A 113,183-nucleotide genomic window follows, 5' to 3' on the forward strand; every position below is an offset into this window, starting at 1 on the left:
GACTATTTTCTCTTCTTTCTGGGCTGGGAAGACCCCTAGGCTAGCCAAATCTTAATCTTAACAGGAGTGCAATTATAAGAGAAACATGTAGCCATATACGTAGAGTCTCGTAACATATGCAGAGAAATTTTGTCCGATAGAAAAGACATAGAACATTATAAGAAAGGTGATATTTTTATGGAATTACGTGGAGAAGTACATAAGGGGCAGAAGGAGAACAATGTCAAATGAAACTCTCGGCTGAACGGCAGAAGCAATAAGAAAAGAAAGGGAGGCGGATAAGGAACCATTCATATGTATCTGGGAGGAGGAAGTAGTGTAAAGAGCCATCATTTTGTTAATCAAATTCTCTCCTCTGTTTATCTGCCGAAGAGTGTAAAGTAAGAACCTCCAACTTAATAGATCATTCTGCATCGACCGATAAAAGGCAAGAGGGAATATTCAGTTTTTGAGCCAAAGCTGTTATTTTTGCTGGTGTTGTCTGGAGTCTCTTGGGAACCCATAAAACCCCCTTGGTCCGTATGTATACTGACCATACTTTTTATTTGGGCACCTGTTCTTGTTATAGTGCACTGGTGGCTCTCCCAGCCTTGAGATAATGCAGCAGTGACCTTGGAGGTTGCATTGCTGGGTTTCTCCTCAGAGATTTGCAATCTCATTCAGAGGGCCTGGATCTAACCCTGCTGTCATTACATGAAAATGAACGTAGTGGTTTGGCACAAGGCCAGAGAGAAATACAAAGTTGAGGACTCCTGCTCATTGCATACTCCCATCTGGGGTAATTCCATATTCTCCTTTACACATCATACCAAACCCCCATTAGGGGCTAAATATGGGATCAAAATATTGCAGCACATAATGATCTCTGCTACCCTTCGATATACTTAACCATATTTTTCAGTTACCTAACTCTATGTTTTTCCGGTTCCTGCAACTCAGGCATGCAATGGAGTCCCAATTTCCAAGGCCAATCACATTATCATCATACCTAATAGAAAGCTTATGTAGCACTGCCCCCTAGAGCACTGCTGAGAATTACACTTTTTGGATTCCCCTGGGTTACCCTTAGCAACTGACAGTAAATAAACAGCAATGAAAGTTCTTGGCTCAGTCAATAATCAGTCCAGGGGATGTGGTATTTGCAGTTTTATTGAGAACTTGGATAGGAGAAGGGATGAGTGGGATACTCCAACTATTAGCTATTCACAGTCTTGAGGACAGCTAACTGTAGCCTGTGGCAAGGCCGCTGCTTCACTCTGCCACTAAAGTGAAGTTGCTTTAAATGTTCCTGCTTGGATATTCTCTTCATGGTTCTAAACTTGGCACAACCTTTAATCTCACTGCCTGTGTGCTGACACCTGTCCACTGACTCTAGCCTCTGGAGTGGACCCCTTCCTGGCAGACACCTGGGCAAGTTCCTCTGTACTCATGGACACTGTTTTTCCAGAGTCACTGTTGCCTCCAAACTCCAGCAGTCAGCCTCCACTGGACCTCTGGGTTCAGCCACACTTTTTGGTTCACCAGGCCGACTGCCTGTGACCACCTTCCACAGCTTCAAAAGAGGAGACAGCCGTTACCCTCCTTCTGGGACTTGGCTTCCCGCCCAAAGACCCCCTGCCTCATGTGCTCTTGGCTTTTTATACCCTATCCCATGATGCACCTCTCTCCGTGCCAACCCACTGGGACAGTACAAAAGCCTGTGTATCATTGGCCAGGTTTCCCACAGCGTCTAACGTGCCTCCCCATTAGATCTGCTGGGGACACTCCCTGAGACCAGATGAATACACAATGAGCACAACAAGCAGGCCTAACTATTGATCAGGCTCCCCTGATAAGCAGAGAGAGCAGACTATGTTTTACCTGCTGAACCCCTGTTAAGCAGGCAGAGCAAACTATTCTCCCTGCCTAGCCCCTATCTAGGAGGGTGCTACACTTAATTACCCTGGATAGTCTTTCCAAACCATTATAAACTTTATGCTCCCAAATATCTGGTGATCATACCTAGAATAACTTCCTTGTACCAGAAATGGCACACTGACATACCATCGTTGACCAAGATTGGTAGGAATATTTACCACAGTTTTTGCCCAATACGATCTGAGCCAGGAACAGATTTATCAAATCTAAATGTAAACTGTCCATTATTTACCCTTAGCTATCAAATATCTCATGTCTAATATCTAGATATGATTGAATAAATAGATTGTATATACTTTTTTATTTTTTTTATTCTGCTTTTTATGCTAGAAAGGAATTTTTAAAGTGGAAATCCTTGTCTCCCCTCCTCCCCCCTACTGTACGTAGTCGAATGACAACAATAAAAAGGAATCTTCCTTTATACAAACTCACGCTAGAAGGAATTGTCCCTAAAAACTTTGGTAAAATCTAGACTAGTTGGATGGATGCACAGGGCCTTTTACTCTATTTTTGTCTGTTCCCAGCGAGTGGACTTTATTGCACAACAGGGTGTGACGTGCTTATTCTCCCCCCTTCCCTAATTATATATTGTAATATAAGTAGCCTGGTAGCATGTTTACTTTACTGACAACCTCCCACTGGATTTGTATTGGTCAATTTTTTGTTGTTTAAAATCTTAGCATTAACTCTTTCTGTTAATGTATGTTCTACTTGCAATCTTTACCTTGCACTACTTTGTTATTATTTGGTGAAGTATAGATAGTAAATGAATATACTGTAGATAACCTTAAGGCTCGTATGCACTATAAGAAAATCGGCAAACATTTTTGTCCAAAGTATTTTCCTACAATTTTGGTATAGTGTGTACAGAACTTTCTACAGACGATTCAGAATTTTCATACGTAAATTCTCGAAGGGACAAACTCCAAAATTTTTCTCGTACGGGAAAAAACAAACGATTTTCGTTTAATGGGTACCGTTTTCGTACGATTTTTGTACAAGAAAAATCCGAAAAGAAAGACTGTGCATGATCAGGAACAATAAACAACAAAAAAAGCCTTTGTCGTACGAGAATTTTCGTACTAATTTTCTTAAAGATTTTCTTTTATCGGTTCCGATTTGCTGTGAAACAACGAGGTAAATCGGACAATCGTTCGCCCGATTTTCTTATAGTGTGTACCCCACTTTAGTTTAGTGAACATTTTGTTAGCTAAGTGTAAACTCTTTATTCCTGTTGTAAATCAACCTCCATATACAGTGGGTACGGAAAGTATTCAGACCCCCTTACATTTTTCACTCTTTGTTATATTGCAGCCATTTGCTAAAATCATTTAAGTTCATTCTTCTTCCTCATGAATGTACACATAGCACCCCATACTGACAGAAAAACACAGAATTGTTGACATTGTTGCAGATTTATTAAAAAAGAAAAACTGAAATATCACATGGTCCTAAGTATTCAGACCCTTTGCTCAGTATTTAGTAGAAGCCCCCTTTTGATCTAATACAGCCAGGAGTCTTTTTGGGAAAGATGCAACAAGTCTTTCACACCTGGATTTGGGGATCCTCTGCCATTCCTCCTTGCAGATCCTCTCCAGTTCTGTCAGGTTGGACGGTAAACGTTGGTGGACAGCTATTTTTAGGTCTCTCCAGAGATGCTCAATTGGGTTTAAGTCAGGGCTCTGGCTGGGCCATTCAAGAACAGTCACTGAGTTGTTGTGAAGCCACTCCTTCGTTATTTTAGCTGTGTGCTTAGGGTCATTGCCTTGTTGGAAGGTAAACCTTCGGCCCAGTCTGAGGTCCAGAGCACTCTGAAAAGGTTTTTGTCCAGGATATCCCTGTACATGGCCGCATTCATCTTTCCCTCGATTGCAACCAGTCGTCCTGTCCCTGCAGCTGAAAAACACCCCCACAGCATGATGCTGCCACCACCATGCTTCACTGTTGGGACTGTATTGGACAGGTGATGAGCAGTGCCTGGTTTTCTCCACACATACCGCTTAGAATTAAGGCCAAAAAGTTCTATTTTGGTCTCATCAGACCAGAGAATCTTATTTCTCACCACCTTGGAGTCCTTCAGGTGATTTTTTAGCAAACTCCATGCGGGCTTTCATGTGTCTTACACTGAGGAGAGGCTTCCGTCGGGCCACTCTGCCATAAAGCCCCGACTGGTGGAGGGCTGCAGTGATGGTTGACTTTCTACAACTTTCTCCCATCTCCTGACTGCATCTCTGGAGCTCAGCCACAGTGATCTTTGGGTTCTTCTTTACCTCTCTCACCAAGGCTCTTCTCCCCCGATAGCTCAGTTTGGCCGGACGGCCAGCTCTAGGAAGGGTTCTGGTCGTCCCAAACGTCTTCCATTTGAGGATTATGGAGGCCACTGTGCTCTTAGGAACCTTAAGTGCAGCAGAAATCTTTTTGTAACCTTGGCCAGATCTGTGCCTTGCCACAATTCTGTCTCTGAGCTCTTCAGGCAGTTCCTTTGACCTCATGATTCTCATTTGCTCTGACATGCATTGTGATCTGGAAGGTCTTATATAGACAGGTGTGTGGCTTTCCTAATCAAGTTCAATCAGTATAATCAAACACAGCTGGACTCAAATGAAGGTGTAGAACCATCTCAAGGATGATCAGAAGAAATGGAAAGCACCTGAGTTAAATATATGAGTGTCACAGTAAAGGGTCTGAATACTTAGGACCATGTGATATTTCAGTTTTTCTTTTTTAATAAATCTGCAACAATGTCAACAATTCTGTGTTTTTCTGTCAGTATGGGGTGCTATGTGTACATTCATGAGGAAGAAGAATGAACCTAAATGATTTTAGCAAATGGCTGCAATATAACAAAGAGTGAAAAATTTAAGGGGGTCTGAATACTTTCCGTACCCACTGTATACTGAATTAGGCAGTACTAAAACCCTAAAATGTCTCTTTTTTTACTTTGTATGCAAAAATAAACATTTTTCCCAAAAGGAGCAGGGGGCTACTGCATAATGTAACTTTACATATTTAATTTGAAAATTATGGGTTTTTTTTTAGTTTGAAAATATGATCTTTAGGTAATAGTGTTTGACACTTGATGGATACCTTATGTCCTAAATCCCCTGGAATAAACATGTGATCTGTGTCTGTACGAATTCCGTATGCTATCTCTGTCTTAAAACAGGAAGTTGAACAAAGTGAGGAAATCCTCAGGAAACATCTTAGTCCATGGAGAGCCATATTAAATATTTCAAGAAAACAGTTCAATCATCTGCTTAACATGAACTCTGCAACAGATGGAGTACTACTACAAAATTCATAATTTAAATGGCGTAATTTGATTTGTGCAACAACCTAAATGGCAACTACCTGTTGTTGCCCAGAAAGCCTTCTACAGCTAGTGTCTTTGCAGCAGTTATATATCCTTCAGCATGCTTCTCCCATGGATAACAGCCATATTCTATAGGTCTCCCTGTAGGGTCATGAGATGAGCTTTCCTTACGCTTGAAGCAAAGTCAAACTTCCCAAGTGAGTGTTTTAGGGCGTGGAAATAAAGCTACATTGGTTGGATTTCAATGCTTTGTCAACATGCTTTTTACAGATCAGCACAAATATAAATGATTCAGTATTTTGCTGAGTCAACAGTTTTTACTGTATGTCCATTAAATTATATTTTTCAGTTTCTACAAGGAATAGGAAAATAGGGCACAATTCACTAAAGGATATCGCATGCGTTATGACGGTCACGTGATCACTTAACGCATGTGATAATGAAAATGTAAATTCACTATTGCTCGTATACGGTATTTAGCGCAAAAAACAAAATTGTTTGTTAAATGCCGCGTTAAAAAAGGCATTAAATAGGAAGTAAACTCTTCCTTTTTATTTTCCCTGCAAAGTAAATGTATAATGTGCTAGTATGCATCACATACTAGTGCATTATGTGACACTTACCTGCAACTAAGCCCACGTTGTCCCCACTGATCCATCTTCGCCCGTCTTCCTTCCAGGTCTGTGGACTCCGGCTGTATTACTGGCCGGAGTCGCGTGATGTCACCTTCAGGCCGGTCATGTGACTCCTAGTCACTCTCCGCCCCCATCTCAGAGTTACAGTGGGAGGAGCCAAGAGGCCAGCACATCAGTCCCGTGACCTCCCGGCTGACATCAGCGGGAGATCTCGGCTCCTCCTGCTGTAGCCCTGGATTGGGCTAGAATCATTTTATTGCATTAACATACACATTTTAGGCCTGAAGGCTAAGTTCAATTTTTTTTTTCTAAAATCCAGCTCCCCTATGCATTAATATACAATTAATGTACTCCAGTTGTACAAAAATACAAGCTTTCTTTGATTTTGAAAACAAGGCCTTACCTTAGTCATGGCTATATTTCTCAGAAGGCTTCACAAACTCCCTGGTATACAGACGGAGACAGAGTAGCCGGTAAGACACAGGAAGGAGGTTACCAGTTGACCTCATTAGCACACACCCTGCACCCATCAACTACGTTTTTACAGCATCTTCGGCATTTCTCCATGCGTGTATTTGTCTGGCTTCCCCAGGATCCCTTCAGACAGGCTCAGGCTATATGCTAAACTCCCTGGGGCCACATGCAGACCACGGGACACCCCTGGTGTAGTGCAAGAGCCTGCCTGAATGGATACAGAGTGATTGGATGGATGGTGTGTCCTCCTAATATATAGTTTTGGTAAATCTAAAAGAGAATGTACAGAGATTGTACAATCAGATTGTATAGTGTATGGTCACATTTATACACCTAAAATTACCTAGTTGCGCTTTCAGTGTCATTAATTGTTAACGGCACACCAAACACAGAAGCAAACACACGTTTTGCCTCATGAAAAAACAAGTGACAAATGTAGGAAAAAATGTGCAAAAATGTCCCATGAGCTACTTTACCAGGTGTAGAGCAGCCCATTGAAATCACAGGGCTGTCCTATGTGTGCCACTGGAAAAAGGAGCCAAAAAACATGCACTTCCAATACTCTAGGTGTGAGTAGGACCTGAAAGTGAAATTGGTGCATTTACACAAGAACAATGAGGCTCCATTCACATCTGTGTGTTTCCAAACGCATGGCAAACTGCACAGAAAATGTGCACCTTGTCATGCGTTTCAGAAACGCTGCAAATATGCATCGTGTTTGTGCTGTCATTAGATTTTAAAGTGTTCCCAAGTGTGCCAAATGCATCAAAAACTACGGTAACGCACCATGCTCCACTCCAAAATCTTGCAGCAATATTTGCGTGTAGGGCAGCCCATTCAAGTGAATAGGCTGCCCTATGTGTGACAAGTCAAAATATTCCAAAACAAACGCATGCAGGAATGTGAGTTTTCACTACAAGGAGATGTGAACGAGGCCTGACAACTGAGAGTCCCCATCTACTCCCTCTCTTGTACTTGTATAAAGATGGCCATACACTATGCAATCTGATTGTACAATCTCTGTACATTTTCCTTTAGAGTTACCAGAGCTGTGAAATAAGAGGATACACCTGATTAATCAATTAAATTCGTATCAAATCGGACAAGCCCTTGTACTACATAGCTGATGGGAGATGTAAAGGAGATTGTGCAATCAGATTGTATAGGAAGTGGATGGAAGGTGGTATTGTAATGAGGGAGGTGTGGTCCAGAGTGGTGAATACACACTATCACACCCTTTTCTGTGGTGCAGCCAAGAAGTGGGAATATGGGAATATCTGATTGCTTCTTTGTGGATCAGGATGGATTTTTTTACCCTGCTATGATGGGATTTTTTGCCTTCCTCTGGATCAACTGTGGATATAGGATTGCGTGATTTTTTCTCCCCTTTTATTGGTTGAACTGAATGAACTTATGTCTTTTTTCATCTAGACTAACTATGTAAGTGTAGCATTACTCCCAAGGGAGCTGCAGAAGATGGGTTCCCCTGGGTTACCATTAGCAACAGCAGAACATTCAGATATGTCTCCAAGTGATTTTACCTCAGACAAGGACCAGTCCAGTTTCATTGGTTTTTATGTTTTATTAGGAACTTGGATAGGAGAAGGGATGAGTGGGATACTCCAACTGAACTAAACTATGCACAACAAGCAGGGACGATCTGATAAATGCTGATCAACGCTGGTTAAATGCTAATCAACGCTGGTTGAATGCTGGTTAACACTGTTTGAGTTAGTCATGGCTAGGCCGCTTACTGTATTCCACCTTTGACTGTGAAAGAGTCCTATTAGCTTCCTAAGGCACTCCTTTACTTAGGTAGCTGACGTTAATAGCAGACTGCACTGCTGAGCAACGTCGGGTCCCTTCCTGGCGCTCCCTTTAACCCCTAATTTTTGGGGCTTCAAAACTTGGCACCCCCTTTACAATAACACACTGCGTAGCTGGCCCCTTGATCCCCTTGACCTCTGTGGAGTGGTCCCCTCTCTTAGGCATACCCCTGGGCAGGTACTTGAGTACTCACAATACTGTTTTTCCAGAAGAATCCTGCCCAGCAGCTCCACTTGGTCAGCACACACTGGATCCTCTGCCGCACAGCTCAACCCCTGGTCCTTGGACGACTGCCTGGACCACCTTCCTCAGCAACAGGAGGAGAGACAGCCATTACCCTCCTCCTGGGACCTGGCTTTCTGCCCAAAGACACCCTGTCAAATGCTCCCCTCAGATTTATTCCAAATCCCAGGATGCATTGCAGCAATCCCCACCCACTGGGGCTGTCATAAACCCTGGTGTGCTATTGGCTAGGTTTCCTCCACTGCCCAACAAGGTCCCTCATTTGATACAGTGAGGAGACTCCCCAGAGTCAACAGGACACTCCTGGAAAAATGTGACAGGCTAACTGACAGATCAGACCCTCCTGATAAGCAGAACAGGGTCACGAATATATTTTACCTAGCACCTACTTATAAGGGTGCTACATCCACCCCCCACCAAAAATGAGCCACGTCCCGTTGGCTCTGGGGCAGCTGCCCCCTACAAAAATCCTGCCATTTGATTAGGCGTATCTCACTAACTTGGAAAAGGGAAAAAAGAACAAATATACAAGCGAATAAATCCTGTGCAAAAATATAGGTATACATCTGCTATACAAATTTACAATTGGGGTGCAGCAAAAGGATGCACCCCCCAACCAAACAAACTTAGTTTGGTGAAAGATCCAAAAATATATACATACAGCCTAACTGACTACCTCTAAGGTTTGTTATCCCTGTAGAAGAGAAAGCAAAGATTAAACACACCGTACATATTTACAATGGCTATCTGTAGTTTGAACAAGAAGACTCTCTCCGCAGAGGCGGCCTTCTCATCCGGTTCCCTGACTTCTCTGCTGTAGTCTTGACACGACGTTCCGCATCCTCCTGATAGGTAAGTCAGTGCCCTATCACTAACTACCTAGCGCACTGGAAAGAGTCAGTGCAGCCTTCCTTTTCAGCAGTCCACCAGCACTCTTTCTCGTTTTGAAACAGGATGGATCACTGGAGCCTGAGTGACCCATAGTCCTGCCAAGCCAGGCTTATCTTCCTTGTGGCCTTAGGCACCAGAGCACCCCCCACCAGACTTCCTGGATGCGCACCGCCCATTCCTGTAACGGTCACCCGCTTAGTTCAACTTCTGTTGGCCCAATTGCCCAAGGATAGTCTCATCAAGCTGTCATCTGTAATCCAGTGATATTTGTAATCCACTGATCCCGGCCCGATGACCCAAAGGATCTAGGAAGTTAAAGTCCCTTTTTGGTGACCCTGGCCCGATGGCCCAAGGGGTCTGTAGAATAATAAGCAAGTCAGTCCCCATCCACTTCTGTAGAATTAGAGTGGGGGGGGGTGATGGAAAAAAGGAGGTACAAATCCCAACAGCAACTTTTTGAGTCCACTTTGTGCATTCTTAGGCAGGCTAGCCAGCCATTTTTTTCTCTGGAAACAGTTCCTCTTTAAATATAGTATTCTGGAAGGGGAACCCTTACTAGGTTTCCCTGACTGTCCCGAACACGGACCGACCAAGCCTGACCGGATCTGTCCACCCGATCCACATATATGGACCGCGTATAGTACCATTGGGGTTTTGTTGCAGTAAACTTGTCCCATAGATCTGCTCTAGTTGAGTCCCGGATAGTTTTTGGAACAAATAGAAAGTCCCAGATTGCTTCATTGCACCAAGCCTCTCTTTTGAATTTAACTCCGAGCATGATCTCTCTGGGAGCATATGGGTAATCGTACCTATATTCCATGGCTATTTCTTGTCTTTTGACTTCCTGATGACGCAATCCGCGAAATGCATTGTGGTTTAAGCATCGCCCGGGTAATCTGAATCCTCCATCCCACACTTCCTCATCAGCGGTGAAACACTTGCCAACCGCTGACACGCTACTACCCTATCAGAGGGAGCAATACTCTGCACAGCTGGAGGTTCCTATCTAGCAATTTTGGCGTTTCTTCCTGTGCCAGGTGGGCACTATATATGTAAGCTACTAGTAAAAAAAAGTAAAAAAAAATAAATAAATAAATAAAAATGACATAAATCTTTCCCCTGGTTTTTAGACGCCAAAAATGATGAAAACATTAGATTTTTTACATTTTTTTTTGGGAATGTTATATAGCAGGAAGTGAAAAAAAATGTTTTTTTTATTTTTTTTTCAAAATTGTCGCTTTTTTTTGTTTATAGGGCATAATAAAAAAAAACGCAGAGGTGATCAAATACCGCCAAAAGAAAGCCCTGTTTGTGGGAAAAAAAAAGGACATCAATTTTATTTGGGTACAGCGTCGCACGACCGTGCAGTTGTCAGTTGAAGTAACGCAGTGCCGAATCGCAAAAAATGGCCTGGTCATTAAGGGGGCAAATCCTACCAGTCCAGAAGTGGTTAAACTTCTCCGCAACTTTATCCCTGACCTGTCTGGTGTGCTCACTGGCCTTTATAATGCTTTTTGTTCACTAAGGTTCTCTAACAAACCTCTAAGGGTTTCACAGAACAGTTGTATTTATACTGAGAATAAATTACACACTGGTAGACTCTATTTACTATATAGGTGACTTCTGAAGGCAATTGGTTCTACTAGATTTTAGTTAGGGGTATAAGAGAAAAGGGCGCTGAATACAAATACACGCCACACTTTTCAGACAATTATTTGTAAAAAAATGTTGAAAACCATTTATCATATTCCTTCCACTTCACAAATATGTGCCATTTTGTGTTGGTCTATCACATAAAATCCCAATAAATTACATTTACATTTTTTTTTTACGGTTACAGTTGTAACATGACAAAATGTGGAAAATTTTAAGGGGTGTGAATACTTTTTCAAGGCACTGTCTATCCCTTCCCCACTCACTAAAAATGAGTGTTTATTTATGTCCCTATTTGAGAAATTTTCTCCACAAAAATGGAGATTCAATTGATTTTTATTACCATAGATCAAAAAGCCATCCAAAGTCTGCATCCCTCTGTCCCACACCATCAAAGTATCATCAATATAGCGACCATACCTATGGATATTTTTTGTAAGGGTAACTAGGGGAAAACAAAACCAGCTTCCCCCACCACCCTATGTATACATTTTCCATGGAGGGTGGGAATTTTGCCCCCATTGAAGCCCCACAGGTCTGGAGATAATACTGAAGTATTATAAAAAAGAAAAAACTCCTTTAACTCCAATGAGTATAAACTATATTTAGAGACATGATGTTTGATAGCACTAAGTCCAGTGATCTGGTGGATTGAGGCACACAGAGTTTGGACATCCAAAGCTACCCACCTAAAAGTCTGTTTCCAGTGTAGGGACAGGATCTGGGGTAACACTACACTTGGGTCCGGAATATAGAACAGCAAGCGGTGCACTAAATGCTGCAGGTGCAGATCCACCTACTCCCCTAGACACTTAGGGAAGGACACTGTACCCACCACAATCAAGTGACCCTAAACGGGGGGTGGCCTGATTTGTGGATTTTGGGTAAATGTTGGAAATAAGAGTAATAGGGTGCTCCACAAAAAGACGTTCCGCTGTTTTGGGGATAAAACTCCTTACATCCTGTCACACTGCAGCAACTTAGCTAAAGCTGGTTTGAAGAGTAGGGTGGGCTTGCTGATAAAGTGGGCAGCAAGTGATAAATTCACTCAATTGCAAAATAACCATTAACCCCCCTTATCTGCTTCCTTAAATTATTACTAAACCCACAACAGTAAAATCTGTCTGTAGATGCAGAATTGCATGCTTGTTATACTCACTGTGTAACTTAAGTGATTAATTCTCTGCATTGTGTAAAAAGGCCGTGTGATCCGATATGCAGAGATCCCCCCCCCCCCTCCTGCATGTTAACTCTGGGCAAGTTCAGATAACACACAGTAAGTGTAATTCAGCTGCACATGCTCAGTTTGGTCTCTATTGCTGGAAAGGATATTTCCTGGTATTCAGGTCACATTACACATGTGGGCGTATATACAGATCCTAAATGACAGGCCAGTCCCTCCCTCCCTCCTCCTCCATGCCCAGTAACAGTAAAAGAACACAGTGGGTGGGATGTCACAACTTGATTGATGGATGCTTTGCCTCCCATAAAAGCATGAGGACACAGACTTTAGTGGATTTCAAGAGGCAGTGATTCCATAAAGGAGATAACACCACTGTACATGTTTTTGCAGTGTTCTTTTTTGACCTCTCAACAGCATCAGTTACAGCCTGCAGACATGCATATTGAGGTCATAGATATTTCTAAACTTTTAAAAATACATTTATTTCCCAATTTCTAAATTCATTAATAATACAGATCATGCCAAAAATGTGTTTTTATATATATATATATATATATATATATATATATATATATGTACAGAAAGAAAGTAAGGAGGATTACAAATATATATATATATATATATATATATATACAGTGCCTTGCGAAAGTATTCACCCCCCCCCCCCCCTTGAACTTTGCGACCTTTTGCCACATTTCAGGCTTCAAACATAAAGATATAAAACTGTAATTTTTTGTGAAGAATCAACAACAAGTGGGACACAATCATGAAGTGGAACGAAATTTATTGGATATTTCAAACTTTTTTAACAAATAAAAAACTGAAAAATTGGGCGTGCAAAATTATTCAGCCCCCTTAAGTTAATACTTTGTAGCGCCAACTTTGGCTGCGATTACAGCTGTAAGTCGCTTCGAGTATGTCTCTATCAATTTTGCACATCGAGAGACTGAAATTTTTGCCCATTCCTCCTTGCAAAATAGCTTGAGCTCAGTGAGGTTGGATGGAGAGCGTTTGTGAACAGCAGTTTTCAGTTCTTTCCGCAGATTCTCGATTGGATTCAGGTCTGGACTTTTACTTGGCCATTCTAACACCTGGATATGTTTATTTGTGAACCATTCCATTGTAGATTTTGCTTTATGTTTTGGATCATTGTCTTGTTGGAAGACAAATCTCCGTCTCAGTCTCAGGTCTTTTGCAGACTCCATCAGGTTTTCTTCCAGAATGGTCCTGTATTTGGCTCCATCCATCTTCCCATCAATTTTAACCATCTTCCCTGTCCCTGCTGAAGAAAAGCAGGCCCAAACCATGATGCTGCCACCATCATGTTTGACAGTGGGGATGGTGTGTTCAGGGTGATGAGCTGTGTTGCTTTTACGCCAAACATAACGTCTTGCATTGTTGCCAAAAAGTTCTTGGTTTCATCTGACCAGAGCACCTTCTTCCACATGTTTGGTGTGTCTCCCATGTGGCTTGTGGCAAACTTTAAACAACACTTTTTATGGACATCTTTAAGGAATGGCTTTCTTCTTGCCACTCTTCCATAAAGGCCAGATTTGTGCAATATACAACTGATTGTTGTCCTATGGACAGAGTCTCCCACCTCAGCTGTAGATCTCTGCAGTTCATCCAGAGTGATCATGGGCCTCTTGGCTGCATCTCTGATCAGTCTTCTCCTTGTATGAGCTGAAAGTTTCTTCGTAGATTTGCAGTGGTCTGTTACTCCTTCCATTTCAATATTATCACTTGCACAGTGCTCATTGGGATGTTTAAAGCTTTGGAAATATTTTTGTATCCAAATCCGGCTTTAACCACTTGCCGACTGCCTAACGCCGATCTACGTTGGCAGTCAGCCCCTCACAGGCAAAGTGACGTAGGGCTACGTCACTAGCTTGTGAGGGTCTAGGGAGCGAGCGCGCGCCCCTGGAGGCGCGCTCCCGCTCCCGCGTGGTCACGGACCCCCCCGCGCGTGTGACCGGCGGACCCGATGTCCGCCGGTCACTCGGCGATCGGCGGGGGAGAGGGAGAATGTCAGGCAGCTTGTGTAAACAAGCCACCTGTCATTCTCCTTGCTGTTAGGATACTGATCACTCGGATCTAGTATGTAGATCCGTTGATCAGTGTCCATACAGCTCAAGCCCCAGCCAATCACAGTAGAAAGCACGCCCCTAGGGATACACACAGCCCCTCCCTCCCAAATAAAGTTAACCCCTTCACTACCAGTGTATTTTTACAGTAACAGTGCATATATATAGCACTGATTACTGTAGAAATGTCACTGGTAACCCCAAAAGTGTCAAAAATGTCAGTCAAGGGTCCGATCTGTCCGCCCCAATGTCGCAGTACCGCAAAAAAATCGCAGATCGCCGCCATTACACGTTAAAAAAAAAAACAACAAAAATGACAGAAATCTTTCCCTTTGTTAGTAAACGCGATAACTTTTGCGCAAACCAATCAAAATACGCTTTTTGCGATTTTTTTTACCAAACATAGGTAGCATAAAACAAATTGGCCGAAAAAGTAAAAAAATTTTGATTTTTACATTTTTTTTTGGGGAATTTCATATAAAAAAATGGGAAAAATATTGTTATTTTTGCAAAATTGACGCTCTTTTTTTGTTTATAGCGCGTGATCAAAAAATCGCACAGGTGATCAAATACCACCAAAAGAAAGCTCTGTTTGTGGGAAAAAAAGGACGGCAAATTCGTTTAGGTACAGCGTCGCACGACCGCGCAATTGTCCGTTAAATTCACGCAGTGCCGAATCGCAAAATACCCCCTGGTCGGAATGGGGGTAAAATCTTCCGGGGCTTAAGGGGTTAAACTTCTCCACAACAGTATCTCGGACCTGCCTGGTGTGTTCCTTGTTCTTCATGATGCTCTCTGCACTTTAAACGGACCTCTGAGACTATCACAGTGCAGGTGCATTTATACGGAGACTTAATTACACACAGGTGGAGTCTATTTATCTATTTATCATCATTAGTCATTTAGGTCAACATTGGATCATTCAGAGATCCTCACTGAACTTCTGGAGAGAGTTTGCTGCACTGAAAGTAAAGGGGCTGAATAATTTTTCAGTTTTTTATTTGTTAACAAAGTTTGAAATATCCAATAAATTTCGTTCCACTTCATGATTGTGTGCCACTTGTTGTTGATTCTTCACAAAAAATTACAGTTTTATATCTTTATGTTTGAAGCCTAAAATGTGGCTAAATTTCGCAAAGTTCAAGGGGGCAGAATACTTTCACAAGGCACTATATATATATATATATTTGTAATCCTCCTTACTTTATTTCTGTACCTATTCTTTCTTTCGTTCTCTCTCTCCCCTGTCATCCTCATCCCACCTGGCAACTAACACCCCTCCCCCTGTCATACTCATCATCATCTTCATCACACCTGGCAACCCGCTAATACCTTGCTAACACCTCACCCCCTGCCATTCTCATCTTTATCACACCTGGCACCCCACTAATACCTTACTAACACCCCACCCCCTATCATCCTCATCCCCATCCTCACCACACCTGGCAACCCATTGATACCTTGCTAACACCCCACCCCCTGTCATCCTCATCTTCATCACATCTGGCAACCCACTGCAACCTTGCTAACCCCCCACGCCCTGCCATCCTCATCCTCATCTTCATTACACCTGACAACACACTGATACCTTGCTAACACCCCAGCCCCTGCCATTCTCCTCCTCCTGATCTTCATCACACCTGGCAACCCACTGCAACCTTGCTAACACCCCATCCGCTGTCATCCTCATCTTCATAACACCTGGCACCCCACTGCCACCTTTCTAACACTCCACCCCCTGTCATCCTCCTCATCACACCTGGCACCCCACTGCAACCTTGCTAAAACTCCAACCACTGCCATCCTCATGTTCATCACACCTGGTACCCCACTGCTACCTTACTAATACCCCCCCCTGTCATCCTCATCTTCATCACACCTGGCAACCGACTGATAACTTACTAACAAACACCCCCTGCCACCCTCCTCCTCATCTTCATCACACCTGGCAACCCAATGCAACCTTGCTAACACCCCACCCCCTGTCATCCTCATCACACCTGGCACCCCACTGCAACCTTGCTAACACCCTACCCCCTATCATTCTCATCCTCATCTTCATCACATCTGGCAACCCACTGATACCTTGCTAACACCCCGCCCCCTGTCATCATCCTCCTCATCTTCATCACACCTGGCAACCTACTGCAACCTTGCTTACACCCCACCCCCTGTCATCCTCATCTTCATCACACCTGGCACCCCACTGCAACCTTGCTAACACCCCACCCCCTGTCATCCCATTCACACCTGGCACCCCACTGAAACCTTGCTAAAACTCCACCTCTGTCATCCTCATCTTCATCACACCTGGCAACCCACTGATACCTCACTAACACCCCACCCCCTGCCATCCTCCTCCTGATCTTCATCACACCTGGCGACCCACTGAAACTTTGCTAACACCCCACCCCCTGTCATCCTCATCACACCTGGCAACCCACTGCAACCTTGCTAACACTCCAAACACAGTCAGCATGCCACTCAGGCAATGAGTAGTGGCAGGTGCACACCCAGGCTCGCCATCAGAGATACAGCCGACAAAAGAAAAACAGGGTCAAATTGGGAAGACGTCTTTATTGGCCAATGCCAGACAAAGAATCACAGAAAGGTTGACGTGTTTTACACAAGCAATTCGTGCTTAATCATAACAATAATCATAACATTATGATTAAGCACGAATTGCTTGTGTGAAACGCGTCAACCTTTCTGTGATTCTTTGTCTGGCATTGACCAATAAAGACATCTTCACACTTTGACCCTGTTGCAGTGTACCGCAATTTTTTCTTTTATCAACCTTGCTAACACCCCACCCCCTGTCATCCTCGTCCTCAGCTTCATCACACCTGGCAAACCACTGATACCGCCTAAAATGTGTGGTGGTGGTTAACGAGGTCTGTGGGCGGGGGCTTATTGAAATTTGGAACACTATGTTAACAAAAAAGATGCCACCCCAGGTGAATTATTAGGTTTTACTAAACCCACAACAGTAAAATCAGTCTGTATATAATATGCAGTAAAGCATGCTTATAAGGATCCTAAGGGGTTAATCCTCTGCATTGTGTAAAAAGGCTGTTCGATCCTATCTTCTCTGATCATTTCCTTCCACAGACTCCAAAATAACCTATTATTTACAGTTTATGGAGTCACGCTGCACAGTTTGGTGTGTATAGCTAGAGAGTTTTTTTTTTGTTTCTTTTTCTTGGGAGGGTACATGTGATCAGCACAGGCTCAATCCGCACTGTCCAGACATGTTAAGACAGAGAATCAAGGGTCTTGAAGCCTGATAGGACAATTGTGGGAGAAATGAAAACTCCTCCTACAATCTATCAGCACTCACTGATACAAGTCACAGGATTGCGCTAATTGCTATATACTGCTGATGAGAAAAGGTGTTTATTAGTTTATATTTACTAAAATAATTGCATTTCCATGTTCTGTTTACTGTGGGAGACCAGATATAGTGAATGCAGGATAAGGGTTTAGTAACACATTAACCAAAAGATTTGTTGAAGATTTGAGATTTTTTAGAGCGAACCATTTGTTCTATGTGATATTAGAAGAATGGAAAGAACTGCTTTCCCGTTTAGGATGAATTCTTGGTCCACTATAGCCTGGAAGGCATCAACAGCAGGACTATGTACTTGAATTGGGTAGAAACCATTTTTTTCTATGTCCCCTTGCAAGGACCTGCATTTATCAAGTGCATAACAATGCAGGTCACTGGACCTGCTTTCAATGAGTCCTCAGTGTTACTTGCTTTGCAAATAGGTTAAAATGGAATAATGTTTAGTGTGTCTAGTGCAGAGAACAAATAATTCAATGTGATTATGATCAATCAAACATGTATGACAGTTTTGCCTTAATTTAGATCAGAAATATTATAAACCTTTTCCTGAAGGAATACTCATACACCATGTTTCACTGCAATTAAAACACACCTACATGATATTTATTATGCTTTTATGCATCAGTGGCAATAGGGAAACCAAACAACAACTGTAGATATCAAAGCACATCTCCCACTAAAATATAACCCAGCAGTAAAAAAAAAAAAAAAAGTCAAGGTTTATTGCAAAGTGTAGAACTCTATAGTTCACTAAAACTACTAGTTACGTAACTAGTGTCTGTACTAATAATAGTAGTATATAGTAATATATATAGTAATATAGTACTACTAGTTAAGTAACTGCTATCATTACTGCACAACACTAAATTTTCTTCTGTTAAAAAAGACCTTGCATTAAACGGTACACTTCATTGACAACCTCCGAGGTAACCAAAAAAATATGTTTAGAAGAAAAACTACTTAAAGCACGTTGGGACACCACGTTCAGAGGACACTGATAAAAATCACCCTGCCTTGCCACTGCCTACCAGGTGGTAAAGATCTCACAAGAATGTGCTCCAGTAGAGTGTGACAGAGGTAACATTAGCATTTGGCACCTCCAGAAGTGGTGTCCAAGGTAAATATTACTTTTATTTTTTCCATCTAATTGTGTTTTTGGGAATCTTTTTTCATTTTTTTTTTCATGGGATGCTGTTATTAAAGTGGACTTTTACATTATCATACATGATCCACTTTAAAATCCAACTCTGAGTTCGTACAGGATCCACTTTAAACCCCAACTCTAGAGTACCTCTAACACCTTTTTTTTTTTTTTTTTTTTGTTTAAATGTATAAATACTCAATTTAGCAGTTGGACATATATTCAAGTTTGTGTTTTTCAAAGGTATATGTGCATGTATCTGTCCCTCTCATGCCAACACAGATAGAGAGAACAATCATTTATTAGCCAAGGATTTTCAACTATCAGGTTTTTTTCCTTCCTGCCTCAATATACTAAGTGCAAAAAGTGGTAATATAGCTGCTACATAGTCTAGTGTTTGGTCAGATTAGGTAACAATCTTATGTCTGTGAGTGTCTCCTGAACCTGTCAACCATTTACTGTCATATAATTGAACCAGTCAGGTTAGAAAACCTGCCTGATTACTGTTTAGTTAAGCCGGCAAAACCTCTTTTACTCCTTTTCCTACCACTCCTGTCTTCTGACCTTACACGTTTTTTATAGGCAGTCTGGGAGAGCAATCACTACTTTAAGTCTATGGGAAGCGTAGAACAATGGAAATAGGAGGGATAGTGTCTAAGTCTGAGGACACTTGATTGGCACTGAATATACTGTATCATAATAGTAACATGTTCTGCACAGATCACACAAAGCTGATTTATGTATCTAAACAGTTTGCATTTCTTAAATGCAACGAGGACATAGTTTTCCTGACATATTACCATTAACCTGAAGGCCGGTGAGAATGTATAGATAAAGGAGTACTGCTAGCTTAGAAAAAGGTTGCTAGCCTTCAGGCATTTGAACCAGATGTTTTCGATGCACAATCCATAAGTGTGCTGACAGTCTACTAAAATTGTGTGTAGCACCCTCTGCCTGCTTCACAGGGGAGCCTGATCAGTAGTTAAGCCTGTTGTATCCATGTGTGATTAAGTTGGTCTGAGGGAGTGTCCCCACTGTATCCAATAGGGGCGCCTGTTGGACAGTGGAGGAAACCTAGCCAGTGACACACAGGCTTTTATGGCTATCCCAGTGGATAGGCACAACAATGGTGCATCCTGGGATATGTTATAAATGCCACGGGCACATGTGACAGGGTGTCTTTGGGCGGGAAGCCAGGTCCCAGGAGGAGGGTGATGGCTGTCTCTCCTCCTGCTGCTGAGGAAGGTGGTCACAGGCGGTCGGCCTTGTGGACCAGAAGTGTGGTGCTGAGCCAGGAGGTCCGGTGGATGCTGACAAGGGAGTTGGAGGCAGAGCGACCCAGGGAAAAGCAGTGTCCGTGAGTACCGGGAAGCTTGCCAGGGGTCTGCCCAGGAAGGGGACCACTCTAGTAGGGTGTCAGTGGACAGAAGGTCAGTGCACACAGTCAGGGAGAAAGGGGTTGCCAAGTTATACCCTGAAGAGGAATCTAAATGAGAGTACATGTTCTTTATCTTCACTTCAGTGGCAAGGTGAAGCAGCGGCCTTGCCGCATTCTACTGTCAGTTGTCCTCATAAATTGTGCATAGTTCAAGTTGGAGTATCCCACTCATCCCTTCTCCCATCCAAGTTCCAAATAAAACACAAAAAAAAAAAAAAAAAAAATCCCCTGGACTGTTCATTGTCTGAGCCAAGAACTTTTAATGCCGTGTATCAGCTGTCAGTTGCTAATGGTAACCCAGGGGAACCCAAGAAGCGTAATTCTCAGCAGCTCCCTGGGGAGCAGTGCTACGTGTTTTTATTTGTGTTTCTGTTGGAGAGATTTCCCTTCACTTGCTGTTCTGACAAGTGGAAATTTCTACAACAGGAACACAGATAGCAAAAGAAACCAGACTAAGAGCCTAATTCACTATAGCACCTAGTCAGCAAATGGATGAACAAATGGTCACAAACGACCAAAACTAGTCAGAAACGGTATTCACTATAGCACGCAGTGAATATTTACTCACAAAATCAAATTCACTATAGGTCACATAAATCAGTGACCGTCTAAATCAGTAGTGGTGCTAGAAGCAGGTAAATTGCACATGGACATAATGTTTAGAGCTTAATAGATTAAATGGTTCCTAAACATGTGGTATATTGTTTGGAGATGATCTGCTTTTAAATTTCTTGAAATATTGTTGTGAAAGAAGAAATATGCTTGAAAGTCTGAGAAGAGATACATTTTTAGAACTCTGTACTGACACAACTGAGCATGCCCAGACTAGAAAACTAGTCACAAATCTACTCTTGTTTCCTTTCAGCTCCATGCTATGGTGAATTCCGAAATGTGTGAATGCCAAACAAGCTTGAATTTGTGAGAGCTAGCAAAACTATATACTATTTTTTAGGGATCGTCCGATTAACGGCAAAGCCGATATTTTGAGGGCCGATCTGCACTTTCCCCGATATATCAGAATCGGCCCCTGAGGTTACCGATATTGCTGATATTTCGGGAAAGTAAGTGCTGTACTAGGGTAATGCCTGCAGCTAGAGGCATCACCCCGGTACCGGCGTCCATAGCCGGCGGTCGGCTGTCTTGTAATGACAACCGATGCGGCTGAGAAGCCGCTCAGCTGTCATTACAAGGAGCGGGAGGGGACGCCCATCCCGCCACCTTCCGTGGCTCACCCGGGTCTCCCGGGCATCCTACCTGCACGGCCGCCGAAGACCCGATCAAAGCTGCATTCGGCTCTGATCGTGTCTCCATGTAAAAACCCAGAAGTGATGTCATGACATCACTTCTGGGTACTCTGTGCCAGTTTTAAAAAAAATGACAGCATTCTAAACAGCCAAACTTGGCATTTTGAATGCTTTTATGTGCTCCCAGATCCCTCCTCAAAAGTACCTGTGTAAAAAAAAATAAAAATGTCCGAAAATATCGGCAGATATCGGCGGATACCGATATGTGATGACCAAAATATCGGTATCGGCAATGAAAAAACGATATCGGTCGATCACTACTATTTATATATAATTGCAAGTGTCAACCATTGATTCTGTATAACTGTTGCTTCCACAAAAACATACATTTTAATTTTTGAGATGAACTCTTTAAGTGCCGGTTCACACATATGCGATGCGGGAACCCAGCGAATCCACTGCGGGTTACCGCACCGCACTCAAATCGCAGGCAGTTCACTGTCATATGCAAATCCCTGGGGGTGTCAATACAAAGATAACGACACCCCCAGATCAGTTTGCATATCGCAGTGCGAACTGTCAGTTCCGACATGAATAGGATCGCAAAGGTGTGAAAACCCATGCGATCCGATTCTGGTGCGGACCAAAAAAAAGGGTCCTGTGCGACTTTGGTCCGAATGCGATGCAAATTCAGCCATACAATCTGTACGGCTGAATTCGCAACACACAGACATCGCATGTGATTTGCCGAGCAGTTCCTAAAATAAATTGTCCTTGCTGGGTTTTTATGTTGCTTCTTATTCCTTTTTTTTAAACAATGCTAGTAATGTGTAAAGTTTTCCTGTTTTTGGAACATATATTATTCTCTCTCTCTCTCTCTCTCTCTACATATATATATATATATATATATATATATATATATATATATATATATATATATATATATATATATATATATATATATATTATATACATAGATATATATATATTTATATAAATCAAACAAAAGTGAGTACACCCCTAAGTTAAAATGTCCAAAATGGACCCAATTAGCCATTTTCCCTCCCCGGTGTCATGTGACTTGTTAGTGTTACAAGGTCTTGGATGTGAATGGGGAGCAAGTGTGTTAAATTTGGTGTTATCGCTCTCCTTCTCGCATACTGGTCACTGGAAGTTTAACACGGCACCTCATGACAAAAAACTCTCTGAGGATCTTAAAAAAAGAATTGTTGCTCTACATGAAGATGACCTAGGCTGTAAGAAGATTACCAAGATCCTGAAACTGAGCTTCAGCTCGATGGCCAAGACCATACAGCAGTTTAACAGGACAGGTTCCACTCAGAACAAGCTTCACCATGGTCGACCAAAGAAGTTGAGTGCACGTGCTCAGCTTCATATCCAGATGTTGTCTTTGGGGAAATAATAGAGAGAGAGAGAGAGAGAGAGAAATCAGTTTCAGCTGCTTTGGTGGTAATGAAATTAACAACAGGTGCACCAGATAAGCAACAATGAGACCACTTCCAAAACAGGAATGCTTCTTCAGGTGGAGGCCACTGACATTTTTTTCCCTACTAATCTTTTCTGACTGTTTTTCATTAGTTTTGCATGTGGCCATGCTCGGTGTTACTACTGGTAGCATGAGGCGAATCCTGGACCCTATAGGGGTAGCACAGGCAGTCCAACTCCTCCAGGATGGCACATCAATACATGCCATGGCCAGCAGGTATACTGTGTCTACCAGCACAGCCTCAAGAGCAGGCAGTTACTCTAGGAGAGTTGAACAAAGCTGTAGAAGGTCCTTAACCCATTAGCAGGACTGGTAGCTGTTCCTTTGTGCAAGGAGAAACAGGAGAAACACTGCCAGAGCCCTACAAAATGAGGCCACTGGTGTGACTGTCTCTGACCAAACAATCAGTAACAGATTTCATGAGGGTTGCCTGAAGGCCCAACATCCTCTAGTGGGCCCTGTGCTCACTACCCGGCACCATGGAGCTCGATTGACATTTTCCATTGAACACCAGAATTTGCAGGTCTGCCACTGGAACCCTGTGTTTTTCACAGATGAGAGCAGGTTCACCCTGAGCACATGTGACAGACGTGAAAGGGTCTGGAGAAGCCATGGAGAACATTATGCTGCCTGTAACATCGTTCAGCATGACCGGTTTGGTGGTGGGTCAATGATGGTCTGGGGAGGAATATCCATGGAGGGACGCACAGACCTCTACGGGCTAGACAATGGCACCCTGACTGCCAATGGTATTGGAATGAAATCCTTGGATCCATTGTCAGACCCTATGCTGGTGCAATGGGTCCTGGGTTCCTCGTGGTGCATGACAATGCCCGACCTCATGTGAGGAGAGTATGCTGCCAGTTCCTGGAGGATAAAGTAATTGATACAATTAAATAGCCCCCACGCTTGCCTGACCTAAATCCAAAAGAACACCTCTGGCACATTATGTTTTGGTCCATCTGACGCTGCCAGTTTGCACCTCAGTCTGTTTAGGAGCTCATTGATGCCCTGGTCCAGATCTGGGAGGAAATACCCCAGGACACCATCCATCGACTCATTAAGAGCATGCCCCGACGTTGTCAGGCATGCATACAAGCACATGGGGGCCATACAAACTACTGAGTACCATTTTGAGTTGCTGCATTACTATTTCAGCAAAATGGACTAGCCTGCTGCATCATTTTTTACTTTGATTTTTGGGGTGTCTTTGAATTCAGCCCTCTGTAGGTTGATCATTTTCATTTCCATCAAACGATGTGGCATCTTTTGATTCCTGCCACATTACCCAGTCCATATCAGTATAGATATCCAGCATGATATTTTCCCCATTGAGATCTGATGTGTTTTCAATGTGTTCCTTTAATTGTTTTGGAGCAGTGTATATATAGATCTATACAGATATAGATATATAAATGTTGTTAACATATTTGAGATAGATAGATAGATAGGTAGATAGATAGGTAGATAGATAGATAGATAGATAGATAGATAGATAGATAGATAGATAGATAGATAGATAGATAGATAGATAGATAGATAGATAGATAGATAGATAGATAGATAGATAGATAGATAGATAGATAGATAGATAGATAGATAGATAGATAGATAGATAGATAGATAGATAGATAGATAGATAGATAGATAGATAGATAGATAGATAGATAGATAAGGTCTTAGCAGCAGAGACAGTGCTATCATGACAGTCAGCAGTGGGCAGAATTAGCTTTGGTCAGTTGCTGACAGACAAGCTACAGTCTTCTTCATCATTATCATCATACTGAAATATTATATACTATCATTTCTTGATTGCCCACTAGTTCTGTTTTACCCAGCGTTCTGTGCTAGCAATGTACAGTATCTCACAAAAGTGAGTACATCCCTCACATTTTTGTAAATATTTTATTATATCTTTTCATGTGACAACACTGAAGAAATTACACTTTTCTACAATGAAAAGTAGTGAGTGTACAGCTTGTATAACAGTGTAAATTTGCTGTCCCCTCAAAATAACTCATCACACAGCCATTATTGTCTAAACCGCTGGCAACAAAAGTGAGTACACCCCTAAGTGAAATGTCCAAATTGGAGCCAAAGTGTCAATATTTTGTGTGGCCACCATTATTTTCCAGCACTGCCTTAACCCTTTTGGGCAAGGAGTTCACCAGAGCTTCACAGGTTGCCACTGGAGTTCTCTTCTACTCCCCCATGACGACATTACAGAGCTGGTGGATGTTGGAGACTTTGCGCTCCTCCACCTTCCGTTTGAGGATGCCCCACAGATGCTCAATAGGGTTTAGGTCTGGAGACATGCATGGCCAGTCCATCACCTTTACCCTCTGCTTCTTTAGCAAGGCAGTGGTCGTCTTGGAGGTGTTTGGGGTTGTTATCATGTTGGAATACTGCCCTGCAGCCCCGTCTCCCAAGGGAGGGGATCATGCTCTGCTTCAGTATGTCACAGTACATGTTGACATTTATGGTTTCCTCAATGAACTGTAGCTCCCCAGTGGCGACAGCACTCATGCAGCCCCGGACCATGACACTCCCACCACCATGCGTGACTGTAGGCAAGACACACTTGTCTTTGTACTCCTCACCTGGTTGCCGCCACACACTCTTGACACCACCTGAACCAAATAAGTTTATCTTGGTCTCATCAGACCACAGAACATGATTCCAGTAATGTCCTCAGTCTGCCTGCCTTCAGCAAACTGTTTGCTGGCTTTCTTGTGCATCATCTTTAGAAGAGGCTTCCTTCTGGAATGACAGTCATGCAGACCAGTTTGATGTAGTGTGCGGCGTATGGTCTGAGCACTGACACGCTGACCCCACCCCTTCAACCTCTGCAGCAATGCTGGCAGCACTCATACGTCTATTTCCCAAAGACAACCTCTGGTTATGACGCTGAGCACATGCACTCAACTTCTTTGGTCGACCAAGGCAAGGCCTGTTCTGAGTAGAACCTGTCCTGCTAAACTGCTGTCTGTCCTTGGCCACCGTGCTGCAGCTCAGTTTCAGGGTCTTGACAATCTTCTTATAGCCTAGACCATCTTTATGTAGAGTAACAATTTTATTTTTTAGATCCTAAGAGAGTTCTTTGCCATGAGGTGCTATGTTGAACTTCCAGTGACCAGTATGAGAGAGTGAGAGCGATTACATCAAATTTAACACACCTGCTCCCTATTCACACCTGAGACCTTGTAACGCTAATGAGTCACATGACAACGGGGAGGGAGAATGGCTAATTGGGCCCAATTTAGACATTTTCACTTAGGGGTATATTCACTTTTGTTGTCAGTGCTTTTGACATTAATGGCTGTGTGTTGAGTTATTTTGAGGGGACAGCAAATTTACACTGTTATACAAGCTGTACATTCATTACTTTACATTGTAGCAAAGTGTAATTTCCTCAGTATTGTCACATGAAAAGATATGATAACATATTTACAAAAATGTAAATGTGAGGGGTGTACTCACTTTTTTTAGATACTGTATATATGGCATGTGTGATGGCCTGGGAGTGTGTGAGTTGTTAAAAGTGCCATCAGAAGTACTCTGTGCAGATAACTTTATGCTTACCTGTCTGGCGAGCAGCTTGCTGACACTTTGCTCTGTAGCTGAGCTCCTGGCTCAGATCCCATTTAACTCCATATAACAAATAACACATAACAGGTCCCCCTGCTGGCCACTGTGCTTGCTCCTGCTGATGCCTAGTCACTGCAGGACACAGTATTGAGATAAGGGTCAGTAGGGAGGAAAAACCAATGGGAACAATTGGTGACAATGGGACCAATGGGATATTCCCATAAACACACTCCTAAACTTTGTGGACAGCCTTCCCAGAAAAGTTGAAGCTGTTATATATTGAACTCAATATAAAACCCACGGACTAAGACTGGTATGCCATTAAAGTTCATGTGTGTGTAAAGGCAGGCGTCCCAATACTTTTGGTAATATAATGTGGATGTTTATGTTGTCCATCTCCCTTCAGTATTGGGCGAAGCCAGTATTTTTGTCATTTGTTACATTGCTGTGATATGCGCAGTTACAGAATGTCTTTCCAAATATCAGTGATCACAGACTTTATCTCACTAACCTACCTAAGAAATGCAAACCCGTCCCGTTTTTTGTTAAAGGGAAGACTTGTGACATAGTTTTGCTAATTGTATGGAGTTTGTGAATCTTTTACAAGCCTTACTGTCTGAAAGAGAATAGGTTCATGCTGCAATTCCATCGTACATTTATTTAAATGCTGCATGCCCTACTAAAGGGACAAAGGATATTGCACAACTTGTGAAATGGAACCCCTTTTCAAATGAGGTTTGTACCAGCTGGTAGATACCACGTAGATTATTTTATAGCCTCCATCTCTGCACACAGAGTAAACTCCAAGAAGATTCTGTAGTACTGTAGGAGATTGTAGGTAACCAAGTCTGGTTGTAAGAAGGGACTGAAATTGTCCTCTCATTGTGGCAGAGGGTAAACTCTTTTGGAAGGAGAAATATTCTAAACAATTGTGACAACTGATGGAGACTACTGGGATGGAGGGAGCCTAACTGGAGTTGCTGTTTTTATTTATGTATATCAAAGTGATTGTATTGTCCATTATGATTTTTTCCAGTTATCTATTATTTATCTAAATGCTGCAATCCCTACTAAAGGGACAAGGGTTATTGCACAACTTACGAAATTAAACCCCTTTTCCAACAAGGTTTGTACCAGATGGTAGCTACCACATAAAATATTTTTTATCCTCCATCTCCACCTCCATCTGCACACAGAGTAAAATCCAAGAAGATGAAGTCCATAGTACTATAAGAGATTGTAGGTAACCAAGTCTGGATATAATAGGGGACTGATATTGTCCTCTCATTGAGGCAGTTGGTAAAATGTATTGGAAGGAGAAGAATTCTAAATAAATGTGACAACTGATATTTATAGGGACCACTGGGACAATGGGAGTCTTTCCAGTTAACCTCCCTGGCGGTATGATTCTTTCCGATTTTAGGTGCTGAAAGCAGTACCATTATTTTGAATGTAATTCTTAAGAATGAGCAGCCCAAACCAACTATTTACATATAATTTTTTTTTTACTGTGCGTTCTTCTTTATAACATCTCGGGTATGATAAAGTTTGAAACACAAAATGATAAATTATAATATAATAAATAACTATAAATAAGTTAAAGTATGTATGTATATATATATATATATATATATATATACTGTATATATACATATATATATAAATATTTACATGTATACATATATATATATATATGTGTGTATACATATATATATATATATATATATATATATAGATATATATCTATATATATATATATATATATATACACACACATAAAAAGTACAGTAAAACTGCAGGAAAGGGCACATGGGGGCAAACTAATGTGAATTTATTTTAATTTGTAATGTATCAGTGTGTTTAGTGTGTTTTATTGTTTGAATTTGCCGCCGGTTCCACCCCCCTGCGACCGACACGTCGCAGGAGACGGAAGCCGGGGCACAGAGTATCGGGAGGAAGATCCGGCCGCTGCACACTGCCAGGATACATCGCCGGGGACAAGGTGAGTACCCTCTCTTACAGGATCCAGTTATTTCCCTAGCGGTACCCCCAGTTTGGCTCGGGGTTACCACTTTTGGCACATAAATTTAACCCCGAGCCACACTTGGGAATACCGCTAGGGAGGTTAAAAAATAAAATACCTGTGATTGTAAATGTATGGGTAATACATACTGCATGGGAGAGATTTACTAAAACTGGTGCACACAGTACCTGGTGCAGCTCTGCATTGTAACCAATGAGCTTCTAATGGCCCATACACACGAGCCGAAAATCGTACGACAGATTGTCCGTTTTTTTTTTTGTTTTTTTTGGGTTGCTAGTCTCATATCGAAAATGAAGAGTTTACTAAAGTGATGAAAATTCTCATACGACAGAATCAAAGTTGGGAAGTTATGTCATGTGTTATACTGTATTTGTATTGTATTTTCCAATGACAACTGTACCGATTAATCGAAAATCGTACAATCTGGTATGGAACGAGAACAATTTTGTGTTTTTCTCATCAGATAATATTGGATGAAGGGTCGTGATCGTCTCTCGAAAGCTGTGTACCAACAATCAGATGATCATATGATCGCTTTGAAAGTGGAAATTTACGTGCGATTTTCAGAACATGTATACGGGCCATAGCTTCAGCTTTTTCAATTAAACCTTGGCAATAAAACCTAGAAGCTTAATAATTACTATGCACAGCTACACCAGATTCTGTGTTCACCAGTTTTAGTAACCCCCCCCCCCCCCCCCCATGTGTTCTCCAGTGCTGTTTTCAATATAAAGATTAACTCTTTTTTTTTTCTGTTTGAATACGCAACAGCATTGTTTTACGTCATCACACAAGCAAGCTACAGCATTTTAGAATTAAAAAGTATTATTGTTCTATTATCATGCGTGAGTCCTGCAGTTATGAATGTAAGAAATGTATTCCCTGTGCAAGTTCTGTGAGTTTTAGCAAAGGTGTAATAAGATTAAAATCACTTAAGGCCAAATAACTGTGATTTACTTGGGGCTGGCATAACACACCTAAATGCTCTGTGACAAAATTTGAGTCATGCCGCTTTCCCAGAAACTCTATATAAGAGACTGTGGTGAGTGCACAGCTGTCAACATCATCCTCCGTGGTCATCAAGGTAAACTACACCTGACTGTTTACTAACAATTATATACTGTAGAGAATGTTAGCAAATGGTGAGATTCAACCATTTCTTATATGAAACTATTCATTTTCTGACCTATTTGCAGCATGTATGAAGTTCAGTTACGTTAAATGGCTTGCTGTGGTTATAATATTTAATTTAGTGTTTGCTTTAGGATGCGATAATAGGAAGTTATTTACTAAAGACTTATCAGTTTAACAAAATAGCTTTGGTAATTAAAAAGTAATACATTAATTTGCTTAAAGTATAACTAAAAGCAAAACTTTTTTTTTTTGTTTTGGATAGAGTGGAGAGGGATTAGAACTCATGTAAGTTTATATTGCTGTCTGTGCCCCCATTAGGGAGATTCAACCTCTCTATTTGTCCTGTTTACCATTATCATTGAAAGTGAAAGTAAAAGAAAATCCCAAATTGTAGGTTGTCCCCAGAAAAGTTATAAAAGGGAAATATTCCAATGGGGACACTAGTTCTGGTGGCCTGGGGGTCCCCTAGAGATTCCTTAATTTGCAGGGTTTTCCTCTCATTTCCTGTTTGGTTATAGGACAGGAAGTGAAGAGAAACCTCCATAACAACATTGGTTATAACCCTCTCTTGCTCTATCCAAAATGAAAAAAAAAAACATTTTGTCTATAGTTCTACTTTAAATGTATTTTTCAATCTAAGTGTTTTTTAGTTTGATTGCTCTTAAGAATTGATTCTTTTAGTTGATGTACTGTGGTTGTAAAGAGAGCTGTGGGTTTTCGATATCTGAAATATCTTGGAAGTATTTAAAGATGACTATGTATAAATTAAAATTTTGCTTGAAAACAGGTTTCTTGTTATATATAAGTATCACCATGTTGGTATAAAAGTAGTACCTCATCTATTTTTCATTTCATTTTCAATGGTTTTTATTGAAAATTTTAAAGCATCAACATTAGAAACAATGACAGAAAGTATTATTCAGTGGTAAAGCCATCACTGCAACAAGCTGTAATAATCCCCAGGGCAAACAAAGAAAATACAGTAATTCCCCATATAACAAATGAACAGAAGCGTATGAAAAAAGACAATACATGCGTAGTCTCCTGAGTTAATAAAAGCATATGTGTGTGCAGCAACGTGCCACCATGAAGTAGACCCAATAAAAAGAAAAACTTACACGAGATGACAAGGAAGAAAGGTAGAAAGGAAAGGAAACGTGAAAAAAGAAAGGAAAAGGAAGCAATAGAAAGAGGAAAGAATGGACCCAACTTTGCGCCCCGCACCCCATCTATTTTAATTTATGTAAATAATTTTCTTTAAAATAATTGTATACTCTCTTCTCTTCTCGGGTCCCCCGCTGGCTTTCCTGACTCCTCAGTCCCCACTGCTGAGTGCCCTAATAGAAAGCCTCTTGCTATGGAAGTCCTTGTGTGGGCCCACTCATGAGTCGGCTCTGTGTGTCCATAAACACACAGAGCACGGCTCCGCTACCCCTTCTGCTCCCTCCCGCCTGGCTGTGATTGACAGCTGTGGGAGCCATTGGCTCCCTCTTCCGTCTCTGACCAGTGAGGAGGGAGAGAGTCAAGAGAGCCGCTGCTCTCATGTACATCGCTGAATTGAGATTGGGCTCAGAAAAAGTATAAGGGGAGGCTGGGGAGGAGCTGCATACTGAAGGTTTTTTTACCTTAATACAGAGATTGCATTAGGGTAAAAAAACATTCAGTTTTTACAACTACTTTAAATAATTAAACATTACAGTCTTTAGCTTACAGATGCAGCAACCTGTAACTAATAAAAAAAAATCAGACTTCTGATTGGTGGAGTTACTGCACATAATGTCAGGGGCCTACCTACAGGGCGATTGCAACCCAGCCCAATGCTTCACTCTATTTTCCTACTGCAGCTGCTAAATGCCCGCTTCTCCTCCTCTCCTTCCCATAGGCATTCAGTGGCTGCAGGAGGAAAATTGAGAGATTGTTTATTCTATACGCAGCTGCTCCCACCCCTCCTCCTATCCAGATATTTTCTGCTGACCCCTACGTGCTCTCCAGCCCCCATATGCTTTCTGCCTGCCGCCCCCTCATCCTGTGCAGCTCTTCCGGGCCAGCTGCTGCGGGGGACATGTCAGGATGGAGAGCTGATCCTTTTCTGAATCCTTGTCGTACCAATCACTAAACTCTGTCCATTCATAACTGAAACATAGTACTCTGCTTCAGTTTGTGAATAAACTGGAAGCTCTGTGTCCTCAATCTCCTTTCTCTCTCTCTCAAAGGTGAAACATCAAAGGTCTAAACAGACCCCTGATATTTCATAAAAGCCCACCAAAGGGGCTCCTAAAATATTGTAAAAAAAAAAAAGGTAAAAAACTGGCCGGGGGTCAGTGGGGCCTTCATGATTTCTTGCACCGCAGCCCTGAAGGTTCTATTTACACCACTGATCTGAGTAAATATTTATTCACTCATTCTAAGTTTGAAGTTGCTTTTTGAAGTGCCGTAGCTTTTGAAATCTAAAAGCTAACATCTAAAAATACTTCCCTTCTGAAGAAGAAAAAAAAATTAACCTGTGGGTATGTGAATACATTAGATGACCTGTATTGTATATTCGGATAAGTTCTCGGGTTTTCAATCAAAAATGCATGGATTTCAAAAGAAGTATGTAGTAGCTTTGTTGAGAATCATATCACAAGACACCTGACTGGCTTACATACATTTTGGGCAGCACAAGGGCTAAGTGGTTAGTCCTTCCCCTTTGCAGCACTAAGGCCCTTGGTTCAAATCCCAACCACAGCACTGCCTGCCTGCCTGGAGTTTGCATGCTCTTCCTGAGCCTGTTTGGGTTTCCTTCCACACTCCAAAGAGATGCTGGAAGGAAAATTGGCTCCTGTCTAAATTGGCCCTGGTATGTGTATGTATGAATTTAACCTTAGATTGTAAGCTCCTTGAGGACAGGGACTGATGTGAATGAGCATATATATATATATATATATATATATATATATATATATATATATATATAGCAGTATTTAAATTGTCAGTTGCTATATAATTACCTGAAATAAATGAAAGTGGGTTTTTCCTTATGTTCTCAGTGTGGACTGTTTGGCCAATGTTAGTAAGTGTTGTGTGTACTTAGGCAAATTTTGTGATAGAAGAATGAGGATTGGGCTGTAAAGAGCTTCGAGTTCCACAATGCATAGAGTATATGGTATTCTTCTACCAATGGTTAAAAAAGAAGGCCTTTGCTTGTCCTGACATGATAAGCCTTTATACAAGTCTACAAAGCGTGATTTTTTTTTTGCAAAATCTAAAAATGCAGTTCTATTAGGTGATCGACTAGTGGCATTGTTGATGTCTCACTCCACAAATCACTAGATAAATGGCTAAATAAATGACACAGTTATATTTGTACTGTAAACCAGTAGTTCTGCATCTACTGCTGGCCACTGTTCTAAAATTAGGACCAAGCCTTTTTTTTTGGATTTGTCATAAAATTATCCTATGTGACTACTTTCTGTACTTAACAGAAGTTTAACATCAAACAGTTTGGTTTCCTCGTCATCAGGACTGTAACTATGAGTGATGATATGAAACCATTGAGAGGCCCACTGTTTCTTTAATCTCCATTTCAAAGGAAATTCTTCTGGTGATGCAAAATACTAGTACGTTCTGTAGCAATCAAAAGTTCCTGAACTATAGACACATCTGATTTATCTGAATTTATTAGCAAAATGTTTTTGCTACATTCATAAATCACTGTGCAATTAGACATTGCTGGCACCCAGTACACTCAAACTTCATAACCGTTGCATGGCCTGCTCTGACTAATCTTATCTAATCTAATCTTATTTTGTATACATGAATTTTTAAAGGTTCTCTGCTTCATTTTTGGAGGTAGATCATTTACTTTTGTTTCATTAACCTCTTAGACGGGACAAGGAGCACATCTCATAAAATATATGTAAAAATATAGTTTGAATAATGGGCTTTTCTAACATTTTATTCTTTCTTCTAGAGCCTATAACAATGACGTGCTTGTTAGTACTCCTTCTGGCACTATGCACTATTTTATCAGGTAATATACAATGTATCTCAAACAAAAAAAAAATAGAATAGCAATGTGATATGACTTTACTCCTACTTATCATGAGAAGAAATTTGTGGTTATTCATGGAAAAGCTACCCCATTGCTTCTGCCACCTATAGTCGCAATCCTACTGCGCCTAATAGAGATGGGCGAGCTGTTCGGACCAAGAATTGGTTTTGGCCCTGAACAGCGCCCATTCAGGTGTTCACCGAGCACCTGAATTTGCAGGGCGCTCGGTGGGATGTTCGCCAGCCGAACGCCCCACAGTGCGCTGCGTGCTGCACAGTGCATAGTGCAATGATTGGCTGAAGCAATGCACCTGACTACTGGTGCAAGGCTTTGCTCAATCAGGGCACAGAGCACTGTCAGAGCCCTGATTGAACTAAGTCATGATGAATTTGCCTAATCATGGCTTAGTTCTCATAGTCCCCCCAACACTATAAAAGGTTCCTTTCCACAGGAACCTATTGTAGTGTGTTGTTGGAAATAGATAGAGCAGCGCTCGGTGATAGCTAGTTAGTGTTATTGTGATTAAGGGTAAAGTGTCAGTGTGGTGTTAGTGTAGTGTTAGTGTGGAGTCAGTGTCCATCCTCAGGCAGGGTATGTTTGTCTCTTTTTACAGATTTTGGCTGTGCTCTCCAGCCACAGCATGCAGAGGAGGTGGTGGACTGGCTCACTAAACTATCCTCATCCTCCTCATTCTCTATCACCAAAGCTGACACTAGTTCGGAGTCCACTGAAGCTGCCGGTGTGGCCTATTCTGCCTCCTTGTCCACAGCTATTCCTCCCATAGCCGCATCATGCATGGAGAAGTCAGGTGAATTATTTAAACACAGCGTCAACCACTTGCTTCTTGAGGACGCACAGGCATTACCTGATTCTTATGTTGGTTCTGAGGTTGAGGAAGGGAGTAACATGAGCCTACAGAGAGGGGTTAACACTGATAAACAACAAATTGGCAGTCATGTTCCCCTGTGAACTTGGGCCTGAGTGTACTAAAATTTGGCTTTTTCACGTAAGGCGTGCTCACTGTGATGCAAAACTTTGCTATTTTCATCCAAAGTCTGCCAAAAAAACACCAGAATTTATCCAAAAAATCTTTACTCTTGTTCCGAGTGCACTAAATTGGGGCCACATCATATAGACTGGCTCCTCAAAATAAAGAAAGCTTGCAGGGAAAATCAATTTAAATGAACTTTCTTTTCCTTTATATATGTCAGTTTTGCTGCAGAAGGTTCCATACACAGGACAGATTGGCCACTTTATAGGCAGACAAAGGTGACCCCCCCCCCAGGAACTATATTTAAAGGATTTTTTCATGTTTATGTTTCACTTTAAGCATCATTAAAATCACTGCTCATTTAAAAACAATATTTTTTAAAAGTTTTTTTTTTTTGCATTGTCACATGTACCTCAGGGTAGTACCTGGGCCCCCATATTTTTTTGGCAAATAACTTGTATATACGTTTTTCGGGTTCTGGTTTCTAGACAGAACTTTTTCCCAGTCCTGGTGTGTTACAGAATCCGGGGGGTTTTCTGCCCATCCCTAGTGCCTAATGGTAGTTCAATCCCTGTTTATGTAGGAAATGTTGCAACGGCTAAATGCATACATTTTCACATATAAATAAAGTTGATTTATGCCATCTAAAAATATGAAATCTTTTGGCACAACAGATTAGACTGTGCGTCCCAATTCAGAACTAAACCCTTCTTTTCTTTACAGGCAACGAGTCTGCTATCTTAGCCTCTGTTTGATCTGCAGCTGCCATGGTGCTGCACATAATCAGTTGTGATATAAGCCATTTAAAGCTTGATAGTTCAGGCACTGGAGTCGGTGCGCACATGCTCTCTTAGCGTTGCACAATGACTCTCCCAACTATACATACTCCTTAGGGTGCACCGCACCCCCCTCCGTCTTCATAGGATGGGTCTCAGAACGGACTCCTTGTGCACCAGGTGTAGTAGGGATTGTGGGGACCTCATTCACCTCCTGTGGCGTTGCCCCAAGCTACATAGGTATTGGACGGCAGTGGTCCGGACTGTTAACGCTGCATTTTCACTGTCTGTACCGATGGACCCGAAGCCGTGCCTTCTTGGCATGGTGGAGGATTACTCACCTGATACCAAAGTGCGGTTGGCAATGTCAAGGGCTTTGTTTCAAGCCCGAAAGTTCATTTTCAGCACTCGACGTCCCAGTCCCCTCCCACATTGGAGATGTGGGTGCACGCCATGGGAACTACTCTGCGCTCCGAGCGCCTGATATATCAACATATATGTGTCCCGCTAAGGTATGAAAAAATTTTGGGTGGGTGGTTGGCGCAGCCGGGCCTGGCCCCCCGCAGATCTAATCATGGACTGCTTGTTGCAATAGTGCCCTATGTTTTTGATGTGGGGGTGATGAGGGAAATGTGTGTTGTGCCATGGGACCATGACTGGACAACTGGATGTATTTTGCTGGAGATGTGCTCATCTGGGAATGCTGTGTATATTCTACTGGATTGTTTATTCTCTCTTTGTAAGTGAGCTTATTATGTGAAACCGGTGAACCTTTATTTTCTTCAATAAACTTTGTTTCTGATTAAAAAAAAAAAAAAAAAGCTTGATAGTTCAGTTGAGAGTACAAGCAACTGTGACAGTTATCATTCAAGGCATGCCATTCAAGGCATGCCTTAAGTGTAACTTAAATGTAATTGGGAAATGTTTAGATTGATGGGCTTAGTTCTGTTTTAATTTCCTAGGACAGGATAAAAGATAAACACTAAAATCCTTTGGATATATTTGGAGATCAAAGGTGGATAGTAGTGAGATTTGCTCTCAATATGTCCTAGGAATTAATTAAAAAATTTGAATCTGACATATAAAACAATGCAAAAAGCAAAGGATAGCAAGCCACAATGAAAAATGCATCTTTCCTGACAGACTGCATGGCAGCATACCTTTGGGTAGATCCACCCTCCCTCTTACACCATAGCACCACACTCCCATAAATTTTGAGTCTGAGCCAGAGGTCAGACTCCTTTTTTGTCCTCCTCATAAGACCCATCATGTTTGGAGTTACCTTTTTGGAAGCAGCAGCAGCCTGGTCTCTTGAGGGAACAGCTGTGTGGATATATGGAGCATCTTGCAGCATCCTGGAGTGGGTCTATCACTAAAAACAGTGGCAATCATTGCAGTATTTCCCATTGGCAAAACAGGCCTTGGTTCCTGCTTTTGGTACCGAGTTATTGGAACCCAGTCCTTTCTTTCAGATGAGATCTTCTGCCACATAGTGCAATACTCCACCCTTGTTCATCTCTTTTCTGTTTTTTTTTTATCCAGAGGGGAAGAGACTTATCAGTCTTGGCTGTTTTTCTCTAATCTGATATCTATACATCCTACAACAGGATTTGAATAAATCTTGTTCAATTTGAAATTCTTTGTTTTTCTTTTGCTTCAGGCTTTAGCTGGACTTCAACTGATCCTAAGCTCTCTTAGAGGGCAGATCTTTGCAGTCCCTGTCAAATACAATATTTCATGAGTAAACTATCCCTTACTCATCCAATACTCTGATGAGGGGCAGCAACCGAGAACTGTGGGAGAGCTAAGACTCTTTACATGGGATTTACTACTTGCTTTGGACCTCCATGCCAGCTCCAGATGAGATTAAATTTCAGTACAGCTTGGGTAAAGACTGAGACATGAAGACAGCCACTCTAAGGGCCAGGAAATTTGCCAAGATTAGGACTTTTGGCTAGGAAGGATTCTTTGTTGACCACCAGCTCTAGATGGGATCAGCTTCAGTCCAGTTGGAATAAAGATTGAACCATGCTGACAATCTCTCTAAGGGCTACATCTTTAGCCAAGAAGTTTGCCAGAAACCAGGGCCTTTAGGACCCATTGGTGGGCTGCTGTTCTAGATGGTATCTCCCTAACTCCAATTTTGAGTAAAGTCTCAATCATGAAGGCAGACTTTCTAATGTTTATTTTTTAACTTAGTCGGGAGGTTTGCCAGGATGTGGGCCTTAGGCTATTAGGGATCCTTTTTGGCATTCTGACTAGTATGGGTAGTGTTTATACCCATAGTGGTTTGCAATCCAAGGTGGCTTTGGCATCATATGAGAACAAGCTCTCCCCATGTTCAGGACCACTAGTGATAACTGGTCCATGCTCTAGATATTGGGATACTTCGAGCATGCAGGCAAGCTACAGCTTTGCTCAGTGTTAGGACATCTTTTGGTCACTCTCTCTAGCAGAACCAGCAGGATGTAGATATCATCTAGGATCATCGATAGATAGGTTATGCCAGCTAGCCAACTGGCTTAGGGCTAGGTTCCTATGGAAACAGTGACAACACACTCAACCAGGAGTGTGTGGATTTCATGGGCTCCCTGTAACAAGGCACTGTGAATAGTTGTGGAGTGATGACATGATCCTCCACTAATACTGTTATGGGTCACTGTGGTGTGAATCTAGCTTCTGTTTCTGTTGGCTAGGCGATATAATTGAAACCCTACTGGCATCCCAACCCTTGTTTTTTTGGCTCCAAACCTATGCTGCCATGGAGTCTTTCAGGAAAATGGAAAATTGTCTGTCTAATACTTACTGTTATTTTGCTTTCCTGATGGACTCCATGGCAGCAGGAGTCCCTCCCAGTGTCACGAGTAGGATAGTTACAGAGCGTGACCTCTTGCTCAGCCTCAAAATTTATGGGAGTGGGGTCCTATGGTGTAGGAGCGAGGGAGGAGCTAACTAAACGTATGTTGCCATGGAGTCCATCAGGAAAGGAAAATTACAGTAAGTATTTGATAGGAAATGTTCTGCCTTCACAAATCTGATGGATGAACTTAACCTTAAATGTATATGTTCTGTTTGATTTAATAAAAGAGTAGAGACTGCTTGCTTGGCAAAGTAAATGTCCATTTAGTCAACAATCAAGTGCAAGGAAAAAAACTGTATTTTGCACATGATTGAATGATTGAAATGATTACAACTTCACATTATTCTCTAAGCTAACTGAACATTACTTTCTAAAGTTAACAGCTTTATTCCTTTAGTAAATCAACCCGAAAAATCAATATTGGTTTTACATTTTAAAAGTGTTTTAGTAGCAAGGAATACAAGTGGATGATATCCATTTAAAAACCCAGGTCTAGCAAAACATATAAAAAAAAATAATTTCTAACAGAAACTTGTTGAATAGACAATAAGAACAAGCCAAGACAACCTGTAATATAGTAAGTAAAACTGGATCATTTGTAATTGATAGCATATATATTAGTACTGTAAGAAGTCATAACATGTAACATTAAAATACAATTCATTTTTTTTTTTATTACAAACGTTTATTGAAATAAAAATAATTTGTAATATAAAGATCACATAATTCATTTTTTTGAACTTGTCTCCTTTAGTGCACTGTGCAGATGAAGTAGCTTGTGGTCCCTCTAACTGTGACTGTGACTTATCCAAATATAAGATAACAGGTACAGTATTTCCTTATAGCATCAGTATCCGCATTTAAATACAATTATTTTCTAATGACTTTATTGGCCCCTTCTGTAAGGACATTGACTTACTAAATGAGTAAAGGCTCTTTACTTAGCAAAATGTTCACTTTTACCAAGCATTTGCTCACTTTTTTTTAACTGCATGACAATAAATAAGACAAATCTGTGTTCATTTTAAATAGTCATGTGCAAAGTACATTAAAATATCTAAATTTTTGTTAGCACATGATTGGTTGATTGACATGAACACAGCTTAATCTTATTTACTAAGCTGAACATTTACTCTGCAGAGGGATCATTCATCACGTTAGGTGATTTGCCACTATTCTTTTACTAAAAATAACCCCCAAATGTACCATTATATTTTGGAATATATGACAAATTAGTAATGCTATGAAAATCCTATGCAAGTTACTAGAGATGAAAACTTTTCCATGTGCATTTTTTTTTTTAACATTTTACCTCTACTGTGTAGCTATGATGGGGCTTGGTAAATTAAGCACATTTCTGAACAACATTTCTCAACTTCAAATTTCACAAAACAGATTGTTTCAAGCTTAAATTTTAATGAAACTACAAAAATCCCCCCAAATATTGTACTGTATTTTAGTAGCTTTTTATTAATTTACATGCTTTCATTTTATGTGTATCATCAAAATTACATGCAGGCTAAGCTGTCAAGCAGTAGTGTCATTCAGTTGAGACAAATTGTAATACTTTGGAACAACTACTTGAAAGCTGTAACCAGGAGTGGTGCAAGGATTTTTGTGTAAACAGGCCAAAGTGCATTTTGCTGCCCCCACTGTCCTTCTGCCACCCCCCTCCTCTCTACAATGCTTCCCCCCATGTCCTCTGCTCAGATTGTCCCTATCGCCCATGTTCATACAAGGATTCACTCATTACTAAAATAAAAATATACATTTTTGTCATTCATGTATAAATGTGTAACTGAGGGCTTTATAAAGTGTTTAGGCTGGTTTTAGAGTGCCTCAAACCCTGATTATGGGGGTTTTGGTCCTGAAATGGGTAACCTGCTGCTGGTGACCTTTGAATCCCCAGGAACAAATGTGTACATTACCCTGTTAAAGGACAAGTCTTTGCTGGTGATGAGTTACTTATTATTAGGAGTATGGACTGTTTTGTTTATTTTATGCAGCAAATCAGGCTATTTTGAGTTCCATGTGACCAATAAAAGACTGCTTTGCCTTCACCAACATGGCTGACTGGGGTTTCCCTGATATCACAATATATTACTGGTGTTCAGTGGAACATTATCACTATCCAGATTCCCTGATATTGTCCCCTGCAATTTTTCAGTTTCCTCCATATAGAGGTAATATGAAAGTGTAAGCATTCACTTCAGATCAGTGGTTACTAAGGGGTTCATTTACTGAAGGCAAATAGGTTGTTCATTTTTCAAGGGAAAATGCACTTTGCAAGAGACTTTTTCTCCAGAACTTAATGAATGTGGTAATATTTTACTTTGCAAAAAAATACCCAATCACATGCAAGGAAATGTTTTTATTTTTTTTAATTTTTGCTTGCACGTGAATGAATGATGGAAATCAGCAGAGGTTTACCTCATTCCCTAGACTCTGTGGAATATTGCCTTGCAAAGTGCAATTTCCCTTACAAAGTAAACAGTCTATTTGCCTTTAGTAAATTAACCCCATAGTCTCAAATTAATGGAAATACTTGACATAAGGAAATCTACATTATGTCCTGAATGATACAGGAGGTATCCAATTTTATGATCAGACCACTGTTCCTTACATAATGTAATATTAAGAAAGCAGTTAGCTGTTTTGTATGACATATATTAGGAAATATCCCAGAGCCACTAACCAGATTTCAACTGAAATTTTTACAGCATGTTAGAAATGAAGGAAAGGTCTGTCTTGGTCAGTACCACTTTCTAAAGCCTCATGCACAAGCATATTAGAAAAAAAATCTCCTATCTACACCCTATCGTATCAGGAGATGGCAAAATAATCAAGCATAAAAATACTTGTTTATATGCATTTATGCCTGTTTACAGGTGTATGATATTTAGAAAAAATATTCAATTATTCTAGCTACAGGAACAAAATTTTGGCATAAACATGTGTTTATGCGTGTTTGGATGCATTAACCACTTGCCCCCCGGAAAAAATTTGCTTCCCTTCCTGACCAGGCCATTTTTTTGCGATACAGAACTGCGTTATTTTACCTGAAAATTGCGCGGCCGTACGATGCTGTACCCAAAAAAAAATGTATGTCCTTTGGGGGGCATGGCTGACAATGAAAGGACGCACATTGTTGAGCCCTGTGATCCCGTGGCGGTGGCAGGCCGCTTTTTAGGACACATACACCCGCGATCGGCATGTCAGCAGCAAGCTCTCACCCTGCTGAGCCTGTTGAGCTACAGCAGGGCTCTATGCAGCGGTACCTGCTCTGCACAGCTCCACCTGATCCTTGGACCCCCCAAGCAAGACAAGATGGTGCCCGGCCACACTACATGGAAAACTAAGCCTCCTCCTTCCACATCCATAGCAGCTCATGCCTGTGAGGACACTGGCTATACAGTCTGACCCTCCAGCCCCTGCAAGCAGGTCAGTGACTCCTTCTGACCCACACATGGGTGCTGACTCTTCAACCTCGAGGGGATCTGAAGCTACAGTCCCTTTATCTGCGTTTAGAGCTGACTTTGAGTCCTGGGCAGTAAAAATGAAAGCATCGCTGCATGTGGAGTTAAATACTCTAAAGAACCAGGTCTCTGCAAATGAGGTGGTTTTATCAGCTTTGGCTGCAACCCAAGATGATCATGCGACTTGCATAACGGCACTTAAGTCTGCTTCTAAAGCTCATCTTCATTGTCTGTGGCAACACCAGCTCCATATAAAAGACGGTGAAAACAGAAGTCGCAGAAATAACATCAGGCTTCAGGGCATACCACATCTGCTGCTTAAGGCCCACTGTTATATTTATCCTCAACCAGGTTCTAGGTAGGGCTTTACTACCTATTGAACTGGCTCGAATACATAGTGTGGGAGGATTTGGTGGGGAATGTGGATCCCGCCCTCGAGATGTCCTGTGCAGGGTTCACAACTATACCCTGAAAGAAGAAGTAATGCGTAAAGCATGGCGCTTGGGACCAGTAGACATTGACATTGACAGGACATTGACATCGCAACACATTATATATGAGGAGGGGGGTCCACCCCCTATTGGATCTTATATGACAAGCCGGGGCTACATACACCTGGGGCCACCCCTTCAGCGTCAAGGTGACACGCAATGACAACAAATTTGTTCAGTCGGATCTGGATCAACTCCCTGATCTCTTCTTCTTCCTCGAGCAAGACCCGATAGACATTCCGAATTGGTTGGATCCTCCAGATGATTGCCCAAGGCAGCCAGGACCTGGTCCTCTTCCACAAAGACGCAGACATCCGAGATCCAGATCGGCGTTTTTGGATCCCGTGACACGTTGTCCCACCTCATTAGAGGATTGACCAGGTCCTTTTTACTGATGGGTCCACTGAGGATCCTGCTTAACCTGCTTGGCATATCGCAAAGGGGACCTATTCCACAAAGATGCAGACATCCGAGATCCAGATCGACATCTTTGAATCCTGTGACACATTGTCTCACCTCACCAGAAGATTGACCAGGACCTTTTTACTGATGGTCCGCCGAGGATCCTACTTAACCTGCTTGGCATATCGCAAAGGGGATCTATCTGTTTACTGGACTCCTGCCAGGTTTGCATTGGCTATATCTTCTCATTTATGCTCTCTCCTTCCTCTTGGATACAATCACATATCCCGTTATGTTGGTCTTTAATAGGTGATAGGTTGCTGGAACTACAGGTCCTACCCCTGCCCTTTGCTAGTGTGATCTGTCTGGCTGGGGTTTATAAAGGACAGTAGGGACCTAGTACATCCTCATGCTGTTCTACTATGTATTTAGTTTCAAACCAACTTAGGTACCGTTTTTCCTTTCTCCCTATTTAAGTCCTTACCATAGATAGACCTGTTATTTGCAGGAAACCCACCCTCTTCATACCCATGTGTGTATACCTACTGACTCCTCTAGGAGAGAGAGATCTGGATCTATGTGTAGACATACACTTGAAAGGTGGAGTGCTCACTGTGGAAGCCGATTCCTGCCTTATCGGAGATCATTGAGCATGACTCAACCCTTCAAAGCCGTACCTCTTACACTTGTTTGGGCATTTTCTAGTGTATATCAGCTCTGTGTTTGCCTCCACTTACAATTGAGGTTTTGCTGGATTCTTTATAGATAATAAGTGAATGACTCAAAGCTAGAATGTTACCAGGATACCAATATCACATACGCCTGTCTGACTGGACGCGCTCCCAATCCTACTTCGGTTGTTGGCCTACTCACCTGGTGTGTCGTGAATTTATAGCTATCCTTTGGTATTTGTTTTTCATTATTTCATTGTTTATTCTGTTCTTACACATTTTAAGTTTCTAATAATGGGTGTGCTATATATATGATAAATATGCCTGCAATGCTGTCGAGACCACAATTCGGATTTCTTTCCTTTGACCTCTCTCCCACAATAGGATTGGCACGGTTTGTGCCTACAGCATGATTACACACGTAGTACCTCGCTTTTGCGAGCACTTTAGTTTCTTTCCGACAACCCTCTTTGGTGTCCCTTTTTCTAATCTTACTTTTTTCTCTTTTTTCTGAATCTCTCTATTTCCTCCCTCTACCTTTTTCTGCTCCCCTCTTTGCCCCCCCTTTTTTTTCTTTTTTTTCCTTCTCCTCTCTTCCCCCCTCAACCTATTCCCCTTCAACACTCCATTATGGTTCATATGGTAAGCTCTCGCTCAAGGTTGAAATTTGGCTCATATAACATTAATAGCCTCAATGTTGCCGCTAAACGAGGACAAATACTCTATCAAATGCACAAATGCCAGGTTGGAGTGCTCCTCCTGCAAGAGATGCTCTTTCACTCTAACTCTACCCCTTCCTGTTCTGACAGATACTTCAACAGGTGGATCCACAGTACCAATCTGTTGCAGAAATCCAAGGGAGTCTCCATTGCCCTCCACAAAACGCTCCCCATTGAAATGATAGATCACGTCTCTGACCCACAGGGAAAGTATGTTTTTGTCAAATTCTCCCTCTGGGGAACTAAATTCACAGTGGCTAACATATACCTCCTAAATGTTAACCAAGTCCCATCAGCCTTGCAGTACCTAAAGATTCTGTCAGGTTTCACGGAGGGCAAGCTCATCCTAGGGGGAAATTTTAACATCCCACTGGAACCACTTCTGGATTCATCTTACTCAAGATCCTCAATATCTTTCTAACACCTGAAGGCCCTAAAGCGTGCTTTTTTAATCTGTATCTTATTGATATATGGAGGATATTGTATCCTAAATCCAGGAATTACACTAATTTCTCTCATGTCCATCAGTCATATAGTCGCATCGATTACTTTTTAATCGATCATAGCTGTTCAGATTGGTCTCCTGAATGTAAAATGGATTCTATGGTTTGGTCCGACCACTCCCCAAAATAGTTAACATTTTTGATTCCCTCCACACCGAGTGGACCTGGCATTTGAATGACTCGCTACTCTTGAACTCGGAATGCGTTGCACAGGTTTCGGAGACCATTTCTTTTTTCTTTGTGGATCATGTTACGGACACCACTTCACTACCCATTCAATAAGAGGCACTTAAATCTGTCCTGTGAGGCAGCTTCATTCAAATAGGGGCCTAATTGAAGAAAGAATGCTCTGCCTCCAAGGTGGTTGCAGTCCAGAAGTTTAGAACCTTGGAAACGGAACACAAGCGTGCTCCTACAGTGGAAACCCTTACAGAAGTTTCCTCGGCAAAGGTCTCAACTCCGGGAATTGAAGGCGTCTGCTCTACACTAACATAAATTACAGGACAAATGTGGTAGACCTTTAGCCCGCTCCCAACAATCCAAAGATACCTTCTAATTTTATAACTTACATCCAAGATAAGTCCGGAGAATCAATCTCTTTACCCTCAAAAATAGGCTATAGCTCAGACATTTAAAGTTATATACCATTCCCTATATAATATTCCCACAGCAGAACCTTCTAGCTCTTCAGTCACCTTAGAGGTGGATAAGGCATCCGACATTGTGAGGACAGCACTACCCACTAAATACGATGACACTATAAGCGAACTTGAAATAAAAGCAGCTCGTCCCAGGATAAGGTATGAAAGGCTTTCTCTCCCAAAAATTAGAGGAGATATCTGGAGTACCAGATCCTTCTTTATACCACAAGGCAGTTGTACTTACTCGTATAGTGGACTGGTTTCACCATCACTCGTCCAAACTCTGGGTCCAACTGGAACACCACCTGAACCCAATTGGTCTTGCTTTACCGTGGACACCCACAGTCTTTCGTAAGAACACGCCACTCTCCAGTGACCTTACTCGTCAGGCAATCCAGATTTGGGACCACTTGACACCCAATCGGTGCCATACCCAAACTGTTGGGACCCATGACTCCTTTTTTTGGGACTCCAGCCTTTCCACCGACTGTTAGTGGGACAGGATTCGGACCATGGTGTAAGGAAGATCACAGATGCCTCGCCTAAGTCCTTTGTGGAGACCCATCTTTAATGACTGATTTCCCCATCCGGGCAACCCCCCAATACCCAATAGGGTGGTTTTAGAGACAACAAGTGTTATCATACCTCCATAATTTTCCTTCCTTATCAGATATAATATCTGAAGCATCAGGATTTAAAGATATGTTATTGCAGACTGATCCCCCAACTCATGTCGTCTCTCAACTTTATTCCCTACTGCCTAATGCTTTCTCTCCTGACCTTCCACAATACATGCGGGTTTGGGAAATGAGCTTCAACATACTATTTTGCTTATGGTCTGGCAAACATGCTTCATTTTGACACATAAGCTCTCCCTACCAACTAAAACCCAAGAAAAAGGGTTTAAGTTGGTGACTAGGTGGTACAGATGTCCTTCTACTTTTAAATATATTGACCCTTTCTTGCCTGATACTTGTTGGAGATGCTTGTCTTCTAGAGGTACCTTCCTCCACATATGGTGGGACTGCCCTCCCATTCGGAAACGTTGGGAAACAACCTTTGCTTTGTACTGCAGGCTGATGGCGACTTCTATCCAACCCTAACCAGAGATAGCCCTACTGTCTATGATCTCGGGCTCTTTCAAATCAATTAAAAAAGATGTCCTGCGACATTTCTGAGCTGCAATCAGGGTAGTGATTTCTTGATATTGGGGATCGTCAGATATGCCTTCCCTGGGTGATTGGGCCATATATATGAGGTATATCATATTAGAGACCTGGAGCGCCTGTTGGCTCAGGAAACCAGTAAAGAGGAACAATTCTCCATCACTTGGACCTCATGATCCATGTTCCAATACTCTATGGAATTTGCCGGGTGGGCTGAGGGTACACTTGATTAAAACACCCATTAGCCATAATAAGTGTGCTTCTGCCTCTCTTTGTTTCTTTTTCCTTGTCTTCCCCTCTACTTCTTTCACTATTTCCTCCCCCTATAGTAATTACTTAAAGATTCTGAATTATACCAGAGCACCAGTTCCACAAAGCTTTTCCTTTACAACAAGTCTTAAGTGATCTCTCCAGCATACCACTCTCTGAGTAATTGAGTTTCTCAGTACAATGTATGATGCCTTAATATTCCATATTATGTTCATATATCAACACCTGATGTTTACGTTGAGTTGTTGCTCTATATCTATATTATGTGATTACTCTTCAATTAAATAAGATTGAACTAATATGTATGTCTTTTTTTCCCCACAAATAGATCTTTCTATTGGTGGTATTTGATCACCTCTGCAGTTTTTGTTTTTTGCGCTATAAACAAAAACAGAGGAAAATAAAAAAACCTAATATAATAATATATATAATATAATAATATATAATATAAAAAACAAATGTAATAAAAAAAATGTAAAAAAATATAATTTCTTCATCAATTTAGGCCAATATGTATTCTGCTATATGGTTTTGTTTAAAAAAAATTCCAAGAAGTGTATATGTGACACTTTTTGGGGGATCAATACAGTGATAAGTGCTAAAAATATGCATTGTCACTTGTATGTAATGACACTGCCAGGGAAGGGGTGATCAAAGGGTTAAATGTGCGCCTGGGGAGTGCTTGCTAACTGTGTAGGGGTGCTTTTACTATGAGAAGGCAGAGATCAGTGTTCCTGCTTTTTAGGAACACAAGATCACAACCTTCCTTTTCTCACACAACAGTGATCTGCCTTGTTTAAACAAGCAGAACGCCGTTCTGTCTGTGTCCTGAATGATCGGTGGGTCCTGGCAAATTGGCTGTGTCCAGACCCAGAATTGCGGGATCACGTACAGGTATGTAATCCTGCCCAGGGGAGCGGCTTTGCCTCCTTATATTTACAGTATATGGTGGGCAAATGGTTAATGTGCATTTAGTTACATACACATGTAAATTATTCCCATAAACTACTCTCCGAATGCAGCTTTGGGTTCTACTGTACATGGGCACATAGGCTGACAGTGAACTGCGTTTAGGCTCGGTTCCAGAGGCATAACTAGAACCTTCAGGGCCCCAGTGCAAGAAACCATGAAAGGCCCTTCCCTTCCCATCAAGCCTGGTGCTCTTCCCATTGATCCTGGGGTCCTTTACTCTTGTTGTGGGGCCCTTTATTAAGGTCCTGCAGCGGGACCCTTTCACAAGTTCTGCAGTGGGCCCCCTTCCTGCCATCTTGGGGCCTCCCCACAGTGGTGGAATGCCAGTTACAAGTGTGACCTTTGCGATCCTGGAAGTTCACCCATTGGTGTCAGTAGTTTTTATTTTTTGGTATTTTAATTGTATTATTTTTTTATCATTCTATTTTATTTTTTTACAATGTCAACGACTATGACTCTGTCCGTTCAGAAAAGGAAGGAGCTGGTAAATTACATATTTATGGACCCCTTCCTGGTTCTCTATTGTGCAGCAGCCGGCAGGAGAGGGGAGGGAGCACAGAGGGGGGGGGGCAGGGGAGCACACAGGGGCCCAGAGACAGCAGAACACAAGTGAACTGGATAGGAAGAGTGGCAGGGCAGCATACAGAGGAACCAATCTCCTCCATTTTCCTTCTGCAGCTACAGGGAGAAAAAGGAGGACAGCGATTTCTCTACATGCTGCCCCCGCCGTCCCTCCTATCCAGGTGTACAGGGGAGTTGCACAGGCCCCCTGGAGCATGGAGCGTGGTTGCAATTGCAACCCCTGCAACCCCTGTAGTTACGCCCCTGCTCGGTTCACATGTATGCAAATTGGATACATTTTGAACGGCATCGGATTTGGATAACATGTCAATCGACAGCCTTCTCAATGCAGCTGGTTCACACATGTGCGGGGTGGCCGCAGTGTGGTTTTAAAAAGAGTTCAGTGCAATTTTGGGTCCAATTCAGGTGCAATTTCTAGTAAAAACGTGCACCTGAATCGCACCTGAACCGGTTAACAGAACCGCTCTGGACTCCCGCACTGAAACTGTGGCCGCATAGTTGTGAACCTGGCCTTAGAGGCATTAAAAAATGTATGCTATACGCATACATTATGTCCATGTGCATGATGCCTAACACTTTTTAAATAAGCTGTGCAGTGTGCCAGGTGCAAATAAGCCGCCGGAAAGGGATGAACATTTCCATCAACTGTATGACTTAGAAGGGAATTTACTAAGATTGAAGCAGCTGTTAAAAACAATCAATCAGCTTTTAGCTTTCATTTTCAAAATCTTATTGAACAAGCTGAAAGTAGAAGCTGATTGGTTAATATGCGTAGCTGCTCCAGTTTTAGCAAATTCCCCTCATTTTGCTTCATTATTAGTTTATCTACTGTACATGTTGGTAACAGCATTTGGTCTTTTTATTATGTTATGGTTAAAATGTCCCACTGTCATATATTTTTTTTTTATTTCATAATTTAGTGGTCCCTGCAAATGTAACAGTTGAGTGCTCTAGTGGACAAATGGACATATACATTTCTAAGTGTCAACTGCAAAAGAACAATTTTAATATCTACAATCTGGAACTGAGTAATAACACTGGAATTGAATGTAACAACTTGAATGTGTCTGTGAATAATGAACCTCAACTAGCTTTTCACAATCCTCTGGCTTTTGGGAAATGTGGCAACAATATAACAGTAAGTGAAACTTGAACGAATTGAATTAACAATAATTAAACACTAATAAGAATGTATGCTGTTAGGTATTGGTGTTGGAAGACTAGCATTTTATAATTTGGTGTAAACTATTCCTAACTTTTAACCTCACCCCAAAGCTGGCTATAGACTGATCGAAATTCTACCGGTTCAGCAGGGATTGTCCAAATTTTATTCATTGTGTGGCTATCCCTGCTCAACAGACGTCAATCAGTCATTTGCTGATCAGCATCTGCAGCCAATCGGTTGAAAACGCTGATCAGTGTATTGCCAAATCTGCTCTTTTTTTTTTTTTTTTCATTCTGCCCACTGGCTGAACGAAAAAAATATCCAATAATGGCCAGCTTTCCTCTTAGGGCAGGGGGTGTCCAAACTATGGTCCTCCAGCTGATGCGGAACTACAAGTCCCATGAGGCATTGTAAATCTCTGACATTCACAGACATAACTATACATGATGGAAATTGTAGTTCCTGAACAGCTGGAGGGCCATAGTTTGGACACCCCTGGACTAGGGGGTATATTGCTAAAGCAGTAAATGTGACATTTGCCTAACATTGACTGCAGGTATACAGTATCTCCCAAAAGTGAGTACACCCCTCACAATTTTGTAAATATTTTATTATGTCTTTTCATGTGACAACACTAAAGAAATGACACTTTGCTACAATGTAAAGTAGTGAGTGTATAGCTTGTATAACAGTGTAAATTTGCTGTCCCCTCAAAATAACTCAACACACAGCCATTAATATCTAAACCGCTGGAAACAAAAGTGAGTACACCCCTAAGTGAAAATATCCAAATTGGGCCCAAAGTGTCAATATTTTGTGTGGCCACCAATATTTTCCAGCACTGCTTTTCACCTCTTGGGCATGGAGTTCACCAGAACTTCACAGGTTGCCACTGGAGCCCTCTTCCACTCCTCCATGATGACATCACGGAGCTGGTGGAGGTTAGAGACCTTGGGCTCCTCCACCTTCAGTTTGAGGATGTCCCACAGATGCTCAATAGGGGTTAGGTCTGGAGACATTTTAAACATATGTACTGGGAAGATACAGTGTAACTTTTGGTGAGATCAAAATAACACTTTCCAGGTCAAACAAAAATGTTGTAATGATTTAACTAAGATTTATTGCAGAGTCCTATCTACTGCTGTCCTGCTGAAACTCAAACATTTATAGGTACTTTTATTTACTTCTTGGACAAACAAACAGCACTTACCACTACATCACAATGAGATGCAATTGATGAGATGCATCAGTGCTCAGGCTGGTGGCCAATGACAGCCCAACGCAAGCTCAATCCTTTAGAAAAGCCAGCACTTTGGGTGAATCCACAAATATCCTGTATTCATAAAAGTGGCCATACGTAAATAGAAAATAGTTCGAAAAAGCATTCGATAAGCCAGATCCTTCATCTTTAGAAACGTTAGTTAACTCTCGAAACGCAAACTTTTATCGCAAAAAAAAGATCCGCCATGTCGGAATTTTGTAGCAATGATTTTCTAAACATTGTTAGGGAAATCGATCGTAAATAGTTTGATAAAACGTACAGTGCATGTGCATGTGAAAATGTAACCCCAAAAGTACAAGCAACTAAAAGAAAGATTGTTCTACTTGCAGAACTTTTATTAATTTAATTTCACTAAAACTGAAACCATTTTCCCTGTTACATACTTTCCGCTGGTCATGTGATCAATCAACAAAAATGTTACCATTTATGACTTTAACGATAGCTAATATGTCAACAAGTGTGAAAACAATTCGATACAATGATGAGGTTTTTTTAAATGATTTTCTATCCATGTATGACCAGGCTCCACAGTGAAAGGCAACGTGCTTTGACCACTAGGCCTTAAAGCGGAGCTCCGGTCATTTTTGTGTTTATTAAAAGTTAGCAGCTACAAAAAGTGTAGCTGTTGACTTTTATTAAACACACACTCACCTGTCCCAGGAACCAGCGATGTGCGCACCCGAACCGTCGCTTCACTCCCTCTCCTCTCCCTGGCACTGGCATTTCAAATATGGGTACCCAGCTGTGACAGCTTGCGGCTTCGCAGCCGGGTGTGCACTGCACATGCATGAGTCATGTTGCTCCTGCTGAATGGTCCAGCAGTCTTCTGGGACCTGTGACCTGTCCCAAAAGACTGCAGGCAGGGAGGGGGAGAGGAGAATTTCAGCTCGGAGCTAGGCGTAGGTAGTGGGAGTGGGTACCTGTCAAAACTAGGTACCCCCCCCCCCCAAAAAAAATGACATGCCAAATGTGGTGATGGGGGGGGGGGTGCTTAAAGTGGAGTTTTCTTTTTTGTGTGGAGCTTCGCTTTAATCATGGACTTTGTTACACAATAACACAATATATATATATAAAGATATAAAACCCATGTTAAAAAGGGGAGGAAATAATAGAAACCAGGGTAAACATTAAATGACAGATGGGTGTAAACAGGAAACAATATATATATATATATATATACATATATATATATATATATATATATATATATATATATATATATATATACAGTATAGTGAAAGCGATTAGATAACACAAAACCCTGCTTGCTTCTTTTCAATCTCAGTTTGCTACATTAATTGATCTTGAGAAACATAAAGGAGTTATAAGTCCTAAAACAGCTGAGAATTTACTGGTGTTAGAACTGGTTACTCCTGTTTTTTAACATTCACCTAAAATCCATAAATTGGGTGTCCCCTGGGACAGGAGTCAATTTGATTTGGGGCCCATGGAATCCAGCTTACCTTAGAGAGGTTGGAAAATTCCTGTCTAAGCTTCCCAGGTCCCTCTTATGTTTAAGTCACCCTGTGTCTATTAGGGGCACAGGGTGACTGAGAATGATGGACAACTACTTAATGGACACTGAGAATATGGTTTGGATTACTTCAAATGGGACAGTAATATGTATCCACAATATCCCTCAAGAAATCTATGATACATTAATCCCACTGTATCAGAATGATGGAACATTGTATGAACTTTGCCTCATAGACTTTTGTAGGTCCGAGACAGATAGTCTGCTACTGGGGTCTCCTGCTATTGTCTGTTTAATAAGGTGTTCTGTGTTTATACGTAGGATAATGTGTAATGTCTTTTGTTTTAGCCTTGTTGCCGACAGTCTGGTCATACAGACTGGTATAAGTGCTGAGTTAATTAACATGTTAATTATAACATTGTCTGTGTGTGGATTCCCATTCACCTATTTTTTTCTGTTCAGGTGGCTAGTTATTTAGCTCAGGTTATTTTTGTTTCTGTATACAATTTCATCTTCATATGATAATCTAATCAGGCTCACTTGACCGGGGGAGGTATATATTCTGTGTGAGTTTGTTCTATAAACAGTTCCAGATCTTATACAAACTATTCTCGGCTAGTCTTGTATATTGAGGCTAATATCTGATATCTATGTTCAAGACTGAAGGAAGCGGTATACTAATGGAAGCACATAAGCACACTGTGGGTCAGTTCCGTTACATTGGTGGCAAGCGGTGGAATGCGTCTTGCAGTCTGGGGCATCCAAACCACCACCGGGATCAAAGATTGGGATAGCAGACTTTGGTCAGAGATATGGACCTGGCATCAGAGTTCTAGGGGCTGTTGTGGATTGCCCTTTCACTAATCCCCAGGACTTTGTCTGTGGATTAAATCCTGTAGATCAGGCAGCAGATTCGGGTGGAGGTCTGGATTGGAGTCTTCCAGGCCACTGGTATACACCAGGGCAGGTGCTTTCCAATCTCAGAGCAACGGACCTTTGACCAACGGAAGTTGCAGATGCCATTCCTGGGAGAGCAGCCCCAGGAGCAATGGGTGTCCCAGTTGGACAGGCTGATCCAGCAAGAGATAGAGCTGGACAGTCGATATGGGGCTCTGCAATGGCACGCAGAGCAGGAATATATAGGAAAGTCAACAGAATGCTCTCGAGGGATATGACTGTGGCGCCACTGGATTGCTGTGGGAGAGCCTTACAGATGTGTTTGTGTTTGCTGATGAAGGGGAACCTACTCTTGAGGACCTGCGAGATTACAGAGGGGATATGCTCGGTCTTGCAGGGGTCTCAGAGCCCAAACCTGATCTGGAATGCTTGCTAAGGAAAGAACAGCATCTGGAAAGGGCATATGGGGAACTGCTAGAACACATTCAGCAGCATGTCCCAGAATCGGCAGCGGAAACTCCAGAGATTGCCATCCCCAAAGCTAAAGTGCCGACAACAGGGTAGGCCCCTGCTAACCACTGCCCAGCACCAATAACATCTTCTGGGTTCCACGGACAGGAGATGGTGAACCTCTTTCCCCAGACACCAGTTCCAGAGACTGGGGGTTCAATAGACTTTTCTGCTGAGGAGGAACAACCTGGTGAGCCTCCAGCAGAAGAGCTGGCATCAGGACCAAACATCCCTGAGCTCTGCCCAACACCAACAGCAACTTTAGCCACCCTGAGAGAAGAGGCAGTCAGCCTTTTTGCTACACCACTGAGAGGGACATGGAATTTTCTGCCAGCAGCATTGGTGGAGTAACAAGAAACTTCTCCAGCTGAAGCGCTGACAACTGCTGAAGCGCTGACAACTGGACAGAGGGTCCAAGACCTTTTCCCCACACCTGCAACAGTTCCGAAAGCCCAGGGTGAGAAGGTGGCAGCCACTCCCCAGCTGCAAATCAGGATCCAGGGGCGACAAAGGAGAGGAGGTTGTCGTCCTCCCGCCCCAACAGAAAGCCAGAGTGGAGGAAACTGTCTTCCCTCCCCAGCCAGGATCTGTGCACCTGGGAGACGGTATCAGAGAAAGATTGTCCCAACAGCCAGATGAGGGTAAGGAAGATGGAGCAACCAATTCCCCAGAGTGCTGCTAGCCTCTGCCCTCAACTAACAAATGAGGGATTTCCTGAGAAAGTGGATGGGACTACAGTCTCCACCTGTATACCCCAGAGATGCTGGGCAGTCGGCCCAGATCCCCAAAAGCATGACAAAGTGAGCACAGCCACCCTGTCTTCTCTCCAGCGGCTGAAAGGACTCCAGGTTAATGGGCCAGTCTACACTTTTCCCCAGCGGCTGTTATGTTCTATGAGAGCGGCAGAGGTTGGCTGGGTAAGTAATGCTCTGTTGGAGACAATTATTTTGGGTTACGGTGTGGGTATGGGCATTGGGGCACTGGAACAACGGACTAACTTCAAAGTCAACCCATCTGGGGTCTTCTCCTGTGTCATTCTTCTTCCAAAAGGGGAGAGATGTGACGGGAGTCACTCTGGTTGGGGGCCCATGGAATCCAGCTTACCTTAGAGAGTTTGGGAAATCCCTGTCTAAGCTTCCCAGGTTCTTCTTATGTGTAAGTCACCCTGTGTCTATTAGGGGTGAAATGATGGACAACTACCTAATGAACACTGAGAATATGGTTTGGATTACTTCAAACGGGACCGTAATATTTATACACAATATCCCTCAAGAAATCTATGATACATTAATTCCACTGTATCAGAATGATGAAACATTGTATGAGCTTTGCCTTATAGACTTTTGTAGGTCGGAGACGGACAGTCTGCTACTGGGGTCTCCTGATATTGTCTGTTTAATAAGGTGTTCTGTGTTTATATGTAGGATAATGTGTAATGTCCTTTGTTTTAGCCTTGTTGTCGGCAGTCTGGTCATCCAGAGTTAATTAGCATGTTAGTTATAACATTGTCTATGTGTGGATTCCCATTCACCTATTGTTTCTGTCCAGATGGCTAGTTAATTAGCTCAGGTTAATTATGTTTCTGTATACAATTTCATCTGCATATGATAATGTAATCAGGCTCACTTGACCTGGTGGGTATGTGGGGTGGTGGGAGGAACTTTTCATCTTTTCTCCTTTGCTGATAATCTTTATTTGTATGGTCAATTTATTAACAAACTGCTTATCGTAAGGCAGGGGACTCTGATGCAACCTTCAACAGTTTTTGCATTACGTCAACAATAGCGAATTAAACCTTAAAAGGATAGTTAACCTTCACAAAAAAAAACAGCCTATGCAGGTAAGGGATGTTTTTAGATTAAAACAAACTGTGCAGCTCTGACTAAAGATGAATAATACCCTTGCTATAGGTGTAGGCCATTGACATGCCTTATTAAGCCTGACTGGAATACTCCCAGGACATTGCTAAGTACTCCCAGGACATTGCTGAGTGAGGCCTAGTCATCACGTCTCACCTCCACCATCACAGGAGTGAGCTCTTTCTCTGATTCAATCCCCTCATGTACTCTTTCTCTCCCTCTGATGCTGTAGCTCTGAGCTCAGCATTTGAGAGCTCACTCCTGTGATGGTGGAGATGAGCAGTGATGACTAGGCCTCACTTCGCAACGTCCTGGGAGTACTTAGCAACATCCTGGGAGTATTCCAATCAGGTTTCATATGGTATGTAAATGGCCTAAGGGCATCTTCCAACCTTTGTCGGAGCTGCACGGTTTGTTTTTATCTACAGAAGCCCCTTATCTGCATAGGCAGTTTTGTGGTAAAGGTGAACTATCCCTTTAAATTCACATGTGAGTTAGGTGTGAACACTTTAAATTTTGTGGATGCCATTCTACAGGGCGATTGTGAAACTGGGTCTATTATTGCTAAAATTTACGGGAAGCCTTGTGCAGGTAACGCTACCTTACTAGCCAGTAGTTGCCACTCTACTCACACCATAAGATCAATTCCAACAGGGGAATTAATTATAACAAGAAGGAACTGTTCCACAAAGGACAACTATCTCTCTGAATGTAAAAACATTATGATGAGATTTAAACAGAGGGAATATTCAGAATGGTCCATTCATAGAGGCTATAATATTGCTTCTGCTAGACACAGGTCTGAATTATTGAGGGATGGTTACAATAGGTCAGGTACATATTCATCTTTAAAGAATGCTTATAAGCATTAAAAAGATGCATGAGTCACCTACTTTGCAGAATACAATCAGATTGTTAAAATAAATCTTCCTGTCCTTTTTCTAAATCACTCCATTGTATCTAGAGGCTGTTGTTTTCCCAGCTATAGAGCGCCTACCTTAGCTTCCCTCCTATCCCCCCCCCCCCCCCCCGGTATTTTTCTAGCCATAATCTCAATATCATATGGCATTGGGTTGCATCACTTGGGATCATTTCATTTTGATGTGGTCACAATACATGCAGGTAGTTAGTAAAAGATTAGCAAGACCGTCACATCTCTTACCACGTGACAACAATTTCCCATTAGACAATATATCAGCTGTGGTACTAATTTACCAGTTGCCATAAAGAATATGTGGGTTACACCACTTGTCCTCTACATACTAGGATAGGGGAACAATATTGTGATACGGTCAATACAAATGCTAAAAATATTTTAAATGTGTCTAAACATATTAGAACTGTCCACAGTGGTCAAATGCCTTCTTTTGTTTTTTTTTTTTATAGTATTGAGAGAGTATCCTTACCAGATAGAGGAGGAGACAGATATCATAGGCTTTTAGAAAGGGTGGTTTGGAGAATTCATAAACTACAAACCCATGCACCACACAATCTTAACTATCGCTGGAATGTTGACCTATAGCTCAAAAGAACCACTCCTTTTCAGTCTGTCTGTCTGTGAAGTGTTCCATATTAAATTGCTACTTACTTGTGTATGTAGATTGCTATTTTTCATCAGTGGTATATACACTCATCGGCCACTTTATTAGGTACACCTTGCTAGTACCAGATTGGACCCCCTTTTGCTTTTAGAACTGCCTTCATTCTTCGAGGCATAGATTCAACAAGGTGTTGGAAACATTCCTCAGAGATTTTGGTCCATATTGACATGATAGCATCACGCAGTTCCTGCAGATTTGTCAGCTGCACACCCATGATGTTAATCTTCTGTTCCACCACATTCCAAAGGTGCTCTATTGGATTAAGATCTGATTAATATGGAGACCACTGGAGTACAGGGAACTCATTGTCATGTTCAAGAAATCAGTGGTGAGATGATTTGAGCTTTGTGACATGGGGCATTATCCTGCTGGAAGTAGCCATCAGAAGATGGGTACACAGTAGTCATAAGGGATGGACATGGCCAGCAACAATATTCAGGTAGGCTTTGGCGTTTAAACAATGCTCACTTGGTACCAAGGGACCCAAAGTGTGCCTAAAAATATCCCCCACACCAATATACCACCAGCCTAAACCGTTGATACTGTTTAAAGCAAGATGGATTCATGCTTTCATGTTGTTTATGCCAAATTCTGAACCTACTATCTGAATGTTGCAGCTGAAATCGAAAATTCATCAGACCAGGCAACGCTTTTCCAGTCTTTTATTGTCCAATTTTGGGGAGCCTGTGTGAACTGTAGCTTCAGTTTCCTGTTCTTAGCTGACAGGAGTGGCACCCCCCCCCCCCCCCCCCAATTTAGGCTTAGTTTATATCTAGGCTTTTTCGGGCAATTTTCTACTTAACCACTTTACAACCGTAGGATTTTGCTGTCTTCCGTCCAGACCACTTTTTGTGCTTCGGCACTGTGCGACTTTAACTGACAATTGTGCGGTCATGCAATGTGGTACCCAAACGAAATTTACGTCCTTTTTTTCCCACAAACAGAGCTTTCTTTTGGTGGTATTTGATCACCTCTGCGCTTTTTATTTTTTGCGATATTAATAAAAAAAGAGCGAAAATTTTGCAAAGAAATGACATTTTCAACTTTGTCTTTTAAAAAATATCCAATATACTCAATTTATGTCATTTTTTTTGGCCAAAATATATTTAGCTACATGTCTTTGACAAAAAAAAATTCAATGAGCGTATTTTTATTGGTTTGCACAAAAGTTATAGCGTCTACAAACTATGGTGTAAATACTGAAATTTTACGCAGCTTTAATTTCTGACTGCCTATCTCAATTCATGAAGTGCTAAAATGGCAGGGCAGTACAAGACCCCCCCAAATTACCACTTTTTGGAAAGTAGACATCCTAAGGAATGTTCTGAGAGGCATGTTGAGCTCATTGAATATTAAATTTTTTTGTCACAGGTGTTTGAAAAATGAATAAAAAAAAAATTTTTTTTTTTTTTAACACAAAGTTGTCACTAAAAGATATATTTCTCACACATGCCATGGGTATATGTGTAATTACACCCCAAAATATATTTTGCTGCTTCTCCTGAGTACAGGGATACCACATATGTGAGACTTTTTGGGAGCCTAGCTGTGTACGGGACCCCGAAAATCAATCTCCATCTTTAGGTTTTCTAATGGCGTAAATTTTTGATTTTACTCCTCACTACCCAACACTGTGACAGGGAAGTGAAGGGGTTAAACTGGGGGAGATCAAGGGGTTAAACCTTTATAGAGGATAGATGGCGGGTGGCCTAAACCTATTCGGGCCTAGCGCAAGCGCAAATTAGGGTCACCAGTGACACTAAATACAGTGATCAGTAGTTATCTGATATACTGTATATATTAGTGCACTGTTTTATATGGAGTGAAGGGGTTAACTGGGGAAGATCAAGCGGTTAAAAGTTTATTAGGGAATAGGTGGCGGGTGCCCTAACCCTATATGGGCTTAGCGCAAGCGCAAATTAGGGTCACTAGTGACACTAAATACAGTGATCAGTATTTACCTATATACTGTATTTAGTGCACAGAGTAATAGGTAGTGAAGGGGTTAACTGGGGCTGATCAAGGGGTAAAAACTTTATTAGGGGATAGGTGGCGGGTACCCTAACCCTATTTGGGCCTAACGCAGGCGCAAACTACGCTCACAAGTGACACTTATACAGTGATCAGTAAAATATCTGTATACCACTGTATATAGTGTTCACTGTGAGGGGTTTGGGGGTGATCAGGGGGTGATCAGAGGTGATGAAGGGGTTAAATGTGCCTATGTGAGGTGTGTCAGTGTAGTGTTGGTGGAAACTCACGTTTTTGGTGTGTCTCTGTCTCTCTCCTGGAACCGAAAGGACTCCAGAAGGGACAGTGACATCACTTCCCCTGTCTGTGTTTACATTACACAGACAGGGGACAGATTGCCATTGGTGGGGACCGATCTACAGACACTGACCAAAAATCATTGGTCAGTATCTGATGATTGATCGGTTCCCTACCGAATGCCATCGGGATCGGGACCCGCGGCGCGCGGGAGCGCGCTCTGGAGCCGCGATCGCGCATCACGTTAATACTACGTGGCTGAGCGGTATCGTGCCGCACTGCCGCAGTAGTATTACCGCGCGCGGTCCTAAAGTGGTTAAAGCCTGAACTCTAAAAACGCCCAACAAGACAAATCCCATTCATTCCAATGGCCCCTATTCACATCTGAGCATTCTGTCCCCTTAATCAAAACGTCCGGTCCGTCGCTGTGGTTATCATTGTATGAATTTATGCATTATTTGGCAGATTTAGAAAACAGGGAGGATATTTCTTATAATGCATTGCAAAGTTACACAAACCACTTGGTGTGTTGCAGCCCCACTCATTGCCAATGGCACCTCAATTCAAAAGTACAGTAGATGCTAATGACCCTTTGTTGCTATAAAAATGTTCTGCAATACCAGCTTTTGCTGTGTTGTGGTATGTTGACAGCCCAACATACTGAAGCAGGACAATGAAGACCTCTTGATCCCCATAGGGAAAGAGAGCCTTGACTGATGGGGACATGGCTAGGAGGTGGGAGGTATCCTTAAGATAGCAAAGTCACAGGGGCCTGAGGTTAGGAAAAGGCTGCCCACATGCTGGGCCTTTTTTGGAAAAAGCATGGTGAGAAGAGCTGCCCACCCGCCCGCTACCCATTGGATGGTACGTCACAGCTTAGTGGTGGTTTTTTGACCTTGGCAGTATTTGAAGTTGCAGTAATGGGCTATGCCCTTAATTGGAAATTGGAAGTTGGATGTCTGTCACACACTTATGTTTAGAATAGGCCCCTTTTGGAATTGCCTTGTTAATGTTAAAACGTGCTCACAGTACAACTGTGACTGGCACTGGTTTAAAGTATGTTCTGTTGGATATTAAATAAAGCTGTGGCCTTGCCCCTTTCCAACTCAATGGTTGCATGTGTGTTTTGTTATATGGGACAAGGGGGTGGTTTTATTATGTTAGTAGTTTGGTTTGCTTGGGCCTATGCATCTCATCGGTCAAGAGGTGATCATCTGGCTGCTGTGCAAAGAGCATGCTGTGAGGTGGAGAGAGCAGAGTGACAAGAGGTAAAATCACCAGCTTCTCCTTTCACTGTCCCATCACAGGGTGAGGGGAGGGAAGGAAACCTATATTTAAAGGAAAGCAGCAGCAGAAACAAATGAATGTCTCCACCCCTGGCAGACAGGATTGGCTGTGTGGCAAAGCTGTGTAAAATTCAGGACTGGAAAAACAAATGCAAATCCTTTTGGCAGGTACAATAGTTCCTAAATATGTATTTCTTCTGTGTATTTAGCTGTTTCCTAGAGTCTAGCTTTAAACCCTTCCCAACAGCTGTCTGTGGCCGTTTCAACGGATTTTGATGTTGGGAGGCAAAAGCGGCTTCCTAACCACTTGATCACTTTGACTGGTTCCTACGGCAGTCATGTGATTGGAAACCTGTCCCGCTGGCTCCTGATCAGAAGAAGTGACCAAGAGAGCATGCACACAACCTCAGACTATTATCAAAGCATATGTGCAATAAAGCCCACTTATCCTGCTACTGCATATATGTCTTACACAGTCATGATGATGTTAACCACTTCAGCCCTGAAAGGTTTACCCCCTTCACGACCAGGCCATTTTTTTGTGAATCGGCACTGCGTTATTTTAACTGACAATTTCATGGTTGTGCGACGCTGTTCCCAAATAAAATGTATGTGCTTTTCCCCCCACAAATAGAGCTTTCTTTGGTGTTATTTGATCACCTATGCGGTGAAAGAAAAAAAAAAACTACAATTTTGGAAAAAAAAAAAAAACAATATTTTTTTACTTTATTCTATGAAACATACCCAATAAAAATATGTAAAAATCTAATTTCTTCATCAATTTAGGCCAATATGTATTCTGCTACATATCTTTGGTAGAAAAAAATCCCAATAGGCGTATATTGATTGGTTTGCGCAAAAGTTATGGCGTCTAAAAACTATGGGATATATTTATTGAATTTTTATTTATTTATATTTTTTACTAGTAATGGCAGCAATCAGCATTTTTTAGCGGGACTGCGACATTGCGGTGGACAGATCTGACACTAAGTGGCACTTTTTGGGGACCAGTGACACTAATACAGTGATCAGTATGCACTGTCACTGTACTAATGACACTAGCAGGGAAGGGGGTAACATCAGGGGCAACCAAAGGGTTAAGTGTGCTCCTAGGGAGTGTTTTCTAATTATGTGGGGATGCTGGGGAAGACAGAGATCCGTGTACATAGACAGACTGCCATTCTGCCTCTCCTAAGAACGATCACTGGGTGCCAACGAACATTGTGTCCGCCAGACCCGTTGATTGGCTTCCTCTGTGTCCAATGACAGTGAGAGCGGGTCACCCGCAGCACGTACGTGCATCCCAGAAATATTGCATGAAATCATGTACAGGTATGTGAATTCATGCAGGAGAACCGCCCTGCCACAGTATATCTGCGTGGGGTGGTCCATAAGAGGTTAAAGTAACCCCCAACCCTAACACTAACCTAATCCTTTACACATTATCCTTCCTCAACCTAAAGTTATACTGCTAAAGCTTAGCAGTCCCACCACTGTTATACTAGACACATGACAGAAGAAACCTACTTGAAGTTAGAGTTCCAGCCTCAAAGCGAAAATTTGACATCCACTTGTGCTAAGTAACCTGAAAAAGAATTGGATAATCATAATTTTTTTTTTTTGCTTTACTTACCTTGTTTTTGAAGAAAATATACTTACCTTCCTTTCACTTCCTCCCTCAGCGGCCGCGGCCCGCGCTGTGACTTCCTGCTTGCATTGACTTCTGGGAGCTGAACGTCATCGCTCCCAGGAGTCAATGAGCCGGCACCGGCCCCGCTCGTCACTTCCAGTGGAGGCGCGTCATTCCCTGCTGCATGCCCAGAAGCTGTGCAGGGATGCCGCGCCTGCATCGGAAGTGACGAGCTGGGCCGGTGCAGGGCATTCTGGGACTCCAACGTCACCAAAGAGGACACTGAAGAGGACGCTCTGGCTTCATCTGCCCACACCTGAGATGGCAGCGCTGGACAAGACATTTTTAACCACTTACCGACCGCCCGGTACGTCACTAGCCTGTATCTGGCTTGTGAGCCAATAGCGGGCGAGCGCGCGCCCGCCCAGGCTCGTTCCCTAAAAAGGCAGTGCGTGTGACCGCCGGTCACTCGCGATCGTTCGCCGGGAAGGGAGAAAGGCAGGCGGCTAATGTAAACAAGCCGCCTGTCATTCTCCCCTGTGTAAAAATGGAGATCAGACGGTTCTACTATGTAGGACCGTTGATCTCTGTTTTTACAATAGTAGACATGTCCCATCACAGTTAGAAACACACCCCTAGGACACACTTAACCCCTCCCTCTCCAATACAGTTAACCCCTTCCCTGCCAGTGTCATTTTTACAGTAACAGTGCATATGTATAGCACTGATTACTGCAGTAATGTCACTGGTAACCCCAAAAGTGTCAAAAATGTCAGTCAAGGGTCCGATCTGTCTGCCGCAATGTCGCAGTCCCGCAAAAAAAATTGCAGATCGCCGGCATTACTCGTTAAAAAAAAACACCAAAAATTACAAAAATCTTTCCCTTTGTTAGTAAACGCGATAACTTTTGCGCAAACCAATCAAAATACGCTTTTTGTGATTTTTTTTTACCAAACATATGTAGCATAAAACAAATTGGCCGAAAATGTTAAAAAATTTTGATTTTTACATTTTTTGGGGGGAATTTCATATAAAAAAATGTGAAAAATATTGTTATTTTTGCAAAATTTACGCTCTTTTTTTGTTTATAGCACATGATCAAAAAATCGCACAGGTGATCAAATACCACCAAAAGAAAGCTCTGTTTGTGGGAAAAAAAGTACGTCAAATTCGTTTAGCTACAGCGTCGCACGACCGCGCAATTGACCGCAAAAAATCGCAAAAAAAAACCCTGGTCAGGAAGGGGGTAAAATCTTCCGGGGCTTAAGTGGTTAAGGTAAGTATTTCTTCTAAAAGTTAAGTGAACCCGGGGACAGTTCAGAGGCTATCATTGCTGAAATGCACCAACCCTGACTGTTCCGGGGGTATTTTTATAAATAAAAAAATTTTGAGGCTGGAACTCCGCTTTAACCTCCCTGGTGGTATGATTCTTTCCGATTTTAGGAGCTGAAAGCGTAACCATTATTTTGTATGTAATTTATAAGAATGAGCAGCCCAAACCAACTATTTTCATATGATTTTTTTTTTACTGTGCGTTCTTCTTTATAACATCTCGGGTATGATAAAGTTTGAAACACAAAATCATAAATTATAATATAATAAATAACTATAAATAAGTTAAAGTATGTATGTATATATATATATATATATATATATATATATATATATAGACTGTATATATACATATATATATACACTGTATATATACATATATATATATATATACACACTTATACAAGTATTATATATATATAATACCACACACAACAGACATATATATATATATATATATATATACATACAACAGCAACAGAGAAACCTCTGGACAGCAGCATTGTCAGTCTGGGGGGGGGGGGGGGGGTTAGTGTTAGATGTACTAGCAGGTTTACATGGACTAACAAGTTGAAGCTGAACTCCAGCTAAACCTTTATAAGCAGCTACAGAAACAAAAATGTCCTTTTCAGAAAAAGGTTTTACAAAAATAGTCAATCAGTAGTAAATGGTTTGTCTCAACCCTGTAACTGCTACATCTGGAGGACAGCTTATTTTGAAAAAAAAAAAATAACAACAGACTTACATGCCAGATCATCGGGTGAAAAAAAAAAAAATAAAGTGTTGAAAAAAGGAAACAAATGCAGCCATAAAATAAATGTTTGCTTTTGGGTTTAATACTACTTTAAAATTTACATAGCATTTATCTTTCAAAAAAAATCATCAGCTGAAAGCCTTACCCAAGAGGATAATAATACATTTGTGTACAGTCGTTAAATTGTTTAGAAAGTATAGTGATGCAGATGTTTAACAAATCTGAATACTTCTCTTTTTCCAGATCAATGAAAGTTATGTAACTTTTTCCAATGTACTGAAGATTTTCGCAACATCATCAAATATAATAACTAGAAACAATGTTTCTGTGACAGTTAGCTGCACGTTTCCCTTGAATTATACCGTTAGTCTAAACACCACTCTCAAGCCAAAACTCACGTGAGTGTTATCCACATGCCTTTGTTACAATGATCTTAAGATAATGGTGTGTAAGTATGCAATTAGAACATGTTTAATAAACCAAATCTTAAGTAGCTCTATTGGCAGGAAATAAAATGTAATGGTCATCATTTGGCATAATCAAATATAAGAACACTTAGGGACTGCTGTTATAACTCTCAACTGTCCCTCATTGAAGGAATTGTCCCTCTTTTGGAACCAAATCCCTCAGTCCCTTCAGTTTTTCCTCTTTTTGGTACGATATATATAGACCCAGGGCCGGCCCTACCATGGGTCCCACTGGGTCCGTTGGACCCAGGCAGCACTTGGAGAGGGACAGCAAATTGACTCCCAACATTTTTTTTACAGCAGTTTTGTGTGTCATCAGTTTGTGGTGTATTACGGGCGGCATTTCCCCATCTCATACTGCCGCCCGTAGTGCAAACTGATGAGTATGAGGAGGCGGAGTGTCTGCTCTGGAGAACGTCTCTCGTGTGATTGTGATGTGCGCAATGACGTCAGACATCAGTGCACTCCATCTCAGGCAGGGCAGACTGGATCTTCTAGGGCGGTGAACACGCCAGACACAGGAGTGACTGAAGACAGACAGTGGGTGTTTGGTGGACCAGTACGGTGGTGAGTTATGGAAAAAAGATAACAGTATACATAATATTATCTAAAGGGTATATTTATACAAAATAATGGATGTGGGGGTCTTTTGTTGGGCGTTTTTTTTTTGGGGGGGGGGGCAGAATTTTTTTTTTTTGGACCCAGGCAGCACAATGTCTTGGGCCAGCCCTGCATTATTTAACTTTCAAAAAATGTTATACTGTACTAAAGCTTATACCAGACTCTACATTATTGCATTTGTTACTTTGAAAGAATATTATAAAAGAAAAGTAGTGGTGAAAAAAAAAAAAAACATGGGGGCTTAACCAGTCTTTCCTTTGCCTACATTCTGCTGAATCTCAACAAGCAGGGAGGCATGGGCTATCCATTACATAATGGCCAGAGATACAGTCGGCTGATGTCTAATATATTAGCATGAGCACCACGACTGCCATATTGTTTGTAATACAATTATCTCCTACGATTGTCAGCTCCATCTTTAATTTAAAAAAAGTACTACATTACATACCGCTGAAAATAAAGACAATTCAGTGTTTATTCTGAGCAATATCTTACTCATGTTTGTCCATATTCTTTACTAGAGCTAAAACATATGGTACAATTCCATTCTAAATTTTTAAAGAAGAATTCCAGGTATGGATATTTTTTACAGCTTGGACCAATGTAACAATGCATATACCATACCTGTGGGATCCCCCTGGAAACTGGAAATCAGTGTAGCAGACACAGCTACTACAGTGATCTCCACTAGCTCCTGGGTCCCAGGTTGCGTAGCTGGTCAGCCACTTGGCAAGGTCACAATTCAGAGATCGCTTTGCCCTTTTTCAATTAATGGAAAGCGCTCCTTGATTGGACAAGGTAGCGTGGCGGACCAGTGACATCATACTCTCCACCTCCTATGTTCACAAGGTAGCAGGCTAGCAGCTTAGCATTGGACTCGGAAGCTAGTGGGGATCACTGGAGTTGCAGTGCCTACTAGAGTGATTTCCAGCAGAGCAGTTTTTTGCAACCTTTTACCCTTGAAGTACCTTTGAAATCAAATTCATATCTTATGGAACCCCTGCTCAAACTAATTCACTAGGGCTCAGTGGGAAAATGGCCCTTAAATTGATGGTTAGAGAGAAGGGAGGCCCCTTACAGTAGTGGTAATGGCAACACCCTTGCAGACAGCTAAAAAGATTTCTCATGTTATGCAGCTGACTCTGCTGTTTGGCATTGGCCCCAGAACTATGCAGGCACCATCAAATGGGGGTCAGTTAGGTCAAGGAACCTAGCAACCTCTGGAACCTTAAAGTTCCGTGGAGACCTTGTTGAGAATGGATGTTCTTGAGGGATCACACAGGTATGGTATCCCACAAACAGAGCAGCCATCAGAAATTTTGGAGCCCCTTACACAGCTTTAGGCCTGGGCCTGGGACCCACTTTTATTTTAACACTCTTACAACTTAATATATGGAAGCAATATATATATATCCAGCAAAGATACATCCCCATACAGTATATTCAGCAGAGACATCCCAATACAGAAAAAATACGTCCCCATACATTTAGCAATGAGATAGCCCGATCCAGCAAAGTGACATCCCCATATAGTCAGCAAAGAGACACCTTAATCCAACAAAGATACATCCCAATCTAGCAAACAGGCATTCCTGTATATTCAACAAAGTGTCATCCCCATATATTCAGCAAAGATACATCCAAATCCAGCAAAAAGACAACCCCATATATTCAGCAAAGAGATATCCCAATCCAGCAAAGAGACAGCCCCATATATTCAGCAAAGAGACATCCCCATATATTCAGCAAAGAGACAGACCAATCCAGGAAAGAGACATCCCAATCCAGCAGTTACATCCCCATATATTCAGCAAAGAGACATCTCAATCCAGCAAAGAGACGTCTATATCCAGCAGAGACATCCCTATATATTCAGCAAAGACACATCCAAATCCAGCAAAGAGACATCCGTTCAGCTGCATTGGCTTACTCTGCAGCCACCCTGCTTTAGCAATTGCTAGTTACTACAGCAGCAACAACTCAGTCTCGTTTTTGGGGCCCAGGCGGCCGGGCCCCTCGGAACGCCTGGGCCCCCTACATGTGTATGGGCTGTCCCCCCTGATGGCGACCCTGCCCACAGGTATGGTTTATGCATAGTTACATATTTGATCTGGTTGAAAAAAGACACAAGTTCCTCCAGTTGAACCAAAAACACACACACACACACACATTACACTAGTCCAGTCTGGATCAATGTAACTCTGAAAAATACCCCCACCTGACATTCTTTTTTAAATGTTTATTGTTACTGTATTTTAAATGCATAATGAGCTGTGCTATGTATGTATTTATTTATGTACTATGTATTTATTTGTTTATGTATTTATGTATGTATTATGTATTTATTTATTTATGTATTTATTTTTTGTACTATGTATTTATTTTTGTACTATGTATTTATTTATTTATGTATTTATGTATGTATTATGTATTTATTTATTTATGCATTTATTTATGTACTATGTGTGTATTTACATATGTATACAAAATAGTAGTGCTGTTTAATGACCTCAGCTCTGTCTTTTATTTCTATGTTTTTCAGGACTGCACAATTAACTATACCTGGGGTATTCGGTGCCGTAACTGTACTCATGGCTCTTTACAAAGATGACACATTTACAGAACAAATTACTGACGCAAATTCAGATCTGTCAATTGACAGTTATGTTTATATAGGATTTAATATACCAAGTTTGCAAGCGAGCACATTCTCAATTAAAGTGATAAGTATACAAGCTTCTACACTAGAAACCGGTGGAGACAAATATAACCTGACTAATGGACCAGATGGGTATGCTGATATTGTATCATTTTTTTCTGTTCCAATCATTTTATTCTAACTCTGGGTAGCTAAAATGATGCTTAATCTGGAGTCAGTCTTAGAATCCTGTAGAGTGGTTATGGTGTTTAGGGTTCTGTACCTTCAGGGTTGAAAGCACCATCTGTGATCTATGAAGAAGAAACCTACATTCAAAGTAAAATAGTAACATATAGTATATTTGAGCTTTATAAAAGCCAAATGTGCATACTTTTAAAACAGAAAAAGTGGTACTCAGCAAACATTCACTGCATATGGCTCTTCCTGGTGCCTATTACATAATTAATCTGGTTGAAAAAGACTCACGTCCATCTAGTTCAACCAATAGAAGGGAAAAAAAGGATACAATCCTATATTCACAATCCCATACCCACAGTTAATCCAGAGGAAGGCAAAAAACCCCAAATAAGCATGATTCAATTTGCTCCAGCAGGGGAAAAAATTCCTTTCCTTATCCCCCAAGAGGCAATCGAATATTACCTAATCAATATTATATATAAATATTAGTATCCAGTTATATTATGTGTATCTAGGAAAGAATCCAGGCCTTTTTTACCCACTGAAAATACAAAGCAAAAAAGAGGGCGCACCAGCCTAGCGCATTACCTTTAGCGAGTTTATTTAGATAAAAATTAAAATCAGCTACTCACAAACAATCGTGAAATTCAGGCACATCAATTCCATACACCTGCCTCCTGCCAGAGGATCAACGTCTTTACTGGAAGCAGAGGGCTGACGCGTTTCGAGGCCGTTCCTCTTCCTCAGAGCCACTTTTTTACCCACTTGCTGACCAGCAACCATACTTATACTGCAGCAGGACAGCTCTGTCAAGCGCAACGACGTACCTGTACGTCATTTTGTGGCACAGCTAGTGGGGGGCACGCCCACGCGCTGATTGGCCACAGGGGGAGTCAATCAGTAGGTCCGGCGGCCACGATGTCCACCAGGCACCAGCGCTTGCTCACCGTGGAGACAAAACGGCAGTCTGCCGATGTAAACAACAATTTTTATTGGTGATGTTATATAGCAGAAAGTAAAAAATATTGTTTTTTGGTTTTTGTTTTTTTTTTTCAGAATTGTTGCTTGTTTTTTGTTTATAGTGAAAAAAATAATAGTCACAGAGGTGATAAAATACCACTAAAAGAAAGTTCTATTTGTGGGAAAAAAAGGACATCAATTTTATTTGGGTACATCATCGTACAACTGCACAGTTGTCAGTTAAAGTAACGCAGTGCCGTATCGCAAAAAATGCCCTGGTCATTAAGGGGGTAAAATCTTCCGGTCCAGAAGTGGTTAAAATATTCTACTGAGCTAGCCAGAACCAGCTCTTGAGGGAGTCTACTCCATATTTCCACAGCTCTTACTGTGAAGAAGCCTTTCTGTATTTAGAGATGAAATCTCTTTTCCTCTAGATGTAAAGAGTGCTGCCTTGTCCTCTGATGACCTGAAAGTGAATAAACTCTACACCAAATTAACTCTATGGATCACTTATGTATTTATACATGTTGATCATATCCCCCTTAATCTCCTCTTCTTATGGGAGAATACATTCAGTTCTCCTCATATTTCCTCATAGCTGAGCTCCTCCATACCCTTTTATCAGTTTGGTTGCCCTTCTCTGCACTTTCTCCAGTTCCCTGATATCCTTTTTAAGAACTGGTGCCCAAAACTGAACTGCATATTCCAGATGAGGTCTTACTAATGATTTGTGCAGGGGAAAAATTATATCTCTCTCTCTCTCTCTCTCTGGAGTCCTTGTCCTTAATAATACAATAAAGAATTTTGCTCTCTTTGGAAACGGCAGCTTGGCCTTGCATGCTATAATTAAGCTTATGATCCACCAGAAAACCCAAATCCTTCTCCACCATAGATTCCCCCATATGTTTTGTGCATATGTTTTAACCACCTCGCTATAGCCAAATGACAGCTACAGCGCTGTTGTCTAGTTCCAGGAGAGTTCCATATGATATCCTCCCAGAACCATGCTCCCGCTGTGGCATGCACCCGGCATGCTCTGTGATCATGATCTCTTTCAGACACAGTTGGTCACAGATGGGAGTAAAGAGCCAATCACAGTGTCTCTTTACCATGTGATTAGCTGTGTCCAATCACAGCTCATCAAGATGTAAACACACTTGCCAGTTCCTGGCATTCCTTTCCTCACGCTGTCACTGGCTAGTGTGAGAGGGGACATCTGCACCGATAATCAGGGCACTGATCATCAGTGTAGCCCCAAAAGTGCCCATCAGTTCTGCCTATTAGTGCCCATCAGTGATTACAATCAGTGCCCATCAGTGCTGCCAATCAGTGCTCATCAGTGCCACCTATAAGTACCCATCAGTGCTGCCTATCAGTGCCTATCAATGCTGCCCATCAGTGCCTTTCAGTGCTGCCTATTAGTGTCCATCAGTGCCATCTATCAGTGCCCATTGATGCCACCTATCAGCTCCCATGAGTGCTGCATATTAGTGCAGCCTCATCAGTGCCCACCAGTACAGTCTCTCAGTGCCGTCTGTCAGTGCCCATCCACCTCATTAGTGCCCAACAGTGCTGCCTCACCAGTGCGGCCTATCAGCGGCTATCAATGCTGCCTGTTAGTACCCATCAGTGCAGCCTCATCAGTGTACCTGAGTGAAGGAGAAAAATTACATGTTTACAAAAAACGAAGAAAACTTTTTTCATTTCTTTAGCAAAAAAAAAAAAAAAAAAAAAACAGCAGTGATTAAATAGCACCAAAAGAAAGCTCTGTTTGGGGGGGGGGGGGGGGGGATAATAAATTTGGGTAATTTGGGTACAGTGTCACATGGCTGTGCGATTGTCATTCAAACTCTGACAGCGCTGAAAGCTGAAAATTGGCTTGGGCAGGAAGGGGGTGAAAGTGCCCAGTAGGCAAGTGGTTAATATACAGTAAATGATTCACCACTGTGCTTTAAAAATATGTATTTTCTTGAGATATTATGCAACCTTTATGTGGTATACGCATGGAAATTGTATATTATGTGATTACTTTTATTACATTTTCATTTCATTTTTTATATATTACAGAATTTTCATATATACAGTGCCTTTAAAAAATATTCATACCCTTTGAAAGTTTCTACATTTTGTCATGTTACAACCAAAAACGTAAATGTATTTTATTGGGATTTTATGTGATAGACCAACACAAAGTGGCACATAATTGTGAAGTGGAAGGAAAATGATAAACGGTTTTCAAATTTCAAACCTTCTTCCGCATGTTTGCTGTGTCCCCCACATGGCTTCTCGCAAAACGCAAACAGGACTTCTTATGGCTTTCTTTCAGCAATGGCTTTCTTCTTGCCACTCTTCCATAAAGGCCAGATTATTGGAATGCATGACTTATAGTTGTCCTGTGGACAGATTCTCCCACCTGAGCTGTGGATCTCTGCAGCTCCTCCAGAGTTACCATGGGCCTCTTGGCTGCTATTCTGATTAATTCTCTCCTTGCCCGACCCTTGTCAGTTTAGGTGGATGGCCATGTCTTGGTAGGTTTGCAGTTGTGCCATATTCTTTCCATTTTCAGATGATGGATTAAACAGTGCTCCGTGAGATGTTCAAAGCTTGGGATATTTTTTAGAACCTAATCCTGCTTTAAACTTCTCCACAACTTTATCCCCGACCTGTGTGGTGTGTTCCTTGGCCTTCATGATGCTGTTTATTCAAATAGGTTCTCTGACAAACCTTCTGAGGGCTTCACAGAACAACTGTATTTATACTGGGAATAAATTACATACATGTGGACTCTATTTCCTAATAAAGTGACTTCTGAAGGCAATTGGTTCCACTAGATTTTAGTTAGGGGTATCAAAGTAAAGGGGGGCTGAATACAAATGCACACCACACTTTTCAGATATTTATTTGTAAAAAAAAATTGAAACCCATTTATCATTTTCCTTCCACTTCACAATTATGTGCCACTTTGTGTTGGTCTATCACCTAAAATGCCAATAAAATACATTTACGTTTTTGGTTGTAACATGACAAAATGGGGTATGAATACTTTTTCAAGGCACTGTATAATAGTTACTATTCTTTTAAACATAAAAAAAAAAAATTCTATAGCTGAACTGATGTTACATTGATATGTATCTATTGGTATTTTTTAAGAATATAATATATGTTTTAGAGAGTTGTATAGGTGAATCAACTATAATACATAAAATTGTATACATCGAGACATAATTCGAAGCACACCGAAAAAATTGATTTTGGGTTTACGGCACTTCAATGGAGATTTATAGAACAGAGAATAGGAAAGTGATTTAACATTTAAAAATTAAACAGTTTGAAAGAAACATGCAATTAATGTAAGTGATGTAAGTGATTTAATTAATGAAATAATAAGGAGCAATGAAAACATTAAAACCAAGTGTTTGTAAAGGAAAAAGTTAAAAGAAAAAAAAAAAACAAACATGTTATACTTCGCAAACAAACAGAAGATTTCCAAGCACACTTACCAGCCAGCTTGCAAAACAACAAATTGGCCCTGTCTAAGGCCCCTTTCACACAGGTGGACGGGCATTCAGATCCGCCTGTCCGTTTTTTTTGGCGGATCTGAACGGTCCCCCCATGCATCTCTATGGGGCATTGGATGTCCGCGGAGACATGTCCGCTGACATCCGATCCGATCCATCAAATCTGGACAGATGGAAACCCTATTTTCCATCCGTCCAGCGGATCGGATGGGGTCGGATGAGAATGGACAGATGGTCCGTTGCCATCCGATTCCCCCATACAGAACAGCGGGGACCTGACAGCTCTGTCTCCGCACACAGCACGGAGACACAGCTGCCATCCACCTGCTCAGCGGGGGATCGGCGGATCGACCCCACACTGAGATAAACGGAGTTCACCGACGGACCGGAATGTGTGAAAGGGGCCTAATAGTTTACATTAAAAACAGAGAGTTTTGTTTGCACACATTTGCAAATCCATGCGTAAGCTGCAGTGCCCTTGTCTAAGGACCTCTGTATATACTGCGGTCCTAACTCTAAAATTTACAGAGCCTCCATAGTAGGAGCACACACAGTATATCAATGGATAAGCAGAGGGCAGGTGTGCCTGGAGGGAGCCCACTACTCCTTAAAAGCACACATGTGACACCCAGGAATAGCACAATGGCAGTGAAGGCATCCATTGCATCCCTGCACCCAATTCATCCAACTGTACAAATGGCAAATGGCAAATGGCAACCCCTCAACCTATAACGTGGGCAGGACAGTGGTGTAGTGGTTAGCACTTTCACCTAGCAGCAAGAGGGTCGCTGGTTCGAATCCCAATCACGACACTACCTGCCTGGAGTTTGCATGTTCTCCCTGTGCCTGCGTGGGTTTCCTCCGGATACTCCGGTTTCCTCCCACACTCCAAAGACATGCTGGTAGGTTAATTGGATCCTGTATAAAATTGGCCCTACTATGTATGTATAAATGTGAGTTAGGGACCTTAGATTGTACGCTCCTTGAGGGCAGGGACTGATGTGAATGTGTAATGTATATGTAAAGCACTGCGTAAATTGACAGCGCTATACAAGTAGCTGAAATAAATAAATAAATAACTAGCCTTTGCAGTAAGGTGCACATGGAAAGGCAATGTACATTGCAAACAAAAACAAAAAGATTTCAGAGTACACTTACCAGCCAGTCTGCAAAACAAGTTGGCCAGTTGGCTCTGTCTAACAGTTTGCTGGAAAATAAGGGCAGATTTGTTTTGGTCATTTTTGTTTGCTTTTTTTTTTACATGCATTGCCCTTCCATGTGCACCTTGCTGCAAATGCCAGCTACAGTTTGGGGTGGTTGTCATTTTTTTGATCAGTTGGTCAAATTGGGTGCAGGGACACACTGGATGCCTTCACTGCCATTATGCTATTGCTGGGCATCATCATCACAAGTGCACGTTCACCCCCCCTCTTCGTCTGAGATATATCACAGGTCCCAGAAGACCGCAAGGCTTCTCAGCTGGTTTCCCTTAGTTAAGATACAAGCGCTAGAGACCCAAAGCCAATTGAAGAATCGGCTTGGGCGAGGACAGCGCTGGATCCCTGGACAGGTAAGTGTCCTTATATTAAAAGTCAGCAGTTACAGTATTTGTAATAGTATGGGAATCCCCCACAAGTTGGAAAAACAAATGTGAAAATTAAGTTGCTGCCTTCCTTAACCACTTTAGCCCCGCTCACATGGAGGCTACTGCGGCAAAGTGCCGCGATCCCGTCCAGCGACGTAGACCTACGTCGCTGGACTCCGCCCCTTGTGGGCGGCGCTCGCGCGCCGCTGGAGGCTCGCTCCCGCTGTGTTCATTCACAGCAGGAGTCGGGCCAGGGGAGGAGCAGCGGCGATTGCCGCTGCTCTGCCCCGATCGTCGGGGATCGAGTCTGGAGATCCGCCCGCTGTGTGTAAACACAGCGGGCGGATCTCCATAGTGACAGGGACTGACAGATCGGAGTGTTCAGCATAGCTGGACATCCGATCTGTCCTTCTGTCACACAGTCACCTCCCCCCCCACATGTCAGTAAGCACCAGGCATACATTAACCCCTCCCTCTCCAATAAAATTAACCCCTTCCCTGCCAGTGTCATTTTTACAGTAACAGTGCATATATATAGCACTGATTACTGTAGAAATGTCACTGGTACCCCCAAAAGTGTCAAAAATGTCAGTCAAGGGTCCGATCTGTCCGCCGCAATGTCGCAGTCCCGCAAAAAAAATCGCAGATCACCGCCATTACGCGTTAAAAAAAAAACACCAAAAATGACAGAAATCTTTCCCTTAGTTAGTAAACGCAATAACTTTTGCGCAAACCAATCAAAATACGCTTATTGCGATTTTTTTTTACTAAACATAGGTAGCATAAAACAAATTGGCCAAGAATTTAAAAAAAATTTGATTTTCACACTTTTTTGGGGGGAATTTCATATAAAAAAATGTGAAAAATATTGTTATTTTTTCAAAATAAACGCTCTTTTTTTGTTTATAGCGCAAAAAGTAAAAATCGCACAGGTGATCAAATACCACCAAAAGAAAGCTCTGTTGGTGGGAAAAAAAGGACGTAAATTTCGTTTGGGTACGGCGTCGCACGACCGCGCAATTGTCAGTTAAAGTCGCACAGCGCAGAATCGCAAAAAGTGGCCTGGACGGAAGACAGCAAAATCCTCCGGTGGTAAAGTGGTTAAATACTTCTCACCAAGGTGTGAAGTATGAGATTGAAATATTAGTGGTAAAAGGATGGTGGCGCTACTTCTAATGTGGACTGGTCTATGAGATATATGTAGTTGAACCTGTATATATATATGATTATACACTTGTACACGATAACTGTATCTTATATACTAAGATATAACTATAAATAGTGAAAAAATACATTAAAGTGCTGGTGACCATCCTGGTTTTTGCACATAAGCACTTTGAAAGAGCAACGTGGCTGATTGCATTTCACAGCATACAGCAAAAGCACTTTGGCTTTGGACAAAAGGACTATTAATAATTTATCACCATTGGTTTTGATATTCACAATTTATTTATTATATTTGTTTAAACTATATGCTGCACATAGCACCAGAGCACTTTATAATTTTATAACTTTATTTATGTATTCATTTATTTCATGGATTTATCGCACTAAGTCACTTTCTTGATTATACTAAAGTCACTTTAACTAAATCATTGTTATATATTGGAGCACACACCAGGTGGTCACCAGCACTTTAATGTATTTTTTCACTATTTATAGTTATATCTAAGTATATAAGATACAGTTATCGTGTACAAGTGTATAATCATATATATATATACGGGTTCAACTACATATATCTCATAGACCAGTCCACATTAGAAGTAGCGCCACCATCCGTTTACCACTAATATTTCAGTTACAGTATTTGTAGCTGCTGACTTTTAATTTTTTGTAGGAGAGATTGAAGTTCCTCTTTAAAAAGAATTATTCTGATCACTCTTCCACTGTATTTTATTATCATCCTCACAAGTAAGGCCATGCCCCAGCCAAATTTGTAATGGGTTTTGAATATCATGGGAAAGAGTCAGAACCATTGTCAGTTTTTAATTGCAGTCTGTTTTCCCGTTTCAGTGATTTGCCCCAACATCCTATTTGAATGGTGTCAGAAAGAACAGGAAGTGAGGGAAACCCTATATGATGTAGACACAGACAGAAATGAAAAAAAAAAAATGTTATCACAGACAGGAAATATTAGGATCTTTCCCTCAACTTCCTGTATAGGTGACAGGTGTCCGCAGACAGTCCTTAAAATCTGACTTCTTCAGATTTTGAGAAGGCCTGCAAAAAAGTTGTAAGAATATGGGTCATAAATATTGTATGTGTGTTGTGACCAGGATTTATACACCCAAGATCTGTGTGTTATGTCTTCTACTGAATAAGCTCTTAGCACTCTTCAGGGTATTTATTGCCTGGAATGGGTAAATCAGCATTAAAGTATTACTAAACACAGGAGCCTGCATTCACTATATCTGTCTCCCACAGTACACAGAACATGGAAATGCAAATATGTCAATAAATATAAACTGCTAAATAGCTTTTCTCATCAGCAGTATATAGCAGTCTTATGACTTCTATAAGTGTCTGGTTAAAACTTGTAGGAGAAGTTTTCATTCTGCACTGACTGTCCTGTCAGGATGCAGAACCCCTAACCCTCTGTCTGGACGGTGCTGATTGGCCCTGTGCTGATCACTTGTACCCTCCCAAGAAAAAAAAAATTTCTAGCAATACACACCAAACTGAGCATGTGCAGCCTGTCCCCTGGCTCTGTATTATCAGGAAATATTTTGGGGACATGGAAGGAGGAGAGGATGGAAGGAAACATTAAACATCCTTTTTTACACAATGCAGAGGATTAACCCCTTAGGTTCCACAGTGAGTATAGCCAGCATGCTTTACTGCATATACAGACTGACTTTACTGTTGTGGGTTTAGTAACACTTTAAAGGCTCTTTGGAAACTACAGATACAATTCCTGCCAAAGAATTAGATACTGCTCCCTTTTGAAGCCTGTATAATAGGCTTAAGTCTGATTTTTCTGAACGTGGGCAAACTAAATGTTGCACACTTTTCTGTTGCAACAATAAAGTCTAATTTACTATGTTTTTCTCATTTGCTTTCAGCTGTCCCGATCCCTCTTTTGGAAACGATTTAATCAGTGTAATTCAAAATGGAAATGGCAGTGAAGCGCGATTTAAACTGAAAGTTTTCAAGATTGCAAACAACGATTATGTCTACCTATCTGCAAGAGTTACAATCTGCAGCACAGCATGTGTGCCAGTAAGACTTTCCATGTTCAGCTTTCATTTGCAGTTGCACCATCATACAAGTTAGAATGTCACTTTGTATGTTAGTAGCTTGTATTTATAAGTTGACTAATTCACAAGCCCTTAGAAAACCTGTATTAAGAAAATATGGCGGAAGCAACTGTTGACCTCTTCCTGAAATGTCTAGTTCCTAGCTGCTAACTGTCCTTCATTTGTAGGGACGATCCTCTCAAGTTGTCACTCTTTATAGTATGATATTTAGACCTAAAATATTGCACTACTTAACTGTTAACAATGTTTTACTACACCAAACCTTTCATTCTACTTCTATATCAGCCGTTCTCAACCTTTTCAACACTGAGGAACCCTTGAAATAAATTTCTGGTCTCGGGAACCCCTTGCTAAAAATTAAAAATCTACAACTCATGACACATTAGTGTGACAGTCAGTGGGAAGAATGCCCCTTACTCTTGTCATCATTGGGAAGAATTATCCCCTTACAGAGAGCTAAAAGGAACAATGGTGTAACTTATCTGAGAGGCGGAAATCGACTATTTCTCAAGGAACCCCTAGCAACCTCAGGAGGAACCCTAGAGTTCCACGGAACCCTTATCTATATTACAGCTTTTGTTATTTAAAAAAGCCAGTATAAAGATAAAGTAGTGGTGCACCCTCTTATATCAGGTGTCCCCATCAGAGCAATTAGTCCTTTATAATTAGCATTCAGAAAATTTGCCACAGCAGGTTTAGAGAACCATGTTTTTTTTAGTTTAAAAATTAAAGTTTAAATTTCAGGGTTTTATTTTTGTCTGAAACCCCAATAGAGACATGTCCCTTCACTTCCTGTCTCTGTTAGTGTCCCATTTGCAGAAATGTGCCCTTTATTCCTGATATCTTCCCAATACAGATACAAAGGGCAAAAACTACCAGAAGGTAATTCTAACCATTTCCCATTCTATTCAAAAAGGTCTTGGCTGGAGTTTGGCGTTATGATTAAATGCCTAAATCATGCCTGGCCTTCTGAGCCTGTATACTAAATCATGGGTAGTCATTTGGGCATATTGTAAAACATAAGCACTACATACATAGGTGGCATAAAATGGCATATGTGGTGTAAAATGTGGCATATATTCTCAGCTTGTGTATGCCTGTGTGTATATACATGTGCAGTATACTGTGTATGTGTACATCTCATACAATTAGTATATCGTCAAAAAGTTAATTTATTTCAATAATTCAATTGAAAAAGTGAAACTATATATTTTATATAGATGCATTACACACAGAGTGATATATTTTAAGCATTTCTTTCTTTTATTTTTGATGATTATGACTTACAGCTAGTGAAAACCCAAAATTCAGTATCTCAGAAAATTAGAATATTACATAAGACCAATAAAAAAAAGGATTTCTAATACATAAATGTTGGCTTACTGAAACTACCCTTGTGGACAGCCTTCCCAGAAGAGTTGAAGCTGGTAACGGACTAAGACTGGGATGCCATTAACCACTTGCCGACTGCCAACAGTAATATTACTGCGGCAGTGCAGCTCCCCTGGATCCAGCCCCATAGATCTACGTCCCTGGAGGGGAAGTGCCCTCGCTGCCCTCCCCCGATCTTCAGGGAAACTGTGAGAAGACCCGCCTGCTTATGTAAACAAAGCAGGCGGATCTTCTCAGTGACAGGCAGGAAGAGATCAGCAGATTCAGCATAGCTAAAACTGCGATCTCTCTGCCTGTCCCAGAATGCCCTCCCCCACACACACACACGTCAGTAAGCATTAGGCATACATTTAACCCCTTGATCACCCACTATGTTAACCCCTTCCCTGCCAGTGTCATTATTACAGTAACAGTGCATATTTATAGCACTGATTACTGTAGTAATGTCACTGGTACCCCCAAAAGTGTCAATAATGTCAGTTAGGGTTCCGATCTGTCCGCCGCAATGTCACAGTCCTGCAAAAAAATTGCAGATCGCCGCAATTACTAGTAAAAAAAAAAACAATAAAAAGGACATAAATCTTTCCCATAGTTAGTAAACGCAATAACTTTTGCGCAAACCAATCAAAATACGCTTATTGCAATTTTTTTTTACCAGAAATATGTAGCAGAAAACAAATTGGCCAAAAATGTTAAAAAATTTTGATTTTAAAATTTTTTTTTGAGAATGTCCTATAGCAGAATGTGAAAAATATTGTTTTTTTTTTTTTTTCAAAATTGTCGCTCTTTTTTTGTTTATAGCGCAAAAAATAAAAATTGCACAGGTGATCAAATACCACCAAAAGAAAGCTCTGTTTGTGGGAAAAAAAGGACGTAAATTTTGTTTTGGTGCAGCGTCGCATGACCGCGCAATTTTCCGCTAAAATAACGCAGTGCGGAATCGCAAAATAGGGCCTGGTCAGAAAGAGGGCAAATCCTCCAGGGGGCTAAAGTGGTTAACCACTTGCCGACCAGCCGCGCTTATACCTTTGACCTGTTCGTCGTTTCGTGGGACAGCTAGTAGGGACGCGTGCACGGGCCGATTGGCCACAGGGGGAGCCAATCAGCGGGTCCGGTCACCCGCAATCGCTCCCAGTGGAGACAGAACATGTAAACACGGCAGATCGCTGTTCTGTCAGTAATAAACACAGGGATCCTGTGTTCCCCCTTTTTAGGAACACAGGTCTCTGTGTTCATCGAGAAAGCCCATCCCCACACAGTTAGAAAGCCCCCCCCTAGGGACACATTTAACTCTTTGATCACCCCTGGTGTTAACCCCTTCCCTGCCAGTGTCATTAGTACAGTAACAGTGCATATTTTTAGCACTGATTACTGTAGTAATGTCACTGGTTCCCCCAAAAGTGTCACAAATCTCAGTTAGGTGTCCGATCTGTCCACCGCAATATCACAGTCCCGCTAAAAATCGCATATAGCCACCATTACTAATAAAAAAATAAAAAAATAAAAATGACATAAATCTTTCCCTAGTTTATAGACGCGATAAATTTTGTGCAAACCAATCAATATACACTTATTGGGATTTTTTTTTTTACCAAAAATATGTAGCAGAATACAAATTGGCCTAAAATGATGAAAAATTTTGATTTTTAAAATGTTTTTATTGGGAATTTTTTATAGCACAAAAAAATGAAAATTGCAGAGGTGATCAAATACCACCAAAAGAAAACTTTAATTTGTGGGGGAAAAGGACATCAATTTTATTTGGGTACAGCGTCGCACAACCGCGCAATTGTCAGTTAAAATAACGCAGTGCTGTATCATAAAAATTGCCTGTTCATTAAGGGGGGTAAAACCTTCCGGTCCAGAAGTGGTTAAAGTTCATGTGCGTATCCACTACTTTTGGTAATATAGTGTATGTTAAATTCTATCAACTATTTATTCGAATAACTCTTGAGAGTATGTGCTTAAATTGGGATAGGCTGGTAGGGGTCCCAGTGCATTACTTTGCCCAGAAGCCTATGATTCTATTAAGGCGGCCCTGCTCTGACAGCTAGCACCCACTGATTGGCTGTAGTCTCTGTTCAACAGACTAGTTTGCATCTTTGATTTCCCAGCTTTATTCAGTGTAAGAGACTTCCACATGAACTTATTACCCACATTTACAAATTATTACCAAAGTGAGGACATACATACAGACTGATGAATGGAAAAAAAAAAAAAAAAAAAAACGCATAAAGCTAAAACATATAATTTATTTTTACTATTTTTTTCTATCTGTAAAACCACACAGAATATTCTAATTCTGAATCTGATTTTAAACAGCAATGCAATGGAGCCCGAATTGCTAAATTAGGTGACACCACCTCATCACAGAACGTAGCAGTAATGGAAATGGATGTATTTACCTGTAAGTAAATCGCTATGCTGAAAGAATTCATATGTTTTCAGAAATATAATGACATAAGTACTGCTGAATTATATCTTTCCTGAAATGTTGTCAATCTGTACCATCAGTCACATAAAAAAAATGCCAATAAAACATCATAATGCTAAAACATCCTAATGGTCGTCCACCTAAACTGAAATCCCAGCCATCTCCAGGATTTCTTCCACACTGCAAAGATGCTTGTCGGTTAATCAGCTCTATTCTAATTTGGCCAAAGTATGTGTGCACAAATTGGCTTTGCACATGTTTTACCATATTCTGATGCTAGTCCCAAAGCAATCAATTGGGGAGGGAGGAGAAAAACAAATGTGCCAAAAGAATTTTATGGAAATAGGCTTGTAAGCATATCAATCGTGGTAGACAGAGAATTGACCCATAAAACTGAAAGGAGTCAGATACAACTGAACGGATATATACATACATAAGTAGTACCACCCCCGGAGGAGCTGCTGACTTGCCTTGTGATTTCTCACACCAGAAGATGACACGCCTCACTCACCCAGCATTTACTGACACACTGTAATATATTTCAAAGTGTTTATTAGGCAAAGCCTAGCGTAAATCAAGAGAGGATTAGCAAGTGTACTTATTCAAATAATCAATAAGGCAATAACATTACTCTGGGAGATATTTGGTAAACACCTACAGTATTCTGGTTAGCAGTAATTAATAGAACTGAACTGCATTTCCCTAGCAACAGTATAAAAAGAGAGTCCTAACTTGCTGTTACGGACCTCCTTACTCAAGAAGAGTTTGTCCGCCGTATAAGCTTCCCTTGCCTGATACCAGCACAATCCAAGATCCCTTAGCCCACCCAGTCACTTTCCGAGACATCAGTGTAGGGTGGTAAGAAGCATAAGACTGTTTATTCAAACAAAGGCACAATAAGATATACATTCAGGGGACGATCCCCCCTTCTTTGCATAATGACACAGGGCGGGGTAAACTACATTCAGTAACATGACGCACGGGTATCTTCAACTTTCCAACAATAGACAGTCGTTAGGAAGGGCTGCTGGAGAAATCCCCCCTCCCATCTAGCAGCTAATCCACGTACACATCCCATAATAGGTTGATCCCAAGGCAGACAGAAACAATAGAACAATGGGATACAGGCACTTAACAATAACACACTCCACCCCACCTCAAACTATCTAGCAATGGTCTATGAAGTAAACTCCTACAAGCAGCCTGAAAAGGTCAAATCTATTTTTTCTGGCTAAATCTAAAGAAGAATCAGGCTCAATACGTAACATAAAGTAACATTATCAAGATGGGGCTGATGATCATGTGAAATGAATACTTATTTACTAAGGCCGTCAACTCTATCTAGTGGGCATAATGTAGTCTGTCACTCAGCAGCTGATCACAGCTTTGCCCACTGCTTTCTGGACTGAGGGCATTGCCTGTGCTGCTGAAGCCCTCCCACTATGGATTGCAGTATTTGGGAGGGAGAGTGGGTGAGTTTGTATGTATACCAAATATTAACTGGATTTGGACCCTGTTTAGACTGTCACACAGCTTACTGGAGCCATTACATGTACTTAAATATCAGATAAAACAGCCTCTCAATAATCAAATCAAATTTAGATGTGTTGGAAAACAGAATTGTATTTTGAGCAACAACTACTGTACTTCAGTATTTAGTAGAGATATATTCTTTAACCAGTAAATGACAGTGTTTATAGGTTTGTTATAGGTTTGTAGCTGCATCTACGGTATGCTCTATGTCCTTTACCTGAATAAAGTTCCTGTTTCCCTTCTGCAGCTAAGCAGCAAGCACTTGTCTGTTCTGTAGGGTTGTATACAGAATTGCTAACAAGATGTAATGGCCACTTTAATGGCAAATTGTAACTTTGGCTATAGATGTTACAAAAAAAACCTACAATGGAGACCATATATGCCATTAAGGGACCAATAGTTGAGCTAAGAAGGGATGGAGTCAAGCTGGACAGGAATAGTTGCAATTTGCTTATTATTTTTATTTCCCAACATTAGGAAATGCTAAAATATACTTCGGGTATTAGCAAATCAAGCACCTCCTAATAGGTTCTCCATTGGAAAAAAATTGTCTTGTTTTTGAGTGATATCAACCCAATAGAACATCAAACTGTGACCCATATCACTCAAAATAAAAATAAAAAGCATTTTATACATTTTTTTGCAGAAACGAAAGGCCCGTACACACGTGCAGATTGTCGGCCGAAAAGATTCGGCCGCCGAACGATCGGCCGATTTTCGGCTTGTTAGTATGATGCTTCCGACAGCCGACAGCGCACTTTCGGCCGAACAGAATCTGTCCTGCAGGCATTAAAATTTTTGTATGCCGACACCAGAACGGCCGATTGTTCGCCAGTCAGTACAGAATTCGGCCGACAGACAGCAGATTTGCAAGACTGGGCATGCTCAGAAAAGAAAAAAGACAAGGAAAGTTAACCATCACATGACATCACTTCTGCAGTCGGCTGTTGTTGGCCGACAAAATTCGTGTGCAGTCTTTTGCAGTTTTCAACAGACAAGACAGCTATCAGACAAAAGACGGCCGATCGGTCGGCCGACGATCGGTACGTGTGTACGGGGCTTTAGCCTAATACAGAGTTAAACATATCCATCAATGGAAAATATATGTACAGTATGTGTTTGGTTGTTTAATAATTTGTAAAAAAACAACTTGAAACAAATTTTCATTTTCAGGTCTTTTGCTATTAGGACATATATCTATTTCTCTAAAACTAAATTTTGATTTAGTAAATTCTAGTTTATTCCTACTATAAATGAAAGTAAGTTTTTGGGATCTATATAAAACTTGCACAAAACTGCACAAATTTCCTCTAACACCATGACTTTGATTGGTCAGCTCCATCTAGTGGCCAAAGTGCAACATATTCTTGTGAAGCAACTCAATCAGAAAATAAATTGCATTTTGACCACTAAATGAAGCTGAAGGTTATCAGAAGTCATAGTTTTAGAGAAAATGTGTGCAGCCTGGATGAATGCTAAGTTTTGACATTTACCCAATGAATGTTCTATACATAAACTCCATAGTATTACATATGGGGTCAATTCACTAAGATTTAAATATTGACTGAAAAAATGTGGTAAATAACGCACACGGAAACAATTGTACAAATGTTCAATTCACTAAGAATTTGGCAGTAAATAGCTTATGGGGTAAAATAATGGTAATGCAGTAATTACTGCATATTTTCATGTGGTAATTTATCACACGGTAGATGGTTGTTAACCACTTGTCGACCGCCGCACGACTATATACTGCAGCGGTTTGGCGCTCCTGGGCAAAGCGACGTACCGGTACGTCGCTCGCCCACGAGCCTCAAGGGGGCGAGCGCGTGCCGCCAGGGGCACGCTCCCGCCCCCGCTTGTTCCCTGACATCCCTGCTCGAGTGACCAGCGGCTCCGATGTCCGCCAGTCACTCGCTATCTCCCGGTAGAGAGGGAGAAAGGCAGGCGGCTGATGTAAACAAAACCGCCTGTCATTCTCCCTGATGTAACTGCAGAGATCATACGATCCTGCTATGTAGGATCGTATGTCCCTGTGGTTACATCACAAGCCACGCCCCCCACAGTTAGAATCACGCCCCTAGAGACACACTTAACCCCTTGATCACTAATAAAGTTAACCCCATCCCTGCCAGTATAATTTTTACAGTAACAGTGCATATTTATAGCACTGATTACTGTAGTAATGTCACTGGTACCCCCAAAAGTGTCAAAAATGTTAGTCAGGGGTCCGATCTGTCCGCCGCAATGTCGCAGTCCCGCAAAAAGAAAAAAGCAGATCGCCGCCATTACTAGTTTAAAAAAAAACAATAAAAATGACATAAATCTTTCCCGAAGTTAGTAAACGCAATAACTTTTGCGCAAACCAATCGAAATCTGCTTATTGCGATTTTTTTCTACCAAAAATATGTAGCAGAAAACAAATTGACCTAAAATGTTAAAAAATTTTGATTTTTAAATTTTTTTTGAGAATTTCATTTAAAAAAAATGTGAAAAATATTGTTATTTTTTCAAAATTGTCGCTCTCTTTTTGTTTACGGCGCAAAAAGTAAAAATTGCACAGGTGATCAAATACCACCAAAAGAAAGCTCTGTTTGTGGTAAAAAAAAAGGACATCAATTTCATTTGCTTACAGCTTTGCATGACCGCGCAATTGTCCGTTAAAGTCACGCAGTGCCGAATCGCAAAATAGGCCCTGGTCTTTGAGCAGCCAAATCCTCCGGGGTTTAAGTGGTTAAGGAGCCGAAGGGCCTGGTATGGGGGGGGGGGGGGTCCCGACTGACTCCCACCAGAATTTTTATTTTATGGCAAGTTTTTAACATTCAGCTAATGAGTCATCCATTGTTAATACACCCCGCAAATCCCTGGTAATATATTTTGCTTCTTTTTTTCCAACTCTGTTCCATTTGTGAATTGGACTTAAAGCAGAGTTCCACCCCTTTTTTTGAAGGTCCAATTACGCTCATGCCCATCCTGAATGCTGTAATAAATACTTTTTTTATTTGTACATACCTTTTTTAACACTGCTTCTGCAGAAATTTTGGCTGGGGCAGCCTAGGCGATTACGTCACTAGGCGATTTGCAAGGGCTCCTGGGATAGCGGCGTCATGTATCCCAGGAGTCCTTGCGAATCGCTTAGTGATGAAATCTCATGGTATTTCCAGACCGGAACGGGAGGATCGGGATGTCAAGATTGACAGGTTTCTATAGCAATGGGGCGGGAACTTCCACTGATGCCGCCATTGTTATGGCAACCTGTCGGGAAGACAGAGAGCCGCTCAGTGCGCAGGCGCGAGATCGTGAGGTGCATGCTGGGTAGTCAGCTGCACTAAATCCTGGAAATCAAAAGAAGAGGGCTTCAGATGCCCACAGATGACATAGAACCTGCCTGCTTCCAAGATCTGGTTAGTCTTCAAATATTTTAACTCAAACTACAGGGACTACACATAGGACATGTTCTAAATGTTACTAGATATGTTTAAACCAGTACAGAGGAGTGTTTTTAAAAAAAAAAGTATTTGGGGGACTGGCACTCCGCTTTGACAGCTTACCGCATGTTTTTTTGCGATATTTACTGGCACATTTTTTCATTTTGATTGAAAAAACACATAACTGGTATTTTTATTTATTTTTTTTGTGTGAATTGGACATATTTTTACAGCGTGCGATAATTTATGCAAATGAGTTATGTGATAGGGAAATTCATTTTCAACCTTCATTTTTGAATCTCACTGAACTCGACAAACAATAACTGACTTTTTTTTGTAAATAGGGAGCTTTATCTTCATATGTTAGCTTTGTGAATTGAGCCTGTTGGATTAAATAGAATTGAACCTGTTGGATTAAAAAAAATTGGTTATTGTTGAAAGCAACCCACCAGGTTATTGGCAAAATATGATGTAAAAATGTTTTCCGCTTGATTTAGCATAATTTATTAAAGCTAAAAACCTGGTATCTATTGTTAAATACAACTCTTTTTAAACAGCTATAGTGGGGTTGGTTTACCGGAAAATAGAACTATACCTATCTGTAATTCTAATCACAGAAAGATTTCTGCAGTTGTATTATGCCTAATACAGAAGGCTTAGTGCCGGTTCACATATATGAGATGCAAGACATCACATGTGATTCGCAGCGCACTGCTCTGCAAATCATTAAAAAGTCAGCCATAGAGATTGTAAGGCTGAATTTCCATTGCATTCGGACCAAAGTCGCACAGGACCCTTTTTTGGTCCATACCAATCGGATCACATGGGTGCTCACATATATGCAATCCGATTCCTGTCCGACCTGACAGTTCACACTGTGATATGCAAACTGATCTGGGGGTGTCGTTAACTTTGTATTGACCCCCCCCCCCCCCCCAGCGATTCACATAAAGCAGAGGGAACTGCCTGCGAGTCAAGTGCGATGTGGGAACCCGCAGTGGATTCGCAGAGTTCCCGCATCGCATATGTGTGAACCGGCACTTAAACTGTAGGGGAGATTTCAGAATATTGCTCAGTTATAATTTGTCTGTGATTTGCCACAGTACTGCCTTCGATCAATTTTAAAATCAATTTTAAAATGTAAAACAACTATCAAGGGCAGTCCACTGATCAAATTTAAATATTTATGAATGGGCAAAAATGAAAAATTGCCCATCAAATGTATTTAGGTAGATAATAGGGTTTGCTGTATTCTTAAATATATCTTTTTTGCTATGTTTAAAAAGCATAACATTTGAATCTGCTCCGTGTAATTTTTTTTTTCTGTTTTATATTTAAAGCAAATGATTACACTTCTGGAGCCACTGACCGTAAGTATATTTTAGTTTTCCTGTATTTTACACTTATCTCTCGCACAACATGCCAAATAAACAATATCTTAAAGCAGAGCTCCACCCCCCTTGTCTGCCTCCTCCCCCCCTCCACTGCCACATTTCGCACCTTTTTGGTGGAGCGGGTACCCGGTCTTGACAGGTACCCGTTCTTACTTATGGCTCAGTTCACCGCAGTGAACAGAGCCAGAAGTTCAACCCCCTTTTACCCCCCCCAGCCTTCTGGGACACATCACATGTCCCAGAAGACTGCGGCCCATTCACAAAGCGCAGCACGTTAAGTGCATTTGCAGTAGGAAACCGCAAAGCTTTACTGCTGCTTTCCCTTAGTCAAGATGGCGGCACCAGCACTTTCACTTGGTGTCCTGTAGATGCAATAGGGAGTTAGAAGAGAACTCTCCAAAGTGAGTGAAATCCCCTCTTAGTTGCAACCAAAATAAGTGTTCTCATTTGAATATTTATTTAATTTTTATTTCTGTTTTAGTGGCAACTCCAAATTTTATTTTTGGGATTTTTCCTTATTTCCTTACTTATTAGGACTAATAGGTGAAAAGTGTTTTATTTTCTATGTAATCTATAGACAAAAACAACTAATAAGGTGTTTTTTTTTTTCTATTATTACTAGTATTAAAATAATCAATGTTACTATTTAAAAATTACACTATTTTTTATAACTTGTCGTGTTTAAAATGACAGTTAGCCCCCGTTCACACTAAGGCGACCTGTGAGGCGACCAGGTCGCCGCAGGTCGCCTCCCATAGGGAAGCTGCGGACCCGTTCTAATAGGAGCGACACAAGTCGTTCCGACTTAGAAAAGGGGTCCAGAGCTTCTTTGGGGCGACCAGGAGGTGACCGCCATAGACTTCAATGTTATGAAGTCCATGGCGGCCGCTCCGAGGTCGCGGTGCGCTGCTCGCACCGCGATCTCGGAGGTCGCCCCGGGAAGTAGCGTCGTGTGTATGTGAACCGGCGCTAAGGTATTGTTTCTGGTACAAAGCATTGCAGAATTATGCAACACTGAAAAAAACAAAACAAACACAACATATGTAAACAAAAGTATAAACACTGATAAATACTAATGATAAAAATTTTGAAATAAAAGTGAAAAATCAGTAGAAAAATAGGGAAAAATAAGGATAGCATTTCATTTAAAAATGTTTTGTTTTAAAAAATTTTAAGGTTTCCTAAACTGATGGCAAATGCAGATCAAAGCATTACACCTTAGAACTACATATGATTGAAATAGTAAACACCATGTGACAAATCCACATGCATTGGTACACTATGTTACTCAATGACACTTGCAGACTATCTGCAAATGTCATTTCACACAGGAACAGCTGCATTTTGACAGCCAGAAAAATCGCACAAATGTAGCAAGGAGAGGCTGTTGGTGGTGTTGAAGCTTCTGAACTTGTACCTTTTACCAGCAAATGGGTTATTTTTTGATCTTTCACAACAGAATCTATTTTAAAAATACCACTGATGACATGTGTGAAAATTTACCATATAGGCTTAACCACTTAAGCCCCGGAGGATTTTCCTGCTAAAAGACCAGGGGGTATTTTGCGATTCGGCACTGCGTGACTTTAACGGACAATTGCGCGGTCGTGCGACGCTGTACCTAAACGAATTTGACGTCCTTTTTTTCCCACAAACAGAGCTTTCTTTTGGTGGTATTTGATCACCTGTGCGATTTTTTGATCACGCGCTATAAACAAAAAAAGAGCGACAATTTTGCAAAAATAACAATATTTTTCACATTTTTTTATATGAAATTCCCCAAAAAAAAAATGTAAAAATCAAAATTTTTTAACATTTTTGGCCAATTTGTTTTATCCTACCTATGTTTGGTAAAAAAAATCGCAAAAAGCGTATTTTGATTGGTTTGCGCAAAAGTTATCGCGTTTACTAACAAAGGGAAAGATTTTTGTCATTTTTGTTGTTTTTTTTTTTAACGCGTAATGGCGGCGATCTGCGATTTTTTTTGCGGTACTGCGACATTGCGGCGGACAGATCGGACCCTTGACTGACATTTTTGACACTTTTGGGGTTACCAGTGACATTACTACAGTAATCAGTGCTATACATATGCACTGTTACTGTAAAAATACACTGGCAGTGAAGGGGTTAACTTTATTTGGGAGGGAGGGGCTGTGTGTGTCCCTAGGGGCGTGATTCTTACTGTGATTGGCTGTGGCTCTAGCTGTAAGGACACTGATCAACGGATCTACATACTAGATCCGTGCAATCAGTGTCTTTACAGCGAGGAGAATGACAGGTGGCTTGTTTACACAAGCTGCCTGACATTCTCCCTCTTCCCCCGACGATCGCCGAGTGGCCGGCGGACATCGGGTCCGCTGGTCACACGCGCGGGGGGGTGCGTGACCGCGCGGGAGCGCGCCTCCGCGGGCGCACGCTCGCTCCCCAGACCCTCCCAGGCTAGTGACGTTAATTAACGTCACTCTGCCTGGCAGGGGCTGACCGCCGCAGTAAATCTACTTGCGGCGGTCGGCAAGCAGTTAAAGTGAAATTAAAGTCTCGTTTTTTTTTTTTTTTTAAGAATAACAAACATGTTATACTTACCTCCTCTGTGAAGTGGTTTTGCACAGATCAGCCCAGATCCTCCTCTTCTCGGTTCCCTCTTCAATTGCTCCTGGCCCCTCCCTCCTGCCGAGTGCCCCCACAGCAAGCAGCTTACAATAGGGCACCCGAGCTAAGCCGCTGCTCTGTGTGTCCATTCAGACATGCAGTCGTGGCTCGGCCCCCGCCCCCTCACTCTTGTGCAACATCACTGGATCGAGCTGGCACTCAGGTAAGTATTATGGGGGCTGAGGGGGTTGCTGCACACAGAAGGTTTTTTTCATCTTAAAGAGATTGTAAAGTCAGAAGGTTTTTTATCTTAATGCATTCTATGCATTAAAATAAAAAGCCTTCTGTGTGCAGCAGCAGCCCCCCCCCCCCCCAATACTTACCTGAGCCCCATCTTTATCCAGTGATGTTGCAGGAGTTTCTCAGCTGCCTGGGACTCCCATTCTTATTGGCTGAGACAGCAGCGTGGCGCGATTGGCTCCTACTGCTGTCAATCAAAGTTAGTCAGCCAATCAGAAGAGAGAGGGGATGGCGCCGGGGCCAGGATGCGGTTGCATGTCTGAATGGACACAGGGAGCTGTGACTCGGCTCAGGTGCCACCATAGCAAGCTGTTTGCTGTGGGGGCATTCAACAAGAGGGAGGGGCCAGGAGCACAGAAGTAGGACCCGATAAGAGGAGGATCCGGGCTGATCTGTGCAAAACTAACTGCATAAAGCAGGTAAGTATAACATGTTTGTTAATTTTATAGGAAAAATATTGAGACTTTACAATCACTTTAATGCATTAAGGTATTATAAAAAAAAAAAACCCTTCTACCGTTAGAACAGCTTTAAAATATAACTAAAGGTAAAACTTTTTTAATTTTGTCTTGGATAGAGTGGAGAGGGATTAGAACCCCTGTCAGTTTTTTATTGCTGACTGTGCCCTCGTTAAGAAGATTCACCCTCTCTATTTGTCCTGTTTATCATAATCATTGAAACTCTGTCGGTGCCCTCGTTAAGGAGATTCATCCTCTCTATTTGTCCTGTTTACCATTATAATTGAAAGTAAAATTTTGGGTTGCCCCAAGAAAGTAATGGAGGTGAAACCTCCCAATGGGGACACTGGTTTTGGTGACCTGGGGGTTCCCAAGGCATTCCCCAAATTTGCAGGGGTTTCCTCTCACTTCCTGTTTGGCTACAAGACAATAACCCTCCCTTACTCTGTCTAAAATGAATATGAAAAATAAAGTTTTGCATATAGTGCTTCTTTAAATTTACACATACAGTTTATTAATTTAAAGGAGTGACTTCTCCATCCTCCTCCCGCTTCCTACCTGCTCTGTTCACATGTGAGTATAAGGAAATGAAGGGCCAGGTTACACTAGTGCGATACCAGACATTTCTGCATTGCTGTACAGATCACATGTGATGTCTGTGCGATCAGGGCCGCTGATAGGGGGGGACCACCAGCCCTCTTGTAGGGGGCCCGAGCACACAGGAGGGCCCACACAGGGAAGGGGATTAGTGATGGACAACAAATACAGAAATCTTCCTCCAGCACCTGAATCTGATCTCTGTCCCTCTCCCTGCTATCAGCTTTTATCTGCTGAGAAAGAGACAGTCGTCTCTCACTAATCAACCTTCCTGTGTGGGCCCCCTCCCAGCACTGGCTCTAACGTTATCTCTGCTCAGGAGTTTATTTGTAACTTTGTTTCTCTTCCTCTGTCTCTCTGATCACTGAGCTCCAACTGCCCAGCCTGTATATTTTTCTCATCTCATCTTCATTTTAATTCAACATCGTTTTTTTTCTAGATTTAGCAGGAATTATGCGAGTTATGTTATATTTGTGTCTGCTAATAGTGATTTTGTTGTAATTTTAGCAAAATATATCTTTCATATTTTCTTGGGGGGGCCCTGCCAGGTAGTCTGTACAGGGCCCCGCGATTTCTAACAGCAGCCTTGTGTGCGATGCAAATTGTATGGCTGAATTTGAAACGCATTTGGGCCAAACTTGTGCAGGACCCTTTTTTTGTCCCCACTGGAATCGGATCGGATTCTGCAAATCGCGCTGCTTTTTGCAAACTGATTGTGGGGTGTTGTTAACGTAAACTACACTCCGCAATCAGTTTGCATGAACAGGTTGCGGTTTTGATGCAGTGCGAATTTGCAGCAAATTCGCTGTGGAATTTGCACCGGCCCTAAAACATGAAAGTGAATCGACCCCAAACCATTAGAGGTTCAAACCAAATAACTAATTACTTATGTGTTGATCTCTAGGTTTCTCCAAGACATGGACAGCAATGTTGCTCCTCTCATCACTTCTCTTTGGGAAAGTAATGTGAAGACTGGATATTACACACCCACATGGATTAAATGAGCTGAATACGAGGATGAAGAAACAGCTTCTTCTGTTTTCTGACATAAGGCCTAATCCTAATTGGCTGCTTTCAATGTCAGAAGAGAAGTGGTGGAAATAGACGTTTTTGTTAGTGTGCTTTTTGATGCATCGCACTGGTTCCAAAATAATCTTTCTGAAAGGTATTGATAAGATTAGGCAAAAGCAATTGTATATACTGCTTCTGGACTACAGGTGACAATTCTCTTATGTTTACATGTCAATGGACTATTAGGAGACAAAATCCTGGCATTCAATGCCAACCTGATTTATTTATTCAATGGAGGTATTCACATTGTAAGTTCTCTGGTAGAGGGACCTTCCTTGTATTTTCATAAAAAAAAAATGTCAACTTGCACATTAGAAATGCATTCTGTATTTATGTATTGCTTTATCCCATAGAGCGCGGAGCACATGTTATACAGAGGTTGTATGATTAAATACATGTATTTGTTGATAAACCGCTGTGTAGGTATTGGTGGTGCTTAATAAATTGCATTGCACTTATATCATGTCTTTTGTCTATTTATCCATCCAGACTTAATTAAAGTTGAGCGAATCTGCCTGTGCTTTATTTGTGCACAGTTTGATGATTTTTGCTCAAAGTTTGCAAACTTTTCTAGAAAAATCAGTCTGCTCACTGGACCGCTTGGTATGGACCACTTATTCCAGCTTTAACCACTTCTGGACCGGAAGGATTTACCCCATTATTGACCAGGTCATTTTTTGGGATTCGGCACTGCATTACTTTAACTGACAATTGTGCAATCATGCAACGCTGTATCTAAATAAGATGGATGTCCTTTTTTTTCCCACAAATAGAGCTTTCTTTTGGTGGTATTTGATCACTTGTGCTATCTAAATTTTTTGCGCCATAAACAAAAACATACAGACAATTCTGAAAAAAAAAAAAACAATATTTTCCACTTTCTGCTATACCACATTCCCAAAAAAAAAAAAAATTAATAATCTAATTTTTTCAACGTTTTAGGCCAATATGTATTCTGTCACATATTTTTTGTAAAAAAAAATCCCAATAAGCGTATTTTGATTGGTTTGCGCAAAAGTTATTGCGTCTACAAACTAGGGGAAAGATTTATGTCATTTTTATTTATTTACTTTTTTTCTACTACTAATGGTGGCGATCTGACATTTTTAATGGGATTCCAACATTGCAGTGGACAAATCGGACCCCTAACTGACATTTTTGACACTTTTGGAGGGACCAGTGACATTACTACAGTAATCAGTGCTAAAAATATGCACTGTAAAAATGACACTGGGAGGGAAGGGGTTACCCAGGGGCGATTAATGGTTAAATGTATGCCTAAGGGGTGTTTTCTAACTGTGAGGGGGTCGGGCTTATTGGATCAACACAGGGACCTGTGATCCTAAATAGGAGGAACACAGGAGCCCTATATTGATCACTGACAGAACAGCGGTCTGCTGTGTTTACAATGGCAGACCGCTGTTCTGTCTTCCCGGGAAGTGATCGCAGGTGCCCGGTGGCAATCGCGGCCGACAGCCGCGCAGATCAGCTTCCCCTCTTGTGAATCGCCACGCGCTCCCGAGGAGCGACGTATAGGTATGGTGATTCATGCAGTTGAGCCAGCTTGCGGAAGTATATCTGCGGCGAGCAGTCGGCAAGTGGTTAAAGCTTTTTCTTTTTTTTTGTGTTGAACCTCATTTAAATCTATGAGGGCAAATCTTGTAATTCAGTTGCAAGGGCTAATTAGCAGGCTATTGTGGGAAAAAACGGAATGGAAGCCAGACACTGCCATTGGGAAAAAAACAAAACCCAGCAGAAAGAGGGCACTTGGGTCAGTGTGATAGTAAAAACAAGTAACATTTTATTCAGATGCACTTACCGTACATAAAAGCATCTTGCAAGTTGCACACATGGTGGATGTGGATCACCAATCAAGCAGCCAGCCGTAACAAGGGATGAGAAGACCGCTGTGGGCAGAGGCTCAAACCGGCCATATGGAGGTATATAACTGCCGGTATCTCCAGCTCTCACTACGGCTCTCACAAAGCTAGCAAGAGACCAAATCAGAATGGGTCGGGCCGCAACGAGTTTCCGAGGTGCCGCCTCCTTCTTCAGGCAAACCCACCCCCCCCCCCTCTCTGGAGGGGACAATTTATACTGTCTAGACGGAATTTAAAAAAACAGCCAATCAGCACAGAATCTGTGCATGGCTAGTCACCTGACCAACAGGGTAATACTAGCCGGCTTTTATAGCTGCGATCAAATCTCCAATGTGTATAACTGCCATAGCACGGCACAAGTGTACCTAAAGCACAGCGGGCAAGGAGCTAAAAAGTATATAAGATAGAACTAAGCAAAATGGGCATAATTACAGAAAATCCTTAAAAATAATAAAACAGCTGCATAGTAACACATCTATGATAGTATTTTATTATAAATAGTAAAAACATCAATGAATAACTATATAAAAGGTGACTTCAAATAGAATAACCTAATACGATCACTAAATTAATAATTACACAAAAAATACAAATTATAAATTCATCAAGATACACACCAGGTAATAATTCCTATCAGCATATCTAAAGGATGATGGATATACACAGAGACTACATTTATAAAAAAGAACAAAGAAGGAAGGGGGGGGTAAAAGAAAAAAAAAAGGAGGAGGTGGTAAAGGATAGGAGGGGCAAAATAAATAAAGCGAAAAGGGAGAGGGGTGGGGCGTTAAAGGATAGGAGGAGGAAGGGCGGTAAAGGACAGGAGGGGGGTAAATAAGGGTAGGAGTGGAGGGGCGGAGGAAAAAGGAAGAAATGAAAAATGAGGAGGGAAGGCGGGGGGGATGCTGTTAGCTGCAAATTGATCATTCTAGGTATTATAGAATCGTGTTGACTTCTATCTCCTCGTTCAAGCCCCCAGGCGCCAGAGAATTTAAGGTAAAAATCCAGTAGGTTTCTCTACGGCATACTGCCATTGGGAACATGTACCAATGGCAAAATTAAAAATAAATAAATATGATGTAGCACCCTACAGGTAGGTGCTAGGGTAGGTGCTAGGTAAAGTATAGTGGGCCTTGGCTGCCTAACAGCAGGGCCATGATTTCAGCTGGACTGTCACGTCTCCCAGGTGAGGTTACTGAGAGGGGAGTCTCCCCACTGGCTCTGTGAGAGGATTCTCAGGGCAATGGAGGAAACCCAGTCAGTGGCTCCTATCCAGGAACACGGCAGGACAGGTATAATTAACTAACTGGATGTGGCCTTATATCCTGCAGTCCACCATCAGAACCTTTACTACCAGCCATTAATTTCTTCATTTTGGTCTGTTTGTGATACCATCCACTGCATGTACATGTTTTTATTATTTTAATTTGTATTGTGTACATGAATGTTCTTTGTCTTCTCACCAGGCATAAGTGCTTTAATAAAATTTAGTATTTTTCTCACTGTAACTCAGCTATCACAGTGCAATTTTTGGAGTCTATATTTTGATCATCTTTCTGGGTCTGTGAAGTGGTTCCTGAAGCGTCTTGTCTTCACCACATCTACAGATACCTTCCCCCCCCTTTTTTTCTGTATGTCCACTTTTGATCAATAGGCACCTTATCAGTCACGTCCCAGTTGAGCGGCCATATTCCCTCTACTTTTATTGATATTTATCAAGAGGCCACTTTAGGAACCAATCCACCCTTGCTTTTGAATTTGTATCTACCCCAGAAGGCAGATTCTGTTACAGAGGATTCTGGGAGTGGGTATAAGTTTGAAGGAACGCATGACGCAGTGTCTTTGGTGGGAAGCAGAGTCCCAGGAGGGAGAGTACGGCTGTCTCTCCTCCTGTCAGAGGAAGCGGGTGTCCCGGTTGGCGGCCTGGGAATCCAAAGAGTGTGAAGCTGAGCTGCAGAGGGGATCCGGTGTGCTGAGAACCAGCGGAGAGAGAGAGGGGTCCAGTTCAAAGGTCGTGAGTACTGTGGACTGCCCCTGGGGGTCTGCCTAGTGTCAGAGGGGACCACTCTAGAGAAGGTTCTAGGGATCCAGGAGTCAGCTAACTGTTAAAGGGGGTGCCTAGTCAGAGGACCCTGAAGTATTAGAGGGGGTACCTAGGTAGAGGACCATAAAGTGTGAAAGGGGGCCCCTGTAGTTTGGGCCCTGAACAGTCAGTGTACAGTGGGAAGTGTACAAGGTTAAGAGTTGCCGCAGCACAAGTATCTACCTCAGCCAGTGCAGGGCTGGAGCGAGCTGTTCAGTGACATTTGAGCTAAAGCAGTATCAGGAGTCAAGTCAAGTGTTCTACAGTCCTGGATCTTCTGAGTTAAAGTCGAGGTTTCAGCACAGTTTCAGTACTACAGTATCTATAGGCGTCAGGAAGCGCTGGTCGGTATTCAGCTGGCGTCAAGACAGCGCCCACATGCATCTTTCTTCAAGTGTCCCAAAGTGTACCTAGTTGAGCCAGAGGAGTATCCCACTCATTCCCTTCTCCCATCTCCTAACTACAATAAAACAAAACAAACCAAAGATGCCAGAATGGTCATTGTCTCAGTTCTCACACCTGGGTTCACAACTCAAAAGTGTTGAAGGTGTCTCCGGTAACAATGGCAGAACCACATTAGGCACAAGGCCTGGAAAAACTGCTACATTTATAAAAGTTCCTCTCCCCACAAAGAGTTGTTAGCCTTTACTTCGGTCAGAAGGGTTTCAGAAATTGGCTCTTTGGCTTGCACAGAGCCTTTATGTGTCCTGCATCAAGGTAACACGTCCTCCTCAATTTCAAGCCAAAGTGGCATTAGAATTCCTTGATAATTGGGAGACAGTTCTTTCAAGTTTTCTTGCAAAGTGTTCTCAGCGAGCAACAAGAGAACTTTACCTCCTTGGATATGGTGAAAAGCTTTTGGAAAGGTCAACAAAATTCTGTAACATGGATAATCTTTTTGTTTCACCAGGCGGTCCTAGGAAAGGAGAACAGGTATCTTCAAGAATTTTATGTTCATGGATTTCAAAGTTGATCACTATGGCTTTTCGGAATCAGAGCTTAAATCCTCCGGCTAAAGTGGAGGTTCACTGTAAGGAAGGGGTGGCAGCCACTTGGACAGCATATGTCAAAATTTCTGCAGGTGATATCTGTAAAACCACCAGTTAGAGGTCTTGTTCTACCTTTGTGCATCATTACAAGGTGGACCTGGCTTCATCAAGATCAGCGTGCTTTGGTTCAGTAGTAAACACAGCAGCCTTGCAGGGAAAATAAAGTGATTTTTTTTTTGGCAGCATATTTGGAGGTTGGTTTTATTTTGTTATAAATGTGTATTTCTTCCCACCCAGTACTAGGCCAGTTAGTGTTACTAAACCCAGGACCCTGCATTCACTATATCTGGTCTCCCACAGTACACAGAACACGAAAATATAATTATTTTAGTAAATATAAACTGATAAATAAAACGATAATAAAATCCGCGCTAAGGAATCAAAGGATATAGATGTGTGCTAATAAGCTGCAGATGCTGTGATGGCGCTGCTTATATTATAAAGTGCAATTAGGTAGATATAAATATGTAAACATGTATCATCAGATGAATTGTATATAGAAAAGACTATGGCAAATGGCCACAAGGTGGCGAAGTGCAATGTGCAAAAGGTGCTGAGATAAATGAATATGTGTATATATACAATAGTGATAAAAATAAATATAAATAATCAGCAAGATGAATATAGCATAAACAGCATTAAATAAATCAATAAATGAATAAATCAATGAATAATATAAAGTGAATCAAAAATCGCAATGATAAAAAATTATTAAAATAGTGCGGGAAAACATTAACCAATCCAGGTGAATGTGCAAATATACAGGGGAGTGTTATACAAAGTGCACCATGAAGTGATATTAATAATTAATATATAAAATAAGTCCGTGGACAGGGATTGTGCAAAAACGATGAATGTGCGGGAAACTTTTTTTCCAAAGTGCAGCAATAAGTGGTGGTCAGTCAATTCATATATTGGAATAAATCCATAAATAGGTGAGTATACCCAGTGAGATAGGTGGGCAGTGACTTACGGTGACCCCCAAGGTGGGTGACTGGTGAGCTGCAAAATGGCTACTGATGAAAAACCTACTCATCTGGTGAGTCCATTGTGTTTATTGGAATCCATGGTGCATGGCGTCCTCAATACTGAATCTCTCTCATCAACACGTGCAGTACACAGGTAGCCTTAATAACACTTACTGCATTCTAAACATCCAAATTCATGCATGTATGGAGTATTCTTCACTTGTTTGCAAGCAGTCTGTAACCGAAGATGAGTGTTTGTGGGCTCAGGCCTCTCTGAGAAAAAGGGTGCATTAGATGTTTCCATATTTCAAAAGCCTCATCTCCAACAAACACAGGCCACAGCCTATTTTGTGGAAGATAAAGTTAACTATTTCTCAACCTGTTCTAAAAGTTGCTGTATTGAAAGATGGCTGAATAACTCCCACATCTATATATGTAAATTTGTAATCAGCATCAACCACCACCAATAGAAAAATATTTTTTGTAATTAAAATACATTCTTTCACTCCGAGGCAGCATCACAACCCTTATGTGTTTTTCATCCAAAGCTCCTAATCAATTTGGGATTTTGCTTAGCTTCTAAAACAGGCCTGCAATCTCTTGCCACTTTGCATCTGTGGGAGTTGCCATTACCATGTCTCGTAATGTGCTCCAAATTGCTTTACATCTTGCTTTGATGATGTAGTGTATTGTGGATTTTCCAAGCAGAAACTCAAAATGTAGAGACGCATAACAATGTACTGTACCTAGAAACCTAAAAAAAAACAAATGAATAAAATGTTATTTTTTCTTTTTTAGTCAACATGCTGAAGACAAAGTGGTGACGCATACACCATAACTACAAGTGCGAACTGACAAAAAAATAATGCCATATTGTCATTATAATCTACTCAATTTCTTCCGGCCAAATATAAAGCTGAGGGAGTAAGTAAATACATGCTAAAGGCATAACCCTATCATAATGTGTGCCATACATCTAACACTAACGTAAACCTGAATAATAACCATAATGACAGGTTCAACCTGTGAGCGAATACTATCCCTAGCTATAACTAAGGATGATCGAACTTTTGAAAAGTTCGGTTCGACCAGAACACCCGAATTTTCCAAAAGTTCGGTTCGGATTTCAGAACCCCATTGAAATCAATGGGACCCGAACTTCGGTAATCAAAAAACACCATTTTGAAGCCCTAAAACCCAATAAATGCCCCTAAAAAGTGTCTAGGGTTCTGGGTCATGCCCCATTAACTAATAATCACACAAAAAAAGTTCTTAAAAATTGTCATTTTTGATAAAAAAGCCAATTATTGAAAAAATTCAAAAAAAAAAAAGAGAGATTTTTTGATTTTTACTTTGGATTTAGTATCTGGGGGGTCTAAAATGTGTGCATGTGAAGTTTCAGCTCTGTAGCATGTCCAGAACCAAAAAATGCCAAAAAAAGGGTAGCGTCAAAAAAAAAATGCCCAGGTGTGTTTTTGCTGGCATTTTTTGGGGGGTTTTGGAGGCAGGCAAAACATCTGAACTTGTGCACAGTACCACTATACACAAGTTCAGATGTTTTTCCTGACTGCAAAGATCCCAAAAAAATGCCTTCTATTAAACCGGCAAGGTGTTACAGCAGCGAAGCAAACCCCCTGTCAGAAAGTTTTCTAATACAAACGATCTTTTTTTTTCTGGTTCTGGACATGCTACAGAGCTGAAACTTCACATGTACACTTTTTAGACCCCCCCAGATCTGAAATCCAAAGTAAAAATCAAAAAATCTCTTTTTTTTTTTAATTTTTTCAATAATTGGCTTTTTTTATCAAAAATGACAATTTTTAAGAACTTTTTTTGTGTGATTTTGTGTCTGGGGGGTCTAAAAGGTGTACCTGTGAAGTTTCAGCTCTGTAGCATGTCCAGAACCAGAAAAAAAGATTATATAGGTGTTAAAGTTAAAGGAGGGTCCCGACCCACATCCCTGTTCTACTGAAAAATTATCTTTTTTTTTTTCATGGTTCTGGACATGCTACAGAGCTGAAACTTCACATGCACACCTTTTAGACCCCCCAGATACTAAATCCAAAGTAAAAATCAAAAAAATCTCTCTTTTTTTTTTTTTTAATTTTTTTCAATAATTGGCTTTTTTATAAAAAATGACAATTTTTATGAACTTTTTTTTTGTGTGATTATTAGTTAATGGGGCATGACCCAGAACCCTAGACACTTTTTAGGGGCATTTATTGGGTTTTAGGGCTTCAAAATGGTGTTTTTTGATCACCGAAGTTCGGGTCCCATTGATTTCAATGGGGTTCTGAAATCCGAACCGAACTTTTGGAAAATTCGGGTGTTCTGGTCGAACCGAACTCTTCAAAAGTTCGATCATCCTTAGTTATAGCTAGGGATAGTATTCGCTCACAGGTTGAACCTGTCATTATGGTTATTATTCAGGTTTACGTTAGTGTTAGATGTATGGCACACATTATGATAGGGTTATGCCTTTAGCATGTATTTACTTACTCCCTCAGCTGTATATTTGGCCGGAAGAAATTGAGTAGATTATAATGACAATATGGCATTATTTTTTTGTCAGTTCGCACTTGTAGTTATGGTGTATGCGTCACCACTTTGTCTTCAGCATGTTGACTAAAAAAGAAAAAATAACATTTTATTCATTTGTTTTTTTTTAGGTTTCTAGGTACAGTACATTGTTATGCGTCTCTACATTTTGAGTTTCTGCTTGGAAAATCCACAATACACTACATCATCAAAGCAAGATGTAAAGCAATTTGGAGCACATTACGAGACATGGTAATGGCAACTCCCACAGATGCAAAGTGGCAAGAGATTGCAGGCCTGTTTTAGGAGCTGAGCAAAATCCCAAATTGATTAGGAGCTTTGGATGAAAAACACATAAGGGTTGTGATGCTGCCTCGGAGTGAAAGAATGTATTTTAATTACAAAAAATATTTTTCTATTGGTGGTGGTTGATGCTGATTACAAATTTACATATATAGATGTGGGAGTTATTCAGCCATCTTTCAATACAGCAACTTTTAGAAAAGGTTGAGAAATAGTTAACTTTATCTTCCACAAGATAGGCTGTGGCCTGTGTTTGTGTTTGTTGGAGATGAGGCTTTTGAAATAGGGGAACATCTAATGCACCCTTTTTCTCAGAGAGGCCTGAGCCCACAAACACTCATCTTCGGTTACAGACTGCTTGCAAACAAGTGAAGAATACTCCATACATGCATGAATTTGGATGTTTAGAACGCAGTAAGTGTTGTTAAGGCTACCTGTGTACTGCACGTGTTGATGAGATGGTATGATATCCTTTGAGCTTCCTGTGAAAATATTTGGTACAATATAGAATCTATTTTGTAAATTTTGGTTTGTAATTAACAATGGATATGAAAGAGTAATAAAAAAAAATATTATTTAATATATGTGTGTTTCTTGCAGTTGGTTCATCAGCATAGGTAGAAGGAAAAACCTGACCCAGGCCCCAACCCTAAACTGACCCAGACCCTGATTCTAAAATAACCCTAACCCCACTTTTGCTTTAGTACATCTTTCAGGTGTGCCACTTCACATGCAAGTTTAGGGTATGATTCAATCATGTTATTTAAAGGAATTATGTAATTATATATTTCCCTTTAATTCTCATTAAAAAAAGCTGCTCCTGCTGCATGGTTTTTCGTTTTCTTTTTTTGCATTGGTACTTGTGTCCCAAGGCAGTGCCTTGCTCCCCATGCCCTTTGTTTAGATTTTGGGAGGTCCTTATACTGATTTTTAGACATTTTCACTAAACCTGGCCTTGAACTGCACTTGAAAAGATTTGTTTATCCCTAAACAAAATTTACAGGCAATGAATGTCAGCCACCAGACGGCCTGCCAATCACCTGGCCCAGGCCAAGTCCAAGAGGAGTCCAATACCCCCTGGAAATTGTAACAGGGCATTACAGGACAAGGAGTGGCATCACCACTAACCAAAATCTAAACCTGTTAACATTTCCACCCAGATCACCTAGACAATCCGAGCAGAAGTTCCCTCCTTCACCTGCAACCTTCTAGGACACATCACACGTCCCAGAAGACTTACATGTGCAGTACGAAGGCCACTGTGAAGCCGCAAAGCTTCACAGGCAGTTTCCCTTAGTTAAGATGCCAGCGCCTAGACCCGAAGCCCATTGAAGAATCGGCTCGGGTGAGGACAGTGCTTGATCCCTGAACAGGTACGTTCCCTTATATTAAAAGTCAGCAGTTACAGTATTTGTAGTTGCTGACTTTAAATCTTTTGGGGTGGAGACTGTAGTTCCACCTCACCAAATGTATATAATCCACACCGTGAAGCTTCTTCTCTTCTACTGCTTAAACCAACCCCTCAACCCAACCGACTGCCTGAGAATGACCTTGTCCCACTACCTAACCTGAGCTTCATGTTTACACTTTATGCATCTAAAACTAGAACACTTAAACTAGAACTTAGGCCAAATGTATTTTTGTAAGCTGTCCTGTAATGTTAAAAAGCGTAATATATTTTCCCTCTTTTAAGTCCTAGTAGCAAGTAAAGATGGGTTGAACACCCTCCTGTTTGCTTCCCACCAGAACTTCTGAACAGGGAAAAAGTTCGGACCCAATCCTCTATTCAAGGCTATGGAATCCAAACATGAAAAATCAAAAGTCCCCATATTGAAGGGTTATATGCAAGTGTTTGGCCATAAAAAATGTATGGGGGCCTGGGTACTGCCCATCAATGCAAAAAATGTTTTAAAAAACAATAGTTTTGAAAGGAACAGTGATTTTAATGATGCTTAAAGTGAAATAATAAAAATGAAAAATTGCTTTAAATATAGTGCCTAGGGGGTTCTCTTAGTCTACCTGTGTAGTAACGCTTCTATACCATATATAGAACCTGCTGCAACAAAACTGACATTTCTAAAGAAAAAAAATGACATTTAAACAGACTTCGTGACTGCTACTGCCTGCAATAAAAAAAAATGACATTTAAACAGACTTTGTGGATGCTGCTGCCGGAAATAATAAAAAAAATGAAAAAAACAGGCCCTGGTATGGATTTTAAGGGGAAACCCATGCCAAAATATAAAAAAAATGCCCCTCCTCCTGAACCATTCCAGGCCACATGATCTTAACATGGGGGGGTGCATTGGGGCAGTGGGGGCTCTGCCCTCCCCACTCCAAAGCACCTGGGGACAAATGCCTCTTCCCAACAACCCTGGACAATGGTTGTGGGGGGTCTGCGGGCAGGGGGTTTATATCAGAATCTGGAAGCCCCCTTTAACAAGGCAGCCCCCAGATTCTGGCTTTCCCCCTATGTGAATAAGTAGGGGTACATTGTACCCCTACTCATTCACCAAAAAAAAGTGTCAATTCACCAAAAAAAGTGGACATTTCCTTTATTAAAAAAATATAAAAAAATGCCCCCGGAGTAGATCCATCGTTAATTACGAAGCCCGCCACACCACCGGACCAGCAAAAAAAAAAAAAAAACGCTCCACCAGCAAGATAGGCTAATCACTGAATGCCTGACAGTTCTTAAATAGGTAAGGGGCAGGGCCTCCTGATGACCCGCCCACTTGTAATGAATGTTACCAATTGGTGCATGCTCGGTCAGTGATGTCACACGGGGCAGTGCCACCAGGTGAAGTCACCAGGTGGCCTCGCTCCTTTCCCATTTAAGAACAGGTGGCAGGGCAGTCACATGGTGATTATTCATTGCAGGCGGAGCATTTTTTGTCTTTTTTCAGGTCCAGTGGTGGCGGTGGTGGTGGTGGTGGTGACGGCGGTGGCGTCATGATTGACGATAGATCTACATCAGGGACATTGTTTTTTTATTTTTAATAAATGAATTGTCAAAAACTGTATGTGTGTTTTTCTGGTGAATGGGTAGGGGTAGCCCCCTGCCCACAGACCCAAGCCCCCCCCCCCCCCACAACCAGAGCCCAGGGTTGTAGGAAAGAGGCCCTTGTCCCTATCAAGATGGGGACAAGCAGGGGCGTTGCTAGGTGAGAAAAAGACCAGGGGCTTCAGCCCGAAGGTAAATTTGATAACCCCTCCCACATTTCAAAGTAAGCCCCGCCCAAGCTCCACCCAATGCCGCTCCCCACTCAACCCTGCCCAATGCCCCACCATAAAATGTTATAAAATGTGACCACACGCATGTTAATCTGTCAACTTTCTAATCTCCACTTTTACTTGTAACTCTTCCCATAAAGCAATTAAGAACACCAATTATGGCAATCAGGGTGCCCCATGTAGAAGCCTTTCTGGAGGCTCCTATGGAATTTCTTCAGCCATTTTGGAAATAGCAGAGGTCCCAGAACATCCACAACACACAAGAGAAATGATTTCCCAGTAGTCTAGATGAAGCACTAACACCAAATCTTTCCAAAGTAGCTGTAACCAGAAAATGGTGAGTCAGCTCCTCTATGACTTCCTGGGAAAGTTGAACATCAAGGGCTTGTTCAAGAAACCGTGCACAAAGCAAAATTTTAAGTGCAAAATGCGGCAACCCAGAGTAACCGATCAGCATTTACTTATCTGACATCACATTAGCAAAAGATGAATTCTAATTGGTTGCCACAGGGTTTAGGGTGCCTTTGTACAGTTTCAGTAAATTAAGTTAAAAGGCTAATATGGGCTAAGGTTTCAAAAATCAGCCCTCCGTCACTCACCCACAGCCATCTGTGCAGTGGTGTACCTAGAGCATTTGGCACCCGGGGCGGATCCTAAATCTGGCACCCCCCAAACTTAAAAATGTACAAACACCCAAAAAAATTTGTAATGTTTTCAAGAATATTTATTGTACACATTTCACAGCCCCCCCCCATCTCTCTAATCACAGTGCCCCCTTTTGCACTCTCTGCCTTCCCTGCACAGTCCTACCTTTGGCATAAACAGATCGCTGATACTATTAGCAATGTGTTTAAATTTGAGTAAGAGATTGGAGACATCCTACAGGAGATGGTCAGAGACTGCGGACATGATACAGGAGAGGGTCAGAAACTGCGGACATGATACAAGAGATGTTCAGAGACTGCAGACATGATACAGGAGATGGTCAGAGACTGCGGACATGATACAGGAGATGTTCCGAGACTGCAGACATGATACAGGAGATGGTCAGAGACTGCAGACATGATACAGGAGATGGTCAGAGACTGCAGACATGATACAGGAGATGGTCAGAGACTACAGACATGATACTGGAGATGGTCAGACTGCAGACATGATACAAGAGATGGTCAGAGACTACAAACATGATACAGGAGATGGTCAGAGACTGCAGACATGATACAGGAGATGATCAGAGACTGCAGACATGATACAAGAGATGGTCAGACTGCAGACATGATACAAGAGATGATCAGAGACTGCAGACATGATACAGGAGAAGGTCAAAGACTGCAGACATGATACAGGAGACGGTCAGAGACTGCAGACATGATACAGTAGATGGTCAGAGACTGCAGGCATGATACTGGAGATGGTCAGAGACTGCAGACATGATACAAGAGATGATCAGAGACCGCAGACATGATGCAAGAGATGGTCAAAGACTGCGGACATGATACAAGAGATGGTCAGACTGCAGACATGATACAAGAAATGGTCAGACTGCAGACATGATACAAGAGATGGTCAGAGACTGCAGACATAGTACAGGAGATGGTCAGAGACTGCAGACATGATACAGGAGATGGTCAGACTGTGGACATGATACAAGAGATGGTCAGAGACTGTGGACATGATACAGGAGATGGTCAGACTGCGGACATGATACAAGAGATGGTCAGAGACTGTGGACATGATACAGGAGATGGTCAGAGACTGCAGACATGATACAAGAGATGGTCAGAGACTGCAGACATAGTACAGGAGATGGTCAGAGACTGCAGACATGATACAAGAGATGGTCAGACTGCGGACATGATACAAGAGATGGTCAGAGACTACAGACATGATACAGAAGATGGTCAGACACTGCGGACGTGATACAAGAAATGGTCAGAGACTGCGGACGTGATACAAGAGATGGTCAGAGACTGCGGACATGATACAAGAGATGGTCAGAGACCGCATACATGATGCAAGAGATGGTCAGAGACTGCAGACATGATACAGGAGATGGTCAGAGACTGCAGACATGATGCAAGAGATGGTCAGAGACCGCATACATGATGCAAGAGATGGTCAAAGACTGCGGACATGATACAGGAGATGGTCAGACACTGCGGACGTGATACAAGAAATGGTCAGAGACTGCGGACGTGATACAAGAGATGGTCAGAGACTGCAGACATGATACAAGAGATGGTCAGAGACTGCAGACATGATACAAGAGATGGTCAGAGACTGCAGACATGATACAGGAGATGGTCAGACTGCAGACACAGTACAGTAGATGGTCAGAGACTGCAGACATGATACAAGAAATAGTCAGAGACTGCGGACATGATACAAGAAATGGTCAGAGACTGTGGACATGATACAAGAAATGGTCAGACTGCAGACATGATACAAGAGATGATCAGAGACTGCAGACATAGTACAGGAGATGGTCAGAGACTGCAGACATGATACAAGAAATGGTCAGAGACTGCAGACATGATACAGGAGATGGTCAGAGACTGCGGACATAGTACAGGGGATGGTCAGAGACTGCAGACATGATAGAAGATAGAAGAGCACTAGGGAGGCTGGAGAGCACAGGAGGAGCTGAAGGGCATGGGGGGGCACTGGAAAGAAATAGGGGGGGGGTTGGAAAGCATTGCAGGGGGGTTAGAAAGCAAGGGGGTGGAGAGCAGGGGGGGCAGGGAAAACCAGGGGGACAGAGTACGGGGGAGGGGGGGGAACTGAAGAGCACTGGGGGGGGCTGTAGATTACTGAGGGGGGAGCCAGGCAGCACAGGGGGGTGGAGAGCACTGGGGGAGTCAGAGAGCATGGGGGGGAGCTGTAAAGCACTGTGGGGAGGTAAAGAGCACTGGTGGAGGGGGGCCTGAAGAGCTCTGGGGGGTACTGGAAAGCGGGGTGTAAAGTATGCATTTATTAGATACAGAGCAGAAAAATACATCAACATCAGCAGTTCTATGGCACATCATTCTTTGTCAGTTAAACACTCTGACCTATACATATCTGTGAACACTTGCAGATTAATATGTGCACATTATTCTAGGTATATTTGGGACAGTGGCGGCTGGTGCTCAAAATTTTTTTTTTTGGGGGGGGGGGGCACAAACAGAAAAATGTAATAGGTATTGCTTTGCGGCAAAAAACGCTGTAAAAAATTGCGTGACTTTGAGGTTGCAAAAGTGTGAAAGGGGCCTTCAGTAATTAAGGTATAGTGTGCCCCCTTTCAATGCAGAGTGGCCAGAGTGCCCCCTTTCAATGCAGAGTGGCCAGCGTACATGCCCCCTTCAATGCAGAGATCAGCGTACATGCCCCCAATGCAGTGACCAGCGTACATGCTCCAATTCAGAGATCAGCGTGCGTGCCTCCAATGTAGTGACCAGCGTACATGCCCCCTTCAATGCAGAGACCAGCATACCATTCCCCCAATGCAGAGATCAGCATACCATTCCCCCAATGCAGAGATCAGCATACCATTCCCCCAATGCAGAGATCAGCATACATGCCCCCAATGCAGAGATCAGTGTGTGCCTCCAATGTAGTGACCAGCATACATGCCCCAATGCAGAGATCAGTGTGTGCCTCCAATGTAGTGACCAGCATACATGCCCCCTTCAATGCAGTGACCAGCATACCATTCCCCCAATGCAGAGATCAGCATACCATTCCCCCAATGCAGAGATCAGCATACCATTCCCCCAATGCAGTGACCAGCATACATGCCCCCAATGCAGAGATCAGCGTGTGTGCCCCCTTAACTACCTGGAGCAGCAGCGGTGGCGGGCGGCTTCTTCTCGGTCCCGGTGACCGGCGGCGCGTCTCCACGAGTCCTCCCAGCAGCAGCGGCGGCGGCGGGCGGCTTCTTCCGAGTCCCGGTGACCGGCGGCGCGTCTCCACGAGTCCTTTCGCTTCTGCCTCCTCCTCCTCGGCTAATGGCAAGGGGTTTGCCTTGCGGCCAATCAAGAAGCGCGTATTGGACGCGCTTCCTGATTGGCCAGGAGGAGGATCGGTGTGACAATAGCAAATTTTCATTCGCTATTGTCACACAATGGGTGGGATCGGGACGCACTGCTCTGCGCCCCGGGTCCACCCTTTGCATCGCCCTATTAGAGCCTCTGGCTCTAATCAGGTGATGCCAAAAAAAATCCCATTGAACTCCATGCGCCCTCTGTACACCGGCCACCACTGATTGGGGGTCTTTTACAACCTTATGGCACTAACCTTCTTCCTCCTCCCTCCCCCCCCTTGGGCATTCACCTTCTTCCTCCTCCCTCCCCCCTCAGGCACTAACCTTCCTCCCCCCCTCAGGCACTAACCTTCTTCCCCCTCCCCCCCTCAGGCACTAACCTTCTTCCTCCTCCCTCCCCCCCCTCAGGCATTAACTTTCTTCCTCCTCCCCCCCCCCTCAGGCACTCACCTTCTTCCTCCCCCCCCAGGCACTAACCTTCTTCCTCCTCCTCCCCCCCCAGGCACTAACCTTCTTCCTCCACCTCCCCCCCCCAGGCACTCACCTTCTTCCTCCTCCCTCCCCCCTCAGGCACTCACCTTCTTCCTCCCCCCCAGGCACTAACCTTCTTCCCCCCCCTCAGGCACTAACCTTCTTCCTCCCCCCCCCCTCAGACACAAACCTTCTTCCTCCCCCCCAGGCACTTACCTTCTTCCCCCCCCTCAGGCACTAACCTTCTTCGTCCGCCCCCCCCCTCAGACACTAACCTTCTTCCTCCCCCCCAGGCACTTACCTTCTTCCCCCCCCTCAGGCACTAACCTTCTTCCTCCTCCCCCCCCTCAGACACTAACCTTCTTCCCCCCCCTCAGGCACTAACCTTCTTCCCCCCCCCCTCAGGCACTAACCTTCTTCCCCCCCCTCAGGCACTAACCTTCTTCCTCCTCCCCCCCCTCAGGCACTAACCTTCTTCCCCCCCCCAGGCACTAACCTTCTTCCTCCCCCCCTCAGGCACTAACCTTCTTCCCCCCCCCCCCTCAGGCACTAACCTTCTTCCCCCCCCCCCCCCGGGCACTCACATTCTCCTTCTCCCCCCCTCCCCGGCACTCACATTCTTCTTTTTCTCCCCCCCCCCCGGCACTCACATTCTTCTTTTTCTCCCCCCCGCACTCACATTCTTCTTTTTCTCAACCCCACCCCCCCCCCCCCCGGCACTCACATTCTTCTTCTTCGCCCCCCCCCTGCTTTACTTCCCGGCTCTCAGCTCACCTCAGCGCTGCAGCCAGAAGACGGAGGGGGTGGAGGCGGAGCCAATGCTAGGCGGCAAGGAGAGGAATTTGAAATCCTCCTCCGCTCCGAGAACCTCTTCTGCTGTCACATGAGGAGAGGAGGAGGATTGCATTGGCTCCGCCTCCACCCCCCTCCGTCTTCTTCTGACTGCAGCGCTGTGGTGAGCTGAGAGCCGAAGGAAGGAGGAGCATGTTTGACACTCGGGGCTATTAATTAAAAACGATCCACACGAGATCCGGGGCTTTTTGGGGGCACACTCGGGGCTGAAGCCCCGGTCAGCCCCCCCCTGCCGACGCCACTGGGGACAAGGTGCTTTGGGGTGTGGGTGCAGAGCCCCCCCGCCCCAAAGCATCCCCCCATGTTGAGGGCATGTGGCCTGGTATGGTTCAGGAGGGGGCCCCTCCCCTCTTTCCTGGTCTGCTGGGCTGCATGCTCAGGAAAGAGTCTAGTATGGATATTAAGTGGGGGGGAACCTACGCCCCTTTTTTTTTTAAATGGCCAGAAGAGGGATTACTTTGATGCAGTTGGTCAGTTTAAACATGTATTGCAATATATGTGAACTAAATATCCCTGTTTTTCATTGCATAGTTTGCTGGAAAGGGTGTAGCAGTGTGCAGAGGGTCCATCCAGAATTTGTAGGTTTTTTAAATGTTGGCGTGGGGTTCACCTTAAAATCTATACCAGACCCGAAAGGCCTGGTATGGATTGGGGGGGACCCCACGCCTTTTTTTTTTCACATTTTTGAATTGCCTGCAATGCTTTGTTTTTTTATTCAGCTGTCAGCTGGGAAGCCCATTGACAGCTGTTGACACATCCGTTGTTGGGAGCCGCAGCCGGCTTCCCGGCCAGCTCCTTAACAACCAGCAATTTACTATGCCCTGATTGGGAAAAGCTTTGAACTGATTTTTGAACTTATCGTTCGCGGACCAGCTATTGTACAAAATTAGTTTGAATAGACTAATGCGCTTTAGCACCAGCAACATGTAAGTGATTTTAAATCTTTTTAATAACTATTTTTATATAAACGGTACTTGCACCATTCATCTTTATATTTCTTTCCCTATGTGAACTGCTGAGCTTTCCACCGGCTGATTGGGAACTTTATTCAGAAGTAGTCATCCATTTTGTTCCCTATTGAAAATCTATGCCGGTATTGACCAAACTTAAGTGCGAGATCACATCCCATAAGGTGAGCATATACCCTAAGGGGAGTCACAAGAGGGGAGGTGTAACACCAGACAAACCGCTCCACAGCATTGAAGGTACAGATTGTCTATTTAATTGTCAATAGAGTACTGGTGATTGGAACCAATCAATTTTACCCAAAATATCACTAACTTAAATATACATCTGGAAGTTTTGCATTTATTCATTGATATCAGTGTACTACACAAGCATTTTAACCACTTTAAGACCGGAAGGATTTTCCCCCCTTAATGACCAGGCCCTATTTTGCGATTCGGCACTGCGTTACTTTAACCACTTAAGCCCCGGAGGATTTGGCTGCTCAAAGACCAGGGCCTATTTTGCGATTCGGCACTGCATAAATTTAACAGGCAATTGCATGGGCGTGCAACGCTGTACCCAAATGAAATTGATGTCCTTTTTTTTTCCACAAACAGAGCATTCTTTTGGTGGTAGTTGATCACCTGTGCAATTTTAACTTTTGAGCTATAAACAAAAAAAAGAGCGTCAATTTTGAAAAAATAACAATTATTTCCACATTTTTTTGTATGAAATCCCCCCCCCCCCCAAAAAAAAATGCCAAAATCTAAATATTTTACCATTTTACGCCAATTTGTTTTCTGCTACATATTTTTGGTAAAAAAAAATCGCAATAAGCGTATTTTGATTGGTTTGCGCAAAAGTTATTGCGTTTACTAACTACGGGGAAGATTTATGTCCTTTTTATTGTTTTTTTTTTTAACTAGTAATGGCGGCGATCTGCGATTTTTTTTGCGGGACTGCGACATTGCGGCGGACAGATCGGGCCCTTGACTGACATTTTTGACACTTTTGGGGTTACCAGTGACATTACTACAGTAATCAGTGCTATACATATGCACTGTTACTGTAAAAATGACACTGGACCAAATCCCCATTTTTATTTATGGATTGTCTTCAGATTTGGTAGTAATTTCTTTTGCATTTGCGCGCTATTCTTTTTTAAATATACATGTCTTTTGGTTCATAGCTGCAGCAGCTTTAGAAATACATGGGTATGCTCCCCCAAATTTTTTGCCTGTTTATTATGTATTCGGTCTGACCAGACTATCGAGGTTGAGCAACCCTCCCCACCCCCCCCCCCCCCCCACACACACACACCTGTACTCAATCAGTGTCCACCATCAAGTGGATATAGGAGGAGTCCCCTGTAGTGCATTTACACATCTTTCCCAGCAAGGAGTATTATCTCCAAGGGTTAGAAAGGCTGGATTCATCTCTTTTTCATGGATAGTGTAGGACCCACTGATAATGGGGTACTTCGACGCAGTAGTGGGCTTGAGCACGATATGGCCATATGGTGGGACCAAATCCCCATTTTTATTTATGGATTGTCTTCAGATTTGGTAGTAATTTCTTTTGCATTTGCGCGCTATTCTTTTTTAAATATACATGTCTTTTGGTTCATAGCTGCAGCAGCTTTAGAAATACATGGGTATGCTCCCCCAAATGTTTTGCCTGTTTATTATGTATTCGGTCTGACCAGACTATTGAGGTTGAGCAACCCTCACCCACCCCCCACACACACCTGTACTATATCAGTGTCCACTATCAAGTGGATATAGGAGGAGTCCCCTGTAGTGCATTTGCACATCTTTCCCAGCAAGGAGTATTATCTCCAAGGGTTAGAAAGGCTGGATTCATCTCTTTTTCATGGATAGTGTAGGACCCACTGATAATGGGGTACTTTGACGCAGTAGTGGGCTTGAGCACGATATGGCCATATGGTGGGACCAAATCCCCATTTTTATTTATGGATTGTCTTCAGATTTGGTAGTAATTTCTTTTGCATTTGCGCGCTATTCTTTTTTAAATATACATGTCTTTTGGTTCATAGCTGCAGCAGCTTTAGAAATACATGGGTATGCTCCCCCAAATTTTTTGCCTGTTTATTATGT

General features: G+C 42.0%; 1 protein-coding gene across 1 annotated transcript; it reads left to right on the forward strand.

Annotated features, from left to right (window-relative positions):
• Positions 1-33,628: 33,628 nt before the first annotated feature.
• On the forward strand, positions 33,629-97,655 carry LOC309548091 (uromodulin-like; the record flags this gene model as incomplete). Its single annotated transcript, XM_082248055.1, has 10 exons — positions 33,629-33,677; positions 39,080-39,151; positions 49,139-49,356; positions 64,520-64,674; positions 67,907-68,155; positions 77,329-77,485; positions 81,238-81,322; positions 87,651-87,680; positions 92,553-92,608; positions 97,593-97,655. 10 exons carry the CDS (start codon positions 33,629-33,631, stop codon positions 97,653-97,655), a joined length of 1,134 nt encoding a protein of 377 aa, XP_082104181.1.
• Positions 97,656-113,183: the final 15,528 nt, after the last annotated feature.

The sequence above is a fragment of the Pelophylax lessonae genome (genome assembly GCF_965119305.1).
Source record: "Pelophylax lessonae genome assembly, chromosome: 2".
In the NCBI taxonomy this organism is placed as follows: Eukaryota; Metazoa; Chordata; class Amphibia; order Anura; family Ranidae; genus Pelophylax; species Pelophylax lessonae.